Genomic DNA, 122096 nt, shown 5'->3' on the forward strand with positions numbered 1-122096 from the left:
GATGAGACTGAAATTGTTCATGTGAACATTTTTAGGTGCTTTGTACGAAGTGTTTTGCAGAACATACAACTTGAGCTCAGAGTATTGCACAGAAGTGATATCCTTCCAAGAACATATATCTCTGTGACTAGTTTATTTTTGTATGGTATTATAATGAACTTTTTGAAAATAAAGAGAGGCAACAAAATAAAATAAGTGAGTTAATGGACTTCAAAGGGCGTTTCTGATAAACATTAACTGTGGTGTAAAGTCTTTATTGTTCTCCTTCACACACACATGAGCAATCGTCTTTCTGAGAACAGGTGCTCTTTAGTGTTATGTGCTGGAAACTTTTGCCCTTAGGATTAATAATGAAAAAAAAGGCAAAACCTAAATGGGTGCAGGTGGTCTTTTGCTTCCTCCTCTTCATGTATCACTCTGCCTCAAGCAGAGTGGTGGTTTTCACTACATAATCACTAAATAACGACAGTTATTTCTGGAAAATTAGTACACACTTTCAGGATGTAAATATATAGCAACATAAAATACACAGATGCAGTGGAAACAAGCTTACAATGAGGTAAAGTATGTGGGGAAAAGCATGTGGTTGTTTTTGGCTCATTTGTCTAATGTTTTATATTCATTACTGCTTTTATTACCACATATATCACATAAATGGGAAGATGTGTCCTGAAGTGAAAGACACACTGCTTACCAGTGAAGCCTTTGCAGAATGAACTGACACCCCTTACAAGACATTTGTTGGTGGCCTAGTGAGTGATGTCTTTTGTTCATGATGGCCAATAAGGCATTCAATTGTAGCTCTCCACCTGCATCTCAGTACCCCTCTTGTTGCTGTATAACATGCTTAGGTCATGGAGCAAGACTTTTGGAAATGGCTACCGATTTAGTGAAGCTGAGCTGAACATGATGTATTGCAGCAGTAGAGAGCTGCAGTGGGAACAGGGGTTTTTAAGACCAGACACACCTGCTGTTTCCTAAGTAGCTTTGTGACACTGTGTTGTACTTCAGTGTTCCAGTGTGCAATTGCAATGCATTCCAAAAAAATGCTAAAATAAAACAGTGCTTCCAAAGGGGCAGAGCTTGTTTGCTTTGTTTAGATATCTTGAATCCAGCTGTTCCCTAGTGTATCTCTTCATCAAGACAAACAGTGGGAGAAAAGGATTCTGTAAAATGAGCTGAGAAAGCCTGACCATACACAAGTTTACTATTTTTTGAGCAAGGGCAAAGCCTTTAGTCTCAGAATTCAAGGTAATTTATAATGAACCCACTGCCTTTACTACTGTCTCTACAGACCATGCTGTTGGTTGCTATATATATGTAGCTCTTCACTGAGCAAGTGAAAAAAAGCAGTATTTGAGAAGAAGACCACAGCTTATCACCTGGAGCCGTTGTAAGCATATCTTCTCATATAAAAAGAGATACATTTCTGCACAGTTCATTACCGAAGCTAAGTACAAGGTATGGATATTGTGTCTAAGATAAAACTTCATTTGCCCCTACAAATTCAGGTAAAATCTCTGTGCTTTTTAATCTTGAAGTGCTTTTTACTTAGCACTTAGAAGAAAGTAAGAATGGAGGCTTGGGGAATTGTGCAAAAGTATTAAACTCTGGCTTAACTATCTTCACATTTAACTTAATGATAACGCTTCTGCAGAGTTTAACAGGACCAAGGTTAATCAAACACAAAAGTCTTATGAAAGAATTTTCTGTAGCAATGCTTTTTAAAATCCACAAAGATCAGCCTTAATCTTCTGAGGAACAAACATGCGGAAGCAATTACGTTGGCTGTTTGCATAGATACGTTAACCTTTCCACCTCACGTTCTGTCTGTGCTTGTTCCGTAGTTGCTTTGGGTCTTTCTTATTTGCAGACTTGCTAAAAATACTAAGACATGTCAAGTCATACCTCAAAAAAAGAAAAACGATTTCTTTTTACCTCAGAATCTGTTGCTGAAGGACATTCTGGTAAGTCAAAATACTGACTGAAGCTTTGCTTTTATTAAAACCTGCACTGAAGAATGCTATTTGATGGGAGTTCAATAATATCTTCCCTCATGGAGAAAAAGAAGAACCAATTAATTACTTTGAATAGATTTCAGATTAGTGTTTTTGCTTGCTTGGCAAGAATTTGTTTTATTTGTTTAGTGTGCGACATAGTCTGGCATAGAGGGCTTTAAACTTCTGCTTGAGAGGAAGAAGTTTGGAGACATCTTCTACAAGTAGACAGAGTTTCCACATATACTGTGCATTGATTGCTTTTGTAATTCTGCAGTGAAAAAAATATTTATTTATTTATTTATTTACATAGGTGATCATTTATCTCAATTTCTGAAACATTTGGAATATTGAGCTTTGATTTTCTAGAGAGCTGCATTCCAGATACTAAATATAGCTGTTTTGCCACGTTGCTCTCCTTAATGCAAGTTTACATATGCTGTAGGCGGTACAAAACTAGTTTATTTTCCAGGGTCTGGGACTGAAAGACAATGCTTCAGCTCTAATTGTGGTTCATTAAAATCAGTTATTTTCCACACAGCTTTGTCTAGACAAATGCGCATCTAGAAGCTATGTTAGCTGATGGAGTGGAGGAAGTTTGGACCTTCAACATAAATACTAGTGATTTAAATTTGCAGTAAAGGTAGCAACAGTTCCTTTTATTTTAACCTTCAAATGGATCATTTTAATGTTAAAGCTAAAACTAACATTACTTCTTTTCATATTAAAATAAAAGACAAAAAGCCTAATAGTAAGAAAATAAGGGTGATGTCAAACACTAAACATTTGCAGCTGAGTTTTTGTTGTGTATCTATGTTCTCAGGACTGCAGTTTGCTATGTGGGAATGGCATAGTGTGAGACCAGTTATAGTGTCACATCTGTCTGCCCAGCCCCTAGTGAATAGCCCAAGAGCTGCAAAACCACTGCAGCATGTAGTGTATCACATCTAGAACCACTGCAAAACACTTGTTTGCTTTAAACCTCTATGCTGTATGTTGTAATGGGGCAAATAGCTGAAGGCAATAAAACTTATCAGTTGTTCCAGGTTATGCCGTTTCTGCTTGAGCACCAGATTCTGTGGCATGAACTCATTTTGCAACTTTCAGGGCTCAGTTTCACTCAGGGCAGTTGGCATATTTGCCACCTAATAAACTTTGGAATTTGGCATTACTGATTTTACACTGGATTTTAAATATAATTTCTGGGTCTGAAGTTCTGACCACATGATGTTTCTGTCTCTCATCTTATGTCCTTGTGTCATCAAACTGTGGTCAGTTTTTAATCAGCGATGGTACAATATAACATACATAACCGACCAAGTTTCTGATCCTGTAAGTAAACATTCTAGCAAGAAATTTCAGTAAGGTAAGAGGGCAAATGTCACACCCATCTACAAAAGGGGCCCCACAGAGGATCCAGGAAACTACAGGGCCATTAGTCTTACTTCAAACCCTGAGAAGGTAACGGAACAAGTCCATTTAGAAACGATTACAAGCCAAATGAAATAGGTGACTGGGAGAATCCAGCACAACACCGTTTCCTGGAGTCTCATCCTAGACAAACTGGCAAGATATAGATGGGACATGTGATCTGAGAGATGGAAATTGGCTAACAGACCACACTCAGAGGGTGGTTATTGATGTCTTTCATGCAGGCTGGCAACCCTTCACAAGTAGGGTCTGCCAGGGGTCGATTATAGGCCTCATGCTGTTCAATATCTTCACAAATAATCTGGACAATGAGATTGAACGCACCCTTACCAAGTTTGCTGCTAACACTAAACTGGGTGGTGAGGTGGACACGTTGCATGGGAGATCCATCTTACAGGGATCTGGACAGGATGGAAGAGTCGGCAAGGAAGAACTGCATGGAGTTTAACAAGGACAAGCGGAAGGTCCTGTGTCTGGAATGCCCAGTACAGGCTAGGAACTGTTCTTTGCTTTTAGCCTGGTTTTAATTTGTATTTGAGGTGGTATTGGTGGCACAAAGGTTCATTTGTTCAAAGTTACAGGCTAGCATGTTTCACATTTCCTTTCTTTTAAAATATGCAGGAACTTGTACCATTTTGTTAAGAGAATTGAAATAGCATTTTTGCATATCTGCGGGAAAGCTGAACACACTCTAAGTCTCTTTTCAGAGAAAAAGTGAAAAGTATGTATTTGTTATTTGGCAGATTGACAGGTATTAAAGTTGTCTCTCATGTAATTTAAATGACCTAAATTGTAAGTTTAAAACCAATGGGCCACTAGGACTAGCTGTTAGCACAGTCATGGAAATTGAATGTGCAGCCTGTTCTGTCAACAAACACAAACCTTCTGTGAGGAGTAAGGGAAACCCTTGAGATGGGGGTGGCCAGAGGAGGTGTCACCACCAGAGCTTCTGCTGGACAGGGGATTGGGCACATGGGGGCAGGAGCAGGGCTGAAACATCCTGGGCGCAAGTCAGCCTACAGTGCCATGGTGGTGCGGCCTGCAGGGCCTGCAGCTGGTGGGAGACGCCTTCATGTGGGCTTCTTGGCCATTTGGCCAGTTTTTGTCAATTTGGCCAAACTTTTGGCTAAACTCTGGCTCAGTGGGTGTTACCAGCTCTGGCCTGTGAAATCCAAATTTTAAATTCCCAAATGAAAAGTAATTGTCCTGATGTGCATAAACTGTAGTGATTAATTGTGTTAATGGCTTCCTTTAACAGGTCTTTGTGAAATGTCAGGTTTCTGAATAGTTTAAATGTGGTTTCTTACTCATGAATGTCCTATGAGGACACTTGAGCTGTCCAGTCTGGAGAAGAGGAGGACAAGGGGCGACCCCATGGCTCTCTGTGACTCCCTGAGGAGGGGAAGCGCAGAGGCAGGTGCTGGTCTCTGCTCCCTGGTCACCTGTATCAGGACAGGAGGGAATGGCACGGAGCTGTGCCAGGGAAGTTCAGACTGGGCATTAGGAAGAAATTCTGTACCGTGAGGGTGGGCAAACACTGGAAAAGGCTTCCTAGGAAGGTGATTGGAGCCCCATGCTTGTCGGTGTTCAAGAAGATAATGTCCTTAATTATATGCATTAACTTTTGGTTAGCTCTGAAGTGATCTTTAAAGGTCCCTTCTGAATGAACCCTTCATCATTCCTGGTGATGCTCCCTTCCATCATTCTATACTACTCTGCAGTTCTCATATTAACTTCACTTTAAGCCTTAAACTTTGCATTGAATTACAGATATTTTGGGATATAGAATAACTCTTATTTTATAATTTCATTCTTATGTGTTTTCTTTCAAAGAAGATTAAAAGTAAATAAATAGTTTAAGGTGAACATTCAGTTACACTCCTCCTTCATTAACTTCATCTTTGGGCTCTCTAGTTTACCTGCATGTGTAACGATATTCCCAAAAGAGAGCAACAATAACATAGATAATTACATAGATAATTATGTAAACTTGCAAACAATAAAGGCACCTGGTTTACTGATTCATTCAATGCTGTAGATCCAGCTGTGTAGTTGTATGGCTGAATGTATTTAGGATATTTTTTGTAGTAATGATGGTGGGTACACTCTCTGCTGGGTTAAAAACTGGTAGGATGGCTGGACCCAGAGAGTAGTGGTGAATGGAGTGAAATCCAGCTGGTGACTGGTTACGAGTGGTGTTACCAGGGGTCGGTGCTGGGGCCCATCCTCTTTAACACCTTTATTGATGATTTGGATGAGGGAATTGAGTGCTCCCTCAGTAAGTCTGCAGATGACCCCAAGTTGGGGGGGAAGTGTTGATCTGCTGGAGGGTAGGAAGGTCCTGCAGAGGGACCTGGACAGGATGGATTGATGGCAGAAGCCAATGGGATGAGGTTCAACATGGTTAAGAGCTGGGTCCTCCACTTTGATCACAACAACCCCATGCAGCGCTACAGGCTTGGGGCAGAGTGGCTGGAAAGCTGTGCAGAGGAAAAGGATCTGGGGGTGCTGATTGATGCTCACCTGAACATGAGGCAGCAGTGTGGCCAGGTGGCCAAGAAGGCCAACAGCATCCTGGCTTGTATCAGGAATAGTGTAGCCAGCAGGACCAGGGAGGTGATCATCCCTTTGTATTCTGCTCTGGTGAGGCCGCACCTCGAGTACTGTGTTCAGCTTTGCGCCCCTCACTGCAAGAAAGACATTGAGGCCCTGGAGCGTGTCCAGAGCAGGGCTACAGAGCTGGTGAAGGGCCTGGAGCACAAGTCCTGTGAGGAGCGGCTGAGGGAACTGGGGGTGTTTAGTCTGGAGAAGAGGAGGCTCAGGGGAGACCTCATTGCTCTCTACAGCTACCTGAAAGGAAGGTGTGGGAAGCTGGGGGTCAGCCTCTTCTCACAGGTAACTAGTGAGAGGACTAGAGGGAATGGCCTCAAGTTGTGCCAGGGGAGGTTCAGGTTGGAAATGAGGAGACATTTCTTCTCAGAAAGAGCAGTCAGGTATTGGAATGGGTTGCCCAGGGAGGTGGTGGCGTCACCGTCCCTGGGGGTGTTCAAGGAAAGGTTGGACGTGGTGCTTAGGGACATGGTTTAGTGGGTGACACTGGAATAGGGTGATGCTTGGACCAGATGATCTTGGAGGTCTTTTCCAACCTGAATGATTCTATGATTCTAAGATTAATGCATATTCCTCAGGTTGATTCTGCATATATTCAACATTTCAAAGCTGTACTTTTGAAAAAGTAATATGGATTGCTTTTACCTGCTTCAGTTACCAAGATGAGACAAAGAATCTCAATTTGTCCTCTAATTTGCTCACTAACTTTAACAGAGCAATTGACACAGCGAAAAGAAAATTATCAGGTCCTACTAGTAAAATAAATAGTAGGTGCTATAGGCAGAATAGTTTTTTTTTTTTCTCCAGTGCTTTTGTCCTTATTTTATTTATATATATATATATATATATAAAAGGACCAAGACCCTGAGACAGTGTTTGCAGATTCTTTTCTAAACTCAAATGAGTTGGATAAGAGTGGATAATGGCAGGAGTGGACTACAGGCTGACACACCTGTTTGTAGGGAGAACAATGCCTCTTCCCACGCAAAAAAGTTGACACATGAGATCCCCACTGGAGGCAGTGATAAACTACCAGTGGGATAAACACCAGTTTAAGAGCAAATCTCTGGCAGTTATAAGATGAAGATCAAAATGGGTACTTCACACAGAAAGTACAATAAAGAGGGTAGGAATGCAAACGCCCTACTAAAAGAGTTTGTCTTAAATACATCATCAGAACATATATCTTACATCTCTTCTTCTAAAATTAATATTTCAGGATGCCTTTGCAGGCCTTTCTCTTTGTCCCTGACCCGGTAGGCTGCTGGTCCTTGCATATGATGATAGTAATATGTTGGTTAGAATTGACTCAAGGAGCGTTGTAAACACAGGCTAAGACATGTTCAGAATTTAAGTTGTTAAAATGGCCTCTTGGCAGATGTTCTATAAACAGAGGTCTCTTGGCCACTGGAAATGAAATTTTACTAAGAAATCACTTTTCAGTTTTTATCACAAAAAGAAATGTTATGTGTTTCTTATTCTTTTCTTTTAGATAAGATGTGTGATCAGATAAGTGATGCTGTTCTAGATGCTCATCTCAGTATTGATCCAGATGCCAAGGTTGCCTGTGGTAAGTTCAATGCAGATAGAAAAACAGATTAATGAAGCACAACAAGTAATCTCTGTTGATAAAACATCCTGTGATCCAAAATTCTTGCAGTAGTTGGCTGGCAGTCAATACTTCAATAGTCAGTCAAGAGGCCAGTTCTTGTGTGCTGACTTAGAGGAGAAGGGAAGACAGGAAAAAGAATGCAGAACATGAACAGAAAAAAAAAAGGAAATACACAGCATTTCAGTATAAATTAAAGATGGTGAAATGTAGAAAATAAGTCAGGAGAATGCTATTGGTATGGAGAATACTCCATTGGTATCAGGGAAAAGTGTAGTTGTCAGGGCTAATGATAATGAGCAATCTGGGGAAATTAGGAAAAGAGAACCGAGGAAACGTATATGTCAGAACACATTTTCTGATATAGTGAGTAAAATGTATTAATAAAACTAAAATCCATGAGTGCTAAATATATATTTACTGTGCCTTTATGGAACCAGTTCATTTGGATGTGATTCTGATCAAACTGCAGGCTAAGAACTTTTTGTTCTTAGGATTGGGATAAACACGGAATGGAAATGTTTCTAAGGGGCTTTGAGAGCAAAGCCATTTTTTTCATAGAATAAGTGATAGAGGCCATATATGGAACAACAGCATCTTGGGAATAGTGTGATCTAATGTGACAGTTGGTCTAAGAAATCTCTTTTGATCCTTGAGGCATAGATGTGAGCAGTGAGAAGAAGTAGGGGGAGGGTTTAGTGTTTACTTTAGACTTGGTGAAGCACGTATTTCAGTATTGCAGGCAGTTATGCTTCTAAAGCTGCTGAAAAGCTGGAGCTGGTAACAGAGAAATGCTGCAAAAATGACAAGGACTAAAAATGTTTCACAAGGGATGTGAGAAACAAGATCAGTTAGTCTTATCAAAAAGAAGACTGAAGTGTGACATGATTACATAGGTAAATCCCTGATGCCTGTGATCTGCTGGGAGGCGGGGAGGGGATAGAAAAATATTAAAACTGCTGACTAGAGTCAGAAAACTTGAGTATAGCATTAATGTATAAGTCTGGAAAAGATAAGTTGGTTGAACAGATGCACAGTTTGCTTTAAAAAAAAAAAAGAAGTAGAAGTAGCTTGGAGAAGAGAAAACAGTTTCTGGGTGAAACTGTTTAATTGCTCAGGCCTACCCTCAAAGTTTCTGAAAAAAAAAAATCAAAGCATTATGCAAGTACTAAGTCACTGTAACACCACATTTTATGTAACTATGAAACCTAATTTATGGAGATGTTGAAACTAGGTTCTATCTACCAATATAAAAAAGTATCTGAAGTTCTCTGAATTTTATTTGCTGCTTGGGCTTGTATGTTCAGCAAGTTTTGCATATGAAGTTCTTAATTATTACACTGGCACTGCCTCATTGCAGGAAGAGGGAGCTGGTCTGTCTATGTGCTGCCAACAAAAGATACAGCAGTAAAGTCATGCAAGAGAATACTGTGTGCAAGTAACATAAAACTGAAGGCAAAACCAGTATTCTTCCTCTTTGGTTAAGTGCCAGCCAAATGCTTTCTTGGGGATAAGAGATCCTTCCCAGTGTGTTCAGCAAATCAGAGTCAAGAGAAAAAATTAGCTAACTATAAACCACGACAGTATGAAAATGAAGTGGGAATTTCTACCTAGTAGTGGAGTTCAAAGTGGAGTTCAAAGTATTTGGGAAGGCTTAAACATTTAAGAAATCAATCTTCCCATGAACAGCCCAAAACCTTGTAAGTTAACTTTCTCTTGAGTAGAACAAATGGGGGTGTTGCTAGGTCTCAGTTATGTGTTGCAGCTGTAGTGCAGTTCCTGAGCCATGTTTTCTTTTGGTTGCATTAAATTTCAGTCAGGATGGGAAGTGGTCATAGGTAGCAAGATGAATCATTCTTCTCCTCATACTGAAAAAACTGTCTTTGTGCCATGAAGTCTTGCATCACCATCAAAGCTTTGTGTGGCTGTTATGGGCCTGGGAATGTTTCTAGGGACTATTGGTGATGACTGGAGCCTTATTTTGCCATCTCTCCAGGCCCCAGTTCCATAACTTTGTGTCCTTCTGGAAAGGCTTTCCCTGCTGGTAGGGACCACACAGGAAAAGCTGAGAGTCATTCTTCTCCTCTTTGTGCCTGGAATATAAGGTCTCTTCTGCCAGTACAGGAATCACAGTATGATACCTGCCTCACACACAGAGATGGTCTGCTATAGTGAGGCAGGCAGGAAGAACATCGCAAGTCAGTAGGGCAGGAGCACAGGGCTGAGTGTGAAACTAATGTTATCAGCATACCTTGTGCAGTAGTGGTATCCCTGCCAGGGTTTGATGTACTGTATATGTTTAGGGCTACTGAACTATTATGGACTCTCACTGGAGACCACCATGCTGTGTTCACAGCGTAATTCAGAGTTATAATGTGAGTTGGTATATAGCCCAGTAGTTCAGTATAGACTAATTCCTCTTGCAAACAGAAAAAAAGGTTGCTCTGCACTGTTTTCAACAGCTTGTGTGGATTATCTAAGCTAAACTGGCAAGTAAAGCTAGCTTGATTGTCTTTATGTGATACTGCAGTCCATACCTCTACAATCTTATAGCATATTCTTGCCTGTAATACTTACCCTTGAAAACAAAATTATTCAGATTAGATGATGACGGGATGGTAAAAGTGATGGGTGAAATTCAGCATAGGCTTATGCAAAGGGAAAGAGAGCACACTTAACCCCAAATATTAAAGGCTAGGTTTATTGCAAGCACACAGAAGTTGTACAATTACATGGGGGTTGTCACAGACACATTTCTGTGGAAAGAGTCAGTTCTCAGTAGCTGTAAAAGCCCATGCTGAGTGTTAGGGATTGCGCTGAAGCTAATGGACAGTGGAACCAAGAACATAGTTAAGCCAGTATGTAAATTCATGGATGCCTGTTGTGAATGCTGTGTGCAGTCTGTTCCTCTTATCCATCCCAGAAAGGCAATAGCAAGATTGTAAAAAGCACTGGAAATAGTAACGGCATTGTCATGCGATGTCTTTCAATGAATAGCCTAGACCTCTTCAGTTCAGAAAACAGGGGATTGAATGGGTTATGAAATAGAGCTATACAGTTGTAGGTTGTATTGATGTGGTGATTTTTTTGTGGTTGAATGCAGTATGGTTTAACACAACATGTAGAAGACATTGCATGAAATTTGAAGGCTGCATGGATGCTTGAAACAATATGAAATGATTCTGCACAGAATTTGTAATGTAGTTGTGGAGCTTCCCACTCCAGGATGCTGTAGATGCTAAAAGTTTTCATGGTTGCTAAGAGCAACTGTGTGAATTAATGTAACAAAAATCTGTCAGACTGGCAATGCCATCTGTTAATAAATGATGTCCCTCTAGCTTCAGCAAGTCCCTGAGCTGAAATTGGTGTAGACCAGGAAAGCATTTGGAGCACAGCGCTATAGACTTGACTTGCTCTAATAGATGTTTGGTGCTGGCCACTATCAAGATAAGATAATTGCATTAGATGGAACCCTCATGCACTGATTTTAATGTTAGTATCAGCTAAAGAGAAGAGTAACTGCATATGGACCTATGCTTACGCTAAGACATTTCTGAGTTTCCTCTATAAGTAATCATTTGTTTATAGAATCTTCTTCAGAATCTTCTTGTGTAATCGTAATTATAGTAGCTGTATATATATATATATATTAATTTATTTTTTATATTTTTTCCCTGCAGAGTGTGTAGCAAAAACTGGAATGATTTTGCTTTGTGGAGAGATAACATCCCGGGCTATAGTAGATTACCAACAAATTGTAAGAGAGACCCTTAAGAGGATAGGGTATGATGACTCTTCCAAAGGTGAGTGAGATCCTTCTTGCACTCATTGGATCTGTTCTGCATGTGGCCAAAGTCTTGTTTTTATGGTCTTCTTGAAAATAAAATGAAATATGTATCCAGACCTACGAGAAAACTGCACAGAGGTTGATACACTTTTTTAAGTGCCACAGCTGGTACTGGGGAAGCTATTTTAAGGTGGCATGTTCATAAAAGACTTATTATTGAAAGGGCCGTCTACCTCTTGCTCCTTGATGCAGAACTAGTGTTTGCTCAAACGTCAGAAGATGGTTACATCTGCAGGTTTGTACAGCAAAAGCCTTGACACTGGTGCTCCTTGTGCTTGGGATGAGTAAACCTACAAAAGGATTATAAGCAACATCACAAGTTTTTGTGGGGCAGCTTGTACAGCTACACTTCACCCATCAGTTTAAAGAGTTAAATTTTCAACTAATACCTCTTACTTGCCCGGATCTTGAGACTTAAATGTGTTGATACTGTCTGCTTCTGTTAGCAATACAAAACCATGACAGTTTAGGAAAGTTAAATGCTTAGAGTTATTAAAGTCTTAGCCAAGATAACTAGATATTCCCCAAATGCTTCTCTAGCAGTTCCTGAACTTTGAATAATGTATGACCTAACTTTCCAAAACTCCCTTCACTAGGATTGGACTATAAGACTTGCACAGTTTTAGTGGCCTTAGAACAACAGTGTAAAGAGATCAAGCATGCCGTCTCCCATGGCAAGAGTGATGATGACATTGGAGCAGGGGATCAGGTAATGGAATTTCATTCCAGGCACTTACTCAAATTTGGTATATGCACAAGCAGTTAGATTTGTGTTGGACCAGAACCTTAAAAGCCACTGTACGAATTAAACTGTAAGAATTAATGGCTAAATACTGTGTACTCTCTTAGCCTCTAGAAATGTAAAAAAAAAAAAAAAAAAAAAAAAGAAAAAGAGAGAGAGAGAGAGAAAAGTAACATAGCCATCAGTAGCTTCACCGAAAGTGGCTTTTCTTGTATCCAGTGGCCTTACTCGTTAGAGCTACAATTAACCTTCCTATCAGTAGGTGGCAGTGCTGGTCTTTCAAGTCCGAAGAGTAGCCCCGTTCTGCTTCTCAGGCGTCATACGTAGCATTATTTTAATTGACATGAATGGGGAGAGGACCGAGCAATCTTTATGAGCTTTATGTCTATTAAGCCTTTGCAGTGGATTCTCATGGATGCTGAAGTCACTCTTGGGAACCAGATCTTGGTGTAACTCTGATTCTTGTGCATGAAGATATATAAATGTTATTTCAGACTGGTTGTATTCACTTTGCATGTTACTGCTGTCTATTTCTAGGCTTGGGTGGTTTTAAAGTACTGTGTGGTAAAGACAGGTGCAGAAATGTAAAGAGAACATGGAAATGTGTGGCTTTTTTCCCCTGTTTTTCAATACAGTTCTCTGTTTTTCAATGCAGGGTTTGATGTTTGGTTATGCCAGTGATGAAACCGAGGAATGCATGCCCTTAACAGTCCTTCTCGCACACAAGCTTACAGCAAGGATAAAGGCTCTGGAACGGAATGGAACATGGCCCTGGGTTAGACCAGATGGGAAAACACAGGTTTGTAAAGTAGAAGCATAAAAAGGAGCTTACAAACTTTAAGGGTGAGTAACAACAGAAATCATTTACCCTGTCTGCTGCTAAACCAGAATTCATGTTGTTGTTGTCTGTTTGTTTTCCCAAAAATGGTGGTGTCTGTTTTATATTCCAAGGTGGGGTGAATTTCACAAGGTACATCTGTGTGTAGCACACATGGGATGTTTAAACTGTTCTGTCAGTGCCTTTGCAGTTTTCTTCAAAGTAACACTTGTATTTTGTTTCTTTTCCCCTGGAGACTAAGATTAACAAATTGCTGTCATCAAGCAGTTGCTGTTGTTGTTGTTTGTTTTTTTGTTTGTTTGTTTTCTGCACAAATATCAGTATTCCAGAATCCTGTATTGGGATAGTTCCATGGTTTCTCAGCTAAAACAGGCCTGCTCTTGTGTCAAACCCTATATATGCTGTATTTGATCATTGGTCAGAGCCACTAACAGCCATGTTGCAAAGCTGAGTGGATGAGTCACTGTGCCACACTGTAAGAGTGATGTACTTTGGCAGTCTCAAAGGCAGTAAGTCGTCTGTCTTCCTGGCTGTGAAATCTTCAGGGGAGGAAAGGAAATCTATACATGCCTATCCAAGGCAGAACAGTGTTTTATTCTTAATTGTTGTTGCTTTAGTGGGAATGAACTGCATTGAGTTATACTGCTGCAGCTGTTACAGTGCAACGTGGGTTGTGTCCATTCCTTTTGTCAGCACTGCACAGAACACGTGAATATGCCTGCCATGGTGTATGCATCCAAACATTTTTGAAGAGCAGGAAAGTAGAGGTCTTCTTAGTCTACAAGAAAACCTGTATTAAGGATGAAGCAATACCATATATTTGCATGTATATAAAAGTCATGCAGTGTGTAGCAGAAGATACAGCCCACTATATCATAAACTACAGTTACTCATTTCAGCAGGGTTCTCCAAAAATTAATTTGGCTTTACTATTTGAAGTTATGTTAACATGCCAAACTGAATGAGTTTAGCATCTGTCAGTAGAAATCGTAGGCTTCTGTATCATACCAGCTGATTTTTTGTATCTCTGTGGAAATACATGTAATATCCTTTACTTAACTCTTTTGGTGATGGTACTTCAACACTTTCTGTATCTTTTCCCACAGTGATCCTAAACATCAGCAACAATTCATTAATTTTCATCCCCTTTCCCTTCATTTATTTTACTTCATTTATTTTTTTTTTGTTCTAGAAAAAAACCTTGAGTTTTTTTTTTTTTTTAATTTTCAAACTGGTGTTTCACCTGAAGAAGAGTACTGTAGAGGTGCTGCTGACCTTGAGTATTCAGTGATTTCTTTTTTTTCCAGGTCACTATGGAATACAAGGACAGCAATGGAGCAGTGGAACCCATCCGAGTACACACAGTTGTGATTTCAGTACATCATGCCCCAGACATACCTCTACAACACATACAGAAGGAGCTAATGGAGAAAGTTGTTAAAGAAGTCATTCCAGAGAAGTATCTTGATGAGCACACAATTTATCATCTGCTTCCAAGTGAAAAGTTCGTAGAAGGTGGTCCTAAGGTATGGTACTCTGAAAGAAGAAAGGCTAAACAGGCTTGGATTCAGAAAGCCTGAACAGACGTTGCCACTTGTTTCTAAATGTTGTCTTGCATTGCTATACCTTTAAATAATAAAGTATATATATTTTTAAGGAAGCTTCAGTCACTTCTACTGGTTTTAGTACTGGACAGCTCACATCTAAACTAAGCTGTACCTGCTTGGATAGCCAAATATAAAGATTCTTGGATCTTTGTCTTGCTCCCAGAAGGTATTTTAAATGACTGAATGTCATCCTTTAGGTCACATGCTAAAATGCCTGACAGGAAGAATCTCTTTGCTTTCACACTAAAAATAAAATATAATAAAATATAATAATAATAATAATAATAACAACAACAACAATAATAATAATAATAATAATAATAATAAAACATCTTCTATAATTGAGTTTCTACATATAAATAAGCAAGCATCTACATTTAAATCATTCAGAAGTTTCACAAAAGTTAATGGAACCCTTAATGTACTAAACCCCTTGCTACTCATTAGAATTTGACTTGTGTTCCAGTTTCCACGTGCCAGTACAAATAAGCAGGTCATTGCTATGAAATTGTAAAAAGTTTGTTGTACAAAACTTTTTAGTTTTGTGTAAGGAATTAAATTACTAAAGTTAAAGGTGTGCTCATGATCATACTGGGATGATGTAGGGATACTGCTTTCATTGAGGAATAAATATCAGCTTTACTCCCATATTACTTATTTGGAGATTTAAGGTTAGTGTATTAACTAAGTTAATACAATTAAACAGTTAATGCTGTTTTAGGATGGAGTTTCTTGACACTCTAGAATTTGTTTAACAGCTTGAAGTCAACAGCTCTGCTAATCTCACAGAAAGGCAGTAATTCTTTGCTGGTTGAACATGTTAAATCATCTCATCAAGTTGTGGGAAGGAGGCCAATAGTGAGTTTCCATCACAGGGGATGTAGGCAGGTGGAAAGAAGCAAGAAGTACAAAGCAGAACTTGTACTGCCAGTGAACTGTTGGATGAAGTCACCTAAAATATTTCAGTGCTCTTGTGCTAGACAGCACTGAGATGCAGCCCTGTGAAGCTACTGGTTCCTCTTTAGTAAGTGTATGTAAGTGAAGCTTGTTAACCTTTTAGGTCTTATGTGATCTGTTGTTCAGCAAGGCCTTTTGTCTCTCTAAATTCTTCACCTCTGTCAAGTGTTGTTGAGTGAAGTCCTTGGTCAGCAATCCAGAGAGAGTATTTCAACATTGCTGATTTGAAGGGAGCACACTTTTTGTGATACTTTCAGTTATGTCACTTTCTTATTAGTTTTCTAAAGTTATTGCAGCAAGGATGGTTTAGTACATCCTTGAAAAAATAATTCCAGTTATGTACACACCATTCATTAAACAGATGTATGTGAAAGTAGATACTGTGAACAATGAGTCGTATCTGTGGCAAATGCAAAATAAAGCTGTACCTAGTAACCTAGCATGGGATTGGATAAGCTGTTGTGTCTCGTGAATATTCAATTGTTTGTCCTGCAGAGTGATGCTGGACTGACTGGCAGGAAGATCATTGTTGATACCTACGGAGGCTGGGGAGCCCATGGCGGAGGCGCTTTCTCTGGAAAAGACCCTTCCAAAGTTGATCGTTCTGCAGCGTATGCAGCTCGCTGGGTTGCAAAATCTCTGGTAAAAGCTGGTCTCTGCAAAAGAGTATTAATCCAGGTAAGGGCAAATGTGAAAGTAGTACACCATAACAGAAATTCTGTCTCTTCAGTTTTTCTCTCAGAATACGTGCCACAATCACAGTCCCACTCCAGCTTCAGAAGAGCATGTCCCATACTAAAATGGGTCTCCAGGATGTTCCTCTTGGGAAAGTATTAAGGAGCCCTGTGAGGGAAGCCAAAGACACAGGCCAGGAAGTACCTGAAACAAGGAGTGTTCTTAGAAGTATTCTTTCTCCAGCTCTGTCGCTACCCCTGCTTCTGGGTACTACATCATTGCTGCTTTTATTTCAGGGGACTCAAGTGGTCTTCTCCACACACGTGCACTTCCAGCACTTCAACTTGTGTTGCACTGCACATTACAGACAGTTACGTTAGCAGTATCTAGATGTGGCTGTGCAACCTTCTCTTCTAAATGCTCATATTGCTTGTAGATTAAACCACTTCAAGCTGTATTTGAAATTACCCAAAAGTTACTGTGAATTCTCTGATGTGGGTTCCTGATATACTATTATTGTGTGAGGTATGACTAAAAGCAAAATTCAATTATATAAGACTTTTTAAAGAGTTTAATACAAGAAAAACTTTCATCAGTCTTATGTGCTCAGAAGAAATGCTGTTCCTTACTCAGGCATGAATTCTGGGGACTATTAAGTCTAAGAAATGGAAGAAATTTTTTTATTGACACTTACACAGTTACACCATTAAGTACAAATCCAAAGTAAATGCTAAACAATTGAGGTTTGTCCAGGCAGTTGGTAATACCTGCATGCTTATTCCAAGGAGCTGCTAAGCTGTAGCTTTAACCTGGTATAACAAATTACTACATTAAAACATAGCTGTGATGTGACTGATACTTTGTTGCAGAAGTATGTTTAGAGTTCTTTACCTTCTCCATGGAGCAGAGAAGAGGTCCACTGGATCTGTTTAAAATCAATGATTTAATACCCAGACATACCGATTAGGAACAAGACCCCTTGCTTTATATGTGTATGTGTTTGATATCTGATTGAACTGGAAGTCTTGAGTAAGACAAGGAAAGGGGAGATTGGGAATTCAGCAAGCACAGATAGCAATGTCCAGCAAATTACTGATTTATTTTTTATTTTTTCTGAGGGGTTAGAATACAAAGTTCTGACTTCTTAGTATGCATATTTGTAGTGGCATTTTTGAACACATACATCATTGTCTTAATTCATTAGTTAGGTGGGAATGTTGTTATTTCATAACTCTGAGAGACCCTCCTTAAGTTCCTGAGCTTGACCGTAGTAGACAAGGCAAGATTAATTTCATGAACAGCAAACTACGGAGATGTCAGATATTAGCAATAAAGGGAAGAAAGGAAGAGAGAAGACAATGAGAACAGAAAAGCAAAGGTCCTTTTAAGTTGTAGAAGGCTGGATTAAAGATTAACATAGAAAAATCTATCAAGTGGAAATATAAATGTGTTTTCATCGCAGCAGTGGCTGTATTGTAAGACCCTGCCAGCCTCCACTGAGGCTTATGATTGAGCTGGCTTTGCTACGGACATTGTTTCCACACTAACTAGCTTTTAATACTAAAAAGGCAAAATGCATAATGAAGGGAACTGCAGGCTGATTAGTTGTATTTTATCACAAATACCATGTAGTTTTTATTTAGCATGATACAGAATTATCAGCCTATTTTTTAATGAAAAACAGGCTTACCATTACAATGACTTGCCATTAGACTGTTAGACAACTCAAAATTATCTCAGGGGAAGATTTGCATTATTGGAGTAGTTTCTATCAAAAATCAATTCTGGGTTACTAAGAAGTACGAAGATAGAAATGGGCCATTGGACTATTGCTTCCTGAAGTCTGTAGAAACCAGACACAGTGAGGAACACCTGTGAACTGCAACGAAATGGTTTGTGTTGCTTAGTTACATTCAAGCAAAACACATTTTCATATAAATGCATCCTGATTAAAAAAAAAAAAAAAAAAGAAGCATGTGTTAGCCTATGGTACAGGAGGACTATGTTTCGGAAAGGGACTGAATGACAAAAGCAAATAGATTTCAAGAGAACTTGACAGTACTGTGCTAAGGTGAAAAGAAACTAATGTGATTCTTGGACATCAGAAAGATGCTATAGAGCTGAATATAATGAAATTGCAGGCAGTACTCCCTGGATTACTTTGTGTGTTTCTGATAATTGTGTTTTTAAAAGTACATGAAAGTGTTGGATGAAGACAGCGCATGCAAAAAGTTGTTCTGGTAAAACAAGTGCTTTAAGAAGATTTAAAGCTTTTTTTTTTTTTTAGTCCCATCCTACATACTTTTTTTTTTTTTTACTTGCCTCTGGGAAAAAAAACAAAAATACTCCCCCCCCCAAAAAAAAATATTTGTAGATCTCAGAACCTGAAGTCTCAGGGGCTTGAAGTCCTTGAGTCTAACTGATGGCGAAGGATGCAAAACGACAGTATCTGAGCACGTAGAAGGTACCTCTTTTGCTTTTAAGGCTTGTCACCCAGGTCTAATATTTGATCAAGCTGAACATTTTATGAAGAAAATAGGTGATTTCCTAGCATAAAAGAAAAACAGCATAAACATATTTTCTAGCTTTCTATATACAGAAAAAAGTACATATGATCTTCCCTTGTTAAATAAGACTGATCTTTGCTTTCTCTTAAACAAAATGTAGGAAGGACTCTTTAACTGCATCTGAGTTATGTGTGTGTCTCCCGCAGCTATCATACGCTATTGGTCTGAGTCATCCTCTTGCGATCTCAGTGTTTCATTATGGAACCTCAGACAGATCTGAAGAAGAGCTGCTCGAGATTGTACAGAAAAACTTTGATCTACGCCTTGGAGCTATCATAAGGTTTGTGTGCTATCAGTATTTGCTGAAAGGAATCCTATCCCTAATGCTTTTTAAAAACAGTTCAATATTAATGTTTCTGGCTGCTAACCTCACAGAAGTCACCTTCATCATATGTCTATTGCTGCTGTCACTTCTGCTGTTGCCTGACCCATGCACTCAGTAGAGCATACAAAGCCTGATTCATAAGTCCTGTCACAAGATGTTCTGAATAAGTAAGACTTGGCCGAATTATATAATGCCGTATCTCCCAGTAACCCTGGTAGCATGCTATAGTGCAGTTCATTAGTCAGGTGGTAGCAAGCTTGGTTAAGTAGAATTAAAATTTAACATTAGATGCAGTGTGTAAGCCTCCCAATCCCAGATTTATCTGAAGAGCATCAGAAATATTGCCTCTTACTGAAAGAAGTACTCGGTTAAATATGGTCTCCCCGCGTTCGATCTTTAGGTGGCAACAACTTGTAAGTCAGCTGCCACAAGACGGCAAGATTCTGGTGTCTTCACTTTACAAGCAGTCCCTTTGAAATGAGTGGGTTGTTATGTGCTGTAATTTGCTCTTACTCATGCACAGAAACTGTGCATTCCCTTACCACAGTAGTGGCAGAACGGTGTTTGCTGTTGCTTTTCTGGGGATGTTGACCATTAGCCCAAAAGAGAAAGCAGCGCTTTTAGGTTACTAGCTTCTTCAAAAGAGCAAAATGTAACCTCCGTTCTGCATCAGAAAATCTGAACAATGAGACACTCCCTAGCTGTACCTTCTCATGTAGCATGTTGAAGACAACTAAACTTAATTTAAATGGAATACAAGTTTCTTAAATGCTCTCTTAAACCTCGTTAAGAGGTTGAAGTATCTTGTGTTTAAAAAAACAGGGAAAAAAAAAAAAAGAAAAATCCTGCCATGAGATGAGATGTCTTGAAGTGAAAAGTCAGTTGTGATCAGAAATGTATGAGTCATTGAGGCTACAACGCAGTCACTGAGAGCAAGAAAATCCAAAACTACTCGGGCTGCTTCCGGCAGCCAACCCAGTTATATACCTTTCTGGAACGTTTCTGGACCTGAGCAAGGAGGTGTTTTAGACAGACATAGTCGTTATATTTAAAGAAGCATGAGAATTATGATTTTCTCTCAGAGCAAAAAAGGCTGGAGGTCAGAAGCAAAGTCAGCTCCTGTGCTTATCAGCGGTGACCCACCTACATACCATACAGTAGTAATTTGACCCTAATATTTTTTTTCTTCTTTTTGTCCTTTTTGTGAATAACTCAAGATGTGAACTTTTAGGAGGTAGGTGTTACTGCAAATCTGTAGTCCATCATCCTAAGACCTAACGATAGAGTCTCACTTTCTCAGACCTGAAAAAGTTTTGAATCTCCTAGCTGATTTTCACCAAACTTTGCAGTCTGGACTTCTTACAAGTTTCATGAAATATACAACTAATGGAGAGAGACACCCTCTCTTTTTTCTATTAAGGGAGCTGCCACACTGTGAGTTTACTTCTTATTAAAATCTGTAGAATTTGACATGGGAGCTCAAGTCTGAGATAGATAGCAGCAAGAGTCTGACTTCATCCATAGAGTCTTTGTCACTTTTAGCAATACTGGTTTTAAAACATCTGTTCTGAAATGCTAACATGTGCGTTTGATGTCTCATTATTTGAGGAAAGCACTTTTAATGATTCACTTCTCTTTTCAATCTGGAGCTATTAATATCATTCTAGTCTATGTATTCTGGAGGAATCTTGATTGTATTTGACTATGAGGGGGAAAACGCCAACATCTGAATGAATGTGAGGGTTCTTTTTTCCTTAGAAGGGAGCCATTTCTCAATACCAATTCACTATCAGGTGGTATCAATATTTTTCCAGTGAGGCCAACCTTTTGCAGTTCTTTTCAGAATGTTTTCTGAACATATACACTGAGAGTAGAGTTGAGGTTTTTCTTTGTTTGTTTGTTAGTTTTTTAATATATGTATTCTGAGTTAATGCAAAGCATTATAGCAACTTAAGTTGCTAGGTAATATTTTCTACATGTTATCTGTTTACAAATAGAATTAAAACTCTTCCCTTGTAATTATGGCAGTTCATTGCCATCAATAGGTTGTGTGGAGGTTCCCACTTTCCTTGACTTGGTACAGACAAAAAATACTGCATTTTTAAAGTACATTGTCTTAGTCCTAGAAGTGGCGAAGCCAGTAAGAAGAGAAGAAAACAGGCAAAACCAAGATAATTTTTTAGTGAATACTTCCTCGATAAATTTACCTCACAACCATTAAAGTCCTTTAAATGATGCTAGCTACCAATTCTAACCAAATAAGCACCAAAGTATTTTATGCTGTTTTACTTTTCATCTAGTTGGAACTCACATTTTGATGTTTTTTTATTACAATCAAGTACAAATGACTGTAGTAGCTCTTGAAGCATGTGATCGTATTACATAAAATATTATTTGAGGCAAGAGTTAGCTGCTGTTCATCATAAGATCCATAAATGACCCCTTAAGTGTGAGAATGTGTAATATCTTCACGATCTAAAATGGATTAACAATTCTGTTAGTATTTGTGTTTCTTTACTTACTTTGCTATTTCTCAGCCAGTTTTCTCTCTAGCAGCTTAAGATATGAATCATCTATTTTAAGCGTGCTTTCAAAGATAATTAAACATAATAATAACAAATGAAGAAAGCACAAATAGAAGAAAATGTCATTCCTTGCCTGAAATAAAGAGAAACATCTGTGTAGACACCTTTGACTAACCATTTAGCATAGCTGCAATCTGCTACATGATGCAGACTAAAACCCAAGAATCATGACTTGCATCTACATTATTTATCTAGCCATAGTCATTGTTATGCCCCATTCTAGTGACTCTGTGCATCTACATAAGCAGTTTTAAACCTCCACAGTTACTCAGTCCACCAGATGATCATCTTTGGCTGCTTTTTTTGAGATCAACATTGTCTATCTAGCAGAGTAGCACTGGAAAATATTCTGCATTAGACTCACAATATACACAGTACACAAAATACATTCATACTTGCACAGGTATACCTGAATTTTATTCCAAAAGCAACGCTTCTGCATCGGAGTGCTTATAAAGCTTAACTGTATTACCTTATCTTTGTTAAATTTTAAGAAAGCTGACTGTTTGTAGTCACTTTGAATTGAAGCCATCAGCTCACTACCTTTCCTGATGTACTTCTTATTGACTGGGCAAGGAAACAATGCCTAATTTTTTTCATCTTTATTCTAGGGATAATACTGATTGTCTGTCTGACATGTCTAAATCACAAAACACATTGGAGTAAAGTGTCGTGTTTCTTCTTTTCATTCAGGGAGCTGGATTTGAAGAGGCCAATCTATCAAAAAACAGCTTGCTATGGGCACTTTGGGAGAGAAGAATTTACATGGGAAATACCCAAAAAGCTTGTGTATTAAGCTTTTCAGAATGCTTCATTTAATAGACAGGTGGTTTAACAATCAGGTACAATTCCAAGCTGTTCATGAAAAGTCTGTATCTACTCTTTTTTTAAAATGACATTGTGTAGCTAACAGATGTACTAAAAATTAATTGTATTTAATTTCTAACTTTCACCATGACCTCACTCTTTAAATGCACGCAGCTCAGTCTAACATACTTTTCAGCTCTGTCTTTGGTAACGTGAACAATTTAGGCCTTTGGCTGCAATCAGATGTAAACTGCACAGATAGTTGTTGAAGTCAGTACTGTCCTGCCAGAGAAACCTGTATTGCTTACCCAGTTAACCTTGTGCTGAAGGAGGTGAGGTAACTTCCAACAGCTCCCTGTGACAGAAGAAAGAAATAGTGCAAATTGTCTTAATTCTTTGGGCAGTGACCTCCATGAATACAGTTTTAGTTATGGTCTTTCTGGTCAAAGCAAATTATTAAAAACACTACCTCTGAGGTGGTGTTATGTGTTTGCTTTTAACATTATAGTTTTGTAGGTTTACCTCCGTGAAAGCTGATGGACTTCTTTGTTGTAATTCTTTTACTTATTTATAGTTATCCCTTTTCAAACTGAAAATATCCATGTCTGCATGAGCTGGAAAAGGTTGTTTAATGTTTCAGTTAAGTTTCATTTAGTCACTTCTGAAATGTAAAAGCTTTTTGTAAATAAAAAAACACTTGGAGGACATTATTGTCCTTTGACTTATGGTTAAGAGCACAAAATGGAGAGGGAGAATTCAAAATCATTCTGCCTTTTTTTTTTTTTTTTTTTTTTCAAGAACTGGAAAAGATGAAAAGGCTTGCATACAGGAGATAGCACTATCCATCCAACCTCCAGAGCTTCTGTCTACACATTTTTAGCAAATCTTCTAATAACTATTGAATTAATTTTACTTTCATAGGGTAGCTATTTTGCTCAATGTGAAATTTTCCTCAAGAACAGTAGAAGACGTGTGCCTTGTTTAAAACAAGCAAACAGAAAAAGGCTACCTCTGCTAAATTTGTAGTGCTTAATACAAGATCAGAGAAAAAACAGTTGCTACACAAAATCAATTAACATCTTTTCAAATGTTTTCCTAATATCATTCTAGAAATGAATCATTTAAACTGTAGCCTCAAAAATGAAAAATGGTGCCCAGAGCAGACATAATCATCAAGACTGAAATTATTGCTGAAAATTTAGGTAAATTATAATGTAACCTACGTACAGCAGTCAATCAAAATATTTTTATTTCCAAGCATTGCAATTGATATTTTAATAAATGTGTTAATATCAAATGAACAGGGTTTTCTTTGAAATATGTGTCTACAATATGTTATACAAATCCATCAAAATATAGTGGTTCATAAACTATGTAAGAAATTATAATCACATATCGGATTAAAAGCCCAAAATAGTTTATGCATTGTATTTTGTGACTTCATCCAGAGTAGCAGGCTGCACAGATATTCAGCTAATAAAGTTACAAGAATGAAAAATATGTGTTATAGTAAAATAATTTGTAACACCGTAACGACATACACTGTAACATGTAGAGGCATTAGTGGCTGTTCTAGGAAAAGTGTTTTTTCCTTCTTCTTTTTTTTTTTTTTTTTCAAATAATTAATTTAGATGTGCAATTCCGAAAGTTAATGATCCTTATGAGGTCCTTTGAGGCAGAATTAAACCTAAATCTTTCAAAAGGACATAGTTTCACTCAAACCTAGAGAAGCCAATTAGAGAAGAAAATGAATGAAACGGAAGTGCCAGCTTGGCTATGAAAGTGCCTTTCTTTCTGATCTCAGAAGAGATGAAGAGTTTCTGCAGGCGAAATGAAGACATTAAAATTAAGAAAGGTCAAAACCTGTTCTATTTGCTTTGTGTCAGAATTAGCTTTGACTCATGCTTTCAGAGTACATCACAAGATCAGCTGCACCAAAAAATACAAACCTTGGAGATGTAATTAATCTTCCTTCTAAGACGGGACACTTTCCTTCTTCTGAAATAGATTTTCAGCTGTGCTGAACCTAACAAACCTTATCTAGAGCCATGCGGACATTATTATGTATCCCATTTTGTTAACTGTATTTCTCTCAAATGCTACAGAGAAATGCAAAATGGAATGTTAATTCATCACTTTTCAATTCATTTAATTCCTAATGAGCTGAAAGCAATTACTGGAATGGAAATTGAAGTGCATATCTTTACTACATGCTAATAAACACAATGAACTTGTCATTTAACAATACCTCAGTTTATAGCTCTCCACTGCCTTGACCTTGTGGTATGAAAGGAAATTCCTTCTTTACTACCTTCACCACCTAAGATTTTTGGTCTAATGACTCTTTGCTCATTCTGGTCCAGGCTGCAGAAGGAAGAGGTCTGAATGAGAGTTAAAATGAGAAGACCACAGCATTTTCATCAGGAGCTCAACCATCCTGCAGCAGTCCAGTGTGTTTGTCAGAACTGGGATGCAAATTTTTAACAGATGGCAAAACCTTGTTTTCCTCTGCTTTTGATGATGCCAGCATAAAAATTGATAGGCCTTAATGCCTTTAGCAACTTTAAAAAACCACTATGCATAAATAACAAAGAACATGAAACTCCTTTTGCTGCATACTGTTAAAACTGGAGCATTTTAACACCATTTTTTCCTCAGCAATAAACAAAAAAGCTCAACCCCACCGCTGGAGAGGCTTTCAAGCAGCTGCACACATTTCAAACCCTGTCCTACTTAGTGGTCTGCTTGACCTCTCGAGTATAGTCCTAAATATTAAAAAACACAGGTCAGTAAAATACCCCGGTATTCTTTCCAACATTTTGGCCAGGAAAACAACATTTATGTCAAACCTCTCCTAACATAACTGTAGTAATGGGAGTTCTAGATCTATCCGGACGTTTTCCAAATATAGCATTCCTGCTTCTTACCCTACATTTTTTCTTAGAATTCCTTCACGTGTAACATGCACTTTCCTGAAATCTTTCTTGGGATGGACTCCCACTGTTATCTGTTACTGTGCCATCTGAGCAATTTGAAGGAACCAGAGGAATTGTACAAATTGGGGGATTTTAGTATCAGATCTCACATTTGGTGCCTGTCTGCGTGCAATATTTTGACTGAAATTTTGGATTATTCACTCCTTGTGCCAAGATCCTTTCGCAACAGTCAAATCAAATCTCTCTCCTAGCATAGTTTTAAAATTTTAAATGAAGTCAGTTTTCACTGATGGAATTTCATTTGCTCACTTTTATACTTTAAAAATATATGTACACACTGATAGAGAACCAAGATTTTTAGGCAACATCTAAAGGCACTTCAAGCAGGCATAAGCCTGTAGTGCTGCTGAAAGAAACAGTTCTGCTGTCTTGTCACCCTCAACTGTTTTTTCCGGACTTTGGACCATCTCTTTGTTGCTGAGGTAAATGTGAGGCTTAGTAGTGAAACCAACAGGGAACTGGCCTATATTAAAGCTAGCTAGAAAAAAGAAGAAAAAAAAAAAGTCACCAGCCCAGGTCGTCCAGTCTGTTACTGAAGATAAGGCAGAAGCCTGTCTTCGTTTAAGCTAAGTGTGAATTTTATTTGCCTTGTATTCCACCTCTGACACTGTTCCCCTTTTGGGGAATAAGAAAGTTGCTAACATCAAATGCAGACCTTCAAATGCAGAAGGATTGGTTCTGTGGTTCCTCATAACAATCCCGTTCCTTTCCCAGTGGCCTGGTATGAATGAGTCTTTGAAGAGGAACATGCAGGTGAACGATGGGACAGGGTGTAATGAGCTGTCTGTGAGGAGCGGCTGAGGGAACTGGGGTTGTTTAGTCTGGAGAAGAGGAGGCTCAGGGGAGACCTCATTGCTCTCTACAACTGCCTGAAAGGAAGGTGTGGGGAGCTGGGGGTCGGCCTCTTCTCGTAGGTAACTAGCGATAGGACCAGAGGGAACGGCCTCAGGTTGCGCCAGGGGAGGTTCAGGCTGGAAATGAGGAGACATTTCTTCTCAGAAAGAGCAGTCAGGCGCTGGGACGAGTTGCCCAGGGAGGTGGTGGAGTCACCGTCCCGGGGGGCGTTTAAGGACAGGCTGGACGTGGTGCTTAGGGACAGGGTTTGGGACCCGACAGGTGCGGCGTTACGGGGCGGTGCGGGAAGCGCAGAGCCTCACAGCCCACGGCTGCCGGCCGGGAGCCGCCACCTCACACACTGAGGCACCGCCAAGAGGGGACGGGACCAGGGCGACCCGACCTTGTGGGGGGGGGATGGGGGGGGGCGCCACTCCGGGTTCCCCCCTCGGCGCCCCCCCGCCGCCTCCCGCCCAACGGCCGCCCAACGGTTGGGCGGGAAACCGAGCCCCGCCCCTCGTGGGCGTGGCCTCGCCCCACCGAGGGGACGCGGCACCGCCCCGGGCGGTGCCGTGATGTCATAAGTGACGCAGCGCACCCGGAAGCAGGCCGGAGCGCCTACAGTACAGTACAGTGGCTGAGGAGGCGGCCCCAGCCCCCCCCCCCCCCCCCCCCGGCGTCCTCGGTAGCTCGGGCCGCCGCCGCCCGCCGCCCTCCCGCCGCGTTCCTTCCCCCCCCGCCCCCCAACCCTTTTTGACCCTTCCCGGCCCCCGTGGGCGGGGTGGGCGCCGGCCGCAGCCATGTCGCTGCTGCAGTCCGCCCTGGACTTCCTGGCGGGGCCCGGCTCCCTGGGGGCCGCCAGCCGCGACCAGAACGATTTCGTGGGGCAGACGGTGGAGATGGGCGACATGAGGCTGCGCGTCCGGAGGGTCATCGCCGAGGGTACGGCTGGGGCGGGCACGGGGCCGGGGGGGGCGGTTTCAGGGTGGGAATGAGGAGACATTTCTTGTCAGGAAGAGCAGTCAGGCGCTGGGACGGGTTGCCCGGGGAGGTGGTGGAGTCACCGTCCCTGGGGGTGTTCAAGGAAAGGCTGGACGTGGTGCTTAGGGACATGGGTCAGTGGGTGACGGTGGTGGTAGGGGGGTGGTTGGGCCAGGTGATCTTGGAGGTCTCTTCCAACCTGAATGATTCTATGCTCGTTTGTTCCTGCGCAGCTTTTTAAAATCTCATAGTCGCCAGGGCGAAATAAACTTTGATTCTTTAAAGATTAGCTCCTGCCAGGTGAATGCTAAACAAACTGTCTGTTACTGCTGATGCCGTGACATTCCAGTCTGGACTAATCATAACAGTTTCCAGAGAAAGTAGAGGATGGGCAGGCAGCTAAGTGCTGTTGGGAGAAGTACCTGCCGTTTAGTTCTTGGTTGTAAAGCGAGCATTTCGTACTTCACTTTGGCAGCAGCTTACTGTTCACCAGGATCTAAACACAGGTCTTCTAAAGTGTCAGGGGAAAGATGCCAGTTAGATGACTTAGAGCAAATAGGGATGTGCTTGAAGTCTAGTGTTCTCAAGCAGTTATTTGCCACTGGAGTTTGGAGTGTTCCTTGTTTGTCTCAGTGGTGTGGTGTTCCTTCTTGTTTTCCCTTTCACTGATTGAAATAGGTTCCAACAGCTTGCTTATGCTAGGGAGTGAGACTAGCCAACATAGCTGACCTTAAACAACCGTTAGGTATGTTCAATGTTTGCCTGATTGCAGTTTGCAATAGTGAACCTGTGCTGATACCTGAACATCTTGGTACCATTTCTAGAACAGACGTTTGAAGAGACCTGCGTAATTAGTCACTATCTTAAAGAAGAAATAAAAAGGGGGGAAAAAAAACCCACCCCACAAAAAAGCCACAAGGTTTTCATTATGAAATGTAATTCATTCAGTTGAGCTTGGAGCCATTGGGTGTCCAAAAAGTTCCTGCCACTTCTGCGGTCTTGAGACTTGAAACAGGAATGTCTCTGTCTTAAACTCACCACTTGATTTGTTGCTGATACAGTTTTTCCTCCAGCTCTGAACCTGTGCTTGACACTTTCTTGCAAATGCTTGCGTAAGTGTTCTTAAGAGCAATCTTCTCAATGCTTAACAAATCGAAAATCTGTTCGTTTCAAGCGAGTTCTTTCCTGCCAGGTTCCCTGCTAGAATTCAAGGACTGCTTTCTGAATTTAGATTTCAAATCCGTGGTGAGATGCATGTGAACTGCCAATGCGGAGAAGTAGCCTTTTCTATAAGATCGTATGGTCTCCTTTGTTTTCATTTGATGTGAATGGAGTCTATGGGTTGTAAAGTATCATGTGGCAGGCAGGGTAAGTTTGGTGGTTCTCGCACCCTGCAGCTCTTTCCAGATCAGCGTTGTGCTGCCTGTCTGTGTTGGTGCAAATACGTGTGTGCCTGTGTTTTGAACTGGGATGCTAGCTACACAGTTTGTGTAGCTCTGTTTCCCTGACTCATTTTGCAGAAATACCACCCTAGGAGCAGGACTGGGCTAACTGAAAATGTGGTGTGCTGTGGCAGGGCTGTGAGAACAAGTGTGGGGAGGACAGGCAGGCGAAGATCCCTTGCACTGATAAGACCTCTGAACAGAGGATGAGCAGATGCATGAACAGATTAAGTGTTTCAGAGGATGGACTGAGTGCTTCTGGAGTAGTCTGCTCTGTCTTCTACTTTGACATTTCAATTGCTCGCTGCAGCTAAGAAATTTCAGAGGAAATGGTTCAGTGCCTTTACATTTAATCCCTGCTTGCCTTTCATGTGATGCTGGCTTCAGCAGTTGTCATGGTTCTTCAGGGTCTTCCAGTTAGGTGCTCGTGCTGCTGCAAAATTCTCCTTACACTAGGTTACACGCCTAGTTGGTAAAGGTGAGTAAAGGCAACTTTGTGCTCTCTTGTATGCACGTAAGTCACTTACCAGGCAAGCATTTTGTACTTGTCCCCATTACCGTGTGGGCATCCCCCTGTACCAGGGAGTCTGCACACATGCAGTCTAGCTACACGAGACAGAGAACTCTGTGGATAGCGTTAGGTGATGGTGGCTTAGACTGCAATCTGTCAGATCCCTTGCTGTTCACGTGAACAGCATGTACGATTTTCTATGCTGACTTTTGCTTCTTCGTTTGGTGTTTTGGGGTGTCCTCCCCCGTTGTTCAGGATCCTTGTGTCAGCCCATACCGGATAGCTGAGGGATGGAGACTGCTGAGCTGATGATTTGGCTATTAATACGCTGGCACGTTCAACCTTCCAAGAGAGTTGGAGGGAGCAGGTGACCAGAGCAGGCTGAGCAGTAGTCTTTAGAAAGTAATTTCTTAATTCTTGCTCCTGAGAGATGGCAGTCTTTAAATGTTATGTTCTTCCATGAATGTTTCTAGTGAGTCTGTTTTGTAAAAGCAGTTAGCAGTGGTGTTTTAATTGGTGTGAACAGAGTCTGTTGATTAGCATCATGAAGTATCGTAGGGTAGCAGAAACAGAGTCGTTCATAAATTATTTCGTATCTCTCACTGACAAAGTGAAAATACAGTAAGTATAGAGAACTTGAGGGTGTCTCATAATAGCAAACAGAAACTGATCTATAAAACAAAACCTGATACCTTTCAATCTCTTGTAAGGTTGGAAAAAAAAAACAACTTATCCTGCAAGTGTTATGTTAAGTGTTTGATTAAATCAGGTAACATTTTTAATGGTTTTCATAGCACGTTAAAAATCGGTTGACAAGTTCACCAGTAGTTCCTACTGCCACTCAGCAGATAATGTAATTTTCCTACAAATACTTCATGGCTGGTGAGATGTTAATTTGCTTCTTGAGAACTGCTCTTGAGTTTTACAGGTTAAATAGGGCACTGTTGTTGATAATTTCATATTTACTGTTTCAGCTTTGTTAAATTTTCTGGAACAGAGATCGCAATAATGGAAAATTAATCTTTAAGTTTTGAGGATTCTTCTGGTAAGATAAGTGAGATAAACCAGACAGAAAATAGGCCTCTATTAGTGTTTTCAATGACTTATTTTAAAATGCTTTGTATTTGAGTTACTGTTGGTTTTTTTTTTGAAATCTGTGCTAGAGATGATTGCATCAAGAAAATCATTTTATGCCATAATTACTATTTAAATATACTTTTTGCCTTTGTCAACAGGTGATTCAACTGTGGATTGATTAACCCTCATGGTTTTCTCTTTACTCTTAAGAGGGTAATTGCTGTTCTATGAAGTATAGATTAAGTTGTTGATTTCTATATGAACTGGGGCAGTGGTATCTTGGTTCAAACTTAAAGGTTTTACACAAAGCAACTCAGGGTCTTGTCACTGGGAGGAGCTGGTGGCATGGAATTAGCAACACTTGTTCTTCAAAGTATATTGAGAAATAAGCAACCTGCCTGTGTAGGCTAATTGCAATGTGTTTGAAAACTTGTGTTGTGGAGTTAGCCAGGTACTCTTTGGTCTGACAGATGAGGAGCAAAAGCTAAGAATAAATGATGGAATTGGGGTTTCAGTGCCTATGAAGTTCTCTTGCCTAAGAACTGGGGATTTTATATCCACTAATGAACAGTCAGTGAAGATGGAGATTTCACTGTTCAGGCTGAGGGGTGCCTGGCTCCTCTTCGTGAAATGCACAGACTCTGTAGTACTGATCCATGTATGGGATAGCTGAGAGAACCTGCAGAAAACTGCTTTTCACGCTGTACAGAGGTACTAGACAAAGAAACAGAACTTCTCCAACACTTTAGATAAATTACAAGTTTATAACACACTAAGACTAAATGTCTGTTTAGCCTTATTTTTCTTCCAGATGCTGTGATGAGAAGGCAAAGACGTTAAGTTTTACTAATACTTGTCCCTCAGATTAGAAACTCTTTAAGAGAAGATGTGCAATTTTTTTTTCCTCCAGTGGAGGTCAGGAATGTGACTTCCTGCACGCTCAAGTCTTTGAGGCTTTTTGATATGGGTTAGTATTAATACTAGTCTTTATTCTTTTTCACACAGAATTTTCCTCTCAATGCTGTGGCATTTTGTAAATAAGATTTTCCCTGTGATATGCTTGTCCAACTGTGCTGTTGCTGGAATGAAGTTTCACGTCATGGTGGTAGATTTCCCATGTGCTGGAAAAAGCCAAGGAAAATCATGATTGAGTTGTATGGAAGGAAATTCCCTGAAATATTGCATTTGTGTTTTTTAAATTTTATCTGGATTTAAGGGAAAAATACTTCTGTTTCCTCGTTGTACACTTAACTTTAAAATGTTTTTGTTGCTTGTTTTACATGAGAGAGTGAACAACTGAGAATAAACATATGCAGTTCTGTGAGGAGGAGGGAACGAGCAAGTTCTGTAGCGTGCGTTTAGCAACCATTTATGTCTACTGATTTATTAAGCTTTCTTTGAGCAACAAGCATGGGCAGAAGAATAAGACCATGGAACAGAACCGTGGTGACACAAGTTCTGCATCACTGAGACTTTGATCTGAGTTTAAAAAAATCACTATGAAGAAAGAACCATTCCTTAATGAAAAAAGTAGTAGTACAGACTAGAGGCCTTAATTTCTTCTGAGTTCAACGAGCTGTCAAGAGCTGAAGTCATGTATGTGACTTGTTCAAAGCAGTATTGTGACAAAATAGAACTTGTATCTTTTGTTAAAGCATTGTGAAAAAATCTGCTTTGATCTTTGAGTTTATGCAATTAATATTTTGAAAGTAAACAGGCAGAATTATACTTCACCAAGTTTATAGGTATGGTTTTATGGTCTCTGCAACTCCTGGATTCACAGTATGGTGAATCATAGAATGTCTCAGGTTGTAAGGGACATTAAAGATCCCACAGTTCCAACCCCCCTGCCATAGGCAGGGATGCCACCCGCTGGATCAGGTTGCTCAGGGCCTCATCTAACCTGGCCTTGAGCACCTCCAGGGATGGGGCATCCACAGCTTCTCTGGGCAGCCTGTGCCAGTGCCTCACCGCCCTGTGAGTGAAGAGGGGTGGTGGTGTAATTAAATGCTGGACAGGTATAATTCATAAACCTCTGGCCAGCAGAGTCACAATGAACACTTAGTCTGTTTTAGGGGGATATAGTTAGTTTGATTTGCTGGCAGGTGGATGGATTTACTATGAAGGGAGGAGAGCTCACATCATGTCAAAGGGAAGTTGCAACAGCCGTGAACTAAAGGACGAACTGACAGTTTTACAAACCGTGTGAGGCAGACTTCTCAGAAGCAGGAAACGAAGTCAGACTTGCTAAGGAAGAGCTAAAGCACCCTCACCTAGTAGCTTTCTGGTTCATGCTCCCTTTACTGCAGGTGTAGAGAGGATTTCCTAGCATGAAGCAGAGCAATACTGTTTGTTGTTCAAAGCTTCTGTTTCTTAGGTATAACAGTTCATACTTGCAGGGGAGCAATGAATGTTTCAAAGTGTTCTACTTCTCCAGTTCTCAAGGCTCTGGGGAAAAACTCCAGATCCTTCATCTCTGGGGTTGTTTCTTCATGTTATTAGGACTTCGCAGTTAACACAAATTTATGACTGGACTTGAAGGAAAAATGCTTATCAATGCTTGGCAACAATAACACAGTATCTCTTCCTTTTTGATCAAGGGTATTGCTTGTACTCCTTCAGAAAAGCATCTGCCCACTTTAAGGTAGGATGCAATGTAGCATGTAGTCCATGCTGCAATTAGGGTGTTTCAATTGAGCTATAATCAAAATATGAGCAACCCAAAACAGAGGTAGAAAGAAATTTGGTCAGTATTTGGGAGGGGAGCGGACAAGTCATACCAAGTAATTAAAAACAGGAAGTTATTCGCGTCATCTCTTTCTCATGACTAGTTAAGCGTGTAAAGAAACAAGGCATTACAGCAGCACGCAGTTTTATGCTGTGGTTGATATCCCTTCAGATTTCATGCTGCCCTAGCCACCAAGTAGCGGAGCAGTCATTTCACTGAAATGGTTTCTCTGAAGATCAGTGAGGGTAGGAAAAACAAAAACCCGATCAAAAAGAACAGTTTTATATCCACGTAGGTTTGTAGTGCAGTGAACTTAATTGATATTATGAGGTGCCAAGGTTTAACGTGGAGGAGAAGGCAGATCTCTTTGTTGGAAATGAAAGGGTCTTCTCAGCTCTATAAGAGGATGATGGAAAAACTGGCAGCAGCATTGCACTTGGGCTGTGGTGGTGTAAGGATGGGTACGGAGTGCTAACTACTAACACAAGTGAGGTAAGGCTAGTTCCCAATGCAAAGCAAGTCAAAAGGTGGTGATAATGTGGACTGGGGAGGTGAGGCTGGTAAGCTTTGTGCTCTGGTCCTCGTGCATGGAGCAGGCTGGTTCCAGAACTGGCTGTTGTACTTGGCTACTCTGTTTTCACAAGTTGGCATAGTGCTTTGGGTAGTGTACCTCTTACAACTAAGTTTGTGCCTACAGAAGGTGAAGAAAACCAGTTTTGTTCTGTCATGGTTTCTGTGACAAAATGATCTGAGAACTTTTGGAAGTTTTGGCTGCATTCTAGAAATGGGACTATGAAATGCTTCAAGACCGTAAATTTTGTTCCTTGGGGCAAGAGTTTGGGTGTGTGTGTGTGTGTATATATATATATATATATACACACATACACACAGGTAACCTGTATAGAGGAATCCTAAAATTATTTTGCTGATATGAAAAGGCTCAGAAAACTGGCTTAAAAAAGATATCTACATATACTTGCAGGAGTGGAAATGATGAGTGAAACCACCCAAAATAAAACTACTTTCTGCACCCCTAGGAAAGAAACTGAAGTAGTCTTTCTATTCTTAACTTTCATTTCCTCGTTTGCATCAGTTGGTCTGCAGTGGAGGTGTTTGCTTATACAGGTATGTTAGTGTAGGGACATGGTCCTTGAGTAAGATGACAGACAGTGAAAACCTTGGTGTGGATATAGTTAAATAGGTTGTGTTGTTTGCCCCATGAAGATCAGTGGTGAATGTTCTCCCTGTCCTTGTCTCAACCCTTGAGCCCTTCCCACCCTATTTTCTCCCCCTTTTTTTTGAGCAGGGGGAATGAGGGAGCAGTTGTGGTGGAGTTCAGCTGCTCAGCAGGGTAAAACCACCACAGTCCTTTTCGGTGCTCAAAAAGGCTCTAAATGTGCGGCTCCAGGAGCTTGAGATAAGGATGATAATTGAGAGAAGTAACGGGCAAAACATGGACTGGATGTTGTTTATTAATGTAATAGTTGAGAAGAACTTAAGTAATAATTGTGAAGAATGTGTTGCAGTACTGTGGTGAAAGGACGAGGGGTGGAGTGTTTGTAAATTGTCCACTTTGTCGGTGTTGTGACGGTGTTACGTTTGTTTTGGTGTGCGGATTTCTTTTTGTTGTATGTGAACTTCATGAAGATTGATTGTGAAGTAAGAGTGTGTTGTGATCACTCTTAAATATGCTTTTCATAGAGGCAAGGGGTGGAATTTATTTGTTTTTTGTGGCAAGGGTTTGGTAGCGGGGGGTGCAGGGGCAGCCTCTGTGAGCAGAGCCCAGCAGCTGCCCCATGTCAGAGCAGAGCCGGCTCCAAAGGGACCTGCTGCTGGCCAGAGCTGAGCCAGGGAGCGACGCTGGGTAGCCCCCTGGGAGAACAGACTGAAGGAAGGGGAAAAAATACTGCTGTACTACAGCAGCTGGGAGAGAGGGCTGTGAAAGCGTGAGAGAAGCAGCCCTGCAGCCCCCAGATGAGTGTGTTAGCATTCATGAAGACACATAATCCACAAAGTGATTATATGAAGGTGCTTTACTAGGGGCCGGAAGTTAGGGGCATGCCTGCCCAAATCTAACTTTGTCCAATTTGTTCACTCAGTTCACTTTTATCTCCTAGAATATTACATATGCATTAAGTTTTACAACACATCTATGCATATTTATTTCCTAGCTCCGCCTAGCCCCGCTTCTTATGCTAATTATCTTATCAGTCCTTCTGCGCTTGCGTATCAGTCTCTGGTGGTCATCCAGGTGGTCGTCGGGATGAAGTAAGATGTCTTAATCAGAGTTGAACTTTTTACCTTTTCTTCTTGCGCATGCTCTCTGAGCCCTTGGTCTCAGTCCAAACCGTAAGGTTGGTTTGGTCCAGTTCCCAGGGTCTGAGAGGCCCCAGTTATCTAGATGTCTTGCAAGTTCGGCATTCGTTTAGTCCTCCTCCTTACTCCTCATCATGAATTGGTGCATTTTCTCATGCTATCTTTGCACATATATTTTGTATCTTCCAAGCACAGCCCAGGCACAGTACATCGCAAATGTAACACATTAAGCAATATTCATTGGATAAACGTATATTTCATCTTCTATTACCAACTAGTGCAGCAGGAGGGCAGGAGGTGCTCCAGGCAGGCAGCAGCAGTTCCCCTGCGGCCTGTGCAGGGAGAGGCCCCTGGTGGAGCAGGCTGTCCCCCTGCAGCCCACGGGTCCCACACGGAGCAGATCTCCACGCTGCAGCCCCCCCGTGGAAGAGCCCCCGCTGGAGCAGGTGGATGTGGCCTGGAGGAGGCTGCGGCCCATGGAGAGCCCCCGCAGCAGCAGGCCCCGGGCCGGAGCTGCAGCCCGTGGAGAGGAGCCCCCGCAGCAGGAGCAGGGGGTCTGGGGGGAGCTGCCGCCCACCCGTGGGGGACCCGTGCTGGAGCAGTTTGCTCCTGGGGGATGGATGGACCCCGCGGTACGGAGCCGTGTGGGAGCAGGTCTTGAGGAGCTGCTGCCTGTGGGCAGCCCCCGCAGGCTCAGTTCGGGCAGGACGGCATCCCGTGGGAGGGACCCCACAGGGAGCAGGGGCAGGGAGGGACCGAGAGGGAGCGGTGGAGACGAAGCGTCAGGGACTGACTGACCGCAGCCCCCATTCCCATGGGAGGAAGTGGAGGAGGTTGGATGGAGCGAAGGTGTTTTTTGGTTTGCTTTTACTTCTCATTGTTCTAGTCTGCTAGTGATAGGCAATAAATTATATTAACCTCCCCGTGCTGAGTCTGTTTTGCCCATGACAGTAGTTGTTGAGTGATCTCCCTATCCTTATCTCAACCTCTGAGCCCTTTGCATCGTATTTTCTTCCCCTTTCCTTTTGAGGAGGGAGAGAGAAAGCAGTTGTAGGAAAGTTCTGCTGCCCAGCAGGGCAGGGTAAAAGCACCACACCGATAAAGGTGCTTTTTTTATTTTTGCAAATTACGTTACTTACTGTGTTGGTCATGGCAAAGAAGTTTTGCCAGTGAAGCCTTTTCTATTCAGGGTATGTTTAAACTGCTAGAACAGGCTAGCTCTACAAGGAAGCTAGTATCAATTGTAAATAAAACTGCTTTTAATAACGAAGCAGTAGGACATGTTTTGTCTTTTTTGAAAATAATTGCTTTTATCAATAGTAGGTGGCTAGACCAAGTAAACAAGTAGCTTCACAACTTCTCACTGGACTTTTTGTTTCCCAGAAAATCTATAGAGTTAAAATTATGCAGTACTACTGCAGTAGTAGTGGATAGATAATATTGTATGGAACTGAACAGTGTTCAGGTGAAACTGAATGAAATGGCAGAGTGAGAGAATTAAAATTGGTGTTTGACAGGCATATAGCGGTAAAGGATCAGATTAAGCCCTGCAGCAGTGAAAGGTACTTCATTTATAAAATGGGTGCAATGAAGAGAATTTAGCCAAGCATAATACCAGCTGACTGGCTTTTGTTTGGGGTTCTGAAAAGTGCAATGTACTTAATGTATTTAGCATTGCTGTACTTGATTTTTTTGGTACAATCACTGAAATAAGCATTTCCTTTAAACTATTTGTATACCCTCAAGCTATCAATATTTTAATCAAGTTGCTTCTTTCAATTTACTGTTTGATGTAATTCTGATGTATTGTTTCTTTCACCTGTGCAAATCCTAAGGCATCATTTGATGCTTTTGGATGAAGCATAAGCTGTATTTTGGAGTGTGTCTGTGTAGATGAATGGACATAGGTGTTTGTGGCGGTATTAGCAAGGTGTGTGCTTGAAATACATTTGGACTTACCCCATTTCAGCACTCAGAGAACCCTTGCCAGTGTACCCAGTGCAGCTGAGCATGCAAAATAACTGTTCAGTCACCTGGGGTGCCGCTGTCACCATTTGGCACTTGAGTGCCATCCACAAAACTGTGTGGTAACTTTCTGTAGGAGAAATTTGTGCTATCAGAAGCCCCCAGCTTTGTAAACTAAAGCCTGTATTTTTCAATGTGCAGTTTGCAAGGCTTTTAGAATAAAACCAGGAAATATTTATCGAGACGCATGCAAAGACAGGATGTTCCCATGACAACGGTCGGTTCCACACCAAAACACTTTGAAGTTGAGCTAAAGTTTTGCCAAGAGACAATACATAGTTATAAACATCCTGGTTCCCTGTTAAGTGCATATTAGGATTTGGTTCTGAGGATTCATAAGGCTTTCCATACATAATCTCTTATGGGCTTACTGACATTGCACTCCTTGGCTTTATCCTTATTCTCAATAAGGCTATAGGCAAAGCTTGTGGCCATTGTATTTTGGCTTCCTGGCAGATTTTACTGATCTGTCCCTTTAGTGTTTGGTTCATCCTTTCTACCTGTCCACTAGATTGGGGTCTCCATGCAGTACGTAAATTCCAAGAAATTTCTAATAGCCAGCTTACGTCTTTAGCCACAGGTGCAACGAAGTGCGGTCCCCTGTCCGAGGATATTGCTAACGGTACCCCAAAGCTCGGAATGATTTCCTGCAATAACCATTCTACTGTCTCTTTAGCTTGATTGGTGCGACAGGGAAGGGCTTCTGGCCGTCCGGAAAAGGTGTCAGTTAATACCGATGAATACTGATACCCCCCTTTTCTTGGGAGGTCAAAAAAAATAATTTGCCGCTGTTTGGAGCTCGATTACTTTTATACCTGTCTAACAATGGTATACAAATTAGGCCTTATCCATTTTCTATTTAAAAACTCTTATACTACTTGAGCTCCCCAGCATGCTTTATTATGTTCTACAATTACCATTCCATTTAATATGGTATCACAATTCTCCCATCATTTATTTACGTTAAACCTGCAGGTAACATTTTCCATTTACATCTTAGAATCTTCTACTTCATTTTCTAAAGCTTTTGTTAATGCCTGATTTTCTGTTCTTGGTACTAGTGCCAAAATTCACATGCACGCAACGACTTTCTTCTGCAGGTCCAGCAGTACTTTCCCTGTGTGGAAAGCCTGTGGGGCCTGTGTAGAAGAGAGATGTGGAGGCAGTACCACTGCGGCACGGTGCCTGGTGTACATGGCCTACTGACTGCAATGGTGGGCTCTGAACCCTGGGTCATACCTCTTGCCGTGATCAGGGAACTGGTTGGGAATACCAGTCATGGGCTACGGCTTCCCAGCACCTGGCTTCAGTCCAGGGATAGCCCATGGATTACCTTGCTTGTTTCACTAGTGCTATGAAATCTGTAAGCAGTAGCCGTAGCTGATCAGCACTGTCAAGAGCTCTGGTTTTACTGCCTATGTTCTCATTCAGAAAGGAGCCAAAACCTTTTCAGGTAGTACTCCAAGATGGTGGCGTGCACTTCATTCTGTCTCCAGCTCCTGCCCCATCAGCATCCCAAATTCAGGTGTGTGATCGAGAGTTGCCAACCAGAACACTTGTACTGAGGGCATGTGGAAAGCACCGAACCTGCTTTTAGAAAAAGAATCAAAGTAAATGTCTAAACACAGAGCAGGCAGGGGCCTGTAGGGGAGGACTGAAGTACTCTAGCAGAGAGTGCTGTCTGTCCTCTTTGATACCATTGATACTTTGACTCTTCTGTAGTGCTGTAGTTACTCTATCTTGTTCTCCTTGCTACTGGGGTTTTGGTTTGTTGTTTCTGTATAAAATTATACTGTAAAAGAACTCAGTATCAGGGAGCCTGTCATTCATTCAGATCTTGCTGTTAATGCTTATGGCACAGTAAAAGGTTATGTTGGTGGTAACATTTGGGAGTTGTGGAGTTTCAAAAGTGAGAACATGTGATGGCTGATTGCCATGTGACACTTTCGAGGGTACTTCTTGAAAAGCCTTGAATCTCATTGAATTGCATGAGACACTAAGTGTTCGCTTCAGCCTCATGTTAATGTTCCTCACCCACAGAGAAAAGGTACAGGGCGCTAGTATAACTAGTGATTTGGATCATGCATCTTTTAAAAAGTGCCTTGTCAGCTTGTTTCTTGCCTGACGTTTTTATTCCTTATCCTGTTCTCTTAGACCTTTTGACCAGTGAAATTTTCTAGGTCACTGACATCTGTGCTTATTTTCCAAATTACTTCTAGAGAGGACATCACTATGTAGCTGAATGAGAACAGAATTTATACTAGTGGTGTAGAAAGGCAACTCAGCTCAACTTTGTCACTTACTGTGCTTGGCTGTTAGTCCACCAGGCATTTGCTGCAGTAGGTGGAGAGCAAATGTGCAACCATACTGTTGATGTAACCACAGGGAAGGTATTCATAGAAGAAATAAAAATAGTATAAGTTACGATTAAATTTCAGGTTAGTGACACCATCATACTTTGTGGTAGCGGAAATGTGTGCTTCAGTGCTTGAAAATGCTTTGGGCTTTTAATATGGACCCTAAAGTGTGGTAGTTATCCTAAACTTACAAAGAGATTTGTATTTAAAATTTTAAACTCCCTTGGTTAGTTTTTTTTTAATGGCAAGACTAATAGTAAAAACAAATAAATAAGCAAACTAGAATAGTTTAATTAAAATCATTCAGTATGTAGGCTGTAGCAAATGTTGGTTTTATATGTGCTTGCATTTCAAAAAAAAATCTGCATGTGCAGACTAACAAAACGCAGAACAGTTACAAAGCTGGTGGGGCAACAGACATGTGCAAAAGAAAGCAAGTACTGTCAAGAATATATCAGCTCTTGTATGTAGCTTACATATACTATTGGGACCAGAAAATACGTATACTTACATTCAGTAAAGCTTCTTTATTCTAACCAAGCTAATGCATGAATTTAAAGATTGGTTTATCTGAATGCTGAAAATTTAAACTGACTTAAAGTGTCTTTGTCTTGCAGGTGGTTTTGCTTTTGTCTATGAAGCTCAGGATCTTGGAAGTGGCAAAGAATATGCTTTAAAGGTAAAATGAATTTTTTTAACTACAGGTTTGCAATGTCCATCTTTCCCTAACACTTTAGCATGATAATTATTTCTTGATATACTCCATGGAACAAGGCATTTGGAGAAATCCAGAATGATACAGTGGTGTTTACACTGCACTATACCCATATTTAGAACTGTCATTAGTCTTAGGACCCTGCATTTTATGCTTAAATAACAAAAATAGGAGTTGCTGTATTAGGTACTAGTGCTGTGTGCCTTATTTTATTTTATTTGTGCCTGATGTAGAAGTTCATGACTCTGCCCCGAGGTTTTGTTGCATGGATATAAAGAACCTGGAACATTTTCATATTAAAATAAAAATGTTTAAAATATTCCATACTTTCACCCATTCAGCGGTGCACTTTTCAGAGATGCTCCTCTGGATTCTCATGTTCTGAAGGCTTAAAATAATAATTTGACAGCTAACAAACAAGTATTGTGGGGTGGACAATAAAATGAAATCATTTACTCTGTCATATGTTGCTGGAAAAAATCACGCTTGTCACTTGTGTTTCCTACAAAATGACTTCATTTTTGGAGTAGGGATGTTCTGTGGCTATATCAGAAAGCAGATCTCCTTCTTGGGGAGGAAGGGGAAAAGGGTAGTAGTACAAGAGTTGGGAGCAGTAAGGTGGCATTACACAACTGAAAATGACATGCTCTGTTTTTTTTTTCCATACCACATCCTACAAATAACAAAGCTTGTGACCATAAAGCATGCTTGAGTTGCATGCTTTGTTACTATAGTATGTGGTCATGACATTCAAAATGTCATGTAGAAGTAGCCTCATTTAAATATAGGTAAAAAAAAAAAGTGAACCATTACTGTACTTCTGCAGTTTTGTTGTTTTTCTGTAACTTTTAATAGTGGTATCTTCTCAAATATATTTTTTTTCCTGACAGAGGTTGTTGTCTAATGAGGAAGAAAAGAATAAAGCCATCATTCAGGAAGTTTGTTTCATGGTATCCTTTTCTGAATGTATTTAAATGTTTTGATGTAATTGCTTGGTGTGAAACATTTCTGAGAAATTGACTAGTCTACAGATTTGTCTCCTTTCATGCCTTATGCTGGTTAAGAGGACTGACATTTGAGGAAGATCTGAGTTCCTGGTTTGACATGATTCTGGCACTGACATTCCAACAAGCTCAGTTCCTCAAATTGCAGGAATTTAATGTGCAGAGATAATTTTAGTAGGTGGTGTAGACTTCGCCACGTACACTGTCTACCAAGTAATGAAATTCTTATTTGGGCATTCTTGTGGTCCTCTGACCACCATGAAGAGAGCTTTTGACCTTTAAGATGATATTTAAATCTTAGTGATACTTCCTCACATGCACTGGATTTACTGCCTTTTTGACTACTCAGAATCTTGCTTTTACTGTCAACATATCTTAATTTCTGCATCAGGTGCACCTGGCTTTAAAAAGTAATAGTGAATTTCGAGGAAGGAATTTCAGTAGAATCCATGGAGCAGAAACAAGGAGCAGAACCATCAGTGTGTTTGTGCTTTTCACTCCAATGATGTCAGGTGGTAGGGTATAATATAATCTGTCGTGTTTTATTTCTCAGTCCAGGTAATGTTCTCAGTCTTTGATACCCCAGCATCTCTAATACCCTTACTTTGTTTCAAGAGTCAGTGAATAGCTGTGGCATGCTGCTGGTTTTTGGCTACTATATTCAGTTGCATTTTGAGTTACCATGCAAAATCACTGATCTTAAGTTAAGCTACTGAGATGTTTTTTGTATGACTGCTGAAATGTTTGTCAAAAATGTAAAGTGGACACAGTTTGCTGAAAAAAATACACTTGCAAAGAGCTGAATACCATAACACTGCAATTTCTAGCTACTCTGACTGCATCTTGCCAGGAGTAAGTGATTATTCTTTGCATGTTTTTTTCACAGCTCACTTACTGAAGTATACTTACAATGCGAAAGAGGCTTAACTGTTGCTAACTTACTGAGATATAACTACATAATGAAACTACTCACAGTAGTTAGCAAAAGGCTCTGAAGAGGTGCACATGATAAAAAAAGCACTTTTGATTCATACTAAATTGGTGGATTTAACTTGCCCTTTTTGTTTTTACACCTTTGTTCTTAGGTTGTCTTTGCTTTTTTTTTCTTTTCAGACTTGGTGGATGCATCTTGTAAATCATTTGTGTTTGTCTCATGATTCTCAGTGTTTGGCTAGGGTGATGCACATCAGGAACAGCACAAATAGGTGTAATGCAATGTAAATCTCCACTAGAAGGAATTGAGATCACTTTTGTTTTTCTCCTATTCACATAGTTCAAAAACGATACCTTGAATTTTTGAACTGTAAGTGAAAAATGACAAGGGTTTTAGTATGAGTTATTACTCATAAGAAGGTAAGCTCCCCAGTTGTTTAGAACTTTTATTTACTTTGAACTTTATTGTGCTGACTTAAAATTAAAATTTAAATTTAAAATTTTAAAATTAAAATTTAACTTAGTGATATGGTTTAGTGGAGGACTTGTTAGTGTTAGGTCAGAGGTTGGACTAGATGATCTTGGAGGTCTCTTCCAACCTAGACGATTCTGTGAAAGTTAAACATTGTGGACTTAACACCTGCCTCTACAAAGCAAGTATTAATACAATAGCCTGTTCTTGATAAGCTGGCTAGAGAAGCAGCTGATTATTAAAACATGTCCCTGACACTTCTGTTAATGCTTTGTAGTCACTATCAAAAGAGAAGGAGTATCTAAGGCTGTTACAAAGTCCTTGGAGCCTTAATCACAAGGATGTTTTTACTTTTGCTATGTTACCTTCAGCTATGTTTTGCTGTGTTACCTTCAGCCTTGAAGTCTATTTTTGAAGTTGAGACAGGGATTTACTTGTTCTGCTGAGTATCTTAAGTGCAGCTGTAATGCCTTCTGTGATTTTGAGCTAACATTCAAAAGATGTCTGTGAACTGCTGTATACATTAATATTGATAAATTTGGCAGTATTCTTCCTTGAACACATTACCTCCAGAAAAAACTTTCAGGTCATCCCAACATTGTCCAGTTCTGCTCTGCTGCATCTATAGGAAAAGAAGAATCAGACACAGGACAGGGAGAGTTTCTTCTGCTTACGGAGTTGTGTAAAGGTAAACATTTCTTCTCTAAGCACCGGACATTGCTTCTGACAGCTGTTTTGCACAGGTTGCTTCACAGCTTAATTCTGAAAACCTCCTAAATATAGCATAGCTCATTAGAGCTAGAGTTCAGCTCCCTCTTTCATGAGAGTTCTGTTATGTTCTTTGAAATGGGTTGACCTCTTCTTAAATATGAGGTAATCACGAAGTTCTTTGTATTTGAGACTAGTCCAGAAAGGAACAGCAGGAATGTTTCCCAAGAGTGCCATTTTTTCCCTTGGACTGCAGTCTGTGTGGATTTGCCGTTTCTGGAATATCTATCTAATATAGCTCAAAACTGTAGACCTTCCTTGATGACCATCTATTCGTGACAAGCTTTCAGACTTGATGTTGTTCTGTGTGTGCTTATGTGAATTTATCTGGCTTTCTACAGGGCAGCTGGTGGAATTCTTAAAGAAGGTAGAACCCAAAGGACCCATCTCCTGTGATACAGTTTTGAAGATCTTTTATCAAACCTGCAGAGCTGTGCAGCACATGCATAAACAGAAGCCTCCTATAATCCACAGAGATTTAAAGGTCTGTTACAGTGTAAAGGCTGACTTACTCTTAAGGCTGTTGCTCAATTACAATGGACAGTCATGAGCATAGAGCTTGCATGTGTTGCCTTGCCAAGATTACTGGATGTTGATGAAGGTCATCACTGAAATACTTGCATCTTTTCGAGCAGCATCTTTTCCTTATATTTGTGCTGTTAATGTTTTTCTGTTAGCTAGTTCAGGTAGGTTACAAAAAGTCATATAACATCTTTTGCTGGTTAAGTCAGTCTGAAAGTTTTGTTTTTAATAAAATAACCAGAGTTATGACTTACAAATTGTAGTTTTGGCAAGGAGGTTTTCTCAGTACTGACAAACAGGCTTCTAGGTCATACCAAATAAGAGATTTTAAACAAGCTGGGATGCAACTTTTTTGGTGATACTTTCTAGAATAAGGTCTTGCAATCTTGGCAGAAATCTCTATGCACTGGCCACTAGAAAAGCTTGTAAAAAAGACTCATCTCTTCTCTCAAAAAGGGATGGAAAACTATTTACCAATAAATACATAGTGTCTTACATAGCCAGTTCCATACAAGGTCTTCAGTGTGTTGTAGCTGAGCCAATGCTGTAATTAGGTCTGCTTTTTTTCTTGTCAAGAGAAATTCCTGTCAGAGATAAAATAAGGAAAGAGGCAGAAACTTGGTTTCATTTTAGAGGCTGTAAAACAAGATGAAATGACAGTCGTGCTGCAATAGGCAGGGACCTTACTATAATCAAGTGTCAAATGGGGATCACTTAACTGTGCTACACTTCCTGGAAAGCAGGCCTGCAGTGTGGCATTAAAAAAAAAAAGTTAAAAGTTTTGAGTCTACCTTCAAATGAGATCTGAGATGGTAGTGTGGTTTTTGGGGAGAGGTGTAATAGGCTGCAGTCCAAAAAGATTGTCTAAACTATTTTGACTGAAAATAGTAGGATTCATGGAGTTTCTGCAGTATAGCTTAAAGATCAACTTCATATAGCGGTGGCTGTTTCTGTCTTCCTGTGGTTTCCTTCTCATGCTTTTCAGTGTAACACATTCTGAATCCCTTTGGACAAAGTTTGCACTTAAAATGTGTGTATACAGCACTGGAAGAACCCAGCTAGTTACTGAATTGTGAAAGTTCAAGCAGTTAGAGTGATTGGTAAACATTCAGTTCTTGTGTGATATTTTAATCGTCTAAATTTGATCTTTATAGGATTTGGCTTGCAGGACACAGCTGGCTTGCATAACACAGGTCGTGGAGCCTATTAGAGACAATCTGAATAATCAGCTGAAATGTTTTTAGTTATTAGCAACCTTCAGCAGAGTATGCAGCACAACATGTTCACCAAATCTTGATTTTTCTACAGTGTTACTGTAACCATTTTTAGTGTTCAAACTTGATTTGATATTGAATTATAGAACGTTTTTTGTTGGAAGGAACCTTAAAGATCACCCTGCTCTGGGGTATCTTCATTTCCAGCTATAGTCAGGGATGCCACCCACTAGATCAGGTTGCCCAGGGCCCCATCCAACCTAGCCTTGAACACCCCCAGGGATGAGGCATCCGCACCTTCTCTGGGCAACCTGTTCTGCTGCTTCACTGTGGGAGAAGAATTCGCAGGGAGCTTCGTGCTGTTTTGTGGGAAAGGAATTCGCAGGTGGCTTCGCGCTGTTCCACACATCCCTGAGTTAGAGATAATGAGGAGAACAGCAGTAGAACCAAAAACTTGAGCAAGGTCGAGATAAAGTAAATTGGCTACAGTGTTAAAGATGAGCTTTGGGCAGTGGCCAATTGCTGGCTGGCTCGAGACGCGTGTCTGAGGGTCTGTAACCAACTGTAAGACGGATTCGGGCGTGTGGACAGCGCGTGGGGCTACGGGGAAAGTATATGTAGTGGTGAAAAAGGGCAATAAAGGTCCTGCTGTTCAAGAGCCATCAGGAGTCCGTGTCGTGCGTGCCTTCACTTCACCACCCTCACAGTAAAGATTTCTTCTTAATATGTAGTCTAGATCTACCTTCTTTAAGTTTAAAGCGATTACTCCTTGTCCTTGCCTCCCATTTTCATTGTATATAGAGGTGAGCAAAGGTTATCCAACAAAGGAATTCAATTTGCTTATTGAGATTGATACTTAAACAGCTGTCTGTCTTCTTTACAGGGTAGTCAAAATTAATTTTATGGTGGAATAAGGACATGTCTAAGGGAGGTCAGTGGGATGTTCTGAAAACTGAAGTTTTGGAGAATGACATCCAGAGATACGGTAGTGTCAAAAGGAAAGGGAAGATAGATCTGTCTATCTGGAATGTGGTAGCATAATGTTGGAAAAGTTAAAAGGCACATTGGTCCCTTTTCATGACTTGTATCTCAGCCGTTTTCTGGACATGACCACGTGATACTTCTGCCCAGTATTTACTCTTCCCTTTAAGTTTCCTCCCAGTTTCACTTAGCAGTACAGGAAGGCTGGATTTTCAGGCACTAAGAAAGGGAAGGGATGAAGATGAACTGTTCAGGCAGCACATATTCCTCAAACAGTTGGCTTCTGTCTACTCGTGAGGTCATGGCTGCATCATTCTGGCTGTCCACCAGCAGCCTGCTTCTCTGCTGGTAACTTTTGTATTTTGTATCTACAGCAGTCCTAACCTCCACTCCACTGCAGTTGAGCTAACCATGTTCAATTCAATGAATGAAAGCATTTATATTTCAAGATACTGCTTATGCACTTGATGATATAAGAAACAAGCCTATCCTTGGGCACTAATAAAATGACTTTTTTTCCCCCAGGGTTTATTTCCTGTTCTCTTGGATGTTTACTGCTTATACCATTTTTGATGCTTCCTCTTAAAAATTGTCTGTTTCGCAGTGTGGTGCTGTTTGAAACCTTTGTTTTCCTATAAACAGGAACATTCTGGGCTAGAGTGAAGTATTATTTTCTATATATGTGTTTTTTATATTTGCTCTGTACAAATAAGTTGATATGTAAAGTATGTGTTTTGGTGTTCAGAAGTGGGATGTCTTCAATTTATTATTCTACCTCTTTTTGAAGGTGGAAAACTTGCTTATTAGTAACCAAGGGACGATTAAACTTTGTGACTTTGGTAGTGCTACAACTGTAGCTTACTATCCTGACTACAGCTGGTCTGCACAAAAGAGAGCACTGGTTGAAGAAGAGGTGAGACTATTTCAAAATAATTGATGTTGACAGTAGATTCCATTATCTGCTGTTAATCTGCTATTAATTCATGGAACTTCTAAGACAAATGAAGATTCTTACAGTTGTGTTCGTAAGTTCTGTTTTTATATTCACGTTGCTAGAGTTTAAAGACTGCCTGCAGTTAAAATCATAGCTTGTTTTCTGTAGCTGTGTCTGTAAGCACTGCTTCATTTTGAACAGTGTCCATTCTGCAGTCTGGTGTGGAAATAGAAATGATTGATTAATAGAGCCTCTTCTAATTGCACTATCAACAGGAAGTTGAAAATTGGTTATGCCAAAGAGATTCTCATCTTCTGAATTTTCTGTTAAGTGTTTTATGAAGAAATAGCAGGTCTTCTGAGCAGGACCTAAGCAGGCAGTATTGCTGTGCTCCTAGGACTACAGTGACAGCATTAAATGCTGTTGATTTTTCCAAAGTGCATTTGCTCTTTGTTTTGAGGTGAGAATAACGTTCCTAATGTGGAACAGTGATTTAGCTTCACATATTTGCATTTTGGAAACATTCTTGACTATTACATGATTCAGTTGATAGCTTCTGCATGGACAAGAGTTTCCGAAATTAGTTATCAAAGATAGCTGTCCATGCAGAATGGATAGCATTCTATTTCTGTGGTTGAATGTCATTAAAGCTTATTCTAGTTTCTGCTTCAAGAAATTCTATCTTCTGCAGATCACCAGGAATACAACACCAATGTACAGGGCACCAGAGATGATAGACTTGTATTCAAATTTTCCAATTAGTGAAAAGCAGGACATTTGGGTAAGAAATTTTCTTTTGCTTTATCATAGCTTCTTATGTCATCGTGAAACTGATTATGCAGTCTGCATATTAATTTTTTAACTAGAAATGAATGAAAATAAATGTGGATTAGACTGTTTATGTCAAAATCAACTTAAATAGTGTGAACTGTGTATCTAAATATTTAGGAAGTGAGATGTAGACTTAATGTTTTTTCCCCCCAGTTCTAGCTTGGCTTCCATTGTGAAAGGCAATGCTGAGCTTTCTTTGACAATCACTTGTTCTGTTGCTTAGGTGGAGCTTACCACAACACAGACATAATATTTATAGTCCTTAAATTCAAAATTCAAATTCTTTCCTTTCAAGCTCTGTCACGCATGTCATCCTGTGACAACTTACTGCTAAGTTGGATTAAAACTGTCATACCTACTGTATTAACAGTATTAACTGTTAATACCTACTACATCTAGGTATTACATTTAGATAGCAAAGATGAAAATAATGTAAGGATCATTCATGTTTTATATAGCAAAGTATATAAGCTGTTAATGTTCACTGAAAAAGCTGTTGTAAGTATTAAATCTTTAATTTTACCTTTTCCAGTTATCTAGTAACTGGTAATATTGCAGTAATACAGAGGTACTACCCAATTATTTTGTTTAGAGATGTTTTGGTTTATTGGATGTCTTTTATAGAGTCAGTGTCAAATTCTTCAACTGTCTGTATTGGCAAAAAGTCAAAAGACTAAGTGAGAAAATGTAATGTGGGTGCTTTGAGATTTCAGCTAGACTCTGAGAACTTCATTCCGTTTCTTAGTTACAATTGAGCAAACTTCTATTTAACGTCTATTTTAACATTATGTTTTCAGTGATTTTTTTTTTTCTGGCATGTGAAGAAATAACAAATGTTTTTTCTGACAACTTGGTCATTTCACACTCCTTCAATACTGACTGTCTGAACTAAGATTACATCTAGTAAGATGTAATCTTACACAGCAAGAATTTCATTTAACAAAAGCCTTTCTCAAAATGGCAGCTACAGTTATCCTAAACAAAAGAAACACATCTGTTGGCGTGCACCTGGTGCTTATCTCCTGCTGTGTTTTTGGAAGGTCTGTTCTGTTTACCGTGCTTTCTTTGGAACATGTTGTTCTGTGTTTTTCCTTTACACTCTGGTTTCAGCCAAAACATGCACAGTATCCAGCAGAAGAGTACGACAGTGTCTGAAAGTATAACTGACTTATAGTTTGTGGTTCACATAAACAAAACAGTTTTCCCAGGAAAGCGCATAGGGCGAGTAACACTCATGGTTACTTGTAGTGTGAGCTTAAAAGTATAAAGGAGATAGAAATGTCTTCTTTAAAACAGAAAGGAGGTAGAAATGTCTTCTTTAAAACAGAAGCATGGATGAAACAGTTATCAACTGCGTAGATTCCACAACAGGAATGTGATTAGGTACTGAATAGATTAGAAGTCCTCAGGCTCGGTCAGTTGTTTTCTGCACATTTCCTACCTATGTCTAGAGATATGCAGAAAACAAGCACATTAATTAGAAAGGAATTAAACTGAAGGTATTTGTTTTTAGTGTGCTTACTTAGTGTCATTTCCTGAACTGAAATGACAGTCTCTATCTTGTCGTAAAGATTTTTCTCAGAAATTACCCTTTTGGCTTGCAAGCTGCTTCATATATTCCCACTATCTAATACTTCTGGAAATGCAAATGAAGGGCTCCTTGCTAAGGAGTAAAATTTCAAATTTGGGTTCTCCTTAACCAATACCTGGTAAGAAATTCTTCTAGTTTATGTAAGGCATCTTCCAGATTTTACTTCTGCATGAGTTGAGTATCTGTAGATTTCATGTCCCTTATTTTTTTTTTCAGAAATTATTTTGAAGTACTGTCTGTGTATGCATGGAACTATACTATAAAACTTTTATTGTTTCTTATTGCCTGAAGCTTGAGCTGGGCATGGGAATAACAGTATCTTGATTTGTTTCAAAATCTTCTCCTCCTTTCCTCAAAAGACACTACCCCCCCAAAAAAAAAAAACCAAACAACAAAACAAAAAACAACCAACCAAAACACTTCCACTGTGCTAAGGGGTGAGATAAGGCAAAATGGTAAAGGAAAATTAGGACTTGTTTGTGGCAGTTCTATGTCATAAGATTCAAGACCTGTTGTGACAAAGTAAAGGCTTTTTTGTCACTTAGTTTTTTCACTTTCTTCTGTCCAGACTACTTAGAATTTCTTAGGAAAAATGAGGAAAGGTTAATAGCATAGTTGTTAAATTCAGGAACTTCCAATAAGCTGATCTTTGGTATTAATCCTGGTTTATTTCAGTGTACTCTGACATCTCAGAATGCATTTGCTATGCTGATTCCAAATATAGAATATGGACTGTAGTCAAAATTCAGAATGGATGGCTGGTTATAACCCTTCTCACTTGAGTTTTTTTAATTATGTGCCCAGTCTGTCAAACATTGACTCCTTTCTAGCATGACCATTGCAAGAAAAAGCCTGTCTTGAAAGATTTTTTTTGAAATTTAAACTATGGTAGACATTTTGTCTGGAATGGTGAGGGTGGGAAACTCAAACCAGAGTAAATTCCAAAGAAATATCTTTCCAGATTTCCAGGAATAATTTGGACTATAATAACTCCTGGTGGTTAAAACTAGATTTTGTACTTTCTCAGGGAGCTGAGGGATCATGTGAATTGTGCTGAATGCTTATTTTCAGTGCTAGGCAGAATAATTGAAAGATAAAAGGGAACAAACATTAATAACATTAATATTTTAGTGTTAAGTAATTGTGATTGGTTATTAGTTGTCTTTGACTTCTGAATATATTAGAAATGAATTTGTTCTGATAAACATGTTCTGTTTTTTGATATACTTCTGTTGTCAGTCTGGTTCCCTTTGGGAATCTAATTAAACATTAGACAACCTGCTCTATGATTACAATCTTACGTTTGGGGAAACTGGCTAAATACAAAAATTCCGAAGTTGTGTTATAATGGGAATAAAAGTGATTATACTGAGTGTTGTAGGGAAGGCTTGATGAAATGGGTCGGTATTAGCAAAATGATGTAAAAATAATGTACTGTGAATTTTAAATGCATCTGGAGCTTAATCTACTTCAGGTACCTGATTAAGAATGACAGACAGATCTTTTAACTGGAGCCCTTCAGAAAGACTATCTAATTATATATGCTGATGGTTTCTGAATTACTGACTTCTGAGGAGATTTTGTAGATAACACTGAAGGGTAGCTTATGAAGATTTAACACTCAGTGCATGAATTCAAGAAGATTGATAGGCTCACTTTCGGCATTGCATTCTGAAACACCACCAGTGTGTGCTGCAGTGGTTTTAACACATTTATGCTGGGGGCTAGCTGAAATGCTTCTTAAACTGGTAGCAAACTTTGTCTGGAGGAAGCACTGCTTTTCTAGAGGATGGAAATGTAATTGGAATGAGTAGACTAGATTCTGAGTAAGTTACCTGCATAACGAATAACTTTTTTTTCCCACTCTTTAATACTGTCTTGCTTTGTATGATAATGTTGTATGATCCTAACCACTGAGATTCAGGAGTGCTATGCCCAACCCTGGAACCTCAGTGAATTACTCAGTTACTTTTTAACTTTGACATGCTGCATTTTTTTCTATTGGTACATGAGTTCTCAAATCCACCCAGGCATGTTCTTTAATGGTTCTGTCTAAAGTTCTGGGGCAACATCTTGGGAAATGGGCTCTTCTGTTAAGTACATCTGCACAGCCTCAGCACTGATAATATTGGCTTTGGGGAATGCCTTGGTGCAACTGGAATTGCCTTTAGCCAGATTGAATCACAGTTGGTATTTAAAATGTTAAAAAATATTACTGTTACAATTCTAAGATACAGATGAAGGAGGAGGAATAAATAACACTCTGTATCCATTAAAGCAAAGATTAAATCTAAGTGGTCTCTTTACTTTGTGTGTTCACCCGATTGTCCCTGTGCTGTTCTCCCTTGTGACTGTGGATGCTGTCTCCTGATGTGCTTGATGTATTGAACTGCACAGGAAATAGTTTCATTCCTCCAACTAAATTATGATCTGTCTTCTTGCTAAGCAGATATTCCTGTGGCAGAGTAGTTACTGTTTCCTGTATTCCCCTGCTGGATTAATTAATGTAGACTACGTGGTGGTTCAGTGTATACATTATATAGAGTTCTTTATTTTATATCAACAGTCAGACACAAATGTACTTGCTATATGATAATGTACAGAATTAGTATATACAGCTTGCTTCTGGCCCAGGAATTAGTGAATTAACAAGTCATTTCGGAGTGACTATATGTCAAGCCTTAGATTTTTAATAACATTCAATTCTTTGAAATTGTTCTTGGGATAAACTGACAAGCAAAGACAGTTTGAGACAGTGCGCAAGGAGGACTGAAGGCCGTAAACAGATTTCTCAGCTAGCATATGCTTTAGTAAGTAAGCTGGGTACAGAAGAGAGTAAGGAAGAATTTACCAGTACGTTGTGCAAACATTTTCTCAGAGGTATTGGGTGCTTTACTATTAAGCTTTTATAGGCCAGAGGGAAGCATGGTTCTTCTACACCAGGATCACTCTGCAAATAGATTTCATATATTTTTATGAGTTGATATTTACGTACACACACACACACATATATATATATATATACACACACATATATACAAAACTTAAATTTACTTAACTAACACACAAAATTGTTCTAACTAATCCATAGCACCTAGACTATTCAGAAGTTAGAACTCATTATGTCCTGCTGGCTCTGATAGTTGTTCCCTTGTCAGGTTGGTTACACAGGTCAGTTAAGTTTGGACACTTCAAGGAACTTTGAAGTTCCCAGAGTGTGTTAGTCACAACTTTGTGATTTTTTTCTTTGAGGCTTGAACAATCCATCTGGAATTGATTTTTCAACTTTACTTGCTAGAAAGAATTGAGTAACCTTCTGATTAAAGTTGTTACGTGGTTATTAGGAAATAAAAGGACAATCATTTAAGGCTATTTTTCTTCAAATCTTTATCAAAACAGCTGTTTCAGAGACAACTTTGTGTTCCTGTAACATGGCATTTAAACAGACTGGTTTACGCTTAAATGCTTACCTTGGTGGTACATTGTATAGTAAAGTATTTGGGTTAGAAATAAGAAAGACCAAACTCTGACTCAAGAAACAGAATTAGTCTCCTTGAAGCCTAAGATGAAGTTTAGAAATAAAACGTCTAAAACTTATGGAAGAAGAATTCTGTTCCTGAACATGCTCAATGTTGCAAGTGTTCATTTTCTTGTATACTTGAAAAAAATCATAAAATAGTTATATTACTATGATTTTTATAAAGACATGAATAGGAGAATCACTGAAACTGAAAACTTCAGGGAGGGAAGGGGGGAACAAACCACATATCTATTTAAAAGCAGTTTCACTGCTAGGAGTGCTCTAACATGACAAGTGAATGTTTTACTAAGTGTTTCTGTCCTCAGAGAAACATCAAGGCTAATTATTTCAGGAGTGTGAAACTGATGCCTAAAGCATTGTAATAGATATATATATAGGGTTGCATGAGTCAGCAGTTGATGATTGAAACCTGTGATTTGCAAGCTCTATTAGGGAACTTAATCAATTGCATAGTCTAAAATTCCACTTCAATTATCAGTTCCTGAATTAAATATTTCTGCCTCATCTCTCTGTAGGCTCTGGGCTGTATCCTGTATTTACTCTGCTTTAGGCAACATCCTTTTGAAGATGGAGCTAAACTTCGCATAGTCAATGGAAAATACACTATTCCACAAAATGACACCCGCTATTCTGTGTTTCATGATCTCATCAGTAAGTTTATAATGTTATTAGCTTGGTGGTATCAATGGATGTATCTTAGTATTTGTATTATATTCCTGGAATTAAGTGTTGTCGATCTCTGCATAATCATGTGATGATGGAAAGGTTAACTGTAACAACTTTTCATTGTATTCAAAATTTTAATCCACATTCAGAAAACTTAAACTTTAAACGAAACTTATTTTTTAGCCATGTCACCTGTCTTGTTTAGTGTTTGAATCATTCCATAGCAGTGATTAGTGTTTTGATCAATTCTTTGAATTTGCTTTAGAAATACTTACTTTCAATTCATATAGGTTGCCAAAATCTTTGATTACAGTACCAGAAGTTTGGCTACAAATCCAACGTTATTAAATTGCTGTCAAAAATTAAATCCAACATTGCTTCTGAGGTTGTTCATTAATAGACTCCTCAAGTATATTCTATGAAATATTCTTAACCATAAATGGTGTTAGTTGTGGTTACTTACAACAGTGATACTTGAATATGGATTTAGCGGCTGCTCCAAACTGTTCCACATGTTTGAGTGCTCACATTGCTTTAGAGTGTACTGAAGAAATTACTGATCTTTGCTGGAAGAAGAGCTGTTAAGGGTATCTGTTTTATTGCCTGAATCATGTTTTTTAGGCTCTGCCTTGAAAGTGAACCCAGAGGAGAGATTGTCAATCACTGAACTGGTGAATCAACTGCAGGAGATTGCAGCAGCTAGGAATGTGAATCCTAAATCCCCCATCACAGAGGTAAAGGAATCTCATAAAGGAGTATTATTGATTAGATCTCCTTTCTTTCCTTTCTTATCCAATGTGAGTTTAGTAACAAATGTCAGAGCAGGTCCCATCTTCCTTAGTCTTTTGAAAACTTCACAATTTTGTAATTCAATTGAATTGATCTATATCACCTCTATGGTCTTTGAAAATGTGCTTTTATAATTCACAGTGCTTACATGACATTAGAGTAAACTAATTATAGTTCTTACTGCTTATTGAAAAATTGGCATGGTCTTGGGTCATTCCTTTGTATGTAAGTGCTCTGTTTTACATGCTGTGTTTAATCATCATTAACTTGCACAGGAAAATCTAATACACGAGGACTCTGCCTACGTTGACTTGAAACCCACTTATTTGTCTCCAGTTTGATTAATTTACACAATACGGAAACTGAATGAATTGCTGTACTTGAACTTCCTGGCTTTCTCTTGAGCCTCAGAAACAGATTGCATGCTTGTTCTCACCAAGTTATACTATGTAAGTTACTTTTACAAGTTGGCTAAAGAAGCAAGAAAATCATCACAGTATTAATCTCCACAGCTCCTGGAACAAAATGGAGGCTATGGGAACAATGCTCAGCCTCGGATGTCTGTAACATCGGTTTCACAGAGCTCCAAGCCTGCAGGACAGCTCAATAATATGTACAATGCAGGTATGTGCAGAAAGAAATATCTTCTAAGTGTAAGAGAATGGCATATCTTGTATTTTTGGAAAAAAGTCACTTTGGGGTTTTAGACATTTTTGTGGCTACTTTGAATTTATATTGCTGTTTCTAACCTTTTTGCTTTTTCTCAGGGTTTGGTTGGATGTTGATAACGCAAATGTGAATTTCTCAAATTTGTTGCTAAACAAGATAAAATTTAGTTTCTCGTGTAGAGCAATTGAAACTAAAATGTATTATTGACTTGTAGATGGGTGAGAAGTTCTGATAATGAATTAAAAATTGAGAGTAACTGACAGAATAAGAAATAGTATTTCTAAGAACAAGAGCTACAGTGAAAGTAAACAAAATATTTTACTTATTAAACCCCAAACTTTCCAATTCAGTGAGGCATATGATACTTTGTAATGTTCAGTGTAAAGCGAGAATTTGTGAAGTTAAATTTAACTGCTGAAAATCTTCTCAGAAGTGCTGGATTTTAAAGTGCTGGATTATAACAAAAACCTTGATATGTTGTGGCACAAGGTACCAAAATCGGTCCATATCTTGAGGTCTTGCACAAACAACATTGGATCTTGTATCTCTAATGTAGGAAGATGACACTTGTCTGTTTTCCAAGCAGAACTACTTAACATTATATATGGTATGACCAAAATCAGCCATTCTGTGTCTTTTTGCATAACTTTATGCTAAAACAGGCTTGTTGATATCTAAATGTTGAGGTAGTCCAACCAAGAAATGCAGAAGCAATTTCAAGGATTTTAACTGTTGGCAGCTATCTATGAACTACAGTAATACGTTGATATTAAGAAACCACTGATGTGACACTATTATTTTAGCCCAATAAAAGCCTATATGAAGAAGAAATAAGTCTGTAGGCATCTGAAATCCCCCTCTCCCTCCTACCCCTTATCCGCTAAAAAAGCGTTTGAACTGAACCCCATCAGGTAGTCAGAAGCCCATCTCGTAGCAATTGTAGTCTAAAGTCATTTTCACATTTAGCTTGTCAATCCCAAAGTAAAAATTTTTGACAACCTCAAGAAGGTAAAAAGCAGCAGCCTAAGATCACACTATGGGCAGTCTAGTCATTACGTTCAGAAGTAGCCATAGCTGATGCTGTCTTGAGTCCAGCTAATTAGGGGATGATTATGCAGAGTTGTGTCAGAGGAACTTCAGTGGTGAGGAGAAATTGTGGTATCATCTGAAGAAAAGCAGTAGTTAGACTAATCGCACTTAATAGAATCAACCAAAGCATGTCTTCAAAATGACACAATTAAAAGCTGATGTACCCATTCTATAAAAGTAGATATTCCAGGTTTGTACTTAATATAGTAAAGAAAATAAAAAGCTAATGGGCTTACTTGCATCTAATTTCTTAATGAAAGGCAGTTTCTGCAACCATCTTACATCAAGTGTGAATATGTTGCTTAACATTACAATTAACGTAGAAGAAATCAAGGGAATATTTCATACTGTATTCAGTTTTCCTTCCAGTTTGGTAGTACTTGCTCTATATTATGTATGCTGAATTGCCAGTAAGAGGGTATTAAAGCTCAAGAGGAAATTTTAAAAATTGGGTAATATTTATTTGCAGTAATTTTGACTGTATATGAATTGCTAAATAGGAATCTAGCTTCCAAATAGGAGTATAATCAAAAGGTTGTCTGGCCATCTGTTTTGTGCGGGAACGAGTACTCTTTGTATGCTATCATGCTAACAAATAGATGTTTCTAGCTGAGATTTTGGGCTTAAAATGTAACTTAATTATGCCTGCACAGGCAATATGAAATGCCTTGCTTTTATGAATGTTTTGCTGTTCTCTCTTAAATGTGAGTAGTCAGTTAAGCAATCTGTTAATTAGTTTACTAGTAGCTCTTGACCATGCAGAGGTCACTCTTTTCATAGGTCGTCATTAAGGAAAGCTTTCGAACTGTGAGCCTTACAACAAAGCTTAGTTTATATATACTTTCACTTCCATCTTTGTAGGCAACTTGCTTGAAAATGGAGCCTATTCCAGGATATGACTTAAAGTACAATTATTTCTGTTTGACTACTGTAGGCCTGACTGTTGCAGAATGTGACCAGACTTACGGAGGGTTCTTTGATATTCTGAGAGGAGGAACAGAACGGTTTTTCACAAATATTAAGGATACATCTTCTAAAGTTATCCAATCTGTGGCCAAGTAAGTAAAAATAAATTGCGCTGGTAAGAGTTCTAAATGAAGGCTCAGATACTTATTCTAGAAATGGTCAAATTCAGCATTCTTTTCTAAATATGAAATCTAATAGCTAATAGTTAGCACTGAGACTTTATGAATTATTATTTCTAATGTAGCTTTTTTATAAATATATTTTAGAAATATGCTGGGGGGAAAACCTCTCTACAAGTGCTGTATTCACTGGTGTTGTCTGCTCTGTTTTACACATGCTGAAAACCTGGGAGAGATGCGTGGAGGGGGGTGGGAGCAGGGACAAGTGGTATAGAAATAAGACTATCATGGATCAAAATAAAAAAAACAACTATAGAGGGTGTCAATGAATAAAGAAGGAATAAGGAAAGATAGAGTGATGATACTTAAATGGAATGGAGGGTAGAGAAACTGCAGGGAAATGGTGCATTGGCTCTTCTGTCCAGTTTCGTTTTCAGTTGTCATCCTGTGTCCTCTTTCATTCTGTCAAATGTAGGTGATTGAATGAAGGGATTTTACGCAAAATGAGTGGTTCCGCACTCTGTCTGCTTTGCCCTGAATTACATAGAAGAGTACTTTCCTCCTTGGATGTATATGTTCTCAGATTATTAGTGTATTGTTGTTTCTAATGATTCTTTTCACTCCCACTCCAAATGATTTTCACTACCTCTATATGATTGGTCATCACAGTATGGATTCATACATTTTTGAACTTATAATCAAGTTTTATGCAGTGTGAAGACTTTCTTAGTTCTAGGAAGAGAAGGTAAGTCAATATGATGATAGAACTACGAGAACTGTACTTTGTCGTTTACTGTAGGGTTCGTAGCACTTTAACTGGAAATACTGTACTTGAAGTCTTTTGCTTGTAACTGCTTTTCTGTCAAGTGTAGTCTGTTTATTGTACTGCTCTAAACTGTTTGTAATGATCAGAGAACTCAGATCTGTAGAACTTGCACCTCTGTAGCCACTTTGAGTGCATTTTTCTTTGTTTGTTCTTATGTTTAGTCTGTTTAAACTTCTCATGTATGGCTTTAAAAGGCCAGGTCCTCCATTTTTTAAAGGTCAGAAAAGCTATACAGCTTTGATCTGTCCTTACAAGCCTTCCACAGATAAAAGCAATTGGCACAACATCAAATTTTTTGTCCTGGGAGAACTGCACTGACTTGAGAGAAGAGTGGGAGGCGTACAAGGGGAGTGAACTGTTGCATGATGAAAAACAGTGACTTCTCAGCAGCATAGCAGAACTGTAGGAATTCTGTGTATGAAGTATTATGATGAGCTGCTTTTAGCTTTTCAGCAACTGTTCTCCATTTTAGTTCTTTGGCACATGCTGTCTTACAGACCTCTGTTCTTTATCCCCTTGTACCTGCTACCTTTTGTGGAACTGATCTTCCTGTGCCTGTCTGTTCAGTCTTGCTTTTGTTGCTTTCATGGTGTCTTTTTAAAGAAAATTTACTGTGTGATAATGGATATATTCTGCCAATTCCTTGCCTTTGGCAGCTCTACTACTTAAAAACTTGAAGGTACTGAATTCCTTGTCTTAAATTCTGCCGATTTTGCTTAGATTTTGAAGTTTAACAGCAGAAAAATGACTTTTCCTTAGTGATAGATAGTCCTTATTCTTCTCTTCCATTGACAGAGTTATAAAATTATAAAGTTTTAAGCTGTCATTCTCATGCCTTTGTTTTTACTCTTTCACTCTAGTATTTTGATTGTACACTGCATGCTTCTGCAGTATTCTTGCACTCCACTTCTTGTGCTCATCTCCACAAGACTTTCTGTATTGTGCCTTTTCCCAGGGGTGAGGGATAAGAACTCTCTGTAGGTTACCTTTCAGTATGGAATGCCTCATGCTGCCTTCTCACCTTATTTTTATTTCTTACCTGACAGGTTTGTGGGGCTTTTTGCTTTGTGTGTTTTCATTTGGTTCCATAATAAAAGTAGCATGCAAGGAGTAAAATAGTAACCATATATTCAAGCTCATCTGGCAGCTTCTGATGTATAGAACAGTGAGTACTTGATGGTCAAAGATGCTGGTCAGTTCACACGCTCTTCTCTCTCTAAAATTATTTGTTAGAGAATAGTGATTGCCCAAAATAAGTCTTGCATCTTGATTACAGTGTTCATTGTGAATTGTTAGTTACTGTACTGTTGGTGAACTATACCCTTGGCACTTTAGTTAGAATCAAGTTTTAATTTTTTTTACAATAATGGAAGAGTATGATTGAGATGGAAGCTCTTGTGCCCTGCCCAGAACCAGGGTCACTTAGGCCTTAAATCACAGTGAGACACAAACTGCTGAAGTTCTCTAAACTGCTTCAAACTTAATCCATGATTTACTTTGACAGAAGCTTAGACACTATCACAGGGATCTGAGTGCTGTTGGAGATATTTTTGTGCATGTCTTGTGGAACTCAATAAATATTCTTAGTCAGGAAAAAGCTCTTCACTTTTCCATCTCATTTGCATTAATCACAGAAGGTCATATGTGGTTATTCACTAGAATTGAGTATCTCGAGAGTATAGTTTGACATGGTTTGCGTTTTTACACTTACCAGTTGTAAGTGCTAAGATATTCAAATTAGATCATAGAATCGTAGAATGGTTTGAGTTCGAAGGGACCTCATGGATCATCCAGTTCCAACCCCCCTGCCATAGACAGGGATGCCACCCACTAGATCAGCGTGCTCAGTGCCTCATCTAACCTGGTAGATAACCAACCATTGGTCTCTTCTAGCTAAAGGGGGATAAAACGCTTCCATGTCCTGTGAGGAATTGATAGAGGATCATCAGACAGTGTCTGTAAATGTGCCATGACTTAGTGGCAAGCTGTCACTTTTGCTTTACATTGTCTAAACATTACATACCAAGCGTAATCATGAAGAGATAAGTTCCCCTCTGATGTTTTGGACTAGGCTGATTAAATACAGATTGATGTCTAAGGTGACTCATGCACCTTAAAGGGAATGTGAGGTTGTCAAATTTATTAAAGCTCTGCACTAGCAAAATCAAATACTGGTCTTGAGGCAGACTGTCTTGATAAAACTGCATTCTTTTCCTGTTTTCCCTGTGAATTTGTTGATTGGTTTCGGGAATGAAAGAAAAGGATGGAATGCACCAAGTACAGGAATGTGCTAGTGAGAACCAGTTACTTCAATACTTGTTTTCCATATGATGTTTAATCAATACTCAAAGAGAACCTTTTCCACTTGTAATTCGTCAGTGCTCTTTAGTGGCCCTTAATGCTGCAAGTTTCATTCTCTGAGTCTGTATTCCATTTCACTGGAATGGCAGCACATGAATTAATGTGAGCAATATTTAATATTTTACAGGGCCTATGTAGTCTGAAGTTCTTTAGCATTTACGCACTCACTGTACTTCTGAGAGTCCTACCACTAGGCTTGTGCATTCTTAAACTTCTTGTACATTAACTGTGCTGAAATGCTAATCCATTCTTTGTGTCTGCTGTAGGACATACCTATTTTCTGTCAGGATCATTCTCTGCCCTCAGAAACTTGTGTTGTGGCTACAGCTGACAGAATAAAGGACTTAATAATGCCTTTTCTACTACCGATTGCATCCTTGACTACCTTTCTAAAACTCTTCAACAAATACGAGAAGCAGATATTCTGGATAAACTAAAATGTCTCTTCCTTGAAATGCATTTTCACTTCTACACTTAACTCCTTGTGTTGGAGTCTGTCATCTCATTAGAATCAGAGAGAGGCTTGGGATGGAAGGGACCTGGTATTGAAACCTGGTATGGAATTCCTGGTATGGAATTTGCATTCTGCAAAACTTTTGATTGCTCTTTTTTTTATTACTTTGTCAGACTAGTCTCTTCTGCTGAAGAAATTATGATCTAAAAATGCAAGAACAATTAGCTGCCTTTTATTGCTAGCTTCCTTTGCTTCTGAAGTAATTTTGTTTCTTGATGCTGCATTAATGTTTTATTTGGTAGATCTTAATGTTTCATTAGGTAGTTGAATGATTAATTCAGTTTTACAAAGCAAAACCAAGTGGAAGCAGATTGTGAATTTCAATGCTGCATTTCTTCTTGGCCAGTAAGAAAATAAGCATCAGCAGTGGTGGTACTTAGGTAATGAATAGGTGTTTCATTGTGAGTGTAGAAATGTATGGAGGAAGATTGTTTAGTGTTAGAGCATTCTTTGACTAAAGATTGTGCTTTGCGTGCTCATGTTTTAGCTATACCAATTCATCTGTTTTTTATTCTTTCTTTCCCATCTTCAGGTGATAGCAACACACGGTAACTGTGTGCTCATCCAAAATTTTGTGCTGTATGCTAACTAGCTTTATTTTAAAATTGCTTATTTTTTAACTTAATTTGCTGGAGTGATGTTTTGTTTAATATTAAGTATCACTTTTAAATGCAACTGTTCTGACAAAACTAGTATTGCCAACCCTTTCCACAATGAAAAGTCTCTAACATTTAATTACAACTTCTGATTTTTTGCAGATACTTGTACTGCAAAATTAAAATTTATATTTTATTTGCTACATTTTGCTTTAGGTATCTCACTATAAAAGCTTTGCCTGCTGTTATCAGAAAAGGAATTAAGTGTTATGATAACATACTTTTCCCATTTACTTTAATTGGAGCCTTAAAAAGCCTAAAATATATGGATTTTTTTCAAACCAGAAACCCTACATGTAATGTCTTGACTTCTTTGGGTGTTGTTGCACTCATCACCTGCTGGCAATATTGCTATGTAAATGAAACGTCCTGCTATTAGTAGCATGAAGGGAAAAACCTCAGTCCTGATACTTTGTTACAGGGTTATGTCTTGAAATGTATAGGAATGCATATCAGTGTGTGTGTGTGTGTGTGAAAAGTGGACTGAACAATTGTGTGTCTATTTTGTCTTCCTGAAAATTAAAGAAATCTTATTTGCCAGTCTGAAGTGAAACACTCCAGTAGGAAGAATATCTTGTGTTCCATTGTTAATACTGAAATAGTATAATCTCAATAATCTGAATAATCTCAAGTCCTCAGAATAAAGCTTAAGGAAAACATGGAATAGGAATTTGAGGAAAGTCACACATTTTAAGAGACTTTTGATTCTGCAGTTTGCGTAGCAGCTACATTTTAATTAAGACAGCAGAACTATTCTGAAGTTTTTTTCAGTTGCAACAGGCATACGGATTTTTTTCCTGCAAAATAGCAAGCTTGTCTTGGCTGTGATGTTATTGTCATACCAAATAGCACTTTTTCAGTAAGTACTTTAGCTTTAATGTGCATGGAGCTTTTCTGCAAGTGTGTGTAGTGAGATCCATGTTCCTAGTAATGTTGCATTTTAATTTAGACAAGTGTAAAAATCGAAGATGTATAGAATGGTGTTGTTAGTAAACAGGTCAGTATCTGAAAAAATTCCTGAATGGATGTAAAGACTTTTTCTTTTTATAGCTCTGTGCATTCATTTCACACTGTTTAACCTGTGGTAATGTTGAAGACATAATAGATCTTTGTTCTCAGGGTATCATATTAGGTGGTTCTTTGTCTTGATACTAAAAAAAGTTCAAGTTGTTAGAATGATCTGCATGTTTTCATGCTTGAAGCTGATGGGTGTAAGTGACAGAGTTTGACACTTCTCAATCATAAATGACTGTGTTCATCACTAGTAAGAATTCATAATTAGCTCTGAATGTAATTTTCTCCCTTAATCAGTTTGGCTGAGGAAGTTTAAATATTTCCAAAGTTGCAAAGAAATCTGAAATAGACTAAATGGCCAAACACTATCTAGACTGAGTTTTTAGTGCTTTGTCTAGTAAGGCTCTCAAAATTCCTTGTAGTGACTTCAGTGTATCTTGAGACCTTGGATCATTTATCATTGCTAGGACAATGACTATGCCAGTCCACATAAACATTCTTTCATGTCATTGCATTCAAAGGAATTGTTCTTACCTCACCTAAAATCGTCCTCCCAGTCCTTGTAAATTCAATCCTTTAAACAATCCCTCCAGCCTCTTTTGTATTTAATAGCAAGCCATAGGAATCAAAGATAAAATGTTTTCTCTTAATGTTTTGAAAATGAGTGTAGTATTCTAGGTCTTTTAAGTGTCTTGAAATTTTGTAGTAATTCTAAAACACCTGGTTTTGATAATGCGTTTGCATTCTTTAAATATGCGTCATACTGTGGTGAACTTTTGATATTCTGCAGTTATGCTACTAATTTAAGTTAGGTATCTAACCCAAATTCTGTAGGTGATACCTGTCAATCCTGCTTTGCCAATCAGGAGTGCAGATCCTGAGCAATCAGGAGGCCTGTTGGATCTAACTCAAGGGTGTTGGGTTTATGCTGGAGTCTTTCAGTCTTTCTCAGGCTTTTTCATCCTGCTACATAGCAGCTACCCTGGAAAGAAAAAAAATATTAGTCATTTTGAAATACTAAGCTATTGGCATAATGTAGGTGATTAAGCAGAGATGGAAGGAATTGAACTAAAACACACACACAAAAAAAAACCTTCACAATTATATAGAAGAGAAATGAGTAGTAATTGCTCACTTTGGGCATTTTGGAAGTGAATTTTCAGAGAAATGATTTAAATTTATAAATTCAATGAATATGCAGTAAATTTGAGCTATCTGTGAAAAATGTGAATGAATATACAGTAAAGTTGAGCTAAAATCTATGAAGACAGGCAGAGGGAGTTGGGGCTGTTCAGCCTGCAGAAGAGGAGGCTCCAGGCAGACCTTACAGCGGCCTTCCAGTGCCTAAAGGGGGCCTACAGGAAAGTTGGGGAGGGACTCTTTGTCAGGGGTTGTAGTGATAGGACAAGGGGTAATGGCTTTAACCTAAAAGAGGGAAAGTTTAGCTACTGGGGAGAAATTCTTCTTATAAAAAAGATGGAGAGTGACTTCTGACATGGACAGATAGTTCTAGGATCTGGGCAAACAGTTTTAAACTAAAAGAGGGTGGATTTAAATTAGATAAAAGGAAGAAATTCTTTGTTCAGAGGGTGGTGAGGCACTGGAACAGGTTGCCCAGAGAAGCTGTGGATGCCTCATCCCTGGAAGTGTTCAAGGCCAGGCTGGATGGGTCCTTCAGATGGAAGAAATGAAAAGTTATTCATTGTAGTGAGTGGAGGCTAAGACCTGAATTTTTGAATTTATGGCTCAAATGCTTCTATTTCCCAGTATTAACTCCAATGTGTTCTGTTTCAGTTATGCAAAAGGAGACTTGGATATATCATACATCACTTCCAGAATTGCAGGTATGATTGCTACCTCTCTCAATCATTTGGTAGTTCTTAGTATACGAAGATCTCAAGGTGAAGTATTCACTTCCTTCTGTTTTCAGTGATGTCCTTTCCAGCTGAAGGTGTAGAGTCTGCCATCAAAAATAACATAGAAGATGTGCGGTTATGTCTGGACTCTAAACATCCTGGGCACTATGCTGTGTATAACCTTTCTCCAAGAACATACAGGCCTTCAAGATTCCATAATAGGGTGTGTATAATTTTTGTGTATTTTTATAACAGGTCTTTCAACACAGTATCTTGATTTATATCTTCAGCTTCCTGCTGTGAGATACGTTAAAGTAGGCTGCTTAATCAAAAATATGACAAAAGAAGAGTATAAACATAAGGTTAGAGTAGCCTGTGTTCTGCTTGTCTTTGGTTCCTGTTCAAAGTTATAAATTAAGGCTAATCTTTAATCTTACTGACTCAAGTCCATTTCTTAGGCTAGTGATATCTTTGAAGAAATGTAATGGTACCCTTATATATTTCAGATTTAAATGAAGAATAACAGTCTTACTAAAACTTCAATCTCTTCTCATTCAGAGTTTTTTTTTTCTTTCAAAAGTAGTACTGCTTTGGAGACTGATTTTAAATAATGCTGATGGGACTTTCTCCTTGTCCCACTGCATACTGTTTGACTGCAGTGTGTCCCAGCCCTGGAGTGTTGCTTTTTCCTGAGATCACCAGCTGACTGCTTGTTGCTACTGCCTGAAATACTGGTAAAATTTAGCTGAGCCTTCAGTAGCCTTCCTGGCTATTTCTCTGATGCTAAAATGAAGACACATCCCCAATTCAGTAACATGGTAGTGAGGACAACTTGCTAGGTGTTGAATGAAACTCTTGACTTCTGTCAGTGCTCCTAAATATGCTTCAACTGTCCTGTAACTAGTTCATCAGTGTAAGTTATTGCTGTGTTTTGAGTTGTCTAGTGTAGCCAGTGCTAGACCTTATCTACACTGCGTGTAGAGATCACGCCCCTTCCCCACAATACTGACTGCCCAGTGGGGGATCTAAAAGCATTATTTGCTACGTGAAACCCCTTTTGGCCCTTATTCTGCAGAGCCATCCTTTAGCATTGCTTCAGTTATCTGAGCTTGCTTCAAACTTCATCAGGCTGGGAAACATTTAATGTATGTTATCCAGCGCTTGTCACTTCCCTATTTGTATCCTTACTTTGTACTGTCTACAAGTTTAAATGTCACACCTGAAAAGCAGTTATTACCTCTTTGGGTGGAGGATTCTATTCAGGATCAACGTTCTCTGAATTTGGTTCAGTATGAGGTTTAGTAAAAAGACTGTTAAACATGGAGGATAATAAAAGTTCAGGGAACTTACTGCTTGGAGCAGGTACTTCAAAGCAAAAACTTCAGGAATGCATTTTAGCACAAAGGTCCTGGAGAAGTCCACTGAGGCTCATGTATTTAAGTGAACTCATTTATTCCTTGTTCTGATAAAGCTATCAGTCTCTTTTTACGGAATGATAAATTCTGTGACTGGGAAATTGTCTACCCAGGAGGTGTTCTTTGGTTATGCAGGTCTGAGGTACCTAGACACTGATATTCCTGATGTCTTGATGCTGTGAGTGGCAATATGAATGCAGTTAAATCTTCTGATGGCCTGAAGATTTTCTGGTATACATTTATCTTAGTGACATTGATTTTGTTGTATGATTTTTGTTTTGCTTTACTGTATCTGGAAAGAAATAATATGTTGTATCTTGTCATAACACTATGTGTTTCTGCCCACTTTGTTGGCTAGGAGTGTTTAAGTTCTATAAAAAGAAGCAAACAAAAAAGCAAAAAATTGTCTTCTGTAAAAACAGATGTTTTACTTGAAAAAAATCTTGTATGAATTAAAACTCATGATGGGAAAATTTTCCCTGTCCATCTTTGAAATCCAGATACATGATGAATAATGCTTCCTGACTTTTTTAACTTCATTATTCAGTGCTGGGCTAGAGCAGTCAAGTAAGAAGCTAAAGAATCTTAAGCTTCTCCAGTGTCACAAAAGATGATTCTGGCAAGCCTTAAACTCAATCAAAATAGAACAGCATCTAAAACATTTATGAAATGACACTTACATGGTTTCCTGTGTACTATGTCTAACTTTTTTTTTAAAAAAGCCTTGATTAAAGTTAGTGGTAGCTTTGAAATCCTCTCTGCTAACTTTGAGTCATGTTTGGAACAGGTTGCTTTGAGAGGTTGTGCACTTAGTCTCTGGAGATTTTTAAGACCTGCCTGTATAAAGCTCTCAGCAAGTCAGTCTGACCTCACCACTGACTCTGCTTTGAGCTGTTGGAGCCTCAGGAGATCCCTAGTTCACTGCAATCTGAATTTTAATTTGATTCCATCTTATAAAAGGAGGTCGTGGGTCTTTAAAGGTGTCAGCAAAACAACATTTTGGCAATTTCAATTTTGATAATGACCAGAACGTTTTGAGCTTCAAACACAGCCAAATGGAAAGTGGACAATGTTGTGTGGTTTTCATTTCATGGCAAAACTAGTGTCTGAGCAGAAAGTAAACTGTAAGTAAAAAAAGTCATTTCTTCAACTTTTAGAATGTCTTTTCCAGTTTGTTTTCTGGTTTATAGCTGTAATGCTGCAATATGATTCTTTCAGTGATAGTGTAATATTTGAGATGTACTGAAGTCCATGTTGAAACCTGTGGTGAGCAAGAATATAAAGGGCTACTTGCTTTAGTTTTATTTGGTCTGTGGTGACTTTGCAAAACTTTTCACTAACAAAAGAATGTTAAATCTCTAGCAAAGTGAGGCTTTCTGAAACAGCCAACTTTTTAGCTTTTCACTGTACTCTAGTATTTTAATTTATAGAAGGCTTCCTATGTCAGATTATCTCTTGCAGCCTTTTTTCCTGAGCTTGGCATCTCATTGAGAACTTCTTATGATAGTTCTGGTAATTAATCTGAGTAACCCTTGAACTCTATTTGAGAACACATGTGGCTGATAGTGAACTTGGTCTTTCACCTTCATTTTCAGCCCTGTCTAAAAAGAAAAAGGTTGCTTTGTAAGTTGTTCACCTGGTCCTGATAGAACATTTGCTCTTTGAGTTGCAAGTTCTCACGGATCAGGCTTCTCATGTACTGTGTTCTTACCAGACAGATGGCTTTAAGAATACAGAGGCTCAGCAGTGAAGCGATTATTTGGCATTCTTTTGTAAAACTAATTGCAGAAGGAGTATTACTGAACTGTTGAGGCTCTTTGAGTAAAGGACACAAGTAAAAACATACTGAATTTAATCTTTTACTTAAAAATGTGCACTACTCAGGTTGGAAGCTTTTACTATCTGAAGTTTTCTCAGAGAAAAAAAACCTGTTGTTGATACTTCTAGTGCAGCAGAACGTAGAACAGACCACAGGTCTGCTGTGTTTGATCCTATAATGTGATGCTTGTAGTGTGCAACAGTATTTTTGGGAGGGGCATGTTGCTTAATTTCTGCACAGAGGTGGCATTGAAGTGCAAAATTTCCTTTTATACATATGTCATATGACATATATGTCATGTTTCTCATTTTGGCTGTATCTCTCATTGCAGGTTTCTGAATGTGGCTGGCCAGCAAGGCGAGCACCAAATCTTCAGAATCTCTACAGTATATGCAAGAACATGCATTTATGGCTGAAACAAGATCAGAAAAATGTTTGCATTGTGCACTGCCTTGTAAGTAATTGGTTTCTCCCAAGTGTTAGATGTTGAACTTAGTGATATGGTTTAGTGGAGGACTTGTTAGTGTTAGGTCAGAGGTTGGACTAGGTGATCTTGGAGGTCTCTTCCAACCCAGACAATTCTGTGATTCTGTGATTCTGTTTTGCTCAATCCAACTTTAGGTTGTGATTAAGGATACTGGGGTCACACAGTTCATGAATATCACTGGTTTTCCTCACTGTAGGGCCTGGAGGGAATTCCATCTTGCTATGTATTAAGAAAAATTCTTTCCATAAATTTTCTCTTTAGGCACTTAGAAGGATGATGTAGCTCTTCCTTGCTGTCCTGGCTTCAGCTAGGATAAAGTTATTTCCTTCCTAGTAGCTGGTATGGTGCTGTGTTTTGGATTTAGGATGAGAATAAGGTTGATAACATGCTGATGTTTTAATTGTTGCAGAGCAGTGCTTACACTAAGCCAAGGACTTTTCAGCTTCTTGCTCTGTCCTGACAGCGGGCAGGCTAGGGGTGCAGCGGGAGCTGGGAGGGGACAGACCCAGGACAGCTGACCCGGACTGGCCAAAGAGGTGTCCCATACCATATGATGTCATGCTGAAAAATATATAGGGGTGGCTGGCTAGGGCTGGGGGGTACTGGCTGCTTGAGGATCAACTGGACCTTGACCAGCAGGTGGTGAGCAATTGCAATGTGCATCACTTTTGTACACAGTAGTAGTAGTAGTGCTATTATTATTTTCCTTTCTTTTCTGTCTTAAGAAACTGTCTTTATCTCAACCCGCAGGCTCCATTTTCTTCTGATTCTCTCCCCTATCCCAGACAGGGAGGGGGGAGGGTGAGTGAACAGCTACATGGTGCTTAGCTGCCGGTCGGGTTAAATCTCAACATTGCATGTAATATAGAAGGCATTATATAGGAGGGATTAAGGCAAAATAGCCTTCGGGAGAAAACATGTTTTCTGCCATCTTAGTGTTTGCTCTATATTTCACTCTACTATTTTGATGGAGCACTCTTATGTTGTAAGTAGCGGCTGGGTGTAAACTGCTTTTCCCGCTACTGTGCACTTGGAATGTAATTATCTGCAGAATTGCAGAAACCTACTGTGGGACTTTGGTGGATCCTGCTTTTGCTGGCAGCCTATTGCCTTGTAAATTCCAGTGTTATTTAATGTATCGCTAACTTTGATATAGCCCTCAAAAAAGCAAGTGAACTGATAAAAAGCAACCTCTCATGTCAAACGTGGGAGAGAAATAATTTTAAAGAATAGTTCATATGCTCAAGATTTGAAAACATGAGGTTACTGTCATGTTTGCATATGAAAATTACGTCAGTATTTCATATGCTTTTCCTGTGCAATAAAAACACGACAGTTGTTGCAGGAAAGTACTCAAAACCAGTCCTTAAAATGGTACAGTGTATGGTATTTTGCTATCAGAGTCTAAAACAGGGTTTGTTAGGTATACTGCCTTAAACAGAACTTTGCAAGTAAGAATTCAATTAATGCATGACCCCGGAAAAGTGATGGGATTTTCAGTGCTACTGTGAGTTTAGAAATCTGGTTCTGTATTAAAGTGATACTTTCGTATCTCAGTCACAATGTAATTGCTAGTCAAGAAGGTAAGCAGCAGATGTGGTAAGTTGGCATCAATTTTTGTAATACCTTTCTCTTGAAGCATTTCCTTTAAGGTGTCTTAAGTCACTTCCATTCTTCAGGTGTGAGGGAGGCTTGTAGCAATATGCCTGCATGCCAGGTGTGATGAGGAGCATACACTGGACCCAGTAGAAGTGGATGATAACTGCAATGTGTCTTGTGTTCATCTACCTGGAAATTGCCTCAACATGCTGCAGCTCCTCAAGCATTCTTAAGTGTTCCTTTAAATAACTGTGTTTCACCTGTGTTTAAATAAAACCAGTTAAAATACTTACACGTACTATGTTTATAAGCTATGTTTATTTTACTTTATTAAGGTTATATTTCTAATCAGAATAATTCAGTAACAAGTCTCATCGGTCTTTTTAAGGCTTTGAGAAAAATTTTACCTTTAAAATCTAGTCTTTTCTGGTTGTTTTTTATTGCTGCCTTAATGATTGCTTAGGCTGAAGAATTGTTTTTCTCCATATCCAAGGCATATCATCCCGTAAAAACAGACAAGGAAAAACTGAAGTTCTTAGTGTCTTATCTCTGTATGAGAAGTTTCTTTTGCTTCCTTTCTGCAAGTTATCAAGCTTGCAAGTTATCAAGCTTCTTTCTGAAGTGGAAGGATCTGTCACCAGATTTGGTTATTAATGAGCAAGACTTTTTTAAATTTTGAATATTGTAATTCTGTTTATGTTGTAGCCTGTTAAGTCTTGTCATGTTTTTGTCCTCTGACTTCATGACATGAGTGCAAAGGGTTTGCTGTGTTTTGCTCGTTCAACCTGTTTGTACAATGACTTTTTCCCCTCAGTGAGACACATATTTGGAAGTGGCTTTGTAATGATAGTGTACGTAACTCACTGCTTGTCCTGTTGATTGGTGTTGGTTTTTATTTCCCTTGTGCTCATTAATGTTTTGTCCTAAGTCTAGGCTTCTAGGGGTAGGGACTATAGTTTTGTTCATGTGTGTGAAACTTGACTGAAAGGCATGGTCCACCCTACAGAATCATAATAGCTAACCAAAGGCTAGCTTTGGTTGGAAGTGACTTCTGGAGATCACTGGGCTCTGTCCAATGCCCAAAACAAAGCCAATTTCATTGTTAGTGCATGTTGCCCTTAATTAGGGCTTGTTAGTTACATCAGCAGTAAAAAAAAAATCAGTTGCTGAATTGCTCTGTAAAGACCTAGCTCTTCTGATGCTGGTAGACCTTTTCATTGAGCTAGGCAACAGCTAGAATAGAGATGCCTAGATTTGAAGGAGATGACTGTTAAAGGAATTTGAGGAGGAACATTTCCTTTTTCCCCATTTCTACACATACACGCCAAATGACTACGGAAAAATCTATTCTATGCTTGCTGATAAAACAAACAAACAAAAAAACAATAAAAGCCTAAGGTCCTATTCTGTTAGCTGTTACCTTCTAACTTCTGAATATTCAGTATTTTGTTTTGTAGGGAGGAATACAGGATGTGTGTAGAAGTAGTTCCTGCAGATGGATTCATTTTTTTCCTTCCCTTCTCTTAGTTCATTGACAAGTATTAATCTCAGGCAGTTTTAGTCAAACAGCTATAGAATATAGTATGGCTCAGTTCTTAGAACTGCTCCTGTAGCAGAAGCCCATGGTTATTGACCTAAAATAGCACTGAACTTGGTTAAGGCCAGGAAACAGACATTAAAACAGATGTTAGTGATAGTAAGGTAATAAATATCAAACTGAATTTTAAACAGCAGTAAGCTAAAGCAATAATTTATTCATGTTTGAGCAAGCAGATAGTCTACAGAATAGTTTGTATTGTGTGAAAAATCAAATGATCACACCAGAACTAGAGCTGCTTTATGTAGAACACACAGGTAGTATGTTCTTCAGTAACTTCTGTAATGATTTTTCCACTAGGTTTAATAACAAAATTACAATTTTCTTGTAGGATGGAAGAGCCGCGTCTGCTGTTGTAGTTTGTTCTTTTCTATGTTTCTGTCGTCTCTTCACTACTGCTGAGGCTGCGGTTTATATGTTCAGTATAAAACGATGTCCTCCTGGCATTTGGCCTTCTCATAAAAGGTATGGTATCAGTCTGTTTGTAGGGTACTATTGAAGCAAATATTTGTGCAATTGTGAATATGCTACTATTTTTACAGGGTCCTTTTTAGGATAAATTATTTCAACAGTGTCTGTGTTAAAACAGCAAAATACTTGGAAAAACAGGTGTATTGTAAGTAGATAAAGTAGTTCTGTGAGTAGTTTGTGAGACCTTAATTACTCATGATGTTATCACAACTGAATCAAATATGATATGTAGTGAAGCAGTGTTAGGAATGAAAACAACGGTATGCAGTGCTTTTGAATGCTATCTTTACTACAAAATCCTCTTCCACATATAGAAGACATATTCCATGTGCATGTTAGTTTACTACGCGGCAAGTTTTACTGTGTCAGACCAAAGCAATTTCTGTTGGGAAGAGTAATAATCTCTTGTTCAGATAAAAATGCCTTCTGTTTTTTAAAGGAGTGCATGCAGATGACTTTGAAATATTTGTCAGAATGTATGAAACTAGTTATTTGAATTAATTTTATAGATCTTGTAACAATTAAGTCTCCAGAGCTAGTGACAGTGGTATTAAATGTTTTTCCTACAAAAAAACAAGGATTAAATTTAGAAAGGTGAGAAGTAAGGATTAGTGAAGAGTAACTGACAGGTTATGAAGTTCTACAGATTTATTCTGGGTATATTTAATGGGTGCTGTATGGGGTAGGTCATCAAAGAGGATAAACTTAAAGGTAGCCTGATGTGTAAAGTGCTGTTAGGAAGCTTTAAGTTACTAGCTTCAGAACTGCTGTAACTTTAATCCATTTTGTGTGAAATATCAGTAAGCAGTTCTCTTAGTGGCGTGTTGTAGCTGAGGCTTTTGGAAAGAGCAGCTAGCTTGTTTTACAAGTGAATAAATGTAAAGCTATGGACCTGAGGCAGAGGTTAGCATTGTCTGGAAGGTGAAACACAGGCACAGATGATTTCATATATGGTACTGTATTCAGTTCTCTGAACAGTATATTTTTCTGTTCTGGTGGAGCTATTAGATTTTCCTGCAGAAATTGTGTTGCTGTCCTTAGAAAGACCAGTTAAGTATCATAAGTATTTCCTCACGTTTCTATTTTGTTCTCCTTTTGTCAAATTCTATCAAATGGAAAAATCTGTTTCCCAGAAGTGCTGTTACATGTTTCCACTTCTATTACCATGTGTTATTGCTTGGTGGCTGGGTATTTACAAAAGTAACTTGTGTGCACCTGTTTTTAGGATTTTGTTCCCTGACCTAACAAGTACCTTTTGGTTTTAACAGGTATATCGAATACATGTGTGACATGATGGCTGAAGAACCCATTATTCCTCACAGCAAGCCAATCCTTATTAAATCAATCATCATGACTCCAGTTCCTCTTTTCAGTAAGCAGCGTAATGGCTGCAGGCCTTTTTGTGAAGTGTATGTTGGGGATGAAAGAGTAACCACTACCTCCCAGGAATATGACAAAATGAAGTAAGTGTAGGTTATGAAAACTGCATATTAAATTTTTCTTTAGTAACTTAAATATGAAGTCTTTACTATGAGGAGAAAATATGATTTTGGGGCTGGCTGAGCAGAGAGCTGCTTAAATACATGGAAAAGCTCCTCTATCCCATTTTAGTTAATCCTGAAAGGTAAATCATGGGGAAGAGACCAAGTGATTAAAAAGGAGTTTGAAGGTGTCTGCACAGAAAGAGTGGATCACTGGAGTGGTATATTGCACTGTGGGCTTTGGGAAGCAAAGTTAAACAAGACCTTCATACCACATGGAGTAGCATGAAACTAGGAAGACTGATCTCTGCTGTACATGTAGTTGGGGTGGTGTACTAACACCACTAAAACTGAACTTCATGATGCAGTTGTGAAAAACAGTAAGGATCCACCAGCTGTGATAGCTGTAAGGAAAGCACTTAATTCTGGTAGCCCCGATGTAACTCTGGTGCCTGCTGATGTAATGCAATGCTGCAACTATAAATCATACTAGCAGTTCTATCTGGCAGTTACAAGTGGAGGTAAGGTAGGAATGCCCAAGTCCTTCCAGATTTCTTATTAAACCCAAGTCCAGTAAAAAGTTGTTATGAAATTGGAGAGGGAGGAACAGATACAGCTACAGAGTGTTAAAATGTTATCCTCTTCTTTTGGACCACTTTATCTCAGTGGGGATCCTAATGTATTGGTTAGCAGTATCGTGTAACAGTGCAACTACAGTTTCTCTTCACCTTTCTTTGGAATAGCTTTCATAATACCCTGTCTGTTGGCCACTGTTCTGATTGTGCTCTTGCATTTTTATAGCAGTTCCTAAGAAGCATATTTCTCCTATATTTGATTTGAGAGTTATGAGTCTAAATGTATCTGTAGCTCTGCTTTTAGCAACTGCTGCTTGTCAGCTACTTGCTTTTGTAAGAGCAATTTTTAAGTTTTAATCACTTAGAGTGTATTCCTTCATTCATAGTTAAGAATTTACAGTGGAATTTTATGGGTTGATATTGAAGGGCTTGGGGAAAGCAAACTAAGTATAAGGAAATCTAGCTTCAGAAAAATATAGTGCAAATGTGGATATGCTTTTTCTTCAGGGAATTCAAAATTGAAGATGGTAAAGCAGTAATTCCATTAGGTATAACAGTTCAAGGAGATATTCTCATTGTGATCTATCATGCCCGGTCAACGCTTGGAGGCCGACTACAAGCCAAGGTAATAATTCATTTAACAACCTGCATGAATGGCTTGCTTCTAGATGTAGTTTCTATTGTAATTGTATTTGGAATCTCATTAAGTACGTGGGTATATTTATTGTTCTGTGTTCAAATAAATGTTTGTGTTCATGTACTTGGGAATCCAGTTGCTTCAGGCCTGATATATGTGTCCATTTACTTCATGCTCTACATGGAGATGCTTTGGTAAGCATTTCTGGAAATTACTCCTATAGTGATAGTAACTATATTTGTGTGGAGAGCCTTTAGATAATTTTTCAATTTGTTTGATCTCATCCATTAAGTTGCACAACAGGCCAGAACTTCTTAGTTTAGTATAAGTAAACCAAAATGAACAGAAAAATGCTACTCAGTGCAAAAGTGGTATTCCAGGGACTGCCTGCACTAAACAGTCTTAAATAAAATTAAAAAAAATGCATGTGCTGTTGTACCTTGTTTCTAAGCAAGTTTGAGTGTTGTAGCCAATTTTCTTACTGGTCTTTTTTTCTCCCAGGGAGAATGCACATTTCATTTTTAATTAAAAAAAAAAAAAGCAAACCCTAATGTATTGGAATCACAAGTTTGCCAAGTCTGTCTGTCTCCAAATTCCTATAAATGAATTTTGGGTCCCCGTCTTGTGGTGTGACCCAAATTAAACCCAGAGGTCTAGGTAAATAAACCTGGAGGTCTATGTAAAAGATAGGATGACACAGAGCAAGGTTTAGATAACTTGCAGTATTGTGAAAATTGATCCAGAGGTTCTTCAGACAGTACTACAGATTCCAGACATTTGCAGCAAAAATACGTATTCATACATATCTGCTATTACTGAAGTAGATGTTCTCCCTACATTTTTTACTTTGCATAGAAAGTTGAGTATGAAATTGTATGTTGCAGAGATCCAAGACTGAGAAATAATGTGTTCTCCTTGTGCAATCTCAGTGTCAGTTTCACTGACTGTAAGGTTAACACCTGGTTTCTCTGGTATTTATCCATTAACCGAGAAAGATTAGAATTTTCTCATCTGTCTGCTGTAACACATGGTATATCAACAGTGTATGTAATGATACTGGTTTGGTGCTTTAATGAAACAATATTCAATGTGTTCTTAGTTCTACATGCTGTAAATTGCTCCCTGAAGCTCTCTGCAGAACTCTACTGAGATCAGCCATTGCATTTCAATTTTGCTGTTGGGTGCCTAGAGCCGTGTGTTGTGAATGTCTTCCACTTGTTTACAGTTGATTTGAGAGAGGATTTAGTTTATCTTCTAGGAAATGTCTTGCATAACAAGGGATTAAGAAAACTTATCTGATAGGGTGTTCAGGTTTTCATATGTAGTTCAGGATAGGGCTGGGTGGATCAGAGAAACTGCCTCTTAATTCCTTTCCTGGTGCTTGTTGCTAAGCTGCCTTGACCAGAAGTTCTTAGCGATCAGTGGTGGGCAGAACTTTTGAAGTCAAATTTAACATGGAGTGAGATCTCTGCTCAGGTAAGTGTCAAGTGGTCCACCTACTGGGAAAAATTTTTGCATCTTTGTGTCGTCATGATTCTCACCTGGCAGGATTTGTAACTTCACGCCTGTGACACTAGCAAAGTGTAAATGAAATTTTGGCTTTAAGAGGTGTTAGGGGAATCTTGAAATCAGATGCACATAACAATAGGAAAATGTGGAAGATGTTGGAAAACATGGATACCAAGTTTGTGTATACAAAGGGAATTTCAGGCAAAGCTGATTTTTGTATCTTTTTGTATGCCACAAAGTGTTTAGTGGAGGGAAGTTTACAAGATAACTCAAGCACATCAGGAACAAAGCAGTTGTTTTCAAGATATGCTCAAAGCTGTATTGTTAAGATGTATTTAAAGAGGTTATGCACTAGAACTGGGTTATACAAAGCTTATAGACTTTGCAGTGCAGCATTCGGACACATTGGCCAGAAAAGAAAGACCAAGGAGGGCTTACTCTCTCTGATGGATAAGAAGGGAGAACTGGTAACCACAGACATGGAGAAGGCTGAGGTACTCGGCAAGTTGTTTTCCTCAGTCTTCACTGACAGTCAGTCAGGCTTCCTATGTCTCGTTTCCCTGAACCTGTAGATAGAGGCTGGGGGAGCAAAGTCCCTCCCACTGTAAGTGAAGAGCAGGTTGGAGACCACCTGATGAAACAGGACAGGTACAGGTCTGTGGGCCTGGTGCCATGCATCCCAGGGTCCTGAGGGAACTGGCTGGTGGAGCTGCCAAGCCTCTTTCAATCATATTTGGAAAGTCCTGGCAGTCAGGTGAAGTCCCTGGTGACTGGAAAAAGGGAAACATCACTCCCATTTTTAACAAGGGTAGAAAGGATCACCTGGGGGAACTACAGACCAGTGAGCCTGGCAAGACAGTGACTTGTGTGCCTGGTAAGATCATGGAAAAGATTCTCCTGGAAGCAATGTCAAGGCACATGCAGGACAAGGAGGTGATCCAAGACAGCCAGCATGGCTTCACCATGGAAAACATCATGCCTTTGAGAAGAACTCATTGAGAGCAGCCCTGTGGAGAAGGACTTGGGGGTTCTGGTGGGTGAAAAGCTCAACATGAGCCAGCAGTTTGTGCTTGCAGCCCAGAAGGCCAACTGTGTCCTCGGCTGCATCAACAGAGGGGTGGCCAGCGGGCTGACAAGGGAGGTGATTGTACGCCTCGTCTCTGCCCTCTTGAGGCCCCACCTGGAGTGCTGCATCCAGGTCTGGGACCTCCAGCACAAGAAGTACATGGACCTGTTAGAGTGGGTCTGGAGGAGGGCCACAAGGATGATCAGAGGGCTGAAGCACCTCTCCTTTGAAGAAGGGCTGAGGGAGTTGGGGTTGTTCAGCCTGGAGAAGAGAAGGCTGAGGGAGACCTCGCTGCAGCCTTGCAATACTTAAAGGGGTTTTACAAAAAAGAGGGAGAGCAACTTTTTACTTGGGCAGATAGTGACAGGACAAGGCAGAACTAAACTAAAGGAGGGTATATTTAGATTAGATGTTAGGAAGAAATTCTTTATTCTGAGAATGGTGAGGCCCTGGCACAGGTTGCCCAGAGAAGCTGTGGATGCCCCATCCCTGGAGCTGTTCAAGGTCAGGTTGGATGAGGCCCTGGGCAGCCTAATCCAGTTGGTGGCATCCCCACCCACGGCATAGGGATTGGAACTAGATGGTCTTTAATGTCCTTTCCAACCTGAGCCATTCTATGATTATAAGAAAAGCTGTCAGAATTGTCTTATTAGACTATGTATCACTTGCATTATAAGGACAGGCATGAATATTCTACATGTGCTGTAATTAAAGCCAGGGAGCAAATATACAGTGGGTTTATCAGTTTGCTGTATTTTGGATTTGTGTAAGATGAGGAGCTACATGGATCTTTTATGGTAGCATTTTTGTTGATTCTTGTTTGCTGATCAAGTAGGGGGAAGTAGCTTTTCTGTCAGTGGAAGAAGCCGTGGGGGGGTAAGTTGAATGGTTGTAATAATTTGGAAAAACAGCCTTCAATATGTTACTTTTACAGCTGTACTGAATGGACTTCTATGATGGGTTCCTATTTCTAGGTAGCTCCTATTTCTAGATTAGCATATTGCATGATGAGTTTTTCTGAATATGTTATGCTGAAAAGTAACAAAGGTCATGGCATTTAAACCTTTACAACAGGGTCTGGAAATATTTGGCAGACTTTAATAGTATGAGGTTAGTACTGAGAGTACTATCTGGTCCAAGGGCTTTTGCTTTCTTTCTGTTAATGCTAGGTTTGTCTACATTCTGTCTTAGTCTGTATTTAAAACGCTCTAGGTAAAGTATGCAAGGCGGAAAAATGAACACTTCAATACTGGAAATACTTTGCTTTATATTAAAGGCAGAACACGGCGCATACTACTTATGCGTATTTATGCAGTTTCCCTGTGTTTCTTGTTTCCAACAGATGGCTTCTATGAAGATGTTTCAGATTCAGTTCCACACAGGTTTTGTGCCCCGAAATGCCACCACAGTGAAATTTGCTAAGTATGTTGACACCTTTTTGTAGGGAATTTGAAGGAATTTTCTTTCAAACTGTTTAAGTTGCCAAACTAACAGATGAGGAAAGGCTTTCTTCAATAAATTTTCAATAAATTGAATAAATGCAATAAATATTTTCCTTACCTAAGTACTACCTGTTGAAGATCTATGAAAAATGTAAACAAATACAGCATACTTTAAGCCTTATACTTTAGTGCCTTGAAGTTCTGTCATGAGCTACTATAATTTAATCTAGTTAGCCCATAGTCTTAAGAATTTACTTGCATACACTTTTGCAGGTATGATCTTGATGCCTGTGACATTCAAGAGAAGTATCCTGATTTATTTCAAGTCAATCTGGAAGTGGAGGTGGAGCCCAGAGACAGACCTAGCTGTGAGCAGCCACCGTGGGATAACATGAATATAAAGGGACTGAATCCCAAGATTCTTTTCTCTACCCGAGAGGAACAACAAGAGGTTTTGTCAAAATTCGGTAATGAATCTCTTGAACTAGAGAACCTGATGAAGTTTCTAATAACTTAGCGGTTGAGGATGTATTCTGCTTAGTTTCTGATATTCCTTTTAGTTAAGAAAAATTTTAAAGGCGTTTTTTGGAAATATAATTTCAAAAAATTTGCATTGTATGAAGGACAAGAGTCATTTAACGTCTGATCTCAGTCAAATAAGCATTGTAAGGAGAAGTTGATAGCAACACAGTGTATTACTTAACATCTTTGTTACACTTAACATCTTTGAGATGCTTGTTAACAATTCCGTATTATTCTCTAGCTTTATACTCTTTTTTTCTATATCTGCATTTGCTCTTTTTTGAGGTTCTGTTCCTTATATAAGTTATTGCAGGTGTTGTTCATAGCTCTTGCCTGTTTTAGGGGATAGGTGGTACAAGTGAGCTGTTGAGCACATGTAGCTAAAAAAATCTATTTTTAAAAAATGTAAATAGGATACTTGAGTGTTTTGTTGTGAGTCTGATATATTAATGATGCAGTTTAAAATAGAGTCTTATGAGCCTTTGCAGTTGAAGCAGGCTTAGTAATGACAGCTTCAAACCTGGGAGATTTTGCCTTTGTGGAATAGTACTTCAGGACAGTTGTCTCACTATAGCAGTCAAGTACCAGCTGCTGTGACCAAGACTGAGTTTTAGAAGCTTCTCTCTAAGGGTTCTGGCTTATAAATTATAAATCTATCTTTTTTTAGGGAAACCAGAGCTGCCTAGACAGCCAGGTTCAACAGCACAATATGAAGCGGAAGCATCCCAACTGGAGCAGTCTTCAGAAAGTGTCCCAGCTGAGACAGAATCGTCACATAGCAGTGGTACTGATGCAAGTAACTTCTTTCATTCTCTGGATTGGAAAGGTATTTTTTCTCTGAAGTAACTGTTTCTGTTTTCTTGTATACCTTCCAATGAGCACTATAGTTCTTTCTTATACCCCCTTATTCAGTGAAACTCACTATGCTGCCAGGCCATGAGCAAAAGCTATTTAAAGAGTGAACTCTGCATGTTAACATGTTAGCAAGTGTTAATCGAACTTCATTTGGTTAAATACTAATGTGTTTTTTGTATTGCTCATAACTTACAACGAAAAATGCAGTTCAGCATTTAACAATTTTAAACTTAAAGGTCTTCAAGGGAGTATTTATATTCTGACAACCCCACTTAGGCCTGGCTGAGAAACAGAAGAAACATAGACTAGCCAGTGGGGTCTAGATCATCATGTATGGACTGAGAAAATGTAACTTTATAGTGCATGTGTAAGTCCTATTTCTGAACTCTGCTCTGTTGGCAAACATCACAGTAACTGATGCTGCTGCCATTGTTTGTTGTCGTAGAGTTGAGCAACAGTTACTGAATAATTTTCTAAGACATAAGTGGTATGACGTCCTGAGTTGAGATTGTCTAAGTCAGTGCCATTTTGAAAGCATGTGTAATTCTCTTTAGAAAGCATGTGTAATACTCTTTTAGAGTAGCAAGTATGGTAGAGTTATTTCTCATTTTTCTGAGCATGCATCATAGTTTTCTTATTCTAATGCTTTGTAGCTGGAGAACTCCTCTGTTAACTTATCTAATCTGAACTAGTAGAATGTTAGATGCCCCTTTGCCTGCCCTGTGCGAGGAGGTGGTACCCAACAGTTTTCATTTCCATCACCTCTTCAGTGAGCTTTGTTTAAGGATTGCAGAAACCATATGAAATCAATAAGCCTGACATTTTTGTTGGCAGAATTCTGTTAATCTGTTGCTGTTACATTTTGTTGTTTTTTTAAGAAGGAAAAAGTCCAGAAAGTGGAGTAGACAATAATTCATCCAAAAATGATCATGCTCAACTATCTAATGAGCGAGAAGAGAGTGATCCTTCAGATGAGGAATTCCCTGCATTTCCAGGTGAAGAAGGGGCAGTAACTGTTGTTGAGAGGGACCCTGGTGCTCAGGAAGGAGAGTTGCCTTTTGCAGTCAGTTTTGAAGCTCCATCTGCATTGTTACAAAAACCTCTCACTGAAGAGAATGTAGATTTACTGGGACTGAACTCTGATATTTCACCAGAACCGGAACAACCTATCTCAGAAACAAGCTCTTCAACAAGTAATGCAGACTTGTTGAACAATCTGTTTGTGGGTAGTGCATCACAGATCCCAGAAGAGTCCACTGGAGATCTTCTTGGACAAGGAACATCTTTCTTTCTCAGCAGTCAGTCTCAGTGTTCAGCTGCTACTAAGATGTCTTCAGCATCAGGTATGTAAAGTTAATCTCAGTACTCTTCAGCTGGCCACCAGGTAAAAACTGTTATCTCTGTTGTGGTTGGAACACAACTAACGTGTTTGATACGTACGCTGAAGACATGTTGGTCTATGGCAAGAATCTGAATAGAAAGGTATTTTTAATGCATGAAGCAGACAAATTGATGTACATTATCTGTGTGTTTTATGTTGCCAATATCCTATTAGTTGTAAACCATGTAAACAGAAAAGTATCAGGTTTCAAGTTGAAAGCAAATTCACCATTCTTAAAGAATCCATAACTTTCCAATGCAGATGTTACATGATCTAGATCCTTTTCTAGATCCATATGTAAATAGCTGCTCTTGCTTAGGCTGAGAATTGTAGTAATTGTTTGCATTCATTCACTTTATGTAGAGCAATTACACTAGATGTAGTGTATAGCTGTGCTGCGTAGGTCAAAAGGCTGTGTGTTATTTTTTGAGTGCTAATCAGATAAGACTGATAGGCAACTGGAAATCCTGTAGATTACTGTTGAAAACAGTGTGATAATGCTACTGCTAAAAGCTGTTGCTGCTTTTACTGATGTTGATGTCAAGTTTATATCTGAAAGGAGCATGTTAACTCTACCTACTTTGTATTTAAAACAATGTTTTTTAATGTAGAGGTCTTTCCAGTACATTGTTATCACTTCAGCATGGGACTAAACTTTTGGTAATAGTAATGTTTTGTCGGAATGTGCAGTAAGAGTTTTAGGAATATTAGTCAATCAGGGTAACTATTACAAGCTTTAGCTTATTTGCACAAAGGTAAAATGTGTTTTTAGGGCTTTTAGGTGACTTCAAATATTTCTTCTGAAGTAATTCACTCTTGAACTGTTACTATGGTCAATGACAAATCACTTAATTTACCTGTTTAAACATAGGCAGAAGTCTATGAAAAGCTTTTTTATATCAACTCCAAAAAATGTGAGCAGTGGTAATTTATATATATCATTCTACCTTTGAATACTATTACACAAGTGAGAATATACACCCGCTTGAGTTTCACCTTGCACATCAAACTTGTACCTGAGGTTTTGTGTATGTGCTGTGCTGCAATAAGATAGTTTGTACACGAGAACTCAACATTTGTTTTTTGAACTGTTACCGAGTCCTGAGAAATGTGATCACCTCAGGAAGCATTAGAGCACCATGGGAAGATTATTCCTCTTCAGCTTCTGAGAGAATCTGGCTGGAGTCCCTGGGCTCCTAAGAATTTTGACCCTAGAGGGCAGCAGTAACAGGAAGATCTCGAGCCATGATTCACCCAACTGTCACATGTTATCCCATGCTATATATAAATACTCTTCCAATTAGTTTTTTCTTTACTGCGATCACTAAAGACCTGTTGAAAGTCTTGCTTCCTTTTGGCTTTTATTCTTGAATTGACACACTTTCTACCCTAGAGTCAGCAATGCCTTCAAGTCAAAGCGGTAGTATGAATGCTTTTCTTGACTGTTTCAGTAGTTTAATAGTCTACTTCGTTTAAATTCTTTAGAGGCTTGGCATTAGAGATCACTTTTTAACAAATGTAATTTTTTTGTTTATATGCAACTGATCACTCAAATTTAAGGTATGTGTTGCATGGAGGAAAGTAATAATATGATTGAATATATGCAGCTTTGCTAAGGATTCATGTTTGAGGACATAGCTGTTTTTACTGTGTATGGCTGAGAAACTTTCTATACCAACATGAAAGTACCAGCCTCTAGAGGCAAAGACAGAATGGTGATTGTTTGCCACAAAAACTCAGAGGTGCTTATTTTGCCAACATAAACTCTGCTTTTGTCTTTGTCCCTGGAGTAGTAATGTTTTGTACTTTTTTCTAAAATTTGTCATAATTTTATTTTCTGCTTCTTTTTTAGCTGATCCGTTCGACCCGTTCACAATGTCATCAAGTTCTGAGAATCTGTCCCTACCTAGTGCAGACTTCTTTAGAGGCATGCTGAATCCAACTGCAACATCTACTCCTAATACATTTATTCCCACAAGTAATTCAGTTCTGTCTTCTAGTTCAGATTTCTTGAATTTAGGTAAGTGCACTTCTGGTGTTCTGTTTCTCAGCAGTTTCTGCTGCTTTGTGTATTTTGTCTTTTGGCTTAGTCAGGGTGGATTAGTGTCTTAATAGATCCACTTGTTGTGACTGTTTTAATTAGCTCTCTGTTCTGGGGACACAGATACACGTGTACCAAGTTGCAAGGATTTCCTATATAATGTGATTCTAATATTTATTTCTAGCATTGCTAAACTTTTAAGAGCTGAATTTTCCTCTGAGAGCTCTTAAAATGATGGTACACAAACACTTGCAAACATTCTGTCTAGATGACAATACTATTTTGAGTGTATTCAGATATTAGTTTTTCTGAAAGCCTTTGAAAAGGAGTGAGTGGTTCAAGGAAATCAGTGTACAGCCAGATCTTAAAATGCAGTCGGAGGCTAGCTTGGACCTTCTTGACCTGATAATATACTCACGGAATACATTATGTAATACTCTAATCCTATTTGCTTCATTTGATTTCTGAGTGTTCTTGGTGAAGCCTATTCCTCGTGTGTTTATTCTAAAATCTATTTACCATTAAACAAAATTTTGTAATATGTTGGGTCTTCCCTTAGCTCCATCTTGAGCATGTTATGTCTTAAGTGTTACTAAATGGATTTTTTAAGCATGCTCATTCTTTAAGGAAACATGCTTTTACAAAAATGAGGTGGCAGAGCCGAATGTGTTGCTTTTTAAATTTGATTTTCAAAGAAAAGGGGCGTGTACATGGTCTTGCTGTTTGTGCTGTTAGCCAATACTCAAATTCACAAAAGTAGAATTTATAGAGCTAACTTTTTATCCATCACTTAAAAGCAAGAGGGTGGGAACATCATGCTAACTTAAAAATTACAGACCTGGACAGGCATTCTTAGAAAGATGGCAGCATTTGTGAAGGGGGTGTACATGGTTAAAATTTGATATTGAAACTCAGTATTTCAAATAAAAACAGAAAACTTGACCCCTATATGTCTACCAATGGTTGTACTTTGAAAACATATTACTGTCCCTTCTCAGAGGGCAGTGATTTATAAAATTTCTTCACTGTCTAGGATTTATTTCCCTTCATTTGCAAGAAAGTGCCCTGAGACTGAAAGTTAACTTTGGCTGATTACCAGATACCCAGAATGGTGCTCTTGCTCTCTCTCCTCAGGGGGACAGTAGGAGAAAAGATGAAAAATCTCATGGGTTGAATTATAAAGACAAAGGTCACGTAGCAATTACTGTCGCAGGCAAAACAGATTTGACTTGGGAATGATTAATTGAATGTATTGTTAATTTAAAAAAACAAACAGTAGGATAGTGAGAAACTAGTGAAAGAAACCTTCCCACCACCCTACTTCCCTCAACTTCATTCCTTCATTCCCAACTCTTCAGCATCCTTCTCCCCACTCTGGCACATGAGGATGGGGAACAGGGACTGTGGTCCATTCTCTCTACTATAGCTTCTTCTTCTTCAGGCTGTTCACCTGCATGGGGTCCTTCCTATGGGATACAGTCCTTCATGAACTTCTCCAGCATAGGTCCTTCCCATGCACTGCAGTTCTTTACAAGTTGCTCTGCCCTGGGTCCTTTCCATCTGGTACAATCCTTCAGGAATAGACTACTCCAGCATGTTCCTCATGGGTGGCAGCTTCGCCCCCCGCCTCCCCAGTCATCTGCTTCTACATGGGCTCCTCTCCATGGGTTGCAGCTCTTGCCAGAAGTCTGCTCCTGTGTGGGCTCTCCACAGGCTGGAGAGCTTCCTTCAGGTTATGTCCACCTGTTCTGGCATGGGGTCCTCCATGGGCTGTAGATATCTGCTCTGACATAGTCCTCTAAGTGCTGCGGTGGGACAACTTGCATCACCAACTTGTCAGGGCACAGCTGTGTCCTGCAGTGGGTCTGCTGAAGCTGGCTCTGTGCGGCACAGGGCATCCTCTAGCCTCTTCTCATGCAGACCAACCCTGGTGCTGAAACCTTGCCATGTAAAACCCAATACTGAGACTAAAACTCTGTGCTGTCAAGAATGCCCAGATAGCGTAGTACTCAGATGCTGCATTTACCATAACCTTAATGAATTTATAGATAAGAGCAGTGGTATCCTGTTCCTCACCCCTGAATCCAAAAGTGTTTTCTTTGCAGAGCTTGAGTACAGTTTTTAGCTGTCCCTCCTGGTAGACAGAGTAGGTCTAGTCGACTCTCCTTCTGATTGATGCAGTCTTTTTAGCTCCAGAGAAATCGTATTAAAAAAAAAAAATGCAGTTATTTGCTTGGCTTAAATAAGGGCTTTCTCCTTGAGGTAAAAGGCTAGCAAACTAAGTACCCTCTCTACCATAAATTTAGGTGTTATATTGCAGTTGTGATCACTTCTGCCAGGATGAACCAGTCGCTGTATTACCTGCAATATTTGTGTTCCTTCCTGTAGAGAAAGCAACAGCTGTATAATCTAGTTGTGTAGAAGCCACTCATGCCACTTTTTATGGTACTATTATTGTCACAGTTGCATGAGGTTCCCAAACACTTTTTTTTTTTACTGTTTAATAGAAGGTTTGAGCAACACTGATCTGTGAAGCATAGTCTCTACCATAATCTGCCTCACTTCAGAGGCTGTTTTGAGTGGGTCAATTAGCCAGGGTCAAGTAGAGCAAGCTCCTCAGAACAGTGTCCTTTCTGATTTTTACCTCTAAGATTGCTGACTCCACAACCAGCCTGGGCAACCTATGGCAGTGTTTGACTACTCTTACAGGAAAAAAATAATTCTTCTGTTTAAGTGGAATTCCTGTTTTTCAGTTTGTGCTCACTGCCTCCTGTCCTTCCAGTGGACAGTGCTGAGAAGAGTCTGTCTCTGTCATCTTTATTTCTTCCTTTGAGTATTTATACACTTCAAGAAGATCCTTCATCCCTAATCCTTTTCTCCTAGTTAAGCAATGCCAGCACACTCATCCTTTCCTCATGTGACAGGTGCTCCGATCCCTACATGACAGAACCCTTTTTTGTACAAAATTGAAGTTGAAAAAATACACAAATGAGAATTACTGCTCTTTAAACATTTACCTGCAACCTCAAGGAGATCATCAGTATGTTCAGCTATCTGTAACGTTTGAGCAAGTGTGGAAAAAAAAGATATTTTTATATATCTGACTTCTGTGCTTTATGTTTATGCTTTGTTTTTTGACTTTGGTGATAACGTACCCTGGTAAATGCAGTAGCCTGTCTACTATTTTGATGTATTTCTAGAGGTTTCTGTAAACATATGCTAAATATACTTCAAACGTGCCCATCTTCTCTTCAGACTACAGTTATGCATTTCCCAATATTTATCAGTTTCTGAAACTGTTGCTATGCAAGATATAAAAACCGTGGAAGTGGAGAAACTGGGTTAACATTTCATGTTTCTCTAAGTTTACCTTTTAAATGACAGCTCTTCTGTGTGTTTAGCTGAAATGAAGTATGTGTTTGAGGCTTTAACATTCCATCCAGTCTCAAGTATCAATTTTAACAAGAAAATGAGGAATATTAATAGTTCTAATGCTTTTAATATGAAGGAGTGCATATGACTGAGAAGACATGCTAACTAGCAGTTACAGAATTGCAGAGGAGAGCATTCTCAAAAATGACAGATTTGGAAAAATTGTGTGGAGAGAGCAGAAGAAAGTGCAAACATCAGGTCATTAAAGTGAGGAACAATTTAAAACTCATTAAAAATAAATTGGTAATGTCAGTGCTCATTTAAAACAAGCTGCAGTGACAAGATATGGTGAATCTATTTTTGGAGTAGTAGTGAGTGTTTGAATTAAATTCTAAAACAATGGATAGGCTTTCTTTTGGTAGTAAACAATTACTAACCTCTATAGATATGAAGAGGAATGCTGTTCAGTGAACACTAATTCAAGAACTAAAATTTTAGGCTTATTTCTCAACTGTGCTTGAAATTTAATGGAGTTTTAAAATATAAACTTAATGTATAGAAAGCATATTTTTTAAAGAATGTATCGTCTGTGAAGGCATTCTGGCCCATAATACAAAAAAATTTAGGTTGGTTCTACTAAAACTGTTTTGGAAGGAAATCTAATTTCCTGTGAAAATTAATTTTCTGTTGTTTGAGAGAGAAGCTAGGACATAGGATTATCGTTTACTTAAGAACAGATCACCTGCCCTTAAGTTTAAGTGGCCACACTTACAAAATTTTCAATAGATGAAAGAGTGTGTATTCTTCCTTAGTAGATACATGTTTAGTGAGCATTTCTGAGAACAGAGTTGGTTTGTTTGGGTATGGAAGCAGGTCATCTTTGATGGAAGTCTGGGCAGGAATGTATTTCCCCGTGTGAGAATGTACTGATCTGATCAAAAAATAGCAGGAGGCATGGAATGTGATCAAAAGAAAGTTGAATGACCAGTCTAGTTTTCTTCTGAGGAGAAGCTGTTTTCTGTGGTGATTGTGTTCTTGGTCGGGTTCTAAACGAGCTTGAAAAACTTGCATCATAATAAACCAGCCTTTTGGTTCACAAGAAATCCCATTGTTCTCTGTGATTAAAGGATTTCTTCTGTAGATGAGAAATTATATAAAGAAAGCTTAATGTGTAGTTATTTCCTTCATCGTGGTTTTATCCCAGGAAAATTTAATTCAGTAAGTGGTTGTAAACTTTCTCATCTCCATGTGGAAAACATATAACTGCAGAGATCATAAGCCAAATTTTTTCTAGCTTAAATATCAATACTAATTATTAATTTCAGGTCCAATTAACATTTTGGGAATGGCATATAGTATGTAAAATTTCTGAACTGATGAGTAGGCACTTAGGTACTCCTGTAACCAGTAGCACTGCTATATAGCAGATAGCTGGGGTTCTGAGCACCAAGAGGCAAATAGATTGTTTTTCCCTTGGTTTTAGAGGTTTTAGAGGCAGAAAGATGAGACTTAAATCTGGAGAGAGGGTTGAAAACTTTACTTTCCCTTCAGTAGACTTCAGCAGCTGTTTGGTGCCTTTTGTACCAATGTCTTCCTTTGCATGCAGCAGAGAACTGCTGTAATACAGGCTCTTGGTAGTTTTTTTTTTTTGCAGGATATCTGATGTCTTCTCTTTCCAACTGTATGGTCCAAGAGCTATTTTTTAGTAGAATCAGAGAGTGGATTGAAGTGGTGGAAGTGATATTTAACTTCAAATTATTTCCTCATAAAATAGCTTGATTGGTTTTGTATCAACATTGAGCACGTAAAGTTGAAAAGCTGATAGAAATAAAAAAGCTGTACTGTAGTAGTCAAAATATCCCTGTTCAGATAATGGTTGATGGGTTAATGTTCTAAACTGTAGGTATTTGAATTGTCTTAGAGCACCACTAAACATACTAGCTGCGCTGAAAAAGCACCTCTTGGTGTAGCACTGACTGTTGGCACAGTAGTGAAGAAACAGTTGAATTCAAAAGGTGTGCTGCCTTTCTGTGGGTATTTACCAGCTGTGCTTGGGAAGGGGATGCTCAGAGTTAAAGCACAGCATCCTTCGAGCGCTCCTTACTTTGGAGCTCTCTTTCTGAGGATGGCCTACCTAATGTGCTGTGTGTGAGTGGGAAAGGGGAGAATCACTTGTAAGTCTCAGGGTGACAAATGTGTGTTGGAGGGGTCACTTTCTAAAAATTAGTGGTAGCATGTTTGCATACTTTCGAATGCAAATGCTTCATTGTCCATTTTCAGTTGGCGTGGTGGTTTTGCTTTGCACACAGCACACAGAAAAGTGCCTTTAATCCATGGATGTAATGACTCGATCTTTTTGCAGAAAAGATCGCTTTAGCTTTATCCTGCTCATTAATTAAATACATTCATTACAATGTTGGCTATAAAAGGGATTGTAAGTTTGTCAAGAGCTCCCTTTTTCCTGTGAAGCCTGGTGTAAGCAAATCTACAGGTTGAAGTAGCCTGGCTCCACCTGTGTAGCAAGCAGACTGATAAGGAGCACCATTTCACAGAACGCTACTGCTTTCTGATTACCTGCTGCATTGGCAGGAACAGGAGCATGCTCTGAAGCCATCCATTAGATATTTCTTCTGCCTATGAGACCTAAGCTCTTAAAGTCATAGTGTTACCCTTGGACGAAATTCTCTGAAGTATGTGGGATGTTTGAAATACAAATGAAAGAATTTGGTGGGAAAACCCTTCTGAATCCCATTTAAGAGCACATTACTACTACAGAGATACCTAAGCAACCCATGTAGTTGGCCAGCTGACAATGTGGTAAAGCTCTAGCAGTACTGGCAAAATACTTGTTATTGTGGTAGTTTTCTTAAAAGAATAATCATGGATTTTTTTCTTTTGTAGGGAACCCGGGACTAGAGACAACTAAAATGTCATCTTCTACAAGTTACCCAGATCTCTTAGGTGGATGGGATTCTTGGGTGGATTCTTCTGGGCCTGTCTATGCACCATCGGCACAAATTAAGTCTGCTTTTGAAGGTATGATGAAATAAGTCTTCCATTAGAGGGGATAAGAAATGCTCCAGACTTGGTCAATTTAGTCACCTGAAACTGCTGAACATGTCTGCCTGCCTTTTGCTTTGTTGCTTAAAGGACTCTATGCTCTTGTGCTTAAAGGGCCTCTTTAAGGCATTTGAGTAGTTTTTCAGAATAAGTTCAATGTATAGGAACTAAGTAGTGTCAGTTGCCTATAGTAATGGTGATTCTTGTTCTGGTAAAAGATGTCATCTAGCAGAATACTAGGGAGGTTTACCTGAGGTGTTGAGGAAATTGCATTTCTATTCATTTTCTCAGTTTCTAAATAAACCAAGTACATGATGTGTTTTCATATTAAACAGGTCAAGGTCTTACCACAGGAAGTCAGTCCAGTGTGTCTTCAGGTCCGTCCTTCAGCCCATCTAAGTCTCAGAACGTTGACCCTTTTGCTGATCTTGCCAATCTTGCATCTGGTCTTCCAGGTAAGGCCTTACTTTCATGAGTCTGAACTTAATGCTTCTCTGGATCCTGATTTGCTTATTGTTCCAGTAAGTGTAAATGATAGCTTATGTAGAGTTTTCTTTTAAATGGTAACAACCAGCTTCAGGCAGCTGCTGTGAGCAGATGTGTAACAAGAAGCGATCGTACCTTTACAGAGATTGTGTGAAATATGCAGAATTATGTTTCAGAAGGTAACTTCAGCTGTGATTTAGAAATGTTTTTCACACTTCATACTTGAGACTTCTAGTTGAGAAGGTAAGAGAAACTATTTCTCTGCTCCAGTAACTGATCATGGGGTTTCTTATATATTTTTGCTTGATACGGTGCTGTGAAAGATATAAAATGGGAAGCCAAATTAAATTCTTGATTAGGCCCAAAATAAAGGGAAAAAAAGAACTGTCAGTTCAGTACTTTTCTTAGAATTAAGTAGGTCTGTATAGCTCTGCTACTCAAATCTGTCATGTCTGGGTCTGATTTGTGCTTGTTGTAAATACTCCTACACCAATTCCATCAGTATTATAAAGATTTGCCAACTTGCAGTTGTGTGTACAAGGTGGCTATGTAAGATGGGACACATCCCAGAGTAACAGTTGTCCCAAGATGTTACATTCACCCAAACTCAGGTGTTTTCACAAACAGCAGAAAAAATAAGGGCAAGGGGAAGAGCTTTCTTTTCAGTACGACGCTGCCACAGCTACTGGCCAATTGGCAGCTGTTAGATGTGACTAGCTGCCAAGAGTCTAAGAGCAATTTGGAACAACCTATAGCTACTGAGTTGCAGAAAAATATGCTTTTACCTTAGCTTGAAGCTGACAGAGGCTTCTGTTGCCTTGGCAGTTAGTATTATATATTGAATCGAATAACCTCTTGGTGAAATTACCTTATTTAAATGCAAGGTAATATACAATGCTGGATTTTCTGCTGCCTTGCAAAATTCTAGTATTGAAATAGTGCCAATAAAGCTGCTCTGCAGGAAAGAATTTACAGAATTATTCTAGTTCAATAGTTCAGGTAAATATGGACTTTTTAACACTATAGGCAGGGTGAGTAAACTCGTTTCATGTTAGACTTGGAGATGCAGGTATGATTATACACTGAATGAGCAGAGGGAATTGTAATGATTTTAGGATTCAGATCAATTCATTTTAGGGCAATGAATCTGGTGAAGGGTCTAGACAACAAGTCTGGGGAGCAATTGAGGGAACTGGGACTATTTGGCCTTGAGAAAAGATCTTCCCCAAGCATCCTATCATTCTTTACGACTACCTCAAAGGAGGTTGTAGCTGGGGGGGAGGGGGTGTGTGTCAGTTTCTTCTCCCAAGCAACAAGTGACAGGATAAGACAAAATGGCCTCAAGTTGTGGCAGAGGAGGTTTGCACTGGATATTAAGAAAAACTTCTTCACTCAAAGGGTTGTGAAGCATTCGAACAACCTGTCCAGGAAAGCAGCTGAATCACCATCCCTGGAGGTATTTAAGAGATGCGTAGATGTGGTGCTTAGGGACATGGTTTAGTGGTAGACTTGACAGTGCTAGGTTAACAGTTGGACTATACGATCTTAGAGGTGTTTTCCAACTTAACTGAAAGTCTAATAATAGAATCATTTAATTTTCATTAGAAAAAAGGACTGCATAAGGAGGTGGCCAGGTGTAACTGGGCTAGTTAGCCTCAGGCTTGAAATGAATCTTCAGGGAAGTGTAAGAACTGCAATTTAGACTTAGTATTGTCTTTCTGTAGGAGTTTTTGGACTAAACACTTCTAGAATAATGACTTGAATGTTATGAGAGTGAACACTCCTTAATTGGGAGTATTATATCACAGTACAGAAACAATAGCTAAAGCTAGTAATGGTATGAAGATACTAGTAAGATACCAACAGTGATCTGTGATAGTTGTTTTTGTCATGCTTTCTTGTTTCTAGTAATGATCTTCTACAAGAGAGTAGGAATGTGCTGTTGAAAAGTTGGTGCTGATAGTGAGGCATTGGCTTGCCCTATAAGGAAGAATTGGTTGGCCATAACTGAAACAATACAGAATTATGTGAAGGAGTAATACAATAAGATCACTTCTTACTGTACAAGCTAATGTGCTTAGGTAGCAGGGATTTTTCTGTAAATTTCACAAGTTAAAGATTGGGATGACTCAAAGCAATTCTGTAATGGAGCACTTCTTGCAGAGGGAATTCTCTCAGGTTATGTATTGCAATACTAGGTTTTACCAGGTGAGGTATTGAGAGGTATAGCAAGCTATCTTGTACATGGTCTTAGAGATTCATTCTTTATGTAAGCTGTTAGTATGCACAGCAGCTACTAAAGTGTTACCAGAAGAACAGAAATGTAGGGAACTAGTTTTGAAAGAGAAAACTGAATTTATATTGCTGATCCTAGTCAGACAAGCTTTGTTTTTTTCTGAGTTTTTAGGACAAATAAAGGAATAGAAGGATAGAAACAAGATCGAGTAAGTCTAAACTGGCCTGAAATGTTTGAACTGAAAGTTAATTTCTAATCATAAGTAAGAGAACATGTGGAGATAAATATTAATTCACCTTTCTTCAACTAATGAGACAGGATTATAAGTTTGTCGTTCAAAACCAAGTAAGAAGTCTTTCCGTATTTGAAGTGTCACTATTTCATTCATATTAAACTTCAAACTTCCTGTCTGACTTCAGTTGTGTAACCATCCATATAGTGACGCTAGTGTTGAATTGTTGTCATTTTTAGGGAATTGTTCCAAGATGAAGAGGTCTTATTCTGCTTTAGGTTGCCGTAAGTGTGGTGTGAAATGTTTCCCTTACAAAAAATCTAGATGCATCCAAATTCAGCCATCATGCTATTTTTTTCTTCTTGTTGGTATTTGCCAAGACATCTTATGCTGTGACTTCTCAGGTGAACTGAGTTCTAGAAATGTTTCCAAGGTCAGACAAGGGCAGTCTAGTGGTGGGTTGGTTTAGAATAAATTTCAAGTTTATTCTCATCAGTGAGACAAAAAGCTGAATAATGAATTTAAAAGGTTGGAGCTTTATTCTGCTTAATTTGTTTGTGATGAGTATTGTAGAGTGGAAAAAAGGTCCTGGATGTTCTTCCCAAATAGAGTAGCTGGTGAGGCTGCTAAGCAGCTGTATCTATACCAGCTAAATGAAGGGAAATGGGATCTAAATAATCAAGACAATGTTGTATTGTTAACACAGGCCTATGGATTGTGATATGAAGTTTTCAGGAGATATTGTAATGACCAGTGTTTTTTTCCTGTGCTGCATAACATATGCTGATTACTATAGCATTATCTTCTGAGTTTTCTTAAATAATAGTCCACGAAATCACTAAAGAGGGAACTTAGAAAGCATTCATTTGAAAATATTCTCAATATATTACATTTTCTTGATCATAATTAGCTTTTAATGTCCTCTGATACACATCAATAGATGTTGAAGTGTAATAAATTGGTAGGTATAACTGCTGTCACTGAACTATTTTTGGGCAAGAACACGTGCCTGTCTGATCAGATGAGTGAATGCTTCTGGTAAAAATTGACAGTTGGGAACTTGAGGTAAGGCTTGGAAGAGTTTTTTTCATGGCCCTGGCTCCTGCTATCCAAGTTGTTAATGAGACCAGTGTTTTTTTATGCTTTCTCTTGTATAGTGGTGTCACTGTAAACTGTGTAGTTAAATGTTAAGGTCAAAGTTTCTTACTTGCAAGTGACATATCGAGTTGAACAACTAATTTGTTATTTATTATTAGGTTCCTCCACAATTGGATTCTCCGGTAGTGGGTTTGGTCAGAAGACTGCTCCATCTCAGAAGTCAGGAAATCAGTGGCAGAAGTCCACAAAACCACAAAGTACTTCGTGGCAGTCCCAGACTAAATCCAGCACTACAGCTAAACCCAATTATACAGGGAACTTCAGTGTTATTGGAGGTCGAGAAGAAAGAGGAGTCAGAACACCAAGCTTTGGTAAGTTTTCTGAGGGCGTTACTTATAATGGCGAAGTTAGGTGTGCTGTTACCCTCAAACTCTTGTACCTTTGTCTTTTTTATTTGTTTACATTTAGGTCATATCTAGTATAAAGTAGAAGAGAACTTGGCAAATCTGGTATCCTGCTTTTGTAAAGCTACACTAGAATATCACAGGCAGGCTGACCATGGCCCATTTGCATGTTTGGGTATAAAGTCTCAGGGCTATAGTCTCTCATCCAAATGGGTACTGGCTTTCTATCATTGAATTCAAAAGGTAAATTTGCATGAATGCAGGGGAGAGAGGTAGGTTAATAACATTGCTCAACAGGCAAAAGGATGCAGCCCTTTCCCTAGCTAAAGAGTAGTAGCTAGCCTTAAGAAAAATTGATGAGCTTAAACGTACTGCAAATCACTGTTTCAAAGAGCAGAGATGGGGTAAGAAGCAGACATTCATTCTTGGAACCAGTCCCTTGAGATGGACATGTCATCCTTCTGTATTAGCCTTTTGGAAGGGGGGAAGGGGAGGGAAATCCTTATTTATTGGTAACAGGTTTATGCCTCCCTTTCAATGGCAGTGAACAAGTACTTCATTTAACTTGAAATGATATTGTGGATTGGACTAGATGACATCCAGTGGTCTCATCCAACTTCAGTTGTTCTGCAGTGCTCCAAAATTTGTGGGTTTCATAACAGTTCTGTAACTGTTCTTGTTGATACTTTGTTCCTTTGTTATTCTGCGTAAATTTCAATGTACTTAAATGTACAGTACATTTCTGACTAGACCATTAAATATTCAGTCATCTGAAAAGCTGCTGTACAGCAGTTAGAATTACTCTATAGTGCAAAAATGAAACAATTTCTAAAATCATGAATAGCTAGATTCCTCAGATCTACTCAGATTTAGAAAAAAAGAGAGCATTTAGTCATGAGTATGTGTGAGGTTCTATTCTTCTGGACTGAAAACTTGCCAATGACCCCTTTCATTTGTCCTTTTGTTAGTCTTGTGGAGTCTATCTAGCTGCTGAATGGTATTTATGGTAGTGATAAAAGTCATGCAGGTGTAGCTAAGTGTATGCAGTATGTTTCTTCAGTTAATGTGTTCTCCCATGTAACTTTATTTAATGTTTTTTCCTTTCATAGGTCAAAAGCCAAAAGTTTCAGCAAATGACTTTGAAGATCTCTTATCTAATCAAGGGTTTTCAGCTAAATCTGATAAAAAGGGACCAAAAACTATTGCTGAGATGAGAAAGCAAGAAATGTCTAAAGATATGGACCCCTTGAAACTGAAGGTTGGTTTGACAGATTTTGATTCAAATGCAAATCTGAACTTATCCTTTGAACTACCAATAACAAAGCAAAATGGTACAATAAAAAAACTGATAAAGCAGATAAATGAAGTTTTATTTGTATTTAAATGAAAGTAACTGTCATACTACCGTGAAGTTAATTAGCACGAACAAGAGTTAGCTAGTGATGAAGCAGCAGGGACAAGAGCACAAAGTATGCAAAAGGAATGCAAGTTCCTATTTCTGTCAGCTGAGTTTGGAAAATTTAAGAATGTACCTTGTTAAAGTAAACTTTCTGAAACCAAAATTGTTCTTAATTTGTAGAGTTCCAAAATGTCCACCTAGTAAAGATGGATTAAGCTGATAGCACAACTATCTTTAAAGAACAGGCAAGTGCGAATAGGTGTCTTCAGGGTGACCACTTGCATTTACAAGTTAGCTGGTTCTATTGCTGTCCTAAGAAATTATTAAAAGACGTTTTGGAGATGGGCTGTGCAACTAGGAGTCTTATCTGATCAGCTGTTCAGATTTTCTTGGTGTATTGATGATAACAAAATACTAATACATTTATATATTTGAATATTACTAGTACAAAGTCCATGAAATGGACAGTTATTCTAAGTAAGTTTCATGGAAATATCTGAAAGAACGCTTTAGTTTTTGCAAATTGCTTAAGCAAACTATTAGCATACATGAACTTCTGTATATAAATCAGGTGAGAATCTTAGTGAAGAAATTCATGTTGTACCCTGCGAAGGAGTTAATGTAACTGTAACATGTTTTTAAGTACTCTTTTCTATTCTCTTGTCATGAATTGTACAGGGTTTTGTAACATGTAACTAACTCATCAATGTCTTTTCCAATGACAGAATTTCTGTAATAAATCAATAACAGTGAGCTACTGTCTAGGGACAGATGCAAAATACAGCTTTTAATTGATAATTGTATTGGATGCAAGAAAGAAGAATGTAGTGTAAGACAACTGGACCTGGGAGCTCAATACAGCAAGACAATTGTACTTGGGTCCCAATCTTCTACAGAATGAGTGAAAGTTCAGACTTTATACAGAGGATGCTTGCACTGTTGCATTCAGTTTTTATGCATTCTGTTTTTCCCAGATTCTTGAATGGATTGAAGGAAAGGAGAGAAATATCAGAGCATTAATATCAACTCTTCATACAGTGCTTTGGGAAGGGGAAAATAAGTGGAAACCTGTTAGCATGGCAGATCTAGTAACACCCGAGCAAGTAAAGAAGTACTACAGGAAAGCAGTGCTGGTAGTTCATCCAGATAAGGTGAGTGTGTTCCTTTAATCTTCTCTCCTTTAGACGGAAGTAATAGCAACTGGTTTTACTGTACTGTGCACGTCTCTGACAGATGCTACAGTGTTGGTTCTTGATCAGGATCCTAGATGCTCTTTACTTCTCTTCCATTGTCTTCTGAATTCGGTGCCTTACTACATCCAGGTAGTGCAGGATTTTTCTTGTCATCCTGACATAGCACAGAATTCAACAAATCAATGTTATCAAAGAAGATCCCCTGAATGTCACTAATGCCTAAATTTGGTTATGCTGGGTTCTGATTGCATTGTGGCATACTTAATGCTAACTGGTAGACTCTGCTTTATTTCTACCAGCTGAGTCTTTAGGACTTTTAAGGCTATTCACCAGTATATGAAGACTAAGACTGCCACAGCAAAACTGGTGGGAAAAACCTGTTGAACCTCCTTTACAAGAGATTACTCAGCAGTTGAAAAAATGCAATGAACACAACATTCCACTTGTTTTTAAATATTCTATGCATTCTCTTGCTGTTTCTGTTAGTCTCCAAGCATATGAAGGTAGCATCTTTTTCTGAGTCATTGCTCTAAGCTATGTTTTAGGTATAAAGGTAAGTGTTGAATATACCTAGTTTAAATTTTCAAGCTTATCTTTGGTAGTTCAGTGAGCAGTTGTTCAAGTCCTGTGTTTTGTTGCAGCCATAGCAGAGAAATAAGACATAATTCTTTTTCTCCCCCCTGTTCTTTCCTGTTCCTGACTGTGTGGTTTACTTCAACTTTATGTGAGTTTCTTGGTCACTTCTGTGAGCCACTTAACTGCTCGATGTCAGAATACAAGCCTTTTTGAATCATTTTCTTCTTGAGCTTTGATTCCTTTTCTACGACCCTGAGTACACGAGTCCTTAAAGTGCTACAGCTGGCAAAAGCCAAGCAGCAGAAAGGGAGCTACACCGGTGCCTTTGATGCTTCCCTTTTCTTTTAGAAAGAGCCTGTAATAATGGCTAATTCCATATTGTGGGACTGGATCTTTACTAACCATGGGGGATGGACTGGCCCAGAGGTAGGGCTGCTGTGAAAAGGCAAGGAATCTTCTTTAGTTATCTCCCTTCCTTTGAGTGTGGAGGCAAATGCACAGCCAGGCATATGTAGTTAATGTTGAAACTTAAAAATCACTTGCAGTCAGCATTATTATATATTCCTACAAGGACTGTTGGGAAGCAACTGCAGAAATGACTGGATTTAGTTTTTAGAGCTATTAGCTGAAAGGTTTTCCAAGCTCTTCTTTTCATAAATACTTTTTAAGTTTCAGTAACTTATGAATTGCACAGAAGTTTGAAGTAACATAAGGAAACCAAGGCTTTGGCTTTGTTTAAAATATTTATGGCAAAATCTGTTTGAGGCAGCAGTGCTGTGTGCTTGCAAAATGCTACTCACACAGTAGTCTAATGTTGTTCATTATGTTAACAAGTAAAAAAGTTCAAGATGTTTCCCAAGCCGCACAGTTCCAAGCGCTTTTATGTTTTTAACATTCTGTTTGTTTTCAGGCCACAGGACAACCTTACGAGCAATATGCCAAAATGATCTTCATGGAACTGAGTGATGCGTGGTCAGAGTTCGAAAACCAGGGGTCCAAGTCCCTTTTCTAAAAGTTCATCTTTTATTGAACTACTTCCAAAAACTGGAGTTGAGCATTGTTGTGACCTTTTCACCTATGATTTATGAAGTGCTTTTCCATGATTTCAGCACAGTTTGCAATCATGCACTTAATTGTGGTGATGTATTTTGTAAGATGTGGAGTACAAAGCGTTACATAGATGCATTAAGAAAACAGCTGCTCAGTACTTGAAGAAATCATGGTCTGGGGATAAAGATTTTTTCAGTTTTATATATGGTAAAATGGAATTTTAATGAAGTTCCATGATCTCTGGTACACTAGTATCAATTCTAAATCATTCCACTTCCGCTGATCTCTGCTTTATCCTCTTCATTCCCCAATTTGTTATTTTCAGTAGTTTCATGATTCAGTTTTGATCTTTCATGCTTGTCGCCTTATTCAAAGTGCTTTAGTTATCAGTAGTGAGTCTGTTTGGATTATTTCAAATCTGAAGGTGTATATTTTCATGTGTCTTTTATGTAATCAATCTGATAATCATTCTGTAAATAATATTTTCTGACAATACCTGTGTTCCTTACAGTAAATTAACAGTTGTTTAGCCAAAAAGACCTCAGTTGTAGGGAAAATCATCCAGGGTTGTTCTTGATTTTCTTCTTTGTTCTACTTTTTAAATATGAATCTGGAAACAAATCTTGGCTTAAAAGTCTGCATGTTCCTGCTCTGTTATTTATTATGAATCTTTGGAAGTCAGTACTTCTTTTACTAATTCTTTAAATGGTATCTTTTCCATCTGATTTCAGTGGAACATGCTTTCCATTGGACTTTAAGCACTCTGATAAAAATGTTATTCTGAAACTTGATGTGTAAGCACAAAAAAGAAAACATTTTACTCTGCTTTGATTTGTTGTCAGTGAATGCTACATGATTTATCATCATTTAGAGAGCATTTAGAGTTTTAACACATTTTTACAGCATGTCTGAACTTCTGTATTTTGAGATATGCATGACATCAGTGTATGTGCAAACATGGGATGTATTGGTAGTGTTTATTTCTGCTCATCCCCCTTCCATGCACCAAGTAGAAGATGAGCAGAGACCCAACTTAAGAACAAAACTTGCCACGTTCTCTCATCCCTATTCAGGTGGCAGTTTTCACTAGGGCTGAAATAAATGAATGCAGATGACCAATGACTTACATTCGGTACAGTAATGAAATGCAATTCTCAAATCAGATTTGAAAATGTCAAAAATCAGCAACATCTGAAAAGAAAAAAATAGGATTTTAATGCCACCTGAACAGTGTATTGGATGCAGTTTTCCACTGCTGAGCAGGCCTGAGAGCCTGGGGGTTAGAGACTTGTGAACACGAGTTGCAATTCACATTCAGTCCATGTTCTAACACTGTCAACTGCTTTGCTGATGAAAGATTGTGTGTGTACGTATATTCACATATATTCAGCTACTATAAATTTTTTGAAGTCAGAAGCCAGGATCAGTTATGGATCCGAAGGCTATGTATTATTTGTAGTTGCAGTTGTATTTCAGTTGCAACTTTGAAGCGGTCTTAAGTCCCATTAGACTTATTCTTTATGAAAGTAGGTAATTCACTTTCTGACTTTTCCCTTGGGACACCTCAGGTTTTTTTTACATACATGGTCTGCATCCTTAGAAATCAAAGGCTTGTGGTAGGTTTTGTGTGTTTGAAACCTGGTTGGCTTTTTACAGTTCTAAGGCAAATGATACATATAGGCTTAAGTACAGACATGTAATGACTGACTGCACTCCTATATACAATAGAAAGAGAAAACATTCCTAAGGGAGCTGCTTTTAGTAAGGAAAAAAGTGAGGACTAGAAAAAACCATGTTCCTTTCAGCACGTTCAAGAAACTTAATTTTGAGGGACACATTTTTAATTGCTGTCTTCTTGAATTGAAATTTTGGAAGAAAATATTCCTCTGCATTGAATGCTTGGTAGCATTTTCTGGATGACAACTATGTTTCTCTGGTTTTATTTGTCCCACTCCTATTTACAAAAAAAAATAATTACAAAAATTTTCTTGAACAGCAGCCTTAGATACGATTTTAAGTGAGCAGGGAAAAATGAGCACAACTGTTTTAATTGGAACCAAAGATCTCTTGAAATTGACTGCCCCTTTTTAAAATTACAGAAACAGACATTTGGCTGTGGATTCTTCCAAGAGCCATTTGCTACTTAAACTTCATTCAGGTTGACAGGAACCCTCTACTTATTTTACAGGTTAATCACCTCTGGTCCTCAGTGAGGAACTGTCTGATTCATTACTCTGCTCCTTTCTACTTGGTTGAATTTTAGTTTGAGGAATCTAGGAGGGGTTCAGATTTCAGTGAACTTTCAAATAGTTAAATTTTGCTTACAGGGTGTTACTGAAATCCAGTTCTTATAAAATCCAACTTCTTATACATTCCTGTGTTCAGCACAGCTAACTGACACAGTTAAACAAAAATTCTAAACCAAAATGAATGTGAACACAGTACACAGAATGTGAACACAGAACAAGTGTCACCACAATGAAGTGGTGAACACAGTAAACTGAAGTTTTGTTTTTGATAGTGCAGAATGCGGACCAGTAAAGTGCTTCATCATTTAAGGCTAATACATAACATTTTTTAGTTATTGGGAAAAGGGAAGTTAAGGTAAATTTTATATAGGGTTATACTGAGTCTTAATGTTGCTTTTAAATTAGATGGCCATTTGGAAGAAGAAAGTCTAGAAGTTATGTCTGAATTCATCTTAGAAATTAAAATGGTTAAAGGAAAAAAAAAAACACCACCAACAACAAAAGAAAACACCTGGGATGAGGACTTTTACCTTTCTCATGCTCTGTACTTCATTGTCAACTGGTTGAGTGCTGCTGTATGGGAGAAGACTGCACCCAAACCATTATGCATACATTTCATTATAGCTGTTCTTACTGTCCACAAGCTGGAAAGCTTTTCAGAAGAGGCTACAGGAAAATCGATTAAGCCGAGATTTGATTTTAACTGATACTGTGAATTTTTTCTGGGTGTAAAATGCATATTTTTCATTCATGCTTATTCATTGCACGTATTTTGAAATGTTGAAATTAGGTGGTCTTGAAAGCTATGGCTTGTATCTGCTTCTGATTGCAAAAGCTGAGGTTGAGGTGAATCAAAATTGGTGTTGCTACAATGAAGTTGTGTCTGCCAAATTTCAAATGTGGCACTTGCATTTTGGAGCATCTCCTTGACTCTTGCAGCAGATTGTTACGCTTTCTGGCCCATGTTTGTCGTTCCTTTGTAATGACAAAGAATTGATACCATCTCTTTGCAGCCTCCCAGTATCCGTTCTTAAACATGTCAAGCTACTCAATTTTATTGCAAGAGCAAGGAGAAAAGAAGCAACAGATTAAGTGAAGAGTAGGGAAGAATATCTAGACTCTAACCTACATCTCAAATGGTGTTGGTTTTTTTTGTAATTCTCCCTTTACTTTTCTGTAATTCTCCCTTTACTGACCTGTTTCTAACTATCCCTGCTAAAAATAGGTCTCTAGTAGGTCTGTAGTCTTGCTTTTCCAGCCCTTTTAGAAGTGCTACTGACTGGTTATAGACCAGTGGCAGTAACCAAGTGCTTGGCTTTTTTTGCAGAAGTTGCTATAAAGTAGGGCCTTTGAAACGGTATGGCAGATTTCTGCTAGTTAGTTCTGAATCAGGTTGGTTATGCTACATTGTTAGTGTTATTAGAGCTGGAGAGTCTGGCAACTTCTTTTAGAATAGAAATCTGTGAAGAAGACAATTGATGTTAAGAGTGCATTTGGCTAGGACCTGCCTTATGGAGAAGAGTAAAGTGTCTTGGCCATGTTGTGGAAGTAAGTTAGTGTTTTAGCCTTTGGCATGGTCGTTTGGTGTTTCTTAGCGCTGTCAGATTTCCTTGAACTTAATAGCAGGGAAGAGAAATGAAAGTGAGCAGTTAAACATTTGCATTCCTGTTAAATCATAGAGTTAAGCTCAATATTGTGAGTGAATACTGATTCCCAGGCATCAAGTCTGGGAGGTAAAGTTCCTCTGTTCTTGTCACTTGGGTAAAGTTTAGGTAGTTTGCTAATTAATGGTAGCTTCATCCAGCACATGCAGAATGGGAAGCCGACAGCAGTGCTGATTAAGTACATTTCCATGGAACAGTGGCAAAGTCTTTGGCTTTACACCTCTGAGGGTAACTACTGATCATGAAAAACGCCTTGTTTACCTCAATTTTCTTGTTAATTCTAAAAAGTCCCTCTAAAATTGTTTTGCCAAGCACAAAGTAGCAGCTCCTTCCTGAATGCAGACTGTCTCTAAGCTGCATGCAGGGGATTAATATTTTGCACGAACCAAAGCAGAGTTTGAGGATAACTGAAATCTCAGCTGCCCTTTGGGATTGCTGGGCTACCATTTTTTTTTTTTGCTGCTTGCAGGAATATTTCAGGGGATACATAAATGGAAACTTTGTTGCTTCTTAGCTCTGTCCTTAATTGTCTAACAATCGCAGTGTAATGAATGCTTTGTAAATAGGTTCAAAATAGTTCTGTACAGTTGCCTGTGCTTGGAGTCTGACGTTTTCTGTCAAGACCTTGCAGGTGATTGACCTGCAAAAGCTGTAGAAAGAACTGCTTGTTTCCCGCTGCTTGAGTCTGTCTGGTGCAGAGTAGCTCTAGCTACCAGACACGGGAACTAGGAGCAAAGGGTGACTCAGCTGAAATGTGGTTCCAGTCTTGATCAACCTTGGAGTGCTTGCTTGCTCTGTTTTGGGTGAGCTTATTGTAGACTGCAGTTTAGACTGCATCAAACTTCAAATATATGCTCAAAAATATAAATCCAGTCATTTTTATGAAGGATACGTTTTGTCATAGAAGCTTTTATTACCAAAAGGGGATTAAGAGGCATTGTGAGAACTCCTGAAACTCTTTAGTGGAATGTATTGTATTTTTGCAGTGTAGACTTCTAGAAGCAATTGTCATCTCCATGATAAGGACTTAGCTTGTTCTGAGGTCCTTACTGTAACTACATGTAGTTGTGATTGTACTTTCTATACCTGTGATTTTTCTGGTTTGGGGTGTGTGGAAGAACAGAATAGATACTTAAGTCCTATTTTTGCCATCTTCCAGGAAACACAGTGTACTGAGTAATTTTGCTACTAGTGAAATGAGAATCTATACCTGTATGTATATAAAGGTAATATAATCAAAGTTAAACCTGGTTTAAAAATAAATTTAATGTTTGGCACAATGTCCTTGAACAGAATATTTTGCTTTGAAATGCACTATGACATAACCAGTGAGCAATTAAAAATAAATAAAAATCATTTGCCTGTTTTTTCTTTAGCGAGGGAAAAATGAACTGAATATGCAAAGCATTTCCACTACCTTTCTCAGAAAGATATGCAAGAATTTAGAGAAATGGTGCTCGTTAGTATGTTAAGGTTGACTGAACCTATTAGGAAACTGAGTGCCTCTTCAAAAGGTCTGCTCTCCTGGTAGAGAGGAGCCCCTGCAGCCTCCCCTGTGGTTTGGCAGCTGAATTCCATAGACTGCTGTCTGTGTTTTGTGGTGGTTTCACCCAGCTGGACAGCTGAGCTCCACCACAACTGTTCTCTCACTCCCTCACAAGGGAAAGGGGAGAAAATATGATGAAAAGGGCTCAGAGGTTGAGATAAGGACAGGGAGATCACTGAACACTTATCATTACAGGCAAAGGGCGAAGAAGACTCGAGCAATAAATGATTAATCTCCACATGTTATAACTAACAGATTAGAGCAGTGAGAAACTCAAAGCAAACTAAAAACACCTTACCCCCATCCACTCTCAGCTGCATCCTCTCTCTGAGGGGCACAGAGGAACAGCCGCTCCCTCACGGTCCCTCTCTGCCCCTGCTCCATGTGGGGTCCCTCCCACGGGATGCCGTCCTGCCCGAACTGAGCCTGTGGGGGCTGCCCACAGGCAGCAGCTCTTCAAGACCTGCTCCCACACTGGCTCCGTACCGCGGGGTCCATCCATCCCCCAGGAGCAAACTGCTCCAGCACGGGTCCCCCACGGGTGGGCGGCAGCTCCCCCCAGACCCCCTGCTCCTGCTGCGGGGGCTCCTGTCCACGGGCTGCAGCTCCGGCCCGGGGCCTGCTCCTGCGGGGGCTCTCCATGGGCCGCAGCCTCCTCCAGGCCACATCCACCTGCTCCAGCGGGGGCTCCTCCACGGGGGGGCTGCAGCGTGGAGATCTGCTCCGTGTGGGACCCGTGGGCTGCAGGGGGACAGCCTGCTCCACCAGGGGCCTCTCCCTGCACAGGCCGCAGGGGAACTGCTGCTGCCTGCCTGGAGCACCTCCTGCCCTCCTGCTGCACTCACCTGGGGGCTGCAGGGCTGCTTCTCCCACACTTTCTCAATCCTCTCTCCCAGCTGCTGCTGTGCATTTTTTTCCTTTTCTTCAATCTGCTCTCCCAGAGACCCACCCAGCGTCGCTCCCTGGCTCAGCTCTGGCCAGCAGCAGGTCCCTTTGGAGCTGCCTGGAGCTGGCTCTGCTCTGACATGGGGCAGCTGCTGGGCTCTGCTTGCCGAGGCCACTCCTGCAGCCCCTCTGCTACCAAACCCTTGCCATGTAAACCCAGTGGTACGTGTGTACAGTGAAATGCTTGGTGTTCCTTAGCTTAATGTTTGAGCTCAGTGCTTCAGTCGGACCAACTCCTGACAATCTCAGCTCCTCTCCTCATCTCTGAAGCTAGGTCTGGTCAATGTCCTTATAAAGCTCAACAGGCTTGTGTCCCTGGCCCTTTATACACCACTGAGCTGCAGATGCTTGCCATCGCCAAATGTGAAAGAAGGTGACTGGGGATTCCTGAGACTATAAATGCTTTTAGCCAAGGGTGAGCACAGAAGGGACCCTGGTCTGTGGGCTGCTTTCCTGCATCGGGAAATGCAGACATCTCCTCTTGGCCTGTCCTTGTCCTCACAGGCCCACAGCCAGCAGCTGCCCTTCCTTCCCTTCCACCCCTGCCCTGAGGAGGAGAGAGGGCTGTCCCAAGCGGGCTTTGCTGATGGCAGCCGACTGACTGTCAGTGGGGTTGGTCACTGGAAGGAGTCGCATTTCTTCCATTGCCATCTGCTGGCACAAGGACCTGTGCATGGACATTTCAGAGTGGTACCACACTAGTCTTTAGCCAAAACTGCACCACACCGATCATTGTATATATGTGTTCCTGCATTTTATATGCAAATGCTGTGTGTGAATGTTTTGATCTGGGGTGCTGTTGTCTGCTTTCCCCCTCCGGGAGCTCATGGGACGCCCTGGTGGGAACGGGTGACTAACTGCTTGAAACAGGAGCAAGGCACCTCCCTCACTGCTGTCTTACCTGAGTTGGAAGAAGCAGGGAGAGGAGACTTGCATCGAGGGTGCCTCTGAAGTGGGAGGACTGAGAAGAGCAGAGGAAAGCGAGGGGCTGGAGGAGGGAGTGGGCATGGGGTTGTGCAGGGTCCCAGGTGTGTGGATGTGACCTGACGGTGGGGTTGTTGAGCATCTCCTCCTAGCCCACAGGATGCCTGCCTGTGCTACCAAGCACTATGTACTCTCCTAAACAAGACCAATCTCCTGCCATTGTTCCTTTGTCCCACCATGAACACCACAAAGTTCATCTGGTCAGCATGTGAAGTACTTGAACTCAGCTCCTGAATCAAGTTCTGCCCAGGGATATTTCCAGTCCGAAGAAAGATGCTTGCAGCTTGAAATAAAATGTGTTCTCTTTGCTCTTGTGCAAGAAGGTGTGAAATTCAGGCTAAGTGACAGCAATTCACAAGGAATTGATATCAACAAGACCTTAAAAGCTAAGCTTGAGATTTACCTGGAGGAATGGTTGGAAACTGCATCATTAACATGATCAAAAATCTTGTCTACAATAAATAAAAGTAGATGAGCTTCAACTTCCAAACCTGTTGCTGTCAAGTGTAATGTAGCTGCTTCAGCCAAGAAAGGATAAACGCTGTTCTTTAATTTCAGTACTATCCAAATAGTATTAGAAGATTACTCCTGATGCTGGAAGATCAGCATCTGCTGGGAGATGAGCATTGGCTGGACAAAAAGTCCGTTGCTGTGATCCGCAATGGCATTTAATACTTCTTACTCTTTACTAGAGAGATACCGAGATGCAAATGTATATCCCAAAGGTTTTTTTTTTTTTTCCTAGCACAAGTATTTGTTATTTGTTCAGAAGTGTACAGGGAAGGCTTTGGTAAAAGACTGTGCCTCATCCAGGAATGTGAAACTGAACTGCAGGTCGACAGAAAACCGGGGGGTCTTTGTATCCCTTACACTGGGCTAAGCTGCATCACTTTGGCTGGTCCCCTCTTGGACGATGTGCAGGAAAAGGCACGCACCCATCTGCTGCTCCTGCCCCTGTCCAGCGCCAGACCTGCCCCTGCGCTCTTCCAGGAGTCACTACAGTTCGATGGGAGCAAAAGCCTTCTCTCACAAACGGAAGATTGTGAGAAAGAAATGAAGATTTCCTGAAGCCTCCATAGGAGAGCCCGGGGAAGCTGCATGTGGCTGAGATAACAAATGGTGCCGGGGGGCCCCGCTGGCACGAGAGCAGTGCTGCTGCAACCCCCCTCTGAGCCCAGAGGCAGGGTTTCACCTGCAGGCCAGGAACCTGGATGGACCCTGGCTTCAGCTACGGGCACGGCTTTCCTCCTCAGCTGGCTTCTCCAGCGTGAGAAAAGTAAGGAAGGAAAGGAGGTAAAGCTTCAAAGTAAAACGCTTACCCTAAGAAGTATGATGCTTTACTTCCAGCACCAGGCACCACACCAGTATCTTGCCTTAGCCCTTCCTGTGCATGGCACTTTGGTGCCCCATGTCACTTGCCAGGAAAAACAGTGTTGATAGTGGGTGATTTTTTCCTTCTCAGACTTGAGTACGTTATCTTTGTATGTTTCAACCCCCATGCTTGCTAATAGGTTACGCTTCTTCATCTCCTGTAGGTCCACAGGGTTAGTTATGTCATGATTGTTTAGGGTTCCTATTTCTTTGCATATGACATGGTTTATTAGGAAAGAACCACACAACTGCACAAGCTAAACAAAACTTCAAGCTAAAGAAGTTAGACAATAGTGCAACAAAAAGAAGTTCAGGACAAACAGCAGGCACCTGGGTATTAGGTAGTGTTGCTGTTACAGGTAGAGCAAGTGAGACACAGGTCCTAGGGTAAGCCATAGGTGCAGGTGATGTATCTTAACTCATTTTTCAGATATGGCTGAAACCACAGAATCATAGAATAGTAGAAACACAGAATGGCTTGAGCTAGAAGGGACATTAAAGATCACCTGGTTCCACCCCTGTGCCATGTGTGAGGATGCCACCAACTGGATCAGGTTGCCCAAAGCCCCATCCAGCCTGGCCTTGAACAGCTCCAGGGATGGGGCATCCACAGCCTCTCTGGGCAACCTGTGCCAGGGCCTCACCATCCTCAGAATAAAGAATTTCTTCCTAACATCTAATCTAAATATACCCTCCTTTAGTTTAGTTCTGCCTTGTCCTGTCACTATCTGCCCAAATAAAAAGTTGTTCTCCCTCTTTTTCATAACCCCCATTTAATTACTGAAAGACTGCAATGAGGTCTCCCCAGAGCCTTCTCTTCTCCAGGCTGAACATCCCCAGCTCCCTCAGCCCTTCTTCACAGGAGAGGTGCTCCAGCCCCCTGATCATCCTCGTGGCTCTTCTCTGGACCCATTCTAACAGGTCCATGTACTTCTTGTGCTGGGGGCCTCAGACCTGGACACAGCACTCCAGGTGGGGCCTCACAAGGGCAGAGCAGAGAGGGACAATCTCCTCCCTCCCCTGCTGGCCACCCCTCTGTTGATGCAGCCCAGGATGCAGTTGGCCTTCTGGGCTGCGAGCACACACTGCTGGCTCAGGTTGAGCTTCTCATCCACCAGAACCCCCAAGTCCTTCTCTGCAGGGCTGCTCTCAGTGAGTTCTTCTCCCAGTCTGTGCTCATGCCTGGGATTGCCCTGACCCAGGTGCAGCACCTTGCACTTGGACTTGTTGAACCACGTTAGGTTCACATGGGCCCAAACCTCAAGTTTGTCCAGGTCCCTTTGGATTGCATCCCTTCCTTCTGTTGTACTGACTGCACCACTCAGCTGGGTGTCGTCTGCAAATTCCTGAGGGTGCACTCAATCCCACTATGTCATTGACAAAGATATTAAACAGTACCAGTCCCAAGACAAAGGGACACTGCTCATTGCCAGCCTCCACTTGGATGTTGAGCCATTGACCGCAACTCTGAGTGTGACCTTCAAGCCAATTCCTTATCCATTGAATGGTTCACCCTTCAAATCCATCTCTCTCCATTTTGGAGATCAGGATGTCATGTGAGACCATGTCAAAAGCCTTGCAGAATTCCAGGTAGATGACATTAGTCGGTCTTCCCTTGTCAACTGATGCAGTCTCTCCATCATACAAGGCCACCAGATTGGTCAGGCATGATTTGCCCTTGGTGAAGCCATGTTGGCAGTTTTGGATCACCTCCGTGTCCTGCATGTGCCTTGACATTGCTTCCAGGAGGATCTGTTCCATGATCTTGCCAGGCACAGAGGTGAGACTCACCGGTCTGTAGTTCCCCATGTCCTCCTTTCTACCCTTGTTAAAAATGGGAGTGATGTTTCCCTTTTTCCAGTCACCAGGGACTTCACCTGACTGCCAGGACTTTCCAAATACGATGGAAAGAGGCTTGGCAGCTCCACCAGCCAGTTCCCTCAGGACCCTGGGATGCATGGCACCGGCCCCACAGACCTGTACCTGTCCAGTTTCATCAGGGGGTCTCCAGCCTGCTCTTCACTTACAGTGGGAGGGACTTTGCTCCCCCAGCCTCTACCTGCAGGTTCAGGGAAACAAGAGACATGGGAAGCCTGACAACTGAGTTAAGAGGAATGAAGTCCTTCAAACAACCCCATAATACCATAGACTTTGTAATGTCTTCACACGTGCAGGTTTTTGAAGGGATGCAAGACACGGACTCCTGATGGCTCTTGAACAGGAGACATTTATTGCCCTTTTTCACCACTACATATACTTTCCCCGTAGCCCCACGTGCTGTCCACACTGCCCGAACCCGTCTTACAGTTGGTTAGAGACCCTCAGACACGCGCCTCGAGCCAGCCAGCAATTGGCCACTGCCCAAAGCTCATCTTTAACACTGTAGCCAATTTACTTTATCTCGACCTTGCTCAAGTTTTTGGTTCTACTGCTGTTTTCCTCATTATCTCTAACTCAGGGATATGTGGAACAGCACAAAGCTCCCTGGGAATTCCTTTCCCACAGGTTTTTAGTGAATTACCTGGTTATCGGCCTCTCTGCAACTCCAGCTTTGGAGTCGTCCGAAATAGCAGTGATTTTTTTTTTCTTTTCTCTTTCTTACATCTGCTCTCACAGAGGCCCAAACAACATAGGTTATTGGCTCAGCTCTGGTCAGCAGCGGGGCCCTTACCTAACATGGGGCAGCTTCTAGATTCTTTTCACAGAAGCCATTCCTATGGCCCCCTGCTACCAAAACCTTGCCACGTAAACCCACTACATTCCAATATACTCTTACTTTACAATTATCACAATCTTCACAAACTTCACTTAAGTCAAAAAAAAAGAATTCCCCACACCAAAATAAACATAACATCATCACAATACCGACGAGGTGGACAATTTACACACACACCACCCCTCGTCCCTTCACCGCACTAATATGAAACATATTCCTCACAACTGCTGCTTTCTTAAATTCATCACAACTACTACATTCATAAAAAAAAAAATCCAGTCTATGTTTTGCCCGTTACTTCTCTCGACTGTCATCCTATCTCAAATTCCTTGAGCCCCACATTGGGCGAATAAAAACCATAAGAGGTTATCACGGACTTGGGGTAGGAGGTTTAAAGAAACCAATCTTCAGGCAGTATCAGACAATAAAGGGCACAGAAACTATAGTAATGCTGAGTCGTACCGGGGCAAACAACTTGTGAACAGCATATGCCAACAGAAACGTTCCTGTACCAGCAGCCCTTTTAGATTGCAGCGATGATTCGCTGAAACCAAGTCTGAGGAGAACTGCAGCCACGTCCACACCACTTGGCGCAGCCGGGCAGAAGATTCCTAGAGACACCAATGAAATTCCAACGTGGAACGAAACCCCTACAGCACCACATTCTTTGAAAACCTTTTTTCAGCCGCTGGGGTTTACTGAGTTTCTTGTGTTCGCTGCCGCGACCTGTGGCTGCCTTTTCAGGGGATCCACCCACACCCTCGGCCGAGCTGCCGGCGGCGGCCCTCAGCGCCGGCGGAGGGGCCGGCGGCCTGAGGTGGTGGTGGTGGTGGTGGAGGGGGGCGGGTGGTGGCCGACCCGGGGCTGTGGTGGGGGCAGCAGCGGCGGTCGGCGACGAGCCGGGGGGCGGCGGCGGCGCCTGCGGCCGTGCGGGGCGCCGCGGAGCGGGGGCGGTGCGCGGCTCTGCCCGGCCTCGCAGGGCGGACAGAGCGGGGGCCCGCGGCAGGAGGCGGAACATGGCAGCGCCCGGTGCGCGCGGGCGGGCGCCCAAACCGGAGAAACGCAAGCAGCCGGCGGCGGGGCGGGCGGGCGGGCGGCGCTGGGGGCGATCGTACGGCACCAGCAACTGACCCGTCACAACGTTGTCTGACAGTGACTGAGTACACGGTGCGTGTAGCCCATACGTAGGCACAGTCTTTCTTAATTCTTTAATTAGGTCCCAGTGGAAGGCATTGTGTTCACGCGGACCGTTGGGTCGCACCTGCACCGGGAAAGCCGTTCCCAACGGGTCCCCGACCTTCAGCGCTTCCCGGCGCACCAGCTCCCATCGTTGCCGCGGGTCGAAAGCTCGGGCCCCCAGGGAGGCGTTATTGGGGGCAGGCAAGGCAGGGAGCCGAGCGGGTCAGCGGGCAGGGGCTCTGCGGCGGCGGTCCGCGGCCCTCTTCCTTGTCATCAGACACAGACACAGATTTCTAGGTTGGAAGAGACCTCAAGATCATCGAGTCCAACCTCCGACCTAACACTAAGTACTCCACTAAACCATATCGCTAAGCTCTACATCTAAACGTCTTTTAAAGACCTCCAGGGATGGTGACTCCACCACCTCCCTGGGCAGCCCGTTCCAATGCTTAATAACCCTTTCGGTAAAGAAGTACTTCCTAACATCCAACCTAAACCTCCCCTGTCGCAACTTTCGCCCATTCCCCCTCGTCCTGTCACCAGGCACGTGGGAGAACAGACCAACCCCCACCTCAGCTACAGCTTCCTTTAAGGTAACTGTAGAGAGCGATAAGGTCGCCCCTGAGCCTCCTCTTCTCCAGGCTGAACAAGCCCAGCTCCCTCAGCCGCTCCTCGTAAGACTTGTTCTCCAGACCCCTCACCAGCTTGGTCGCCCTTCTCTGCACTCGCTCGAGCACCTCCATGTCCTTCCTGTAGCGAGGGGCCCAAAACTGAACACAGTACTCGAGGTGCGGCCTCACCAGAGCCGAGTACAGGGGGACAATCACCTCCCTAGACCTGCTGGCAGCATCCCCCAGGTCTATCAAACTGCACCGCTCCGGTGACCTCGCAGGCCCTGATCTCGGTTCGGCTGCTGTTATTGCCTGGGCAGCGGCGCGCTGTACTTCCTTTTCTGCCTGCCACGATCTTAAAGTCTCAGTCACCAGCCGCCACGTAGTCATCACCTCAGCGGCGTTAGTATCCCCACGGGACGCAGCTTCCCATATTTTTCCCCCCCCTTGGTCCCAAGTTTTTACATCAAATACAGTGGAAGCCATTGAGGGGAGCCCTTGTTTTCGCAAAAAAATTCAATAATAGCTTTATCTTAAACGGATCGCTTTTTTACTCCCCTGTCTATTGGGAGTTGCGTTAGTAGTTTCACTATAGCCTCTTCCTCTGCCTAAAGGCTAGCTCCCAAGATTAATGCCCAGCCGCTCACCTGTCCTTCAGGTGATGTCCCGGGGTTGAAGCTGCAGTCCAGCTGCGAGCCTGACTCGTTCAGCTGGGTTCTCTTCGGACGCTTGTGCAGCGCTGCTCCTATCACGTCGGGGTCACCATTTGAAGGGATGCAAGACACGGACTCCTGATGGCTCTTGAACAGCAGGACCTTTATTGCCCTTTTTCACCACTACATATACTTTCCCTGTAGCCCCACGCGCTGTCCACACGCCCGAATCCGTCTTACAGTTGGTTACAGACCCTCAGACACGCGCCTCGAGCCAGCCAGCAATTGGCCACTGCCCAAAGCTCATCTTTAACACTGTAGCCAATTTACTTTATCTCGACCTTGCTCAAGTTTTTGGTTCTACTGCTGTTTTCCTCGTTATCTCTAACTCAGGGACGTGTGAAACAGCACAAAGCTCCCTGGGAATTCCTTTCCCACAGGTTTTTAGTGAATTACCTGGTTATCGGCCTCTCTGCAACTCCAGCTTTGGAGTCGTCCAAAATAGCAGTGATTTTTTTTTTTTTTTTTTTTCCAGCTATGGTATTCTGGGACAGCTGTAGTGGTTCCCTAGCAGCTCTACCCCACATAGCCCCTTAGCTACAACAGGGACATCCGCAGCAAAGACCAGCCCATGCTGCTGGATGCCCCCTCAGTCACGCCTGGGCTCTGCACTGCCTCTGACCCCAGGACTGGCCATGTCTTGTCCCGGGTCTGGCACGGGTGGGCAGTCAGTGGGGGGGCTGTGTGCCCTGCTGAGGGGTGGGAGGGGAGGGAGGATCTCCGTGGCATTAGCAGTGGTCTCCCCTCCCAGCAGAAGGGTTTGGTTGGAAACTTATGCGCTGCACTTCTCCCTTTTTTCTAAAGGGCAGGGTAAATACTGAAGGGCTAATAAGATGCAGCTGAGCTGTCTGAATAATCCTCTAATAAACTGTGTAATAAAGAAGTGAATTCAGTAGGAGATCAGCTGTTTACACTGCTCCGAAACTGATCCCTAGCAAATAACACATCCACTCAGCATCTCTCCTATTTTCATACAGGCCAAAAGGGACCTTTCAGCCCCAGGGCACTGAGGATGCTCCCGGGCTTGCTGACAATGCTGCAGGGAGCAGGGTGGCCCTGATGTGCCGGGTGCCAGCCGGGCTCTCGGGGCCCTGAGCTTGGGACAGATGCTATGGAAGTGCAGCAGGACACCACCAGGAACCTGCACGCTGCCCTCCCAGCCCCAGCTCCTCCTGCATGGCAGTGCTGGGGCCCCTGTGGCAGTGTCTGGGTGCGTTTGCCCTCGTGGCTCCAGCACAGACAGGATCTCAGGGCCTGTGAACAGCTCCCTGATACTCTGGAGCACACAGAGACCTCATCTGCCAGCAGACTGGCTGGAATATGCAGAGCACGTTGCCAGCTGCATCGCCTGTTTTACTGCAAGGAGGGCTTTAGTGGCTGTGAAATGAGATAAGGCAAGCAGCCTGATGTTGCTGTCGGTGGACAAAGGAACTGAAAGTAAGGGTACTGCATAACAAATACAAGATATATTAAGTCTGATGTTAGACGGTTCATGAAATAATTAGCGTTTCCAAGTGTGTTCTAATTTCAGACAAAAGTGAAAAATACAACAAGATGAACAGAAAATGATGGGTTATGCATGTGGAACAAGGCACTTTAATTGAGCCAGATGGGCCCAGATGTTTCCGCCCACTCTCTGACTGAAATGATCACCTATTCAGAGGGAAATGTTGTGGGAGAAACCGCAACAAAGATGCAAGAGGAAATTTTCCAAAGCAGTGATTCCATTAAGGGGACTTCAGGCAGCTCTTACTGTTCTATTGAGGGTAACAGCGTATGAAAATAGGAACATCTGAAGGTGACTTAAGGGGGTGCTTACTGCCACTAACACTTCAGCTGGCAGTTTGATCTGAGAAAGACTTTAAAATCAGTCTCCTCCCTCAGAAGCTGGCTTTGACTTCAGGTTTCCTTTTGGTCATCTGCTCCTCCTGCTTCTGGTTAATGCAGGCAAACCTCTCCTCTCTGTCTTTGTGTTTCAGGTTTTCCTGATGAGTTCAACAAAGGTGAAATGTTTTTCTTCTAATCCATTTTAGGAGCTTCAATTTGAAGTTTCACCCAAGAGGAATGATTTTCTCTCATTGAAACATTTGACAGCTTCAACCTAACCAGAACTCTTTGATGAGCAACTCACACAGTGAAGTTCTCCCTGCTTCCCTGCACGTGTTTTTGGAGCTGTCAAGGAACCAAGAGTGCATGGGGAGGTGGGAAGCATCCATGCACTCATATACGGATGTGCCCACAGGAGAAAGTGGAGATTTAAGGCTGTGACCTTAGGAGTCTGGTAGGTGTTGGGAAGATGTTGAGGCTGTTGGTCTGGAATGGGTTTAGGTGTGTGGACGCTTGATCTGTCTGTTCTGGTTGCTCCCTTGCTAGCCAGGTCATGCTGCCTGCTCTCCTCCTCATGCTCCTGACTGTAGTCAGTCTCACGCGGTATGGTCAGGAAAAAGATTTGGTTTGTTCCCCTGCTCCAGGCCGTGGTGGTCAGGCACAGAGGCCTGCATGGCAGTTTCCCTTGGACAGGCCCAACCCCATACTTCAGTACTCCTATTTCTTGATCCTCCCTTTGCCGCTCTCATCCTTCCCTTTCTCAGCTCAATACCATCCAAAATAAAAAACTCACTCTTAACCACTACTTCTTCCAGTTTTACTTCATCCATACCATCACTTGCCTCTGTGCAGACTGCCAGCCTTGGCACTGGAGCTGGGGCTCCTCAGATCCCATCCCACCCCAAGAAGGAGCTGGTGTGCCTTAGATGGTGGGTGGTGGGTCCTCTGCTCCTTCAGAGGGGTTTGGCTGTGCTCCATGAGCTGCACTTGAACCCAGCTCAGCTGAGGAAGAAGGCTGGTAATCAGTGGTGAGTGTTACAGTAATTAGCACTGCAGAGCAGTGTTCCTCTCTCAGAGATGTGAGCCCTTCTCCTTCACTGCTGGGAATTGGTTTCTGCTGGGAGTCTTTTCCCCAGGCTGGTGAAGCAAAAGTCCCAGAGGAAACCTGCAGCTTCCTCTTCACCCTGCTTGATGAGTGCTGTGTCTGACCCAGGATTTGGATTTGCTTTACAACCACCACACCAAACAGGAGACTGTTTCCTTCAGCCAGCCCAAGGCATTACGTTTCTCACCTGGTGCCTGCAGTGCTGTTGCAGAATGGCAGGTGAGCGGGCACAAGCTCGAGTCCAAGGTGCTGCTCATGGTGCAGGGCAAGCGCTGAGAAAGCTGCTGCATTGGACAAACGCAACCAGGATCTTCTCAAGAAGGGATTTTCCACACCAGAGACAAGGGGGAACAGGAACACCATTCCCTCAGCCTTGGCAGACCAAGTGCAGCATTACTGGTGATCTGGACAATATGCCAAGGTTATTTCTCCCTTGACAGCCTCACAGGTGCTTTTTTATTTTTTTTCCCCTTGAAATATAGGAGTTGAGTAGATGAGAGATAAAGACAAGCTACAAAGCTGTGAGATGCAGCAGTTTCCCAGCAGGCTCACAGAAACTGTCTTAGGAGTGCAAAAGCTACTCTCATGCCCAGAACACAGCATTTCACATGGGACAAGTAAAGGCAGAAATACATATATATATTTATATAAATATATTAAATCACAAAAGCCAAATTGTTTTAGTAAATGTCACCTGGCTACCAGCAATACAGCACTGAGCAAAGAGAAGCCACCTATAAATAAATGATGACTTGTTCTTGGTTTTTGAAAATAAATGTCTGCCTTACCACTGCAGCTGGGATAGCTCCCCAAAAGTGCTTCACTTCAGCCCTGAGAGGGCACTTACTCTCTGCATGTGCAATGCTCTCAGAATGAAAACAGCCTCATATCTGCAAGGGCAGAAAGCTACCACCATGGCTGTTTGCTTTGGTGAAGCACTGTCCTTGCTGCTCTCTGCATGCTGGTGGATTGGGCACAGCCAGGAACTGGGAAAACCTGCCTGTGCTGATGCACCCGCACACCCCTCTGTATTGCTCAGAGGTGTCTTCTTGGCTTTCATCTGTGGTCCTGAAATGCGGCGGCTCCTGCAGAGCATTATTGGCTTGACTATGCAGTCAAGGACAGTTCTCGTACCGTCTGACACCCAACTGTGGACCGAGCTCTCTTGCATATAAAACCCTTGCAGGGAAAATTAGCTTTCAACAGAAGATGAAAGGCTGCCAAGCAGGTAGCAGGAACAGTGTGCTTGAGTGGTGCCCCAAAACAGCATGAGGAGAAAAATATGCTGCTTTGGGTCACTGCTGCTTCCTGCATTTCACAAACAACCTTAAGTAAGGATGGCATTTGTTTCAGGTGTCAAGCAGAAATAATTCAAATGCCTGATGAAAAGTCAGAGGAACCTGTGCCAGCAGAGGAGGAGGAGGGTTAGATTATGGTCTAACAATGACACCACTTCTTCACTCTTCTCCCCAGCTAGCATCAGATCTAACTGTAACTAAATTTGGGATTTATGACATTCTATTGTTATGGTAATGGTTCTCCCTCTGCTCTACTTCCAGGCTTTCTGGCATTCATAAATGTCAGTGCTTTAACTCCTAAATGAAGTGAGTACAGACTTCTTCTTAATCTGAAGAACTGAATGAAAGAGATGGTGATTTTTTTAGCACTTCATGTTGGGCCCCATTTTGAACTTTGTTACCAGTAAGGTTCCCCTCGTACACTCGCATTACACAGCCTCTCCAACTCCAGCAAGCAAAGAAACTCCATCAGCAGAAGACACTGTCTTCAGGAGCGGCTGCCCCTGTCTGGGGGGGAAGACAGGCTGCCCCCAAAGCCAGGGGCAGGAGGGAGGGTGTCTGAGAGCCCACATGGGCAGAGGGCACGCACCCACAGACCCTCAGTTCAGCCTGAGTGAGGACGCCACAAGAAACTGTCCCCAAGGATTGAGGGCGGCCTGGCTGCCGCTGGGCAGACATATTGGGTGCTGGGAGGGAGTTCTCTTACCGTGCCTTCACTTCTGACTCACTGACAATGAGCTTTCCTCAGAAGCAGGTTGTGTGGTGCCTGTCCTAAGCAAATGTTGTCCCAGAAAGGCTCATGATGTCTTCAGGGCTGCCTGGAGGCCTTTGTGGCCTAGCAGGCGAGACAGCCAAAGCATCGCCTGACAATGTGGCTTATAGTCACTTGTTCAGACTGACTGGGGAGATGCAGGAGTGTAGGAAATGGATTGCTTCTCAGAGAGAAGACTGGATTTGTTCTTTGTGTCAAAATCGTGGTGGGAGCTGCCACTGCCTATGTGTCAGCCTGTGATCTAGGAGTAATGCCTTCTCCCATGGTGGTCTCTTGTGATGCCTTTCAAGCCACCTCCACTGTTACCAGTCATTGCCTCCCTGGACTGAACTTTGTGCTTTCTGGCCTACTTCAAATCCTTGCTGTGTGAGCTTGCTCTCAAAGGGTTATTTTCCTGGGTAAGATCCCTGTACCGGGTGCATGCGTGGTGTGACATGAATTGTATTACAGTATCATCTGTATATCAGTTAATAGTTCAAACCAAAAGCTGGCCGCTTCTGTGCTGAGTCTGGAAGCATCTGGGGAGTTGCTGAGTTGCCTGCATGGTTTGTGGGAGGTAGAAAGGCAGCAAAAGCTGCACACAGGGGGACTCTGGCCTGCTGGGGAAACACAGTGAAGCAGAGTTAGCAGAAAGGTATGCACAGGAAAGCACAGGTCAGAGCCAGGGATGCAACAGAGCTAGCTTAAAGACAGAGTTCACTCCAGCAGTAATGTTTGGATGTTTTGTTCTGCTTCTCTTGTATAGGTAAGCAGAAAGGAGTTTGGTGCCTATGGTTTCCCTCCAGACCCAGCAGCATAACATCAGCTCTATGGTGACCCTAAAAGTCAAGCAGGTTGGCAAGGGGACAGACCACATGCTGTTGTTTAAGCAGATTTCTGAGCCTCGGGTCTCTAGACGAGAACTGCCTTCCAGATTTTAGCTCATCAGAAGCCAGGCATTTCAGAGGAACTGAAATTAGAAGTCATGTATGCAAAATAAACTGTGTAGTGCAGCAGGTGAATCGAAATGAATGCAACATAAATATTAAACAGACTAAATATCATGCAATATAAATTCTATAAATATAACAGAAGGGAATACTTGTACTGAACATTTTGAAAGCTTGAAGATGTTGAAATACAACAGATGGGTAGCCAGACATTGCACAAACTTCTGATGCAGCCTAGTTTTGTCACTGGTTTTACACAATTTAGCCTGGTTCTCCATCTTGTAGTCCGTTTGAACTACTGGAGAGGAAATCAAACAAATAAAAAGCCTGCATTTCTTCTACAGCTTCCTGCAGAAGACCGTGTCCTCTGGTTCCTCTTTCCTCTTTGATCTAGGTTAGGCTGAAAGTCTTAACATAATACTCATAGGCTTTCAAAGAAGTCCAAGGCCTGTGAAGTAGATGCCAAAATGTACTGTCTCTGCTATTTTTCTACTCCTTTTTGTACATAAAACTCCTTCAGAATAAGAGCAACCACTCTGCCTTGTATTTGTAGATCAGCTCAGCAGATCTGGTCCGTATCTGGGGTTTCCACACTCTGCTGAGAAGCCTGAAGCCTGCCCTGGGTTCCTCAGGCAGTAGTCAAGCTTGCGCTCTTGCCACGGCAGCGATGGGCTCTCCACCTGACCCACCAGCTGCACCACCAGGCGCTTGGTCCTACACTGTCCTTTGCCCATGTCAGCCCTAAAAAACACAACTGTCCTTCCAAGAGATTTCTGTTCCTGTGTCAGCTGTGCCGGTCTGGAAAACAAGCATGTTCTTGCTGTCTGTGTAAACAGCTAGATGGATGGGCTCACCGAGTCCCAGCTCTGTGTAGAACAAGACACTGATGTAACGACATGTGCCTTGTGCAAGAAGTGGATGCATTCACTGTGCCCTCCCTCATTGCAGCATCTCCCAGCAGAGATAAAACAGTGCAGGATTTCTAGCAGAATCTTCTTCTCAGGAGACACTTTTTTCAGCAAGTGCAGGTACCTGTCAGCTACTGTTATTCCACTACAGCCCTTAAAAAAAATCTCTTGGACTTTTAAAAATATATTTGGTTTAGATGCAGGAACACTGTGCTCCGGTGGCACAAATAAAGAAATAGACTCCTATTTGGTAGCGTAATAAAATGTAAATTTCTGAGTCTCTCTCTTGGTGCTATGTCATATCGTCCTTCCCTTGACTTCTTCTCTTCTCCAGAGTCTTCAAATGAAATGAATTCCTTGTACTGAGAAAACAGAAAAGAGCTGCTGCTGACTGCTGTCTTGCATCCAGAGGTGTATTGGTGTGCCTTTCCTGCAGCAGCTCTGACTGCTAATTCAGCAGAGTGCTCCAGTCAGTACCTGACTCCAGGACTGGCCCCATGCAGATCAAATGAAACCTCCCACAGAACGAAGTTCTGTTTATTCTGAGTGGGAAAAGCTAATCCTTGGTTAACTTTACTGCCTTCTTCATATCCTGTTCTTACAGCAGCAGTCCCCAGATGGCACTGTTTGGCCATTTTATATGGGTTTTTCTTTTCTTCTTCTTTTTTTCTTTTTATTTTTTTTTTCCCAATTTATAGGCAGTTATTATGTACAATCTTTGAAGAACTGCTATATTCTTCCGTATAGGATCCATATAGGATCTGCTTCCTAAGAACCAGATCTTGGTGACTGACTTCATAATTTATTGGTGTTTTTGGAGTCTCACCTATGGAAATGACTTAATTCTTTTTGAATATCCATGTATCACAATGCTCTGCTCTCCCCAAGCCTCTTCCTACCATGACAAATCTTCCCCTCTCTGACCTTGGATATTCCTCAATTACTGCAGGCAGCAGGAAGCTGACAGCAAGAGGTAACTGTAACCGTAGAGATGGCATATCCAGGAGTATCATACAACCTGTATTTTCTTTGCAATTCTAAATTTCTGTACTTCTATTGCTGGTTGTGTTTTTTCCTCCCTCCTTCCCTCCTTCCTTTCCTCCTTCCTTCCTTCCTTCCTTCCTTCCTTCCTTCCTTCCTTCCTTCCCTCCTTCCTTCCCTCCTTCCTCCCCTCCTTCCTTCCTCCCCTCCTTTCTCTCTCTTTCTTCCTTTATTATTATTATTATTATTATTATTATTATTATTATTATTATTATTATTATTCACATCTAGGAAGGGAAGTGTTAAAACGGAGAAGGAAAGTCATATTAAAACAACAAAATGAGGAAAACAGACTTACTGATATTTGGTTTGGGGTGCTGAAGAATACCTGATTCCCGAGGATGAAAGAAAGAGACAGTGGGTGCTGACTGTGATAGTCTATTCAGTTACCATTTTATTAATGATTTTGGCACAAGAATTAGAACTGAGTTATCTGAGAAGATGAGAGTCATGATACTGCATGCGTTTCAATAGCTTAAAGTGCTAAGATTATGCTCTTGAGAACCAGCAGCGATAATCCTTGCTATCACCTGGAAATGCATCAGAGATGCATAGGAGCACGCCAGTTACATGATGATCAGACTACTGGTGGGGCACAAGCGTGAAGAAACTCCTCAGCTGTGTCATAGCCATTCCTATCAGACAGGAAAGAGACTCTCAGAGACAGAAATTACCTATAGAGGCACCCTTTGAAATGCTACACGCAGCACTGGGTCACTTGCAATACCAGAATGAGGCCCACTGTGACAAATCATTATCTTGGCAAGTGCAGCACAATGTGCAGTGACAGTGCTCTCTGGGAAGGCATCAGTGCAGAGCGAGGGAGAAACAGCTGGGAGTGAGATGAGCTAAGCTGGATGACACACAGTGCTGGCACATGAACAAGGGATCACTAATATGTTGAGGGTGGGAACTGTTGCTTTCTAGTAACTGCAAGTCATCTTTTTCAAACAGTCTAGGAAGTCCAAATAACACCAAAATGGAGTGTGACAGGTTTATGGAAGACAAGATATAACATGATGGGAAAGAGATGCCTTCAGTGACTGAGGGGTTGTCCTCTTCATATCATGTCCTGTGTCATTTCACAAAGAAAGTAAAGTGCAGGAAAGAGCAGGAAAGTGCAGGAAAGGAAAGTGCAGGAAAGGAAAGTGCAGGAAAGTGCAGGAAAGGAAGGTGCAGGAAAGGAAAGTGCAGGAAAGGATAGGAAAGGAAAGGAGAGGAGAGGAAAGTGCAGGAAAGTGCAGGAAAGTGCAGGAAAAGAAAGTGCAGGAAAGGAAAGTGCAGGAAAGTGCAGGAAAAGAAAAAAGAAAAGAAGAAAAGAAAAGAAAAGAAAAGAAAAG

General features: G+C 40.4%; 2 protein-coding genes across 4 annotated transcripts; both read left to right on the forward strand.

Moving 5' to 3' along the window:
• The first annotated feature begins 1894 nt into the window (after positions 1 to 1894).
• On the forward strand, positions 1895 to 23132 carry LOC118256865 (S-adenosylmethionine synthase-like). Its single transcript, XM_035564219.2, has 9 exons — positions 1895 to 1967; positions 7531 to 7608; positions 11328 to 11450; positions 12091 to 12203; positions 12892 to 13035; positions 14382 to 14600; positions 16134 to 16316; positions 19027 to 19160; positions 22484 to 23132. Exons 1-9 carry the CDS (start codon positions 1895 to 1897, stop codon positions 22584 to 22586), a joined length of 1170 nt encoding a protein of 389 aa, XP_035420112.1. The 3' UTR covers positions 22587 to 23132.
• A 3870-nt stretch (positions 23133 to 27002) lies between these two features.
• GAK (cyclin G associated kinase) lies at positions 27003 to 104149 on the forward strand. 3 transcript variants are annotated; one of them, XM_035564196.2, is made up of 28 exons: positions 27003 to 27369; positions 40482 to 40543; positions 41470 to 41529; positions 43562 to 43676; positions 44098 to 44240; positions 47261 to 47386; positions 48099 to 48188; positions 53886 to 54021; positions 54658 to 54770; positions 55338 to 55449; positions 57518 to 57641; positions 64834 to 64883; positions 64970 to 65118; positions 68461 to 68583; positions 72144 to 72277; positions 73552 to 73746; positions 74847 to 74964; positions 78894 to 78973; positions 79267 to 79460; positions 80183 to 80341; positions 81249 to 81713; positions 83604 to 83771; positions 90066 to 90200; positions 90560 to 90679; positions 94435 to 94647; positions 95790 to 95938; positions 97054 to 97230; positions 98759 to 104149. In XM_035564196.2, the coding sequence occupies exons 1-28, from the start codon at positions 27228 to 27230 to the stop codon at positions 98858 to 98860; spliced, it is 3954 nt and encodes a 1317-aa protein (XP_035420089.1). In that variant the 5' UTR covers positions 27003 to 27227; the 3' UTR covers positions 98861 to 104149. The 3 variants fall into 3 exon arrangements, with proteins under 3 accessions (XP_035420089.1, XP_035420090.1, XP_035420091.1); XM_035564197.2 differs by having other exon boundaries at positions 27006 to 27369; positions 81252 to 81713; XM_035564198.2 differs by lacking the exons at positions 47261 to 47386; positions 48099 to 48188 and having other exon boundaries at positions 27064 to 27369; positions 98759 to 104143.
• Positions 104150 to 122096: the final 17947 nt, after the last annotated feature.

Source organism: Cygnus atratus, chromosome Z (assembly GCF_013377495.2).
Source record: "Cygnus atratus isolate AKBS03 ecotype Queensland, Australia chromosome Z, CAtr_DNAZoo_HiC_assembly, whole genome shotgun sequence".
Lineage (NCBI taxonomy): Eukaryota > Metazoa > Chordata > Aves > Anseriformes > Anatidae > Cygnus > Cygnus atratus.

Bases quoted from the DNA above. Each gene is read 5' to 3' on its own strand.
- LOC118256865 (XM_035564219.2), top strand. From the start codon at position 1,895: ATGTCAAGTCATACCTCAAAAAAAGAAAAACGATTTCTTTTTACCTCA. The intron at 7,609-11,327 runs GTAAGTTCAATG...TTTTCCCTGCAG, and splicing joins AGATGCCAAGGTTGCCTGTG to AGTGTGTAGCAAAAACTGGA. The intron at 14,601-16,133 runs GTATGGTACTCT...TTTGTCCTGCAG, and splicing joins TCGTAGAAGGTGGTCCTAAG to AGTGATGCTGGACTGACTGG.
- GAK (XM_035564196.2), top strand. From the start codon at position 27,228: ATGTCGCTGCTGCAGTCCGCCCTGGACTTCCTGGCGGGGCCCGGCTCC. The intron at 65,119-68,460 runs GTGTGTATAATT...CTCTCATTGCAG, and splicing joins CTTCAAGATTCCATAATAGG to GTTTCTGAATGTGGCTGGCC. The intron at 83,772-90,065 runs GTAAGTGCACTT...TTTCTTTTGTAG, and splicing joins TTCAGATTTCTTGAATTTAG to GGAACCCGGGACTAGAGACA.